General features: G+C 35.0%; 5 protein-coding genes, 1 long non-coding RNA gene and 1 other non-coding gene across 12 annotated transcripts; 2 read left to right on the plus strand and 5 right to left on the minus strand.

Annotated features, from left to right (window-relative positions):
• Positions 1-5216: 5216 nt before the first annotated feature.
• LOC107872847 (DEAD-box ATP-dependent RNA helicase 15) lies at positions 5217-13182 on the minus strand. The gene is made up of 12 exons (XM_016719480.2): positions 13024-13182; positions 12755-12885; positions 11210-11310; positions 9168-9340; positions 8836-9067; positions 8620-8738; positions 7390-7446; positions 7122-7306; positions 6535-6679; positions 6358-6441; positions 6212-6275; positions 5217-5587 (listed from the first exon to the last, which is right to left on the minus strand). Exons 2-12 carry the CDS (start codon positions 12868-12870, stop codon positions 5577-5579), a joined length of 1287 nt encoding a protein of 428 aa, XP_016574966.1. The 5' UTR covers positions 12871-12885; positions 13024-13182; the 3' UTR covers positions 5217-5576.
• A 16365-nt stretch (positions 13183-29547) lies between these two features.
• On the minus strand, positions 29548-29620 carry TRNAR-CCU. Its single transcript has one exon. It is a non-coding gene; the product is annotated as a tRNA-Arg (tRNA).
• Positions 29621-29684: 64 nt separating this feature from the next.
• LOC107872846 lies at positions 29685-38876 on the plus strand. Of its 5 annotated transcripts, none has more exons than XM_047413614.1 (6): positions 29687-29793; positions 30001-30132; positions 37199-37452; positions 37892-37979; positions 38293-38359; positions 38519-38876. In XM_047413614.1, exons 2-6 carry the CDS (start codon positions 30077-30079, stop codon positions 38570-38572), a joined length of 519 nt encoding a protein of 172 aa, XP_047269570.1. In that variant the 5' UTR covers positions 29687-29793; positions 30001-30076; the 3' UTR covers positions 38573-38876. The 5 variants fall into 5 exon arrangements, with proteins under 5 accessions (XP_016574962.1, XP_047269570.1, XP_047269569.1 ...); XM_047413613.1 differs by adding an exon at positions 31344-31525 and having other exon boundaries at positions 29725-30132; positions 37194-37452; XM_047413615.1 differs by adding an exon at positions 31344-31525 and having other exon boundaries at positions 29726-30132.
• Positions 38877-46911: 8035 nt separating this feature from the next.
• Positions 46912-52620, plus strand: LOC107872845 (EIN3-binding F-box protein 1). The gene is made up of 2 exons (XM_016719473.2): positions 46912-46984; positions 49983-52620. The coding sequence occupies exons 1-2, from the start codon at positions 46972-46974 to the stop codon at positions 51944-51946; spliced, it is 1977 nt and encodes a 658-aa protein (XP_016574959.1). The 5' UTR covers positions 46912-46971; the 3' UTR covers positions 51947-52620.
• Positions 52621-54709: 2089 nt separating this feature from the next.
• Positions 54710-63833, minus strand: LOC107872844 (protein WVD2-like 6). Of its 2 annotated transcripts, none has more exons than XM_016719471.2 (9): positions 63261-63833; positions 62047-62335; positions 61698-61967; positions 61510-61568; positions 61297-61368; positions 61087-61189; positions 60915-60986; positions 60713-60823; positions 54710-55622 (listed from the first exon to the last, which is right to left on the minus strand). In XM_016719471.2, exons 2-9 carry the CDS (start codon positions 62299-62301, stop codon positions 55143-55145), a joined length of 1422 nt encoding a protein of 473 aa, XP_016574957.1. In that variant the 5' UTR covers positions 62302-62335; positions 63261-63833; the 3' UTR covers positions 54710-55142. The 2 variants fall into 2 exon arrangements, with proteins under 2 accessions (XP_016574957.1, XP_016574958.1); XM_016719472.2 differs by having other exon boundaries at positions 61087-61186; positions 63261-63684.
• A 29781-nt stretch (positions 63834-93614) lies between these two features.
• On the minus strand, positions 93615-95643 carry LOC107874025. The gene is made up of 8 exons (XM_047414482.1): positions 95450-95643; positions 95239-95365; positions 94985-95154; positions 94505-94620; positions 94428-94436; positions 94301-94362; positions 94076-94183; positions 93615-93974 (listed from the first exon to the last, which is right to left on the minus strand). Exons 1-8 carry the CDS (start codon positions 95641-95643, stop codon positions 93615-93617), a joined length of 1146 nt encoding a protein of 381 aa, XP_047270438.1.
• Positions 95644-104528: 8885 nt separating this feature from the next.
• Positions 104529-111781, minus strand: LOC124899282. The gene is made up of 2 exons (XR_007056533.1): positions 111551-111781; positions 104529-104879 (listed from the first exon to the last, which is right to left on the minus strand). It is a non-coding gene; the product is annotated as an uncharacterized LOC124899282 (long non-coding RNA).
• Between the last annotated feature and the right edge of the window lie 8095 nt (positions 111782-119876).

Consider the following 119876-nt stretch of genomic DNA (forward strand, 5'->3'; position numbering starts at 1 on the left):
TATATATATATATATATATATATATATATATATATATATATATTAACTTTTAGATTTATATATTAAATTCGAGTGATTATTTATTACATTATTATTGGTTAATAATGGTTAAGAGCTTTCGTGCTTTGTGTATGATCAAAATTCCATTAAAATAGATATAAAATTTATTATAAAGTAAATTTAATATTTATTTTAATTTTTAATAATTTTGTATGTATTGTTTTATTATCTAACACAAGAGACACTTGCAAAGAACGTAAATTAAACTAGTAATATGAAAAGTAGCATTACACTATGTAGGGGTGGTTTGGGTGTGTATATATAGTCAACGAAACAGGATATAAATTTAATTCAAAATTAATTCTGAAATATTTCATCTTATCCTATTCAATTTGAAATTATTTTATCCCACTTAATCAAATAGAATTTAAATTTAATTCCAAATATAATCAGTAATATCTCATCTTTTTCCTTTCAATTTATGATTATTTTATCCCACCTAATAATAGAATATAGTTTAATTCCAAATTTAATTCTGAAATATCTCACTTTATTTCATTCTAATTAAAATTATTTTATCCACTTAAATAAAATGGGCTATAAGTTTAATTCCAATTTAATTCTAGAATATCTCACCTTATTCCATTCAAATTGAGATAATATTATTTCACCCTTCAAGTGGAATTAATTAATTTAAAAATTACCGTTCTTCAATTATAATTTCAAAATAATTTGGTTCGTATATCATAAAATCTTGTATTGAGTCAAAACTCAAAAGTTGAAAAGAGATTACTCGCACTTTGGTGTTAATATCTTCTTCTTCTTTTTATTTCTTTTATTTATTTTTGTGTAGAAGTTTTCATCTTTTTTACTTTTTTGCTATGATTTGAAACTACAATTTTATAACTAAAAATTACACAAATATATAACTTATGATTTCAATATTACAAAAAATCTCAACTCCCTAAATATATTATAAAAATCTCACATATACACAGAACGCTATGTATATGTCGGCTATGTTATGTATATTAATAGAGGGAGAGAGTAAAATAATTTAAAAAGTGGGAAAAAGTATAATTACTTTTAAAAGATTGATATTTATGTTATTTATCCATTTTATAATTGGATGTGAAATACGTTTACACATGAACAATTCCCTCTCATCACTTGATGAGGTTTATATCAAAAAAAGAAAAATAGTAGATGAATAATGCACGTATGTACACACTTTTGGCAATAGATTGTACTTTAATTAAAATATATTCTCATCTGATCAAATTATTTACCTTCAATTTGTTACTTTACTTTTTATTTTTTCTAATTCTTTTAAAAGAATATATATCTTTCTTTGCTATGTTTACGGTCACAAGTTAAAGCGCATTTTAATATATTTATCATATTATTAATTTAAAATTAATCTTTTTTTTTTTAAACTCCAAACCAAATCAAAATAAATCAATCAAATTAAAACAAAAGAAGTAACCATAACAGATTTATATGATCTCATATACTTGCAGAGTGCAGGTAAAATGGGACTCATAATTTTTCAATATAATTTTCCTGAACTTTCTATGTTTAAAATTTGCTCTTGTTTTTATCTAATACTCTCTTCATTTAAATTTGTTTGACATATTTTTCTTTTTAATCGATTTCTTAAAAGAATGATTTTTTTTCATTAGCAATTCGTTAATTTCAACTTTTGACATTATATATTTAACATCACAATATTTTGATGTATTGACATGTCTTTGATTTAAGACTATAAGATTCAAGATCTTTTTTATTTTTTTACTTTATGCCAAATTAAAATAGGTCAATTAATTTGAAACGGAAGAAGTATTTTGATATTTACTAGGAGAGGGGATCATATTGTACCTAGGCATAAGTTGTGGTCCTTGTGAATTTATTTCTTCACTAAAATGAAAACTGAAAAGTGAGGGAACGAATTACAAAGTGCAAGTTAAAGAGGAAAATCAATTGATACTTTTTACAAACAAAAAAAGGAAAAGTGAAGGAACGATGTAAATTGAACACGAGAATTATCTTTTTCTTTTTGAGATAATTTTATTTTATTTTAAAATTAACATTTGATTATAAAATTTTCAAATTCAACGTGAAATTAGATTTCAAATTTAGAAAAGCGCCTCAAATCTACTTTTTCTATTTTATTTTAAAATCAATGTTTCATATAGCTGCAAGTTTTGATCTTGAACCAAGGGTCTATCAGAAATAATCTCTCAACTTCTTTTGAGGTAGTTGTATATACTGCGTATATTTAAACCTTCTCAAATCCCACTTTGTGAGAATATATTGAATATGATGCTGTTATGTGCAAGTTTTGATCTCACTATCTGATTTGTTGATTATTTATATGAGTTTAATTTTCCATTCAGAACAATCTTTAAGATAAAAAAAAAAAACATAAATACCAATCCTTTTGGAAGTAATTACACTCTCTTTCACTTTTTTAATTACTTTACTCTCTCTCCCTATTAATATACATAACATAACCGACATATACATAGCATTTTATATATATGTTGGAATTTTTGTAATATGTTTAGGGAATTAAGATTTTTTGTACTATTGAAACCATAAGTTGTGTATTTGTGTAATTTTAAGTAAAATAAAAGCCATAGTCACTTTATAGCATCTAGCTATTGACAAGTGATGGTCAAAGTTTTCTCTATGAGGCACTTTGTTCTTCCACAATCCACATGCTGCCTTATCATGAAAAGAACAAACTCTTCTTTTGCTCCCACTCCCATAATGAATTTAGAATTTAAACTAGGAGGGTCAAATAAGAGGTCGGATTGAATTCAAGCATGGTAAAATAGGTTGAGTTAATAATTATTGGTCTAGCACAAATCTTACTTTGGCTCAAATGAACTAAAAAAGCAAACCATAACTCAACCATCCAATTCTTAGTTTATGTTTGTTCTTTATAATTTTTTGGTACCTGATAAAACTTCTTTTTTATATTATTAGCAACGTCTTTTAAAAAAAAAAATGCTAATATTTCTCATGGACCAATTAAGGCAACATGCCGTCCTAATCCTCTGAAGGGCTGAAATGTGTCATTACAAAACCAAACTTAATTGCTTGGATTGTAAACACCGTCTATACTTTCAATCCTGAGTTCGGATCACCAAGTAGACGAGAGTCAAATCATATTTTTATTGGCTAATTTTGTCACCCCTAATTTAAACGTTCAGAATTTCGAGTGAAACAAGAGTGTTGAAATGACCAAGTTTAATCATCATGCTGCTTGTGCACCTTTCCTGGAATGCTATAACATGGGATAAACTCCCCCAAGGAGTGTATCCACCATAAATGTATTTCCCCTCCATTGCTGCAACTTCCAACATCAATCAAAGGATATTAAAATTGTGCAAGAACAAAAACAAAATTGACCTAAACAGATTATGAGGATCAGAATTTGAAGCCTTACATGCTTCCGCACAATGTAAGAAGACATGTCTAGTCTCCCACTTGAAGACCATGAAAGCATTATTAGAAGAAGAAAAGTTGGCAAACATTGAACAAAATTGGTCAGTATTAGCATCTCTAGCCGATGATTGTGAATGCATTACTTCAGATGCACCACCTAGTAACAGATTACTAATACTGCCTTTCTTTTCCAGGCACAAGACAAGATGAGAGTAACTTGTGGAAATCAAGATACAAAAATGAGGTTGAGATGATTTCAGACATGTGATGAAAAAATGCAGAAATACTCCAGTGCTAAGGTGTTAGAAGTTAGTGATTGATGAATTCAGAAGAAGTAGAGATAAACAAAGAAGTATTGAAAAAAAATGATTGGACAGAATATGATACAATTGCACTTTATCAAAACATAGCCTTAGAAAGATTGTACAGACATGTATGCCAATAGGTCAGAGTATTACTCTTGTTACTTGTTCTTCAATTTCTTATTATTTATTGTTTCGTAATATTATTTAGTTGTAGTAAGATTCTACTACTATCTGCAGTTTTATGAGGTCTGCCCTCCTCAAATCTCACTTTTGTAAAAATATACGAAGTACATTGTATTGTTGTTGATAGGAAGGACAAAATTAAACGGGGAAAAAAAACAAAGCCCAGGAGAAGCAAAATCTACAGATACCATCTAATAGTCTATTTAGCCCAACTCATAAATCAATTATTTTGACAAGTATTTTTTCCAGAAGTGATTTCAAACAAATCATTTGAGTGAAAAGCAAATTTGTGTAGGGCACATCAATTTTAAAAAGCACTTTTAAACAGCAATTAACGATTGATCAGATATTTAAAAGTGCTTTTAAATATATATATTTCAAAAGTGCTTTTCTAAACAATAACTATGGAGAGAAGCTCCTTTCTTTGCTTATGAAAAACAGCTTCTACTACTCCCTAGCACTTGATTTCTACCAAAAACTTGGTCAAGCAACTCAATTTTTAAAAATAAGAACCATGAGAGAAAAAAGCTTGGCCAAACAAGCTATAAGGTGGGCAATTTTGAATGTGCCACCCCAAATATCATTCGAGAAAATTGTTTTTAACAATTCAATCAACACTTTTCAAGAACATCTAACGTTCAGAATAGAGTAGGAGTTCTTAACGCAACAAGGAAAGAACATAATCAATAGACGTCCAATGGTAACCTAAGATATATTTACCCAACTCAATCGATCAAGTAACCACTTAATTACCTAATTAGGTTGAAGACCTGCTAGAAATACACACATTAAACCAAAGACGGCAACTTCTATCTGATAAGTATGAGGTGACAAGTGCACATGCAAAAAAATACCAAGCATAACAGTGAGTGCAGAAGGACCCAGAAGCATACAACATATCTAATGTATGGGCAACACTCACATTATGAGCAAGAGATGGTACCAAAGTCCATTCTCAGCTTTATAAACAGCAGCACCATCAGCTACGGACGAAAGCGAATCACTACGTTGTAGTGTCTTGTCCACCAGTAACAACAAGATCAACAGTGATCATTACTGATGGTACCACTGTATCATCAATTATCCAAGGTGATAGAAGAGCATTGAATGTCAGAGGCCGGACGTAACATAACTCATCAAGCCAAACTGGGAAACTCCACTCAGTGTATTAATGAGATTAACAAACCTTCTCTAGTACCTCCAATGAATTGCAGCAATTACCCGAGTTTATAACCAACTTCCACCAGGTTGCCATAATAATCCCAGTAGGACAGCTTCCGAAAAATAGCTCTAGAAACTTGAATTAAACAGATATTATGTTTTAAGTAACAAACCAACTAACAAGAATATGATTCAGCAACTAAGGAATAATAAACTCATTGAGAAATACAAATTATAGCGCTTAACAAGATAACACTGAGACATGTCATGCTCCTCTTAAACTAACAAGAAACATGTGGTTCAACTAGAGTACAGCAGTCCAGCAGTGCAAAAGCATATAGTAGGAGGCCACCATTTCTTCAAATTAGAAGGTCCAAAAAGCCAAGATAGGCGATAAACAAAAGCAAACACCCATCACTTCACCCCATCGTCAGGCAAAATGACTTCAATATCTGCCAGGGCACTCTCATCTCACTAAGATGGCACTGCATAAACAACCCAAAAAAACAAATATCGTTAGCCCCAGATCAACTGATTGAAAGCACTAAGATACTGCAGAATTCCTCTGACCATTACAGATAACATAGCTGATGGTGACATTTAGCACCACTAGTGGTGAGAAACAAATGTTAAGCTTTGTCAAATATACCCAAATGGAGCTGGCATTTCAGAAAAAACGCTTGAAAAGTAGCTAACCTACCCTTGGCTTTTCGAGAAGCATAATTCTAGCAGTTCACAAGAGCTACAGTCAATAATAAACTAGCAACACATTTCTTCGATTCCAGTACAGTTTCGATTTAAACTTCTCTAGATCCAACCAATCTGCAAACTGACAATCATGGGAGAAAAGGACTACTATACACGTCTAGAAAACAGCATTTTGTTTTTCTTGTAGAAGTCAACCTGCAAGCTTAAGTAAATCATGTACCCACCCAATATCTTCAGGAAGCTACATAATCACAGCAAACAAATACTACTCAAGACTTCTATATAAACCATGGGATGTTCTAAACGTGCTTCCACGTGTTAAATATAGTCGGACAGATAAGCACTTACACATCATGAAAAAATAGAAGTACACAATAAAGTAAACACCAAGGAGGACATACTGTATGTGGAAGTATCAATCTGCTCAGGAAGCTCTTTTATGTCTACTTCAAACCTTTCCTGGACCTACAATGGTAAAGCACAAGCAACTTAGAAAAAAAACGGACAAGAATTTCAAAACAAGATAAAATATTTTACAGTCCCCAACCTGATTAAGAACTTCAGAATCTGATGCTGATGATACGAATGTAATGGCAAGGCCTTTGGTTCCAAACCTACCAGCTCTACCCACCTATCAATGTTTTCAAACATAGAAGACTTAACACTAAAACAATACGTGGAAATCAAAAGTTGAAACAAAGAATCCAAATAAATAAGGACTTACTCTGTGAAGATAAGTGTCTGCAGAATCTGGCATGTCATAGTTAATAACAATGTTGACCCTTTCAATGTCAATGCCCCTACCAACCAAATCAGTTGCCACGAGAATCCTCTTATGACCCTCCTTGAAACCTTTGTAGCGAGTCAGTCTACAAGTCAAAGATTCACATACAGTTTAACAAACATCAAGGGTAACATCATACAAATTTGACACCCGATAGAAACCACTCAAATGACACACAATAAGGTCCTCAAGTAATTAGAATAAAGCTACCTGCAAGCTTTAACCATTTCAAAAGGGAAGAAAAAGCAGATCCATCCCTAAAACATGCTTATGCGCCTATATCATCTCCACACTAGGATAGATGCTAGGAAGAGATTCTAACTGATTATCTGGCAGCTGCCCCCCCCCCCCCCCCCCCCACAAGGAAGGAGGGGAGGGATTGATAAGTGGCTGTCACTGCCTTAATCAGCTAATTGCATATACGGAAATTTATCCCCAAAAAATTCATAATGTTCCATATTTCATGTTTAACTAGAATATAGACGGAAGTGCAATAGGAGGGGAGCATTTCAACAACAGCAACATACCTTTCTTCCTGAGTCATGCCAGAGTGGATGCAGATAGATGGAAAATTACACTCCACTAGTAATTTATTCAGCTCTGCTGCCCTATTCACGCTCTTGACAAATATAACTACTTGGTTGAAGTCCAAGGCATCCAGCAGATCATTTAACTTTCGGTTTTTCTCAGTTTCACTCAATTTGATGTAATGCTGTTATAATAAAGAAATAAGATAAGCAAGCTAATTTGGATGTAGAGAAATCATAGCATCATATATATGCACCCAAGATATACCTGTACAAGGCCATGAAGGGTCAACTTTGCTTCATCATCAACATAAATTTCCATCGGCTGAAAAGAACGTCATAGTAAAGCATATTAAGAGCTTCGTCAAACTAATGGAATCCAGAACGAAATGAATGATGGATGAAGAATCCACAGTCCATCTATGCATTTTCTCCTTGGAGATGGTAAAATCAGACCAACTATTTCTCATTGTCGCTCAACATGTTTACGACACGACTAACAAAAATCTTTCCCTTAACAGTGCAAGAATTGATTCGGACCAGATTATTCCATTCCACACAATACCTTCCCCCCAGCGTATTACAACATTCTTAAAAAAATATCCAGGAACTTCTGACACGAGAATGAATGAAGAAAAACAAAGAACTACAGGCTCAGTGAACAACTCAATTTTCTGTACACATCCTCTCGCGTTTAGAAGGTGAAAGTTGCCGAATAGAGGATGTTGTGGTGGATGTGTGGGCATACTAAGAGTGATAGGATGAGAGATGAAGACATCCGGGACAAGGTAGGAGTGGCCGCTGGAGAACAAGACGTGGGCGATGCTGAGATGGTTCAAGCATGTGAAGAGGAGATTCACATACCAGTGCAGAGGTGTCAGAGGTTGGCTATGATGATATCAGGAGAGGCAGAGGTAGGCCAAAAAAGTTATGGGGAGAGGTGATTAAACATGGCAAGACAGTTGTTGCAGCTTACCGAGCACATCATCTTAAATAGGAGGATATGGGGAACACGGATTAGGTTAGAAGGTTAGTACGTAGTAAACCAGTGTCTTGCTTATCCTGACATACCAGTAGTCCTAGTATTTCTCCCATAGTTTCTTGTCCTTCAATCTTCGTTACTATTTATTCTCTTATATTTTGACCATCACACTATTTTATTGTAGCTACTGTTCTTTTTTCCAGGATGCTTTGTCATGCTTTCTATGGTATTTTTCCATGATTTCTTCACTTCTGTTAATTCTTTTTCGACCAGTTCTGATATGCTTTCATTCAGCGGGTCTACCAGAAATAGACTCTCTACCACCCAAGGTAGGGGTAAGGACTGCATTCACTATGCCTGCCCAGACCTCATCTGTGGAGTTGCACTGGGTATGTTGTTGTTGTACATCCTCTCTAGCTTTGACCAAATAAACTATACTACTTATTGCTGCAGAAATCTGAAAGTACACAACATCGAGGACTTCTATTTTCAAGTAGAACTGGCAGAGAACATTACATCTTGCATAAACTTTTTGCAGACTGGGCGGATCTGCTTGCTGAGTGTTGCTGAAAACATCATCACTTGCTTGTCGTGGGGAGTCATCTTGAAAATTGCCTGCACGTCTCTCCTCATGTCTGCAACCGAGTACATGTAATGAGTTAAAATGAAAAGATAAAGTCATGGAAACAGTCAACTAGAATCATGAAAGCAGAATAGTCAGCCAAGACATACCAAGCGACTCAAGCATCTTGTCACATTCATCCAGAATAAAATGCCTCACATTCCTCAGAGATAGGTCCTTATCTCTAGCCAATGAGAGTACTCTCCCAGGAGTTCCAACAACAATATGAGGGCATTCATTCTTCAGAAGCTCCTTGTGAAGTTTGATATTGACACCGCCATAGAAAACAGCAACCTTGATATCAGGCAAATATGTGCTAAACCTCTCAAATTCATGACAGATCTGCAGTCAACATAAGAATTCCACAAAAAGAGGGTCACTTGATATATTGGAGGAAAGAAAAGAAGATCTGTGAAGCAGGACAGCAGATCCCATTACATACCTGATAAGCTAATTCCCTTGTATGGCATAGGACCAAGGCAGCAACCTGACCAGCAACAGGTTCAATCTGCTGCAGGGTCGAAAGGACAAAAACAGCCGTTTTGCCCATTCCAGATTTAGCTTGACAAATAACATCCATACCCAGAATAGCTTGTGGAATGCACTCATGTTGCACTGATGAAGAACCAAATAGAGTGGAGCCAAAAAGGCCTCAGTTTCAGTTTTAAAAAGTACCACATTACACTTCTCCAAAATAGTAGTGATAGTAATAATTTACCTGAAAATAGATAGAAAAATAGATTGTCAAGAACCACCCAATAAGAAAAGAGTGTGAGGCCTTTACCAAAAAATGAAATGAATAATCAAAATAGAAAGAACAAACTGGGGTAAGTATACATTGCTGGAAGTACAAACATAGTATAGACCACATTTCAGAAACCTATAGACAATTTGTTTCACCTCCCAATGCTATATATAACGCCATGAGCTTATGACAACAAGACATCAAAGAAATGTTTTCGGCTCATAGAATTCTTGACCAACAACTACTACTAGTGCATAGTCTTGAAAGTAAGACCGAATATAAGTTCAGTGAAGATGAACTCACTTCAGGATTCAATCAATCAAACAACTGGCCTACTCGGGATTGGCAACATAAATCCTCTATTAATTCCGCTCTATAACAACAACAGAGATATACAGCAGTGCATATCAGCACATCAATTACTAACATGAGCGTCGCATTCTAAAGGAAGTTTTTAACAAAGTTGTAGTTCTTTTCAATAATATTGGAGTCTGGGACCAGCTTCCGCCACACCACGTATAATTCTTCGGGGTGCATGCTATCTCCCATTAGCCCAAGTACGGGTGTAGCACTGTCCACCATGGCTTGGATAGATGGAAACAAATCGCCTAGAGATTTAGTTTCCCCTGTACGTACTAAAACCTGGAACCTTACTAAGTTGAAGTCCTATTGCATTTTTTTTTTTTTGCTAAGGTATTTGCTTCATCACCAAACCAAAATAGAACTTCATGAACACCTTCATGCATCAGGCTGCCCTACTTTAGAGAGTAAAATACAATGCGAATTAAAAAAAGGCTTCTTTTTATAGAAAAAATAAGTGGAAACCCTCCGATTAAAGGAACTCATCAATGTTTAAGGGGGGTGAAAAATATTAAGTATCCTTCACCTGGAAGCCAGGAATGGCTAGCTGAACATTTCAGATTCTATGCACTTGTTTTCAATTAATAACACATTTATAGTGACATAAACCAGGTGAAGTATAAACAGATATAGACAAAAAGCAAACAACATAACATAGAAGAATATTCTTTTCTTCATAGGGAGAGATTGAGTGAGTTCAGGGGAGAAATAGATGTAACAACTCGAACCTAAGTTCTTTTTTGATAGCGCATAATAATACACACTCACTGTTTCTTTTCTTTTTGACAGTTCTCTTATGGATCAATTTAACCTATCTTAGGTGCCCAAGTTGACATGGGCTGTTTGATAGATTAGGTTCAGCTGTATCCACACTGACCATCTATGAGAATATTACTTGTTTGCTGATGCAACTAAAGGCGTCGGGCTGGATCACAATTTTAAGGTCTATAGTTGATATCACTGAAGAACAATATTCTAAACCAATAGCATCGTGAATGTGCCCAATTGAATAAATTGGAAAACTCGTAAATTAATGAGTGAAGAAACCAGGCCACAGCTATCCAAATGCCTACAAAGGATAGATCCAAATGCCTACAAAGGATAGTCAAATTTAGCCCACAGAAGTGTAATTCGGTTAATCCATCTATACACTTGGAAGAGTTAAGTAGGAATACATTCACTGATGAGCCAATTCGTACACAGCGAAAATTAACCTGCCTTCCTCACATGTTTGAACGTTACTCATTAAATCGGATCGCAGAAAAATTGACAACACAGAAAATGTTTTTCATTGGCAGTTCAATATCAAAAAAAGGAAATACACATCCCATAGAACAGCAAATTTGCAAAATCAAATGCACAGATAAGAGATGACTTGCCTTCAGAGGGATGCTCAAACCCTGAATCCACAATAGCCCTCAGTAGCTCTGGCTTTAAAAGAAAGTCTCTGAATCCGGAACTGTGAATTCCAACATAACCCCTATATAGAAAAAGCATGAACAAAACATTTAGAATTAATATGAAATTCAAAACACTCAGGCTTAAGAATAAGAAGTAGAAAAGAAGAATATAAATCAGATGTGGTTGCATATTAATCCATTTATCCAGCAAGTGTGCAGATATTACTTTAAATAGGAAATAGAAGAGATTCTCACTTCTCAACATATGTACATGACTACATGAGAGATGACACTCGCTTTTCCAACTCAAACTGTATAAAAGGAATAAGAACGACATATTTACACTAAGCACTTCTCACTCAATCTCAGGAAGCATTTGGCCATGGAACTTCTTTTTACTTTTTCCGGAGTTGAACTCCGGAAAACTTGCTTGACCATGAAATTGCGGAAAATTCAATTCAACTTGAAATTGAATTTCGGAATTTTCAGAAATTCCAAAAACAACAAAAAATTTGTTCACTTTTTTCACTCCAAATTACTCAATATAAAAAATCCCAGAAAAAACTCCAATTTGTTTCGTCCAATTCCCAAATATTATTTTCCACCTAGAAAACAAAAACTACATTCTTCAATTTTCACAATGACACAGTTTGTGACATTAAGGCACACAGTAAAAGAAATTCAGTCCAATCCACGATAGAGATAGACCACAAAAATCGAATTGATTATCTTAAAGCACAAGGACACTATATTACATAGTAGAATCGATTGAAAACATCACAAACACACATAGGATGAGGCACACCACTTGTGCTGCACACACACAAAAAAAATGATTCAAACTTCAGTGTCAGCAGATATAAACATCACAGCACCACAAATATTCACACAGATTTTAATTAAAAACCATCTGACTTTCCCCAACTTTATCCGTGTAAATCTATAATAGAAAAGGATGACAACAATTGAATTGATTACTTTAATGCACAAGGACGCTATATTACATAATAGAAAAGATTGAAATAACATCACAAACACACACACACGCTGAGGCGCACCACTTGCAATACACACAGCACTACACGTTCGCACAGCAGCAACAATAACAACATACCCAGTGTACTCCCACAAAGTGGAGTGGGTAAAGTATAAACAGTCCATACCACTATCTCTACCTCAGATGATGTAGAGAGGTTGTTTCCGCTAGAAACCAGGCTCGGGACAAACACAAATATAACAAACAAACAAACAAACAAACAAAAAACTAAATACACACAGCAAAATGATACAACACACCCATAGATTAATACTACAAACTCTCTATCCGAAATCACTGCATCACCAAACCACCACAAACAAGAAACTATCAACCTGTTCGCACAGATTTTAGAAAAAAGAACCGATTTTCCCCGACTTTGAACGGATTCAAATCACTTTTTTTCCCTACTTGACCAATCCAAAAACTCAACCATGCAAATACGTAAAACACAGAATTTCCAAAATAAATTAAAGTAAACAGCTCACTTCTTAGCCGATTCGCCGTTAACTTTTCCATTAACGGAATCAGGCGCCTTGTCATCATCTTCTTCATAATCGAGTAGCTCTTCCTCGTAAGCTTCGTTCTCCTTTGTATCTCCCATCTTCCTACTTGTACTCTACACATAAATCAAATATCCCTTAATCCAAATTACACTCAAAATTGAAAAATCTAATCAACAATTAAGCATAGTAAACATTGAATACTGAGTTTTTCTCAATTAAAGATGGAATATTTCGAAGTTGAAAGTGCTTACTGGTTGGGGATTAGCCGAAAAAGATGAGAGTTCTAGCGGCGAAATTAGGGTTAGGGTTTGGAGACACCGTCTGCAGAAAACAAAAGGTGAGAAGTAAAAGAGTGATTGAATTGAAAGGGATAGGTTAATAACGAGGGACACTGAGTTTTCGTTTACGATTTTGTCCTTGTATTATCTCAAAATTGCGGTTTTGTACAAGTCGGTAGTGGTAGATTGCATTAATGGGTTATACTTGCCCCTAGTTAAATTATAGAAACAAATATACCCTATGTTAATAAAGTTTTCAAATATACTTTTCATTTTAACATTTTTTTTATCTTGAAAAGTTAAGAGTTATATGGCGTTATATTTTGAGTGAGGTGGTTGTCATGTGTCGTGTCACCTTAGCATCCGATTTTTCTTTCCTTTTTTTATTTTAACCTTTTTTCATCAATTTTTATTAACGTATTTAATTTATTAAATTTTAAAAAAATATGAAATAAATTATTTTTAAAACTACAACTCTAGAATTATAATCATGAGTTTATGCTTTTGCTCCAATTTGAAACCATTCGTTCTCTTCTCTCGGATTTCAATTCCCGATAGATTCAAATCCATACCCGACCTGTTTCTTTACATCAATGTTTAAAATGAATAATTTAAAAGAAAAATTACATGACAAGGCTTTGGTGGTATGTCAAGAAAAGTATGTGGTGCAGAAATATTGTGCCCTTAGAGTATTACTATTAGCATACAATCTGAAAGATATGTGAAAAAAGATAAACTTGTTTTTCACAATAATATTGCAATGATTTTCTTCAGTCCTTTTTCTTTTTCAAGTTCATGCGTATAATTGCTTAATAATCTTGTAATGTTGTAGTACTACAGAATAACAGAAAACATACAAACTTTTCCTAACAAACCTTTGGAGGGAGATAGGAATGTATGAACAAAGTCTTGTCATAAAACAATCTAAGACATGACATATGGATACAACCAATTTAGCATATGCAAACAACTGAGAAATGTATACAGAATCACTAAGAGAGGACTACAAAGTTGTAACGCCCCAAGTCTGTACCTCGGATGCTACACGGTGCTAACAATCCCAAATGACCACTAGCTAATCCATGATTGGTACCTGTTGTGAGCATTGAATAATTGTAATGCCGTAATCATAATATAACTGTGATAAATGCAAAAAACTGTCATAAGGTTCAAATCTGAATGATAAATTTGAGTATGGTATCAAGATACCAAAACATGAACGAAATACTGAAATCTGAATAACTGTCTGAAAATACTATAGTCTGAAAAGCCTCTAAACTGTCTGAACAGTGGAGTTGATAGGACAAGTCCCCAACTAACTCCGACTAGTGATACTGATACTGAAATACTGAAATAAACCATGTCCTCAAACTATGAGGACTCACCACTGACTCTGACTGCTGAAAATCTGATCTATTAAGGGTGCTCGGGAGTTCATGCGTCTGAACCTATAATATAAGAATCATAACACAAAAAGTATGTGTCAGTACTTTGAATGTACTGGTATGCTCAGTGAGGTAGGCTGATATGCATGGGTTCATATGTATGAATAATAACAACTGAATAACATGAGTATGACTAAATGTTGGTACATACATAAGTACGTAAACTGAAATCTGAATACATGATAGTACTGAATACTGGATCTGAATACTGATTTAACTGAGGTCTGATTTTACTGGTATTATATTACTAATATCTGTTTGACTGTATCTGACAGTCCTGATTTTGTGAAACTACACTGAGTTCCATAGTGAGACTGAATCTGAAACTGAAACTGTGGGAGGTAATTATCTAACCGACATTCCTATTTTCTGAATAAACTTGGGGTCCAACTTGTAGCCCCATTTGGAAGGGTGTCAGTACCGTGCCACGGGTAAAGACACTAAAAAGGTACCCTCATCTGGCAGGTACTCTAACAAGAACGGTGGAACCCTCAACTGACATTTAAAACACATCATCAACCCTCATCTGGCAGGTTTGATGTCTCAACCTACGATGGCTACGTAGTTCTTGAACACATGGATTGCTCCAAATGATCACACCCTCTACTGGCAGGTCAGTCTCTATCCTTGGATTCAATCGGTGCTAAATCCTACTCCCAACTGAATAGACACTAGATTGATTTCTAAATTGTATTAGGCTGGACTGGACTATTACTGATTATACTGTTTAACTGAACTGGACTGAGTTCACTGAGTTCCGTGGACTGACGGAATCTACTGAATTCTTGTTAGCTAACTGAGTTTACTAAGATTTGAACTGAATACTGAATCTACTGAGTTTTTCCTGAGTTCTATAACTGATTGTGAGTACTAGTGATTATACCTGACTGATATTGTCTTATGACTGACCAAGGCTCTAAGTAAACAGTTAAATTGTCGGGTACGAGTACCCAGGAATCGAAAGCATAATTAAGAGACATGGCACAAACTTGAAACATGTAAACTAAGTTCTTGATCATCATTCATTCATTTGGGGCATTTTGGGCATTTTAACAAACTCTTGCATAATACACTTGTACATAAGCTAACTTGACATGATCTTTTTCTCTTACTAGTTCACATGAGCAATTTATCAAGCACCTGGTGAGTATAACAAATGCACATAACTTTGAACAACAAGTGAGCATCATGATTAAATCCCAAATTTCACAATTCAATAGTTTAACATGGATTACACACATGACAATCAATTCCATATGAAAATTGTAATAAAACATGAATTAGGAACCAAATCCAAACAAAAATCATGAATACACTCTAATGACAACCATGGAAATCATAAATTCACTACTTGAAATTTCAAAAGAGATTCTTGGACTCCAAAGGTGGAAGGAACCCTTGGATGAACACTTCACATACCTTAGTGCCTGAATTTCTGAAAGTTAATGGTGAAACCTTGAGTTCTTGATTTGAAATTGAAATACCTAGGGTTCTTGTTCTTGAGCAATTTATAAAAGAATGAATATAATTGCTCTCCAAAGGGTTTAATTTCATGTTTTGAGGCTGAAGGGCGTGGGAAAAATACCTAATTACTCCCAAGGATACGGTTTTTTAATGACTGAAAACTATACCATCGATGCGTAGATCGACGCACTGCGTCGTTGGCATCAACGTGATAGCCAATGCATCGCGTCGAGTCTGCATTGAATTACTGGAAATTGACACTGGGAGTTGGGAAAAACATTTATCAACGCGATAGTTGACGCGACACGCCAAAATCGCATTGATCCATTGTTTTAGGATTCCAAAGGAGCTTTAAACGAAATCCAAAAAATTCGAAACTTGTCCGAAAATACCTACCGACACTCCTGATCATGAATCAACCTAAATATTAATATTTAAGGAATGCAGAGGCCATGAAATAAGATCGCCAACTCTCAAAGGCTAGAATGATACTAAGTCTAAATACTTTGCTAGAATACTCTAAGGCTGGACCCCTTGGCAAGCTTAAATGACTAAATTAAGCTAAGGATTTTGCGGGGTCTTATATTATCTGCCTCTTGGGAACATTTGTCCTCGAATGAGACTGCTGAGACTGAGAATACTTAGAGACTGGACTTAGACATTGGGCATGTACAACTGAAGCATGGTTTCATGACTGAGATTACTGCTACACTGAATTATCATACTGAACCTGCATATCTGATACATGAGTACATAGTTGAACATGATTCATGGACGCATGACTAGGAATACTGATAAGTTGCTTTTATATATTGACCATGCATATGTGATGCATGGATACATGACTGAACTGGCTCATGAACGTATAATTGAACATGCAATGGTAACTAATACCAAGTTTTGTAACTGAAATCTAGACATGAAAATGAATAAGCTTAAGGAAAGCTATTACCTTGGACTGGGTCTAAGTTTACGGAGAAGAGGTGAGGATACTTGGTCCGCATGTCTACTTTTGTTTCCCAAGTAGTTCTCTCAACGTACTGATTCCGCCAAAGAACTTTGACTAGAAGGACTTCTTTGTCCCTCAGTCTACGAATCTGGTAGTCAAGGATTTCGACTGAAATCTCTTCAAAAGGGAGGTTGTTTTGAATATCTATACCCTCACTAGGGACTACGACTGTTGGGTCATCTATGCATTTCTTTAGCAAGGAGATATGGAACATTGATACGATGCAAACAAGAAAAACACGAAACACACTCCAAATCAGTCCACTAATCTTAAGGATCTGAGGACCTTTTTGGAGACCACTATCGGATTCGCTACCAACAAGAAGAATACAAGATCCAATGATGTATATAACACCCAAAAAATCATCAACACGTGAAGAACAAAAGGATTATAATAATAATAACCAACGGTTTCAACAACACAAGAAACAACAACAAAAGATTACACTAAACAAAGGGATAGAAAGATAGACTACATGAAGGCATAATGTTAAGAACCCATAAGCATATTTCACTCTTGGAACCTTAACACGATACACTACAAATTACCTATATCTTACGTGGCACAAGAGGGACGACCTCGATCTCCCAACCATCCAACGTTATCAAGCTTGAATCCAACATGAGTAATTCCATACTCAAGTTGAAATCCCTAGTTACAATGTTTGGCCATAGGGGCCTTTCTCACAAGAGAGAAATGTCTAAGTGTCTACAACTTTCAATATTCATCAAAACTAATGACTAAAACCCTACATCATTCTATTTATAGTGTGTTACAAATAATAGGTAAAATGACCAAAAGGTCCCTTTAATGAAATATGACCAAGGGCGCCCTTGGAGTGCAAGTTTAGGGTCAGTTTTGGTGTGATCCAAGGTCTTTTCCACACTTCACTTGGATGTTTTATTGGACGAGTCTAATGCATTCTCACATACGTGCATCCTCGTGGTCGTACCCGTATCAAACACTAAATAAACTGAGGAGAGCTTTGAAGGTAACTCAAGCTCGTAAGCTACGTTTCTGAAACGACTGAGAATTCGATAAGGACTGACATATCGGGGACTGAGTTTCTCCTTCTTGCCAAATCTTTTCACTTTCTTCATGGAAGAGATTTTCAAGTACACATAGTCACCAATCTCGAACTTAAAATCCTTTCTGCGCACATCTGCGTACGATTTCTGTCGGCTCTGAGTTGTCTTAAGCCTTTCCCCGATCAACTGAGCTTTCTCTTAGGTATTAAATACCAAATCAAGCCCTACCACTGCGGCCTCACCAGTTTTTAACCAACCAATGAGAGATCTACACCTCATCTCATGGAACACTTTAAATGGAGCCATTTAAATGCTAAAATGATAGCTGCTGTTATATGCGAACTCAATCAAAGGCAAATGGTCATCCCAACTACCTTTGAAATCTATCGTGTACACTCGCAGCATATCTTCTAAGGTCTGGATGGTCCTTTCTGCTTGACCATCCGTCCGAGGATGAAACGTTGTACTGAGATAAACTCGGGTACCAAGACCCTTTTAGAATGCTTTCCAGAAATGAGAGGTGAACTAGGTACCTCTATCTGAGATATGGACAATGGAACACCATACAAATTGACTAACTCCCTGATATAGAGTTTGGTGTAATCCTCAACTGAATAGGAGGTATGGACTGGAAGAAAATAAGCTGATTTAGCCATCTTGTCTACAATGACCCAAACTGAATCATGCTGACGACGAGTCCTAGGCAAACCCGTCACTAAGTCCATGTTCACTTCTTCTCATTTTTAGCTGGGAGTACTGAACTACTACATGGACCCACTAGGCTTCTGGTGCTCAATATTAACCTGTTGTCATGTTAAGTACTTAGCCACAAACTCTGCAATATCTCTCTTCATCCCACTCCACCAATAGATCTCCCACAAATCACGGTTCATCTTGGTGGTGGCCCTGGATAAATAGAGTAACGCGCACCATGTGTTTCTGCAAGGATTCACTACCTTAAGTCATCTACGTTTGGCACATATAGCCGACCTTGGCAACGTAACACACCATCTTCCCCTTAAGAGAAAACTTCTATCTTCTGATTTCTGACTGATTTCTTTCACTGGACTAGACTGGGATCCCTATCCTACTTTTCCTTCACTTCAAAAACTAGGGATGATTCTGAGCGACTCTGCACTCATACACTACCTTCTACTGAGTCAACTAAGTGAACACCTAGTCGGGCTAACTGATGAACTTCATGGGTTAACTTCTTCTTACTGTCCTCAACGTGGGCAACACTACCCATAGATATTCTTCTAAGAGCATCAGCCACTACATTGGCCTTGCCCGGATAATACAGAATACTCATGTCATAGTCTTTCAATAACTCTAACCATCTTTTATGATGGAGGTTAAGATCTTTTTGAGAGAATACATATTGCAGGCTCTTATGATCAGTAAACACATCAACATGTACACTATACAAATAGTGCCTTCAAATCTTTAAGGTGAACACTACCGCTGCTAACTTAAGATCACGAGTAAGGTAGTTCTTCTCATGGGGCTTAAGCTGTTTAGAGGCGTAGGCTATGACCTTACCTTTCTGCATCAGCACACAACCAAACCAGACTCTGGAAGCATCATAATACACAACAAAGTCATCGGAACCATCTGGTAGGGTTAAAATCGAAGTTGTAGTGAGTCGAGTCTTCAACTCCGAAAAACTCTTCTCACAAGAATCTGACCACTGAAACTTGACTTTCTTTTGAGTCAATCTGGACATAGGGGTTGCGATAGATAAAAATTCCTCAACAAACCATCGGTAATAGCCGATCAAACCCAAGAAACTCCTGATATCTGATGGAGAGATGGGTCTGGGCTAGTTTCTGACTGTCTTGGTCTTTTGGGGATCTACTCTAATGCCATTATCGAAAATGATATGGCCAAGGAAAGCTAGTGACCTTAGCCAAAAATCATATTTACTGAATTTGACGAATAACTGATGATTTCTGAGGGTCTACTGCATGATCTTGTTCACTACAAGAGTAGACGAGAATGTTATCTATGAAGACCATGATGAACATGTCTAAGTACTGCTTGAACACACGGTTCATCAAGTCTATGAAGGCTGTTGGGGCATCGGTAAGACCAAAGGACATGACTAAGAATTTGAAGTGACCATATCGAGTTTGAAAAGCTATCATCGGGGTATCACATTCTCTGACTTTGAGCTGATGATAGCCTGATCCGAGGTCTATATTAGAAAAGTAACTGGCACCCTGAAGCTGGTTAAATAAGTCATCGATTCTGGGAAGTGGATACTTGTTTTTGACTGTGACTTTATTTAACTGACGGTTGTCAATACACATTGTGAGAGAATCGTCTTTCTTACGCACGAATAGAACTGGTGCACCCCACAAAGATACATTGGGTCTAATGAAACCCTTATCTAGGAGATCCTTTAACTATTTCTTTAATTTTATGAGTTCTGCAAGTACCATTCTGTATGGCGAAATAGATATGGGCTGAGTATCTAGAAGGAGATCAATTTCGAAATCAATTTCCCTTTTGGGAGAAACTCCTGAAATATCTTCGAGAAATACATATAGAAATTTATATGCTACTGATACTGATTCAAGAGTAAGGGTTTCTGAACTAGAGTCCTGGACTTGAATAAGATGGTAGACATATCCCTTAGATATCATTTTTCTAGCCCGAAGGTAAGAAACAAGCTGACCCCTGAGTACTGAAGTACTACCCCTCTACTCTAGGACGGGTTCATTCGAAAATAGAACCTGGACAATTCTATTTCTACAGTCGACTGAGGCATAGCAGAAATGAAGCCAATCCATGCCGAGAATGACATCAAAATCGGTCATCTCTAATTTGACTAATCCTGTTGAAGTAAATTTTTGAGATATCATAACCGAACAGTTCTTGTATACCCACCGAGCTACGATAGATTCACCCACTGGGGTGAAAACTGAGAAAGGCTCTGCTAGAATTTTGAGATTGACTCCGAAATCAACCGCTATATAAGGAGTAACAAAGGACAAGAAAGCTCCTAGATCTAGCAAGACATGCATGATAAACTTGTAACGTACCAGTGACCACATTAGGAGAACTTTCCTGATCCTATCGGTACTGAAGAGCATAGAGTCTATTTGGGCATTGCCCATTGGTGGCACTGGATGAGACACCCTGCTAATTTAGGCGATCGAACTGAGCTGGAGGATAGTTACGTGAACCCTGGGATACTGACTGGGGATAATCTCTGACTCTATGGCCTAGCTTGCCATATCCAAAACATACATCACTTCCTGCCCTGCAGACATCCTGATAGTTTCTGCCACACTACTGGCAGAGAGGATTTGTTCGGGCACTGCTGACACTGTCCTAAGGCTTGGGTCCTGATGCCCTATCTCTGCTGTCGTTTCTAAACTTTGGCATAGAAGCACTAGCTGAGGACGGAGCTAGAACTGAGGATTTTAGGAAAAACTGGGAACGATTCCCACCCTCTGACTTAGGATGGGCAAAGTTGAAACTACCTGTTCTAGCTCTCTTGTTCTGCTTCTCTCTCTCTCCTTATTCTTCTGCTCTTCTATTTGTTATGCATGGACCATTAGCCTTGACAATTCTATCTCACTAATTAGTATCGCATTTCTGCACTCCTTAACCACACTATCATTCACTCTAGATACAAACTTGCTCATCTTAGACCTGTTATCTGCTACCACATGAGGAGCGTATCTGGCTAATTGAGAAACCTTTAGAGAATACTCTTTCACCATCATGTTGCCCTGCTTTAGATTGATAAATTCCAGAATTTTTGCTTCTCTCAACTCCAGTAGGAAGAACCTATCCAAAAAAGCAGTGGCAAACTCCTTCCACTCTATGGACCCTGCATCTATGGTCCTCTCTGCCTTCCACTATTTAAACCATGAGTGAGTCACATCCTATAACTGGTATGCAGCTAACTCAGCGTTCTCAACAACAGTCACCCCTATAATATAAGTAACTTTCTACACTTAGTCAAGAAATTTCTGATGGTCCTTATCTGACTTAGACCCGGTAAAAGATGAAGGGTTCATTCGAGTAAAATTTTAAATCCTAGCAACAGCAGTATTGGACACTGGATTGGCCGGAACAATAGCTGAGTGCTCATTCTAGGCTGCCACAGCATGGGCTAGGATGGTAAAGGCTGTGTTGAACTCAGCGTGAGAGACATGTTCGTCCAGAGGGTCTGGCTGGACGGGCTGGGTTCTGGGTGGTCTACCATCCTTCTTATCTTAGTACTTTTGGGAGGCATGATTTGTAAATGGAAGAGAACTTGAATTAGATAGAGAGTGTAACTGGAGGTCATGCTCACTTACACGATATGAATACTGAAAGAAGAAAAACTATTCCTAAAATATCTCACAGTCTCTGTCCATAAGTGTGGAGCGCTTCACATCGATGCATAAGACTCTACTAGATGTGACTTCCAGACTTTCTAGGACTCTATTTAACCTTAGGCTCTGATACCAAGTTTGTAACACCCCGAGTCTATACCCCGAACGCTACACGGTACTAATAATCCTGAAGGACCACTAGCTAACCCATGACTGGTACTTGCTGTGAGCACTGAATAATAGTAATGTTGTAATCATAATATAACTGTGATAAATGCAAAAAACTGCCATAAGGTTCAAATCTGAATGATAAATCTGAGTATGGTATCAAGGTACCAAAACATAAATGAAAAACTGAAATCTGAATAACTGTCTGAAAATACTATAGTTTGAAAAGCCTCTAAACTGTCTGAACAGTGGAGTTGATGGGATAAGTCCCCAACTAAATCTGATTAGTGATACTGATACTAAAAACTGAAATAAACCATGTCCTCGAACTATGAGGACTCACCATTAACTCTGATTGCTGAAAATCTAATCTGCTAAGGGTGCTCGGGAGTTCGTGCGTCTGAACCTATAATATAAGAATCATAACACAAAAAATATGTGCAAGTACTTTGAATGTACTGGTATGCTTAGTGAGGTAGGCTGATATGCATGGGTTCATATGTATGAATAATAACAACTGAATAACATGAGTATAACTGAATGTTGGTACATGCATAAGTACGTAAACTGAAATCTGAATACATGATAGTACTAAATACTGGATCTGAATACTGATTTAACTGAGGTCTGATTTTACTGGTATTATATTACTAATGTCTGTTTGACTGTATCTGATAGTCCTGATTTTGTGAAACTACACTGAGTTCCATAGTGAGACTGAATCTGAAACTGAAACTGTGGGAGGTAATCATCTAACCGACATTCTTATTTTCTGAATAGATTTGGGGTCCAACTTGTAGCCCCAGTTGGAAGGGTGTCAGTACCGTGCCACGGGTAAAGACACTAAAAAGGTACCCTCATCTGGCAGGTACTCTAACAAGAACGATGGAACCCTCAACTGACATTTAAAACACATCATCAACCCTCATCTGGTAGGTTTGATGTCTCAACCTACGATGGCTACGTAGTTCTTGAACACATGGTTTACTCCGAAGGATCACACCCTCTACTGGCAGGTCAGTCTCTATCCTTGGATTCAATCGGTGCTAAGTCCCACTCTCAACTGAATAGACACTAGACTGATTTCTAAATTGTATTAGGCTGGACTGGACTATTACTGATTATACTGTTTAACTGAACTGAACTGAGTTCACTGAGTTCCGTAGACTGACGGAATCTACTGAATTCTTGTTAGCTAACTGAGTTTACTGAGATTTGAACTGAATACTGAATCTATTGAGTTTTTCCTGAGTGTTATAACTGATTGTGAGTACTAGTGATTATACGTGACTGATATTGTCTTATGACTGATCAAGGCTCTAAGTAAACAGTTAAATTGTCAGGTACGAGTACCCCAGGAATCGAAAGCATAAATTAGGAGACATGGCACAAACTTGAAACATGTAAACTAAGTACTTGATCATCATTCATTCGTTTGGGGCATTTTAACAAACTCTTGCATAATACACTTGCACATAAGCTAACTTGACATGATTTTTTTCTCTTACTAGTTCACATTAGCAATTTATCAAGCACCTGGTGAGTATAACAAATGCACATAACTTTGAACAACAAGTGAGCATCATGATTAAATCCCAAATTTCACAATTCAATAGTTTAACATGGATTTACACACATGACAGTCAATTCCTCATGAAACATGTAATAAAACATGAATTAGGAACCAAATCCAAACAAAAATCATGAATACACTCTAATGACAACCATGGAAATCATAAATTCACTACTTGAAATTTCAAAAGAGATTCTTGGACTCCGAGGGTGGAAGGATGATGTTTTGAGTTTTGATGAAATATTTTTCATCTTTTTCTTGGGGAAATTACATGTTTTGAAGCAACAAAGGTTGCATTTAATGCTTGATTTGAGTGTTTCAGGGTAAGGAGATGATTGAAAGAAAAGACTTAGAAAAATAGTTGAAATATACTTCTGACGGTTAAAATGGTGGACCGTTAACTCTGCAACAGACCACCAACTCAACCGTCAAGTCTAAACAGAACTCATACTTTCAGAAGACACAGCGACGGTCCAGGTGGTGGACCGTCAGTTTTGCGACGAACAACCACTAGGACTGCCACAACTAAACAACAACAGGCATCCTAAAATGCTCAGTGACGATTAATATGGTGGACCATCGAAATTGCGACGGATCACCACTTTGACCGTTAGGACTACCCAAAACCTGACTCCCAAGGATCGTCAGCGACGATCCAGATGGTGGACCGTCAACCTTGCGACGGACAACCACTTTGGCCGTCAATCTTATCCAGAATGTTACCCTCCAGTATCAGCAACGATGGTCCAAGTGGTGGACCGTCAGACTTGCGACGGATAACCACATTAGCCGTCACTTTTGACGCGATTTTTTAGTATTTGAATTTTAAATTCTTTTTACCTGGGGAACATATAAATACCCACTTTTAGGCTTTATTGTGGATTATCTTTATCTTTTATCCATCTCTCTTATCTTTGATTAGGGTTTCCAAGACTTGAAACACATTGCTACATAATTTTGCTTTATGATTCAATTCTAGAATTGGGGGATTAAGATCTGATTATTATAGTTTCTATTGACGATTGAGGAGGAACAATTGTGATTTTTGTAAGTAAATTTTGAATTGATTCATGAATAACACAACGTCTTCTTCTCTTCCTTTGGTGGAAATGTGTGGCTAAGCTTTCATAACTAGGGTTATGGGAGTCTTGATGTGAATAGCTGAATTGGGGTTGTGAATCTGGTAGGATCCCATGTTTAACCGATGTTGCATAAACCCTGCTTCATTTTAATGACTTTTCTTGGTTGCAAACTTGAAAAATGAGCCCAAGAATATCGCTTGTTCGAATAGAAAAGTGTTTGTTGGGAAAAGGAATGGTTTACACAAATCTAAAGACTTTAATCCTTAGATAGATGGTAGATGCCTTAACCGGATCAATCCATGTGAGAACGGATGATTTCAAATTGGAGCAGAAGCATAAACTCATGATTATAATTTTAGAGTTGTAGTTTTGAAAATAATTTATTTCATATTTTAATTTTTTAAAAAATAATTAAATTAAATAAATTAAATACATTGATAAAAATTGATGAAAAAAAGGTTATGCTGAGGTGACACGTCACATGACATCCACCTCACCCAAAATGTAACGCCACATGACTCTTAACTTCCAAGGTGAAAAAATATTAAAATGAGGTGTTTGTTTGAAAACTTTATTAACAGTAGGGATGTATTTGACCCTATAGTTTGATTAGGTGCGAATATAACTAACTAATCAAAGTAGAGGAGTATTTTTAACCCTTTTCCCTTTGAAATTTGATGCATAGTATTTTTCCTTATTTATAAGGTTTTTATTTGGGTCGAGGCTATAAATAACTACATGACTTAATAAATATACCTATTTAATTATTATATTTAATTTAAATTTTAATTAATTATAAATCAAATATAATCTATACTCTGTATGTTTTATTTTTTCCTTTTTATCTCTTTTTCTTTCTTTTCCAATTTTTTCCTTCTATTTTTCTTTTTTCTTTTTCATTTTTTCCCTTATCTTTTCCATTTTTCCTTTTTTCCTTTTCATTGTTTCTCATTTTTTATTTTTTTCCCCGTTTTTCATTTTTCCCCCTTTTTTTTCATTTTACTTTGCAATTTTTTTTCGTATTTTAATTTTTTTTCTTTTTTCTTTTGTATTTCTTTTGTTTTTATTATTGTTGTTGTATTTTATTTTTTTATATCTTACGTTTATTTGTATCATTCTATATATTTTTAAAATAATTTTATTATTTCTATTTGAATAGTTTAGCCATGAATATGTATAATTTCATGTGTATTTGTACACAAATAAGTGTATGAATTAATTGCATTTGCTTGAGTCTAAAATATAAATATGCAGTGTTATTCAATGCAAATATATCGTTAGTATTTGTATGTCAGCTTACTATTTGTATTTTAATATAAACAACTATCATTTGTATGTGTATGGTTCAAGTTTTACAAACACGTGCCGTTTGATACAAATGTAACATTTGTTTGTATAATTTAACATTTGTATTTGTACAATTTACTATTTGTATTATTCAATTTGTATAAATAAAATATTATTCGTATCAATAAATATACAGACAAGCATTCGTAAGAAGAAAAATAATAATTCTTTTTCAATTGTTTAAAAATTCAAATGATATTGTCAACTACAAATTTAAATACAAAAAATAAAATTACAAATACAAATATAACATGCGGTCAACTTAAAAATACAAACACAAAATAGTTCTTTAAAAATATAAGTGCATCTACGTACAAAAATAGAATACAAACACAAACAAAATGAAACCACGAAATATAAATAGAATATGTTGTTAGTAATAAAAAACAAATATAAAATAGTTCTTTGAAAAACAAGAGTGAATCGTATAAAATGTAAATGGTGGTGCGAACTATAAAATACAATACAAGTGTGAATTATAAAATAAAAATACAAATGGGAACTATAAACTACAAATATAAATATAAGCGTAAATGATAAAATACAAATAAAAATATTATTCTATCAATAAATATTAAAATATAAATGATGGTGCGAATACAAATACCATAAGCGATTGTGGCATCTTTGTTATCGTTCATCGCTTGTACTCGACGTAGTCATATTTTTGAAAATACAAATAATATAAAATAGAACAAAAAAGAATGAGAAAAAAAAAAAGAAGAAGAAGAAGAAAGAGAAATAGAAGCAAGAGAAAAAAAAAATGAAAAGAAAGAAACGAAAAAAAAGGAAAAGGAAAAAAAAAAGAAGGAAAAAATAAAAATGATGGTGAATACAAATATAATGATTGGTTATTATGTTTTTGTCATTATCCATGACTTATACTCGACGTAATCATGTTTTTTGAAAATTTTAAAAAATACAAAATATGGAATACAACAAAAAATTGAGAAAGAGAAAAAAAGGGGGGGAAAAGTAAAGGCTTAAGATAAGAGAGAGAGTAAAAAAAAAATTAAAGGAAAAAAAAGTGAAAAAAGGGCTATAGATTGTAATTTTGAAAGTTAGGCTAGGGAACACTTCCATTTGCCGAAACATAGACTATTTTTTTAAAGTGCCTCAAATAACTATATTATAAGAGTGAAATTTGCAGTTAAATATGCATAAAATTTATTTATTTGTAAGCATAATAAATATATAACTCAAGTAAATATTAATTAAATGTTTAAAAATACAAATTTAGTAAAATGAAAATGCTATTTAATATATTAAGCTAGAAAGATAAATTATAATATACTATTATTAGGTCGAACTAAGAAAGATGACCAGATAATCAATTAACTATGTCATTCATAAATGGAATTGATATTCACATACACGTATATATTAACATAATATTGTAATTTGATATATGAACTCCTTTTACCTTAGTCTGACCGACATGAAGCTTACCCGAGAAATTGGGAAAATGAAAGAAAGAACAGCGAAATAGGAGATACCTCATAAATCCGAAGGGGATAGATCGATAAGATCAAGAAATGAAAATACTTGTTGTAGTATTGAAAGATCTTCAGTGGATTATTTTTTAATCCATGTAGTGATTCAGAAGATTTTTCCTTACAACCAGGAATATGTTGCAGCAAGAAATAGTAAGATGCCTCTAATAAATGCATTCTTTTGGGGTCTAATTAATCGTTAATGAAATATCTTAGGTATTTTGTGGAGTTAATTAAGGGAGATTGACGTTTCAAATTTTGAGATTTTCTTGCACGGCATGGGCCCTTTCTATGCATATGCAAGATGCTATTATTTTCTAAATTTAGAAGATTCTCACACCAAATTTTCTTGCTTTCGGGCAAGTTCAATTAAAAAAAATAAAAATAGGACACGTTTGTTGGTGAAGTCGAGGCAAAAGTAAGGGTTGAAAAGAAAAACAGAAAAAAGTCAATTTCCATTTAGAAAAAAAAGAAAGTTATATAATGATTGTGAAGGGGAGCCTTGACATAATATAAAGTTGTTGTCATGTGACTAAAAGGTCACAGGTTTAAGACATGAAAGCAATTCATTGCATAAATATAAAGTGAGGTTGCATATACTAGACTTATGATTTGATCTTTTTTCGAGCCCGTGTATTACGGAATTTTCAGTGCATCACACTACTTTTTTTAATTTATGATGGAGAGTTTGAGTGGTGATGATAATTTTTGGTGCTAGTGATCAATATCGGTAGTGATAATAGTTGTGATAGTAGAGGTAATTAGTGTTATAACAATAGACATAATGATAACAATTGATAGTGATGATTATGATAGTGAGTTGATTTATGCCAGTGGTTGACCATGTTGATGTTGAGTAATTGATGACATGTTAGTGATGATGGGAGGCAATGCTAGCCATGATGGTAAAGATGGTTGGTAGTAGGGATTGACAACAGTGAAAATAGTGGTTGGTAATGATGGTGGATGTGGCGACAACTAAAGTGACAATATATATAATTATAATCATAGAGATGATAAGTGCGGTAGCAACTGACAGTAGTGGTTAGCGTTAGTGATAGTTGCTTGTTATGGTAAATGTGGCTGCTGATTTGTGGCATACAATAATGATGATGGTTGTGATGATAGAGGTGGTTAGTGGTGACAATTGATAGTTATAGACAAAGTAGTGATAAATTTTATCACAAAATATCACTTGATATTGTAAAGACTATTCAATGTCTTAATGATTAATCAATTCGAACCAAAGTACTTCAATTTTAACTAAACTAATGACCTGAGATTTAAAAAAAAAAATTATGCGCAGACAAATAAAAACTAACTATAGTATAAGTACAGAAAACATATGCATCCATAATCCAATAACATCATTTTCCAACGTAATCTGGCTAAGCTTGTTTTCGGGTAGAGTGATGATATTATATCATGTCTCGTTGGATATGATTTCGAGCCTCTTTGCATTGACTTATTTTAGGTGCCTGTAAGTCAAAATAGTTTCAAAAAAGTGGCCAAGCAGAAGAGTAAAAAAAAAAATAAAAAAAATTACCATAAAAACGCGCCAGGTAGGGGTCGAACCTACGACTTTCTGCTTAGGAAACAGACGCTCTATCCACTGAGCTACAGGCGCTCTACATTCGGCTTCTTCCCATTCAAATAAACAATCAAAGTAATTCCAGAGACACCATTGCCCACACCAGGCAGCTCAGCACTACTGCTTTGCCCTTTCCATTTTTGACTCATATCTCCAAATCTACCTAACAACAGCAAAAACAAAAAGAGAGAGAAGGAGAAACCCACCTGGAATTTTCTCTTTTCTTTCCATTTTAAGCACTTATTATTAACTAACCCAAAGATCAAGAACTGACAAATTCAAGAAAATCACAAAAAGACTACTTTTTGTTGCTTTTCTGCACTATTAATATGATGGGTTCTGTCAGTTTTTGATTGGTAGATAGATATTCTGAGTAAAGTTTTGATTTTTGCACTTATTTTGTGCTTTTACTGCAGGTGGGGGATGTGTTTTCTTGAAATTTGTGCTTTGAAGAAAACCCATTTGTTTAATTTTCTGGATTATTGCTTGTAAATGCAACTTTGTACATCAATTGCCACTTGGATATCTCGCATCTTGTCTTGCATGGGGTGAGTAACTTGATTCTTCCCCTGTATCTGTTTCTTAACTACTAAAATTTAACCGGATAAAACTTGAGTTTGGTATTGAGGCGTAATTGTTGTTAGGAGTCATAGTATTCATGTAGGTCTGTTGTTTCTTGTACCTCGATTATTGTATTGTTTTGCTGTAGTTTCAGTTATGCTATTTTTGTTATGATATGTTGTTTCTTGTACTTCCGCTACTTTTTTTTGAGGACTGCTTTGGACTGTTTTTCTTAAGCCAAGTGTCTATTAGAAACAATATCTCTACCTCCGAGGTAGGGGCAGAGGCAGAGCCAAGATTTTCACCAAAGGGGTTTAAAGTTTGAAGAAAAACTAATCGAAGGGGGTTCGAATATATTATCTATATATAAAAAATAATTTTAGTCATGTATAACTAGTATAACTATCCGCCGAAGGTGAACCCCCATGCCAAAGGCTGGCTCTGCCCCTGGGAGTAAGATTTACGTACACTCTACCCTTCCCAAAACTCACTTTCTCACTTTGTGGGATTACATGGGCTATATTGTTACGATTGTATTTTTTTTCTTGTATAATATTGGCCTGAGATAGGCTTAAATGGAGCTAGTCCGACTCAACTTGAGTTTGGAAATGAGGCATAATTGTTATTGTATTTATGTTTCCAGGGTGAAGCAGGCATATTGTTATTGTATTTATGTTTCCAGGGTGAAGCAGGGGTGGATGTAGTAAAATACATATGTGTTTTGTGTGTGAAAGTGCATGTATATATTATGCTAAGATTGTATCCATGGTTATAAGGTGGTAGAGGATATACCTTTTTCTCATTGAGTTAAAATTCCAGAGACGGTCTCTGGGCGTAGGTGATTTGTATTTTTAGGAAAGAAAAAGGCAAGTTTTGTTATTATTAAAATTAAAAGAAAAAGAGACAAGGAGTGGAGTTACTATTAAATTTAAAACTAACACTTTCAGAATGCTTTTCTTAGTTTACTGGGAAAGCTATGCACTTTCAGCAGTTTTTGTATTGGTGGTTTGGAATCTCGGTACTTGCTTACAGGCTAAGCAAGTAATAATGGTGCATAAAGCAGGAATGTGCTGGTTCCTTTATCTATTTATTTATTTTCATGCTTTGCCTGATATGTTGAAGAGTTTCTTGCTTGAACGTCACATTCCTCATGTACTTTTCTTGTTTAACTACTCACGAGAAAACATCTCTTGTTCAGCTACAGTATGAAAAGTTTTTCGTCCAGCCATGTGTGATAGGTGTTGTTTATGGATTGAAATGAATGAGTATTTTGAAAGGAAGACTTTTTGTTCAGTTTTGGTGTATTTTGGAGAATATCTTAGAGCCCTTATTGATATGATGATGGAGAAGTTGAAGAAAAAATGCAGATCCCTTTGTAATGTAAGAGGTTACTTTTGTCCAGTCTTATTTGGTGCAGAATAGATTGAGGATTTATTTTCTAAATCTGTATAAATTTGAGGATGCTTTTCTTGTTTTAGCTTTAAGATGCTATCTAAGTCTTTTTCTGTAGCTAAGATAAATTAGGTTGCCAATGGCTCTAGAGCAATTATTTTTATTAACACGTTGCCTTAACCAGTCGAAGTACTGTTAATGGGATTATGCTGCATAATGCCTTAACATCATCTCGAGTTCAATCTGTTTAAGTAACAGGTCTATTAATACTGGTTCCTTGATAAGAAATTGTCTGATGCAGTCCATAACTAGGTTACACTTAGTAATTCTCTTGAAGCCATTGATTTGGTGGCAACATGTTTTTTTCTTTTCATGCAAAGATGACTCATTTGGATGATCACTTGTAAGTCATTTGGATATTGAGATTCATAATAATACCGATACTTTTAGTCTTGATTGACGAGACCGTGGTGGAGTTAATGCTAAGTTGGAGGTTTGGAAGCAAACCGTAAAGTCTAAAAGGGTTTAGGTTGAGTAGGTCCAAGACGGAATATTTAGAGTGTAAGTTCAACGAGGTGTCGCATGAGGCTGATGTGGTTGTAAAGCTTGATACTCATGTCATCCGGAATAGAGATAGTTTCAAGTATCTTGGCTCTATGATTCAGGGGAATGGAGGGATTGACAAGGATGTCACTCACCGGATTGGGGTAGGGTGGATGAAATAGAGGCTCGCTTTCAAAATCTTGTGAGTCAAGAAGGTTCCTCCTAGACTCAAAGGCAAGTTATACAGAGTGGTTGGTTAGACCAACTATGTTGTATGGGGCGGAATGTTGGCCAATCAAGAAATCTCACATCTAAAAGATGAAGGGGGCAGAGATGAGAATGTTGCGGTGAATGTGTGGGTGTACTAGGAAAAATAAGATTAGAAATGAGGTTATTCGACATAAGGTGGGAATGGCGTCGGTGGAAATCAAAATGCGGAAAGTGCGGTTGAGATGATTTGGACATGTGATGAGGAGGGGCACGGATGCCCCAGTGTGGAGTGTGGAGGTGTGAGAGGTTGGCTACGGATGGATTCTGGTGAGGTAGAGGTAGACCAAAGAAATATTGAAGGGAGGCATTTAGACACGGCATGGAGCAGCATCAGTAAGTTACTGAGGACATGACTCTAGATAGGAAGATGTGGAGGAGGTGGATTAGCGTAGAAGGATAGTAGGAAGGGTATGTGATTGTTAGTAGGTTGGAGGTCTGTTTTGTTATCCGTGCTTGTAGCTATACTACTAGTATTATTCCAGAGAGTGTTATCATTTGTCGTATTACTTGGTGATCTTTTTTATGTTATTATTGGGTGTGGTAATTCCTATTGTTTCTTGCCCTTTACTATTTCTTTTCATGACTGTTTTATCTTGAGTTGGGGGTCTATTGGAAACAACTTCTCTATTTCACCTCTAAGGTACTGTATGGACTGCGTACACTTACCCCCAAGACTCCACTTAGTTGTTTTATCTTAAGCCAGGGGTCTATCGGAAACAACCACTCTATCTCCCCTCTAAGGTGGTGGTGTGAATTGCGTACACTTACCCTTCCGGACCCCACTTGGTGGGAATATACTGGGTATGTTGTTGTTGTTGGGGATTGGAGAAAGGAGGTGTTCTTCTAATGAATCTCTCGATGTTTTACCTTTTAATTAAACAAACAAAAACTTCCAGTGAACGCTAGTTTAAAATCCATTTAGCTAGTAGTTGGAACCACAATAGACATGTTTTAGGGGATGAACTAATCCACTCCCTTAATTATAAGTACTTGATAATCTTTATCAAAAAAACATAAAAGTTACAAGTACTTGAGAACACAGAATTGTGAAGTATCATCCAGACTATCAGTGTCAGGGTGAAAGATACCAAGGATTAATTAAAACATGAACAAGTTAACATCAAAATTTGGTTAGAATACTTTTAGAGATGATATAACCTATAAAATCAGCTTTTTACTCCTCCTTGAAGATGTCATTTCATAAGGGATCAAGTATGAACCTTTATTAGCTGCAAAATAACCTGCTGGAACTGACATATGTTGTGGCATGCCATCTCATTCCTTTATATTTGTGCTCCAGATATCTCTTTCTATGCGCAATATGTGAAAAAAAAATATTTAAGCTTATCCTAGTATATTATTTATCACTATTTATAATATCATTGGAGATATCATATACTTGATGTTATCAACTTTTTAAGAGCCTTAAAGATGTAAAAAGTTTGCAAAAGTGAAAATACAGAAATTTGGAAGATTGGGGAAACATAAAAATTTGTGTTACATCTCTATCCACAACTTTATTCCTGTCATCCTCCTTGTATTATTGTACAACAACAACAACAAACCCAGTATATTCCCACATCGTGGGGGGGTCTGGGGAGGGTAGAATGTACGCAGTCCATACCGCTACCTCTAAAGAAGTAGAGAGGCTGTTTCCGATAGACCCCCGACTCAATACAAAGGACAGTATACAACAACAACAACAAAAAAAGAGCATGGGACATGATAAAATAACATAGGCACGGCATCCACAAAAATATTGGACATTGCCAAACAAAGGACACTAAAGCCCTCCTAACTACTGACTACGACTCACCCACACACGTTAACCCTCTATCCTAATGTTTTTCCTCCATACCTTCCTATCTAGAGTCATGTCCTCAGTCAGCTGTAACTGCTCTATGTCATGTCTAATCACTTCCCTCCGGTATTTCTTCGGTCTACCCCTATCCCGCTTGAAACCATCCAACGCCAACCTCTCACACCTACGAACCGGGGCATCCGTACCCCTCCTCATCACATGACCAAATCATCTCAACCTCACTTCTCTCATTTGATCCTCCACCGACACCACACCCACCTTCTCCAGAATAATCTCATTTCTAACCCTGTTAGTCTTTATAAATCCACATATCCAACGCAATATTCTCATTTTCGCCACCTTCAACTTTTGGATATGAGAATTTTTAACTGGCCAACACTCTACTCCATATAACATAGCCGACCGGACTGCGATTTTATAGAATTTGCCTTTCAGCTTGGGGGCACCTTCTTATCGCATAATAAAATTCCCGAAGCGAGCCTCCATTTCATCCAACCTGCCCCAATACGGTGGAAGACATCCTCATCTCTCTCTCCATTCCCCTGAATCGTGGATCCAAGATACTTAAAACTATCCCTCTTGCAAACCGCCTTGGAATCCAACTTCACTACCACCTCCTCCTCTTGCCTCGAGTTACTAAACTTGCACTCCAAGTACTCCGTCTTGGTCCTACTCAACCGGAAACCTTTAGACTCCAGGGTTTGTCTGCAAACCTCCAGCTTATCATTAACACCTTGTCGCGACTCATCAATCAAAACTACATCATCTGCAAAAAGCATACACCAAGGCACCTCGCCTTGTATACTCTGCGTCAGCACATCCATCACCAAGGCGAATAAAAACGGACTAAGAGTTGATCCCTGGTGCAATCCTGTCAAGACCAGAAAATGCTCAGAATCTTCTCCCACCGTCCTTACTCGAGTCTTTGCTCCTCATACATGTCCTTAATCACTTTGCTGGACGCCACATGGACCCCCCTCGCCTCCGAGCATCTCCACAGAACCTCCCTAGGGACCTTGTCATACGCCTTTTCCAAGTCAATAAACACCATGTGCCGATCCCTCTTCCTGTCTCTATACTGCTCTACTAGTCTTCGCACTAGGTGAATTGTCTCAGTCGTGGAGCGACCAGGCATAAATCCAAATTGATTCTCCGAAATAGACACAATGTTCCTCAACCTCCGCTCCACCACCCTCTCCCAAATCTTCATCGTGTGACTCAACAACTTAATACCCCAGTAGTTGTTGCAACTCTGAATGTCACCCTTGTTCTTAAATAAAGGAATCATCGTGCTCCATCTCATCCCTGCGGACTTGAAAATGTTGTTAAATAAGTTGGTCAGCCACCTCAACCCTGCCCCGCTAGAAAACTTTCAAAAATCCACTGCGATCTCGTCGGGCCCCATCGCCCTACCCCTTCACATCTTGCGAATAGCCTCACTGATCTCCTCTACCTTAAAACGCCGACAACCTCCTTGTATTATTGTACTTTACATAAAAAGAGTTTCACTTTTATGATATCATGTATTGATCTAAATGACATATTGGATGCATAGTAATCAAAAAAGTAACCTCGTGAATGCTTTAGACCTTGACAAGCAAGCTGAATAACTGGACAGAGGTCCAGGCTTCTGAAGGAGCTTAAAGCCAAATGGTCCGTAAAGATTTATTCAATTTAGTCTTGAGGCCCGTCTTGATCTCTTTACACATCAATATAGTCTTGCATTATTATGGGGTAGCCACTTTATAGGGGTTTCAGAACGTGCAACTGAGTACTGCATTCCAGTAGAGACTATTTCCCATATTTGATGACTGATTGTGCCAACTGTTTAATGCCTGTTTGATGACACTTCCTGGCATGATTTGTTGACTCCCAAAAATTCCTAGAAACATAGATCATAACTGTCTGAAACATTCGTGAAGCTAGGCAAGGAATGCAATCCAAGTAAAGCAGGCAACTCTAGGGGGGAGCAATAGTTTTCCAGATTATCCTCCATGGACAGTTTCAGGATTTCCTACCATTTTCAGCATTAAACTTTTATGACATACCTTGAGTAAAAATTTTGCACCACTCCATAGCAAAGAATCAACCAACTGCTCATCATTCCCGACCGAGTCTAGCTTTTGAATTTGTCAATTGATATATTGATAAAGAAATAGACCTTGGGGCCTAACTCAACCTCAAAAGATAGCTCATGAGGGGAGGATTGCCCAAGACCATATAAAGAGAGACCAAGGACCCTTTGACCCACCAATGTGGGGCTCCAACACCCCCGCACACCCAGGATTGGACATCTGGAGCGTGGACAATATAAGATAGGGTGTCCAACATCGGAAACAATGAATTGGGTGGGCCTGGCTCTAATAACATGATAAATAAATGGACCTTGGACCTAACTCAACCTCAAAAGCTAGATCGGGAGGGGAGGATTGCCCAAGACCATATAAGGAGACCAAGGACCCTTTAACCCACCGATGTGGGGCTCCAACATATATATTCAAAAGCTATTAACTACCAACTTTGGAAATGAATTTAGTTATCAGTTCTCCCTAGCTCTTTTGACTTTGGCGCCCGGATTTTAAAGTTCTCAATGTTTGTGATTATATGTGGAAGCATGGATTCCGGAATTTTAATGTGCGTCACTTCTGATTGGTAACTTTGATCTAATGGTACCTATGGTTTCTTCATGGTCATTTGTTGCTTATATTTCTAGTTCTCAAATTGGGGTACCCCTAATAAGAAAAAAGCTTTACTAGGTTTTCCATGGATTTATAGCTGAATCAACTATTTCTAACAAAGTTACTTTATACTTTATAGACTCACCACGGCAGTTCAATTGCCCTTTCGAAGTTTCATAACCGTATATGGGCCATGTCTCGTGCTTTAACACAGTTTACCTTTGTCTGACCACATGGTAGTTTTGAAATGAATTCCACTTAGAATGTTAATTTAGGTGGCTAATCTTATTGAAACTTTTTCTCCACTAATCTATTTCAATGGTTATAAACCTGGTTGCAACAGAGCAGTAGTTGTCTTGGATGCTGTATGAGTTCTCCTCATGTTTCGGCGGATAAGTCATCTAAAGGACTGAAAGGTCCGAGCAAACGATTGAGGAAAACTAGTTTAAGAGACGACTTTTGGAGCAGTAGTGCGTGCGAGATGGAGAATAGCACATTTCCCTCCCAGAGAAGCATCTCATCAATTAGCACTTCAAATCCGGCCCTTGATCCTCACAGTAACTCTGGCACCACGAGCAGCACTTCGGAATTTGTAAATCATGGCAAGTGAATGCTTTTCTCTCCTTTTATTTTGATGCGAATCATCCTAGTTGTTTATCAGTAGCAAGTAAACCTGCATGGGAATCAGCCAGGGCTTAGTATTTGTACGCAAATATAGAAGCAAGAATAGATGGCCAAAAAAAGGCACTTGTATTAGGGATTTTATTGCAAACATTCCGACATCTTCAGAATTTTTCCATGTGATCTCTTTTATTTTAAAAAGAGGGGGTTGGGGGTGGTGGTGGTGGTGGAGGGATCTTGATTAACTTTTGTTTTTCTAGGAAAGGAGAAATCCCATGCACAATTTGAGGCATAGACTGGAGAGAGCATATACAAGCTTGAAAGCATGATCATGTGTTGTTCTTTTCATTTTAGCTCAGTTTAATACTCCTCTCTATATTTTCTTTATGTTATAATTGAATTAAACATTGCCCGGAACAGGTCTACTTCTTTGGAATCAAACGAGGCAACAGTGGTGTGGAAATAAAACCCCACAGAAGCGTGCTTCAGTCCGAGAACCCAAATTAAGGCAAGTTTCTCACATTTTTGGAAGTGTAAGCATGGCGATTCTTTGAGAAAATGGAAAAATTTAACTAACGATAGAAAGAAAAGGAAGAGGCCTGCAGGCCATAGAATTGTTTCTATGAGTCTCTTGATTTGGTGTTTTTTACTGGCAACTGTTTTCTAAGGATTGTCTTATTCCTTTGATTCTATCCTGAACCAATTTGGTTTCTGAATTAATAATGTGGTGTTACCCGCTTTTAACTATCGCGCAGTATACTGTATTGCTTAACTGAACATACACATTTTTAACAAGTCTATTCTATCATCATAAATTGCAGTTTAGATACAAGTTATGAAACGTTGCTGGGAACCAATAAGCCTTTCCCTCAACCAATCCCTCTATCGGTAAGTTATCAAATTACCTTAAAATAGTTTTCTTTCAGTAGTTCAAGCTATGGAAATAACCTTTTGCAGAATTGCAGGGTAAGGCTGCATGCACTTTCCCGGATCCCACACATACCCGGCTGTCCTAGTTTGCTAACTGTTCTGCATTTTATTTATTAGGAAATGGTGGACTTTCTTGTTGATGTTTGGGAACAGGAGGGGCTTTATGATTAAGCAGCCACATAATTCATCATTCTCAGCCACTGGACATTGCGTTTTGCAAGTCTTACAGAAGTCATGACAAAAAAAAATAAAAATTCAAACAACATTGTGTAGTCACATGATTTGTATGTTGAGAAGATGAAACTTTGGTTACCAAAACACCATGTTCTCATGAAAAATGTAATTTATACATGTTTGCCAGGCCAAAATTCAAACACAATGGGTCTTGGCTAGTGTCATTAGATACATTTAAGGGGAGAGAATCGACTGTCTACTCATAAATATAAATTGATTTTAGGTGCTTGTACCCCATTAATTAGTTCTTATATCTAGTTCTCAGTTCAAGTGTACTCCCCCGTGTCTCAATTTATGTGGCACCATTTGACTTGGCACAAAATTATTGAAAGAAAAAAAGACATTTGAAATTGATCTAAAACAAATATCTAGACAGATTTGTGGTTGTAAATCATTTCGTAAAAAACATTTCAAAGTTAATCTCTTTCTTATTATAGAAAGATGGCATCCTATCTGGGATGAACTTACAAAAAAAGGTGTACCATATAAATTGAGATAGAGCAAGTAATGTCTTTTTCCCTTTTTTCTTTTTCTTTTGGGGTTAGGGGTGGGGGGTGAGGAAGATGCTGTCCATTTTCTTGCTCTTAGGGAAAGATAAAAATTTTAAGCACATGCTTCTATAATATAAACACATGCAAGTTCATGATCCAAAATGCATTACTGATAAAACTAAGGATGCAAGTGGAAAAATGATGAGCTGGAATTGCAGAGAAATTTGAGAGAGTATAGACTGTCCAAGCAATTAATAAAACAAAAAATAACATCAACATACACTTTAACTTACCATATTTATAAAAATTTCACCTTTACAAAATACTTACAAAAATTTCAACTAATTATGTTTCTTTATTGGGTGTATCAGGAGCTAATTATGTATCTCGATAGACCTAAAACTTTTTTAAAAAATACCGGAAGCTAATTATGTATTTTTTCGAAAGAAAAAAATATATCTTTGTTGGATATATTATGGATCTCGATAGATCCAAACTCGAAAAAAATGCATCGGGAGATTTTCAGTAATTATGCAAAATGTAAAAATTTTCTATAATTAAACTTCAAACTATTGAGATTTATGTTGTTTGCTCTCTAATAAAAGGAAAAAAAAAAAAAAAGTTAAGAGAGAATGTACATGCAAGCAATAACTTATAACTTATTAGAGATTCCCTTCTCTTAAATAAAATCCATGTGGATATCAATAAAAGGGAACTTTGAATTTTATTTCCCTGGATGAATATGTATATAAGACATATATTTGTTCCCCAATTCAGGCTAAACTTTCTCATAAAATGGATCGTGAAGAGTTAAATCATGAAATACTATTTCAGAGAGATTACATAAATATTTACTTATAATTTATCGTTGAAAGGATGTATAAAGTGTTATAGTATTTAAAAGTGCTAAATGTTTATGTATATGAGATTCAATATAATGAAAGTTGATTGAATATCTAGGTTGATTTTACTATATAATTTGACAGCTAAAGTTGGTGTGTAAATATTTACTCCTATCATATGAAGGAGCAATGATGTGAAATATTGTTGATAAATTGTCATTTTATCAACGAAAAAGGGTTAAACTATCCCGAATTATTAAAAATGAGGCAAAAATATCCTTTGTTTATTTTTTGGCTCAAAAATACTTCTCAATTTGTTTTTTGACTCACAAAAATCCTCACTTAAACGGAGTGCCACCAAACACAACACGTGAAAAAAATTTGCTACTTGGTCAATTCATGTCAGCATCTCATTTACGAAAAAGGGCTAAAACTACCCATAAACCATTCGAAATGAAGTAATAATATTCTCCGTTTGTTAGTTGACTCAAAAATATCCCTCCATTTATTTTTTTCGCTCACAATACCTTACTTTAATAGAGTACCACCAAGCACACCATGTGAAAAAAAAATTAACGCATGGTCAATCCATGTCTGCATTTCATTAAATAGGGAAAAGGACAGAAACGATACTTCAAATTAAATTATTTCCATGAAAATGACCATGGAATTTAAATTTCACTTTCTAGCCATTTCAATTTATTGGCATGTTCTATATTGTTTCTACACACCTTCTATACATTTTTTATACAAATCTTATACATATAAATATTCTACATGAAAATTATACAGTTTTGATACATAATTTATATAATAACTGTACATTTTTTTTTACACGTACAACAATTATATAATTTTTATACACTTTCTATATATTTTATATATATATATTGTACATATACATATTTGATAGAACTATACAATTTCTATACATATATCTTATATAGATACATATTCTATTTAATAATTATATCGTTTTTATATAATTTAATTATTATTTCTAAACAATAAAAAAAAAAGCAGAATATTTGATCAATAGACTCGTGAGATTACATTCTACGCGAAAATCGCACTCATATTCTCTTCAGATCTGACCAGCTATCCTTTCGAAACCAGACTTTCAGTTCCGGTTCATCACCTTTTTATTTGTTTTGTGCAGCCTCACGAAAATTCTCATATCTCGGCTTAGGAACATCGAAATCAGGAATCATCGTTGAGTTGAAAACTAGACTCGTAGAGCTACGTCTCACAAGGGAATAACAATCAGATTGTATCCGAATCATCCCAGATATTTCCCCAAAATTGGTCTTCTAATCTTGGTTCGTTAGTTTTATCAGCTTTGAGCAGCGTCACAATAAATTTCATATCTTGATGTAGGAGTATCAAAACCAGGAGAAATTTTTTGAGTTGAAAAGTATATTCGTAGAGCTACATCTCACGTGGGAATCAAATTTAGATTACACCTGAAGCGTTTCAGTTATTTATTTGAAACCAGCCTTTGAATTCTAATTTGTCAGTTTTATCAGCTTTGTGCGGCTTCACAAGAAGTCTTGTATCTCTACTTAGGAGTATTGAAATCTTGAGCGACTTGTGGTGTTAGAATGTAGACTCATAAATTTCATTTTATGTGAAAATCACAATCAGATAATTACTAGATTTTATCTGATAAATTTCTGAAATTCCAGCTTATATCTTGTGATAATTTATTTTTCATCAGATTTGCACGCTTCATGAATTTCATCTTCTACTTTAAGTTTTGGACCGCATCACTTCTGCAATATGTTGAAGTCCATTCTCGAGCAATATTCAAAGTAAGACAAGTCTTTCCTTTGTCGAGAAGACTTCATTGCTTGGGAGATAATGAAAAATCCTTTTGATTTCAAGATGACATCTGTAAAGGACTCCAAATATGCATTCAAGCTTCATATTTTTTTTTCTTTTGCTCTTTTATTTTTTTTTCTGACTTAACATTTATTTTCTTGTAAAGTTTCAGAGCCAAGGAGGGGCACCAATGGTCTACGAGTTATGCTATCTAAAAGCTTTTAGTAGCTTTATGTTATTGGAACCATTTTGACTATGCTGAGCTAAAATCAATATTGAGTGTCGAATAATCAAAAGTCACTTGCCCTGACACCCTTATTTTTATCAAGCCGAACTGAAGCACCATGACAGAACTAACAACTTCTAATAGTTGGCACCACTATCTGTTAGTCAAGCCGAAGAGTAGGCTCCAAACTTTTTTATTTGCAAATTTTTGAAAGAGTGAATTACTTAGAAAATGTGTTAGATGTCCACAATACTTCCATGGAACCAGTCATCTTTTCTTCGTGATGTTGGTAGAAGACTGTTTGAAGCACCCATCTTCTTGTAGATCTTGGTATGCAGGTTCATGGAGCAGTTCTCTTTACAGTACTTTGGATTTTTTCGACATGGTGTCAACCACTCCTAGAAACTTGGTGAAGAATTGCATTAAGAATCTTTTTCACAGCTTGACTGAAGGATACACGATATGTTTCTACAGAGCTTATGATAGGACAACATTGTTCCGATCAAAGAATGTTTATGGCAAAGCCAAGGTCATTCGCTTTTGAAGTTCTCTTTTGCCTTTTAGGTTCAAGTTGTCTCCTGCACTCGTGATTTGAATATCTTGTTCACATGAACAAATTCTTACCACTAAACTGAAGCTCGTAGCTCCGTGTTATTGGCACTGACCCAAGAAGCTTAGCACATTTGCCATGGTCTCATTTTTTCTCTTCTTGTGTTGTAAGTTTACGAGAAAGCTTAATTTTTGCCTCATTCATTTGTTTGGTGTCATACACAGTTTAAAACATACAATCCAGGAGTAACATGCAACTTATGCTCATGCTTTAAGGAGAATTCAACTTACAGTTTTAGGCCCATACATCAAGGAGTATTTTGACTTACAGTTCAGGCTTATGCATCAAGGAGTGGTTTGACTTACAGTTTAGGATTGTGCGTCAAGGAGTAGTTTGACTTATAGTTTAGGCTCGTGCGTTAAGGGAAAATTTGACATGCAGTTTAGGCTCGTGCATCGAGGAGCAACTTAACTTGCAGTTTAGGCTCGTGCATCGAGGAGTATTGTGACTTGCAGTTTAGGCTCGTGCATCGAGGAGTATTTTAACTTGTAGTTTAGGCTCGTGCATCGAGGAGCATTTTGACTTGCAGTTTAGGCACATGCGTCGAGCAACAGTTTGACTTACATTTTAGGCTCATACGTCGAGGAGCATTTTGGGAAAGAATTCTTGTAATGTAACTTTTCTCCGAACCCTTCGTGATGAAGTATTGTTGCACCTCAATTTGGTATTGAATTTTATGGCCCGCATTAGTTGAAACAGATTTGCACTTAAACTCGTGTCGACTTTTAGAAGTTGGAGCTTAGAAGTCCGTTCACCTTTTTTTATTTTGCAAGCAATCAATGTGCAGGTGTTACCTTTCTTGCTATTGGAGAAGTCATTTGACATGGACTTGCTTGTTGTTTTCTTTGGAGCAAAAATCCCAATCGGGTCAAAGCTCCCAAATTATAGCATGATGATTCCTTCACCTTTTGGAGATGCCACAGAGAACATAGGTTGTACAGCTTTTAAAATTGAACCTTTTTTATGATCCAGTTTAGCGCTAACATGATTTGCATCAAGTATATAGCTATTATCAACGATGATTTTTTCCTCTCGCATTAATGTTATGATCTTTTCCTTTAGGATGAAGCATTTTGTGGTGTGATGACTAATAATGCGATAAGATTTATAGTACTTAGATTGTAAACTTTGTTAGATTCTTCAGGTCGCTTTGACTTAGGGAGTTCAATGACTTTTTTATCTAGAAAATCATCAAGAATCGTAGAAACATCAGATTTGAAAAAAAGAATATACCTTTGCTTGTAACTACTTCAAGGTTGATTGATTTTTCACTTCTCGCATTTGTTACTTTGGAGCTTTCTCTTTCAATTTTTGTCTTGTGGAGGCCTTCGTTAAACTCACAGTTATCGCGATAGATTCGCTAATTTGTTCTTCAGATGAGTCATTGAATTTTATGACTTTTTTTCCAAGATCAAAGACAGGTGACGTCATTCTATGAATTGCAATACTTAGCTCCATGTCATTAGCGCGCGTAGCTAATTCTTCAAAAGTTTAAGGATTAATTCCTTGAAGGATATACACAAGGCCCCAATGCATCCCTTGAATGCAAATTTCAATTGCGGAAGTTTCAGAAAGTTGATCCTTGCAATCAAAGCTCAATGTTCGCCAATGATTTATGTAGTCCATTACAGGCTCATTTTTACATTATCTTGTGTTTTTCAACTCCATCACGCTGACCGTACGATGGGTACTGTAGAAAAGATTTAGAAACTAACTTTCTAGTTGCTCCCAATAATTAGTTGATTCAGACTCTAAGTTTGTGTACTAATCAAAGGCGTTGTCTTTCAAAGAGCGAATAAACTACTTGACAAAAAGATCACCATCTGTACCAGCACTGCTACAAGTCTCAACAAAATGAGCGATGTGTTGCCTTGGATTTTTCTTTCCATCAAATTGTTGAAACTTCAACAGTTGATATCTAATTGTCATCGGTAAACCCTCGATTCGCTTAGAATACGACTGAGTATCCGATAAACTTTGTAATGGACCGCTGTATTATGCCTTCATGGTATTTGCAATTATATCTTGCAGTTGTTGAACTATTAGAGTGTCCACTGAAGAAGACTGATCAGCACATTGATTGTCACTTGACTTGATGAAAGATTCACCATCAATTTTTTCTTTCGGCGTTAGATTATAATTTGAATCTCCAAGATTGTAGAGATCTAACTCATAAGTTGAGTGATTTGAAGATCTTTCTCATTAACAGACTTCTTCAAAGCTTCAATAGTTTGCTCTATTATTGCAAAGTTCTCATCCATGTCAACTACATCAACCATGAAGGTGTTGACTTTCGTTGAAGTTGGAGAATACGTTAAGTCCTCAGATTCTCCAAATTTGAAGACAGTTTCAAATAGTTTTTCTGATAACATATATACAAGGTTGTCCCTTGGGGTTGTAGTTACACCCGAAACTTGAGATTTTCTCTTTTTTGTCATCTTTAAAAAAGTGAAGTATTGAGATCCATCCAAAGCACAAGCGTTGAGATTGCGTCGATTGATGGGGCCAACAAGTTTGATCTCAGTAGACGTGGCAGTAGTAGACTTCTTGTACGAAACGTCATTGATTTTTGTGAAGTCCATTGCAGTAGTTGAATTTGTGGTTTTTCAATTTGTAGAAAGAAGATATGAAGAACAAAACTTTTCCTACTGGGCGTACCAAAATTTGCTCGCAATAAATTTTCATAGTGTTGAAAATTAATTGCAAGCAAAGATAAAATAAACCAAAAAAATAATTTTATTTAAATGAATTTTACGGGTACAGTTCTGTTGTTCTCTTAATTTTTCTCTCCTAAGTTTTTTCCGTAATTCAAGGCCAGCGTGTTTCTCGAACATAGGATGATTTGAACCTCCTAGAAATGCGTTTGGATCTCCAGGAATGTCGGACAATAATTTGTCTAATCAAGTTGATCTTCGGGCAGGACTCCGTTGGCAACTCTTTTGAAGAACTGTGTAGTTGATGTAGATGTTTTCTTCAATGCTTCCAGAATCCCCTCAGAAAATTATGTAACCGCCTCATTTATAGTAGCAGGGGGTAGGCAATCCGAGTGTAAATAACTTCTTCTGTCTTATTCTGATTAGTCCATTCAATTATCAAGCTTATCACAAATGTTGTGTGGTAAGGTTGTTTGCGATTGGTAACAAATATGTCATTTGGGACACTTGATGATGTTTCATTGGTTGTTGAACTTGACTTAGCTTGCCGCATTCTTTGAACGGATGACTTTGTCTTATTGATCTTTAATTTGACTGGGCTACCACGTCACTTGACACGTTGCATGAGTTTGAGATTCAAGGTAAGATGGACCTTGATGATGAATAAAATAGGCGTATTATTTTTACATCCTAAAATAATTTTAGACCCAAGAAAATGTGGATCAAATTCAAATTTTATATGAATTTGATCCAATAAATTTTATGTGTCTACAAAAATAAATAGAAAGAATCAAAATTTAATGAAATTCAAAAGCAAAAAAGTGGGGTGGCGTGGGATTATTTCTGTGAAAAAAATGGAGAAAAAAATCGAGAAGGGGAAAGGAAAAGAAAAATGGGGATGGTGTTATGATTGTTTGAGGGGGGGTTGGAGAAGATGATTCGAGTGGGGGGGGGGGGCTAGGGTACTTGGAGAAGACGATTAGCGAGGGAGGGGGACTGGGATACTTGGAGAAGACGATTCGCGGTGGGGAGGGGGGGTGGGTGGGATATTTTTTATTTAAATTAATTATTTAAAAATTATTTGGATAGAAAATGACAAATGTCATACTATTATTGGTCACTTTACACGTCACATTGGTTAGTTTACACGTCATAGCGCGCGTAATATACGCATATCATATATTTTTGTGGATTATGTAAAAAGTGCCAAAATGACACATCGCACGCTAGTTGAGGTGCCTAATGTGAACAACGCCTACTTGAGGTGCCAAAGTGAAAGATCATGGAAAGTTTAGGTGCCTGTCGATGGGATGAAATGTAATTAAATAAAAAATATTGAATATTATATAAAAAATTATTGTACCATAATTAATTCAGCATACATTACTTAACTCATGATACATCATCTACGCACACAATTCTTTTGATACATTACTTTTTAGATATATACAAAATATAGGATGAAATGTAATTAAATAAAAAGTATTGAATATTATATAGATATGGTAAAATTATTACTATTGAATGAATAATAAATCTCGTTCGTTAGATCCGCTATTTGACGGACGGAGCAGATTAAGTTTTACCTCTATAAATTTGCCCCCGCTTCACCCATTAGGGTTACACTATTCATCACTGACGGCTCTGATACTATAAGGCTAGTGCAATTTACTAAGACTTTCCCTGTCGAGAATGTCTTCCCCAGGTATGTTTCTATAACATTCTCTGTAAAATTTTGTGTTCATGATTCTAATGTGCAATAACTATATGTTTGCCATAAATTCTTAGGATAAAATATAATTTGAAATAAATTTAGTAATATTTTCACACGAAATAAAAATTCAAATATGTGTGAATGTATTTTATGGGGTCACTACACCTTTTCTGTGACATGTGACAAATAAAAAATCTTTAAAATTATTGAATTTTATCAAAATCTTGAGGAGTTACAAAAAAATATAAAAACTTTAAGCTGAATAAAAAAGACAAGAAAAAAATTATGTAAAAACTATGAAAAATGAATAGCCTTCCTCATATATAGTAGGAACAAGAGAGAGATTATTTTTAAAGTTAACTATAGAAAATTATAGGCTGAATTTTCATTCTGATGCCCCTCACCGATAATAAATCACTCTTAACTATATGAAAATTAGATTTTTTTTTCAACAAGCATCAAATGATGTAATTTAGCAATTAATGAAGTGGGTGAAACTATGTGTTATCATAATTTAAATTTTGATAAAAATACAAGAAAAGATTTTCAAACTCTTTTAATTTACTTAAAAGCTTGGACGAGTGATGTTATACTTATAAAAGTAAAATGTGAAGGTAAAATATTGTTTTCTTAAAAATTATTTGATCCTTCGTTATGCCATCAGCCAATCTACTTCATCATTACTTGAACGATTCAAGCTATCCTTTATATGTTAAGGTTATTCAAAATGAACAACCTATCCTATATGGGTGAACATTTTGATGAAGAAAATCTCACGTTGCATGCCATTAAAGTGTTCCAACCTATTTTAGTCACCATTTATTTTTCCACCGCTAATATTTTCTTTCTTTCCATTATTATTACCATCATTAACCTTGTATAACTGAGAGGGGTGAAGTGTTGTTCCTAAATGAGATGAATATTATTTAACTAGTGATGAAAGAACAAGTAAATGGGATACGCAACATACAGGGGCGGATCCAGGATTTTCAGTGAGGGAGTTCAGTAGTACATATACAGACTAGTCGAAGGAGATTCAACCTCTATTATTTATACATAAATTTTTTTATTATTATATAAAAATAATATAATTTTCCGACGAAAAAGGTTCGGATGAACCCGTGAAATACATGTACATCCGCCACTGCAACATAGGTTAGGGCACTGAATTAGGATGTAATGTAGTGTTCATCAAAGTTTAATGCCAAGTGTAAGTTATATATTGATTATAAACCGTCCTAGTGAAAAAAAGGTATATTTAAATAATGATATAGATAGTTTATATTGATAATTTTTTCATTCACTATATTAAAAATAAATATTTATTTTTATTTATTCAATTTAAATAATAAAAATAATTATTTATCACTTAATTCTTAATTTGTTCTTATTATTAATTATAGTGATTTTCTATTAAAATTAGAGAGCATCATAATAAATTTTTTATTCTATTTATCATTATAAAATATCAAATTAATATTAGATAAATAAATAAACGAAGAAATAATATGAAGAAACAATAAATCCATTATACATAAAGAAGAAACAAATTAACCCTTTTCCCTTTTTTTTTTTTTTTTTTTTTAAAAGGATGTTGGTTGTAATAGTTGAACTGGTGCCATTCATAGGATATTCGTTATTCATATTCATAAGTAATTCTGTAGAAGTAAATGAATATTGTAAAATAAGAATACTAGGTTGACCATATACTTGCAGGAAACATTGGACATAACATCCAATACTAGGTTCATGGCATCTTACAATCTTACATGGGAAAATTAAAGTTGTCTTCACGAACTTTTTACAAAATACATATACAACAATCAAACAACTAATTATTCACATCCCTTTGTACACTCCCTTTTTCTAAGCTCCATTCAATTGGATTTTCAGATGACAACTTTCTTTCCAATTTCCAGATGCATTCAGTATTTCAAGCTATATTGATTGTCTTTCTTTTGATTTGTCTGTCTGTTTTTGCTCTCAATAGAGGGTTTTTTGGGCTTGTAAGGTTGACATATTACATCCTTACTGGTTTTCAACTGTACCCGTGTGTAAACTCTTTGATAATAGTGGTATGTTCTTGATTCTTGATTGTTTTAGCTTAGAGCTCCTGTCTTTATCTTAATTTTTAATTTTTTAATATCTATGTTGGTTCTTGATAGTTGATTCTTTCATGTTTTAGCTTAAAGCTCCTGTCTTTATCTTAATTTTTAGTTTTCTACCTCTTTTAAGCTTGTGGGGGTTCTTGATTTTGCACTAAAATTGGTTTTTGATTGTGTAGTGAAGATGCTTATTTAAAAAAAAATAAAAAAAAATCTCTCTTTTAAACTTGTGGAGTTTCTTGATTTTGCACTAATTGGTCTTTGCTTGTGTAGTGAATATGCTTACTTTTTTTTCTGTGATTGATTGAGTAGGTGGTGAGAATTTGTGCCATTTCTTATATTGAGGTTTTGGATTGTGCTTTAATTACTTCCCTTTTTAGTTTCTATTTAGATCTTTGTCACTTGATTGAAGCCTGTGTATATTTCTCTATTACTTGTGGTGGGCCCTTCCCCGGACGCGGTGCATAACGGGAGCTTTACTGCACCGCGCTTCCCTTTTTTTAAATTTACTTGTCTGTGTTGAAAATGTTTCTATAAATGGAAAACTGAAGTAATTTTGATTAGCTAGACCTATTTGGTCGATTGATTAGAATATTCAGACCTTTTACATGTTATTCTTGCTAAGTCTATATGGTGTTTAGTTTAGGAAGAACATATCTGTGGCTAGATTTGTTGAGGGCAAATATCTATTTAAATGATGAATTACATAGGATGGTGATGAGGAAACATGATGAGTATATCTTGACAAATATGGGATGAGTATCTGTATGTTCTAAATCTGAATATAAGAAAACTTCCATGTGTGAAGTGGGCTAATCTTCTCTAGAAATTTGTGTAATTTCTATTCTGATCTTTGCCTGATGTTTTAATCTTCTGGTTTCCAGGAAATGGTGCTTCCTTCCCTTGGGAAGTTTTCTATCCAAGTCCCAAAAAATCCTCTCTTGTTTCATCCCTTGAGCAAAATGAGGATGTACATTTTCCGTCTCGCAAGAGGATTTGTGTCCCTGCCTCGTTTGTTGCTTCTTCTGAAAGTTTTGAGCAGAAGAATCTGCCTGCCATTGAAGTCCTTCCTGATGAATGCCTCTTTGAGGTATTCAGACGTCTTCCCAGTGGCCAAGAGAGAAGCTCCTGTGCTTGTGTTTCCAAGCGCTGGCTTACGGTTTTAAGTAGCATCCCCAGGGATGAAACATTTGCATCCAAGCCCAATCTGCCCTCAAAAGCTGAGGAAGGATCTATCCAGAATAAGATTGGTGAGATTGCACAATCTAATGGTGTAGAAGCTGAGGCTGAAGCTCGAGATATTGAAGGAGAGGGATATCTTACCAGGTGGCTTGATGGAAAGAAAGCCACCGATATCAGACTTGCTGCTATTGCCGTTGGAACTGCAAGCCATGGAGGTTTAGAAAAGTTATCTATTCAGGGAAACAACCCTTATCGTGGTGTGACTGATGCTGGTCTTAAGGCTATAGCTCGAGGTTGCCCTTCTCTCAGGGATCTTTCTTTGTGGAATGTGTCTTCGATTGGTGATGAAGGCTTATCTGAGATTGCTCATGGGTGTCATCTGTTAGAGAAGCTTGATCTTTGCCAATGCCCGGGAATTTCTGACAAGTCTTTGTTGGATATAGCAAAGAACTGCCCTAATCTGACCTCTCTAACAATAGAATCTTGTTCAAACATTGGGAATGACTCTCTGCAAGCTGTCGGTCGATGCTGCCCTAACCTGAAGGTTGTTGCAGTCAAAAACTGTCCACTTGTTGGGGATCACGGAATTGCAGGTCTCGTTTCTTCAGCTGGTCACCTTTTAACAAAGGTAAAGCTCCAGGCACTAAACATCAGCGAAACCTCTCTTGCTGTTATTGGACAGTATGGCATTGCAATTACTGACCTAGCTCTTAGTGATCTTCAAAGTGTAAATGAGGGGGGTTTCTGGGTCATGGGAAATGGCCAGGGTTTGCAGAAGCTAAAGTCCCTTACAATAAGTGCTTGCAGTGGAGTCGGTGATTTGGTTCTTGAAGCTCTCTGTAAAGGTTGCCCAAATCTGAAGCTGTTTCGCCTAAAAAAATGTGCTTTCATTTCAGATTATGGATTGGTTGCTTTTGCCAATGCGTCAGTCTCACTTAAGAATCTTCAGTTAGAGGAATGCCACAGGATTACCCAGGCTGGGTTTTTTGGTATACTTTTGAACTGTGGTAAGAAACTGAAGGCTCTTTCCCTGGTGAACTGCTCTGGCGTGAAAGACTTAATCTGTGCATGTTCGTTGGTGGCTTCTTGCAACTCACTACAATCTTTGGCTATTCGCGACTGTCCTGGAGTAGGCAATGTTAGCATTGCCGTAATAGGTAGACTGTGTCCTGAACTGACTCATCTGGAGCTGAATGGGCTTCTTGATATAACTGATGAGGGGCTCATCCCTCTTGTTCGGAGCTGTGTAGCTAGTTTGGTGGAGGTTAATTTGAGCGGATGTGTCAATGTTTCGGACAAATCAGTTTCAGCCATAGCTAAGCTGCACGGGGGAACCCTGGAGTCTCTAATCATAGATGGTTGCAGACATGTTACTGATGCATCCTTGGTAGAAATTTCAGACTCTTGCTGGTTGCTTAATGAACTCGATGTTTCAAAGTGCGGAATCACTGATTCAGGGCTTGAAGCTTTAGCCAGTGCTGCGCATCTCAGTTTGCAGACCCTCTTACTGTCTGGTTGCCCTTTAGTGTCAGACAAAAGCTTTCCATTCCTCCTCGAGTTGGGTCAGAACCTTATGGGATTGAACATAAAACACTGCAGCGGAATGAGCTCGAATACTGTCAATGTGCTTGTAGAGCAACTCTGGAGGTGTGAAGTCCTTTTCTAACCAGGTTGTGACTGAGAACCTGTGCGGTGTTTACAAGTTGGTTGCTGTGAAAATGTTGGTCTGGTGAAGTTTTCTTCTGTTAGCTGCAACATGCTGTTTTTGGGTCTTGTTCAGTTCCAGTATCCTGGCTACTTTTTCCATTGAATTTGGCTGGTGCTTTGTTTCTTTGCAGCTTCTACAATGAAGATGTTATCAGGAATTTTGGCTCTCTTTTATGGGAAGTCCTATTCTTCCAGTCATACTTCTCTGAGTAAACAAATGTTGGGTTTTTGGATGGGAGAAACTCATGTATGGTCCTATCCTAGCTCCTTTTTCAGTAGTTTTTAGCTTCTAGCGTTGTGTCGATGAGCAAATCTTGCTACAAGAGAAGCTTTTTTTTTCCCCAAGTCTTTTATGTTCCTGTTTAGTTTTAAGTTTTTCCATGACTTCCATGATGTTCAATGTTAGTGTTTCTGCTTGTGACGGTTTGGTCATGTCCGGTCCATCAGTTGTCTTTTAAGGTTGCTTCAGTCAGTTGAGCAGTTTAGTGCCTTGTGTTCGTGAGCTTTGGCTGTCTTTTTCAACCAAGCTCTAGTTTTGCAGGCATATCTTGTTCATGAACTGTCCCATGCATGATGCAACTTATCTATTTTGTGTCCTTTATTATAATGAAATATCAATGACAAAGTGTCAAAGTAGGCGTTTGGGCGTGCGATTTCATGTCTGTCGTATGAAATTATGGCATGATTTTGGAATTTCAAATACAAAAAATAACAAACAAAATTTATAGTTCAAATTATTACTTTTATCAATCTTTAAACCATTTACATCTCATTTAATCATTACTCTCACCAACATATTACTTCACTGGGACATGAGAAATATTCAGTTTTTTTTTTTTTCGAAAAATCTTTTCATTTTATTTAAAAAATAATGGTTCGCCATAAAACTCCAAATATAACTTGAAGTTCTATTTGAAAAAGTGAAAACAAGTCTCAAATTGTTCACTTTTTCCTAATTTCAACTTCACCTTTATAGTTAAAAAATCTCTCCAAAAAGATAAGATCAAACACAACTACATCTCCAACTTCAGCTTCAATTCCAATTTATTTTTTTATTTTCATGGCCAAATACCTACAAAATTTATCATTACTTCAAATCAACTGCCACTTTATCATTTATTATTCAACAAATTTTTCATTTGATCAATAAATATTATATTTTAAAAAAATATTTTTTGTGATAGTAAATTATACTTTTGTTATGAATTTTTTCTTATTTAATAAGATCGTATAAAGAGTTTGGGCAATTTTAACCGTTTATATAACTTATAAAATTATTTTGTTTATAAGAAAGAAAAAAAATACAACTTAAAATCCCAAATTTCATGTAAGTTTTACTATAAAAAAAAGTTAATAAATTTAGGTATGAGTATTTAATCCAATTTGAAGCATACTGGGCTAAGCCTGCTGGATGCTATTCTTAACATGCATAAAGTATAGAATAGAGTTCGGAGCTAGAAGGGAGCTAAAAGGGCCAACCTTTTAAGCTACAATGCCAAATGGAACAACTGATTTTGAAAAATAAATACCAAATGAGACAAATGACGACACCCTTTTTCTAAACAGCTTAACCCAAAATCATGTGAGCGTTTTAAGTGATTGTTTGTCTGAGCTTCAGAAGACTTTTAGTACAAGTGAATGATATTGATGTAAAACCAAGATAAAAACAACTTTACTGATCAATTTATCCAGGTAAATTGCTATCATAAATTGTCATTTTCAGGTTGACAAGGGCGCAGCACCAATTTTGATTTCGACTCTTCCGGCAATTTACGTTACTAACGTATCCAACAAAAAGCAACTTGTTATTTCTCAAGAGAAATTAATAAACAATGCACGATGACTAATATGATCTTATTTAATTTTAATTAGATATTCTTCAATTATTATGTTGAAAAAAAATAACATGTCAACTATTTCGAGACAATATATTTTTAGCAAACATGTCAAGTTGTTTGGGACCGAGGGAAGTACTCAATAAGGTCCAACCATTTTTAATCTATGTGAATCAACCCTATTAAACGATGTTAATTTTATATAGATAATGATGTCACCTGTACTGTATAGTTTTAAAGGGAGCGTACCAATTCTCTAGTCTCTAGAGGAAGAAGCCACAATATAATTGTGGTCCCTATTGAAAGGAATAATCGTCTTTTTCTTAAAAGTGGTGTCGGATTCAACATTTTGTATATTAAATTATCCAGAGTTTATCACTTAAGGTGATACTGAAACAGGCACTTAAATAGAATGATAAATACTACTGATTTAGAGTGCTTCACAATTGAAACAAGCACTTAAGACCTTGATAACAAAACCCACATCAATGGACCATAACAAACCACCACGCTCCACACTGCCATACCCATGTCGCCATTTATGGCACGCCAGTCACAAAGGGTGGGGATGGGCTCTGATACCATAGTTTCAATGCAGGGAGAACAACACCCCAAAAGCAAAGCGTTATTGGGGTGGGTGGGAGAGTCCAAGGCTATATAAATAGCACATCAATACTTTGTCGTACTGATGTGGGACTTGCAATGGACCATAACACAAACCTTCATGCTAGAGAACTGCTCCAATAAGTACATGCTAGTGGGGCACGATTTGAAACACGGAGGATAAGGGCTGCCCCTCAAATAAAAGTACATGATGCACCAGATGACTATACTACACTGGCTGCAAGGGAGGAAAATTTTCATAATATCTAAACAAAGCTAGAGCATCATGTAATGTATAAATTTATAAATACAACTTAATAAACAAGCAACAACCATTTAGTTCAACAGAACAGTTTCAGCAGCCAGTACATGCCCAAAAAACTGTCCCAAGTTTTCCGCAACTGCAAAGTACTTGGATATTCGACTAGTAGAGAAGACAAAATTCTTATTTCTGGCTACTCAACATTTAGATAACAGAGGCAAGCAAGCCTGCGTATTTCTGATAACCACACTCAGCAATCTTGAAAGAAGATAGAACACTAGAAATTCAACCTTGCTGCTGCTGACTATAGACAAAATGGCGATGTTTGCCTAGTACAATATCAAGTGCATTCATTTCTCAAATAAACCAAATCTTATTCATACCTTTGCAATACTTTAGGCAAAGAGCGAATGAAGATTGCTCCATGGGTATATATTCAACTTCAGTAGTTGCTTTTAGTGCTCGATCGTAACATGCTCCTGCCCCACGTTAGTCTCTATTCGAGCTTCAACACCAGTCTCGATCTGGCTTGGTTCAACAGCTGATACAACCTCGCACTCTTGACCATCTGCATCAAGTTCAGTAGTTGGCTCGTGTTGGTTGCTTGGTTGAGAAGAAACTTCACACATTTCCTTGGGTAAAGCATTCGGCAGAGATGCAGCTTCAGTTGATTCCTTGGATAAGCTAGACTTGCGACTGGAAGGTTTTCTTGTTTCGTTGGATAAGTTGGTTTTCTCAGATGGCAGCTTTGGAAGTGACTTCCTTTGAGGCTTCTTAACATTGAGAGGAGAATGCCCTTTGACAGGGTTATTTTGAGATGCATTTTCGTCCAAGCTTAACCTACCTGGGCGCATGACGCTCTCATTGCTTCCTTCTTTCGTGGGAGAGCTCTTTCTCCTCCCAAGTTTGGGGGATTTAGCTCGGGTTGGTGGAATCTATCATCATAAGATAATAACAGAAGGTGATAGTTAAAGACCGGGATAACTTGTAGATTTCAAAAATAAACAGGAAGATATATTAAGGAGGGGCGGCTTCAGCGGCACATATACAAAACTAGTTAGAAAATAAGAAAGCAAATATTAGAAAATTTCTTTAGATAAAAGCATGACGTCTATATTGTAGTAAGCCATGAACAACCAGCATCCTAGTATCTTCACAGTAAGATCCCTGCAGATGAATTTTCTGATCTTTCATGAGTACTCAGACTAATAGAGCTTCTAGTGAAGTAATTAATACGATGCTGTCAATCTAATACAAACATAATACTAAGAAAAATAAATGTCAATAAAGTCAATTCTGACCAGAATCGTATGTCATGTAATTATCCCTTTCTGTCACACAAATCCTTCATTAAACTTGACATACTGACATTAGTAAGGGAAATCATATGGATTATTAAAACACACTGAAAAATTGCAAAAAAAACTGCATGTACGTTGTAATGTAACAATTACTTATACACAGCACAATTAGATAATACCCCTAAACAAGTGTATACAGCATACCTTGATACATTTTACACGTGTATATTGAATATACACGCACACAATAAATGGGGTAGAGGTTGATGAATATACCTGAATTTCCCTTTAGAACAGATAAGTTTTGCTTAACACTTTGGAGAGAGAAAATCTTTGACACCCGATAGAAGCATTTCCGCGTACTATCTAGTTTGCCAACTGAATAGTGAAGGGAGCTCCTAAATCTTCTCATACTACCTACTTATAAAAGCTAGCTTGACAATACCTTGCCTACTTGACCCTTTAACATTTCCTGATGTTAAAGTAAAGTAGATGGAGCCATTGGAGAAACTCCAATTTATGGTTGTTATGGAGATTAAGGACGTCTTTTAGTGTCTATAGCACGAAAGAGAGTGCTTTCAAGAAAGAACAAGTAATAGTCCAAAGCTAAGATATTTTACTAAGTCTAACATTTTACTGAATCAGGAATATATCTAGCCAACGATGAACTGTCAAGAACCACATACGTGCTCTTCACATTTCTATCATGCTTAACCACTGAACAAACATTTGCCTCTTACTGAGTTTTCTTATCTTACAATAAGAGTCACTAACCCAGTATATTTAGATGGCACCTTACGAGACTCAGGACGGGATGCTTTGCAGATCTCTCATTGTTGGTTGGGGCCAAGGGAGAGGAGGCTCTTGGGTTCAGATTTGGTACATGACTCCTTGGAACAAGGTTCAGTTCATTAGGAAAAGACTAAAAACAGCTCAAAGCGGGTAAAAGTCGTGTGCTGACAAAAGAAAGAGTTTGATTTCATGCTTGGTACGAGTGTTTCTGAAGGTATCTTCCATGAAGGGTATCAATATATATGAAGGAGAGATATGCCCGAGATTCATGGGTCCTAAGCATCATTGATTGTGTAGGTGTAATAGTGTATCTGTTGACACTACCACTAGAATTTACAACTTTACACCTAGTCTTTCATGTATCGATCAAGTGTATACAAGATCCCTTGCACGTCATATTATTGGCCTTAGGCCCAGCTAAGTCAGCAAAGCAGCACATATAATATGTACATTATCCCTCTTACAAAACCAGACCTTAGCAGCCTTTGACCCAACTGTCTGCAAACTAGCACTTAAAACAGAGGTTCCACCTGTCTCAGCCAAAGTCAGCCCTTCAGTGCTAAAGATCTATCAGGTCCAACCGTCTGACAGTTTCACCAACAAATAAGCGCCATAATGATTTTAAAATGTTGGGATGGCACACTAATGAGAGTGCAATGATACCAAGATTAACTTTCTGACAGTTTTTACATATATATGTCCCTTTTAAAAAGAGCAAGTAATAAAGTTGACGTTGTCTGGTTATCCATGAAAAAGGAAAAAGGTTGACCTGATTTACAGTATCATGAATCTCTGCACCGGACTTATATTTTACCAAGGCTAACTTTTCTGTTGTTACTTAAGCACGAGAATCATATTTTACACACCTATTTTATAAATTGTGCCACTGTATCTTCAGATTTTATACTTGTTGAATGTTTCCTCAGAGATTAGCCACATCAATTATGCATCAAAAGGTAGAGATTCATTTACTGATGGAACATCAACTAGAGACACACACTTATTATGCTTCTTTTTTCCAGATCATGCTAAGCATTCGAAATGGTGATGAAATTCCACTAGCTTTACCAAAGTAAATCTTCACAATCACAAAAATGTACCAAGGGCAATGCGCTTGTGGTCTAATTGTCTAAAACTCAAGACATTGAACTCCCAACTCTACCAAGCTATATCCAGTTTAACCATTGAGAGCTGACGCTTCTTCGTAGCTCAGTGCTACTGCAATTTCACAAAAATGTATCAAGGGAAATGCATCTATTGTGGCCAAAAAATCAAGCGCGGAACCTCCCAACTCTACCAAGCTATATTGGTATATCGAGATTAAACATTGACAACAAAGGGTTTCTTCGAAAGTTCAGAACTCAGTAGCACTGCAATTTCTTTCTTGGCAGTTCATCACATTTTGACAGAGTCAGCGGTCACGGCAGCTAAGACGGCTGCTTTTGAGAGCTTGTATGCAGGGTTACAGGGGAAAGGAGGGGAGAAAAAGTTGTTCCGACTCGCTAAGGCTAGGGAGAGGAAGGGTCGTGACCTCGATCAGGTGCGGTGCATTAAGGGGGAGGACGGTAGAGTGTTGGTGGAGGACGGCCACATAAAGAAGAGATGGCAGTCGTACTTTCATAGGCTCTTGAATGACGAGGGGGACAGAGCTATTGTGTTAGGGGAACTGGAGCACTCAGGGGAGTGTCGGGATTTTAGCTATTGTAGACGTTTTAAGGTAGACGAGGTTAGACAGGCAGTCCGCAGGATGCGAAGGGGTAGGGCGACGGGGCCGGATGAGATACCGGTGGAGTTTTGGAAGTTCGTTGGAGAGGCTGGTGTAAGGTGGTTGACTGCATTGTTCAATGAAATTTTCAGGACAGCAAAGATGCCCGAGGCGTGGAGGTGGAGTACCATGATCCCCCTCTATAAGAATAAGGGGGACATTCAGTGTTGCAATAACTATAGGGGGATTAAGTTACTGAGTCACTCTATGAAGATCTGGGAGAGAGTGGTCGAGGTGAGGCTGAGACGGGTAGTGTCTATCTCGGAAAACCAGTTCGGATTTATGCCCGGCCGCTCGACGACGGAGGCAATTCACCTGGTACGGCGGTTGGTGGAGCAATATAGGGAAAGGAAGAAGGATTTGCACATGGTGTTCATCGACCTAGAAAAGGCGTACGACAAAGTCCCCAGGGAGGTGCTTTGGAGATGCTTGGAGGTGAGTGGAGTACCGCAGGCATATAGCAGAGTAATTAAGGATATGTATGAGGGAGCGAAAACCCAGGTGAGGACGGCGGGAGGAGACTCAGAGCATTTCACTGTCCTGACAGGATTGCATCAGGGATCTACTCTTAGTCCCTTTTTGTTTGCGCTAGTAATGGATGTGTTAACGCGGCGTATCCAAGGGGAGGTGCCGTGGTGTATGCGTTTTGCAGACGATGTAGTCCTGATAGATGAGACGCGAGGGGGTGTGAACGAAAAATTAGAGCTGTGGAGGCAAACTCTGGAGTCTAAAGGGTTCAGGGTGAGCAGAACCAAGACAGAGTATGTGGAATGTAAGTTTCATGACGTAAGGCGAGAGAATGAGGTAGTGGTGAGGCTAGAAGCGCAGGAGGTAAAGAAAAGGGATAAGTTCAAGTACCTCGGGTCCGTGATCCAGAGTAACGGTGAGATTGACGAGGATGTCTCGCACCGTATCGGGGCGGGATGGATGAAGTGGAAACTTGCATCGGGGGTGCTGTGTGATAAGAAGGTGCCGCCCAAGCTTAAAGGTAAATTCTATAGGGTGGTAGTCCGTCCGGCCTTGCTGTATGGAGCGGAGTGTTGGCCAGTTAAGAACTCCCACACCCAAAGAATGAAGGTGGCAGAAATGCGGATGTTGCGCTGGATGTGTGGACTGACCCGAAGGGATAGAGCTCGGAATGAGACTATCCGGGAGAAGGTTGGTGTGACTTCAGTGGAGTGTAAGATGCGGGAAGCACGATTGAGATGGTTCGGACACGTGAAGAGGAGGGGCATGGATGCCCCGGTCCGTAGGTGTGAGAGGCTAGCGTTGGATGGTTTTAGACGGGGTAGGGGTAGACCGAAGAAGTACTGGGGTGAGGTGATTAGGCGGGACATGGAACAGTTACAGCTTACCGAGGACATGACCCTAGATAGGAAGGTCTGGAAGACGCGAATTACGGCAGAGGATTAGGGCCTGTTCGGGTCGCTAATGTAGGGAGGTAATTGGTGGGGGTGTATTCCTGGTATGATTCCGTATTCAATGTTCTGTTCCGTGTTCCGTGTTCTATGTTTGTTACGAATCTGTGTGCTTTCCTCTGCTTTATATTCCTGCATTCCTGCTTTACTCTGTTTTATATTCCTTATGGCTGCAGTATCTATGTTATGTCATCTGCTTCTGTGCTGTACTATGTGTTTGTTTGATATCTCGTAACTTGAGCCGGGGGTCTTTCGGAAACAGCCTTTCTACTTCATCAGAGGTAGAGGTATGGACTGCGTACATCTTACCCCCCCCAGACCCCACAAAGTGGGAATACACTGGGTTTGTTGTTGTTGTTGTTGTTGTTGCATCACATTTTGACAGAGCATGCAGTTTAAATGTCAAGTTGAAAGCATTCGAAAAATCAGTTCATTTACTATATTTTAGAGCTTCGCAAAAAGCAAAAGTTAAGCAACGGTCCACATTACCTGACACCAAATATAGTAGTAAATTCTAATATATGTATTGATAACACGTTATTAGGATGACGAAAATGAAATTTATCAAAAATTTATTACACAATCCAAAATATTACCTATTTGGAGTTTAAAAGAATGGTAACAAAATCATTTTGAGCCAAAGAATCAATAAATATTCAATTTACTATGTCTAAGAACAGCAAAAGGCATTTCGAACAATACAAGATTGCATTTCTCGGCATGTAACATACAACACAGCAAAAAATTACCTTCTTCAACTCCATCTTTGGAGGTGCAGGTTCCTGATAAAAGCTTGGCATGGGAGTAGCTTTAAATTTTAAGCTCTTCCGTAACTTTTTGATCTCAGCTTCTTGTGTTTCCTGTTAGAAAATTGAAAGACAATAAATAAGAATGCTACAAGACAACCCAACAACAAGAAATGTTCTACACCAAGAAGATCCAGAAGCAGACCTTAGTCTTGGCTTGCATATTACTCTCCTCTACTTCCTTTGCATGGATTTTTTCTTCGAGCTTGGAATAAAACTGTCCAAATGCCACAAGACAAATTTTCTTAAGTTGACTACATGGTGCAAGACAATCAGGTATATATTATAAGCTTCAGCGATGCAAGCAGAGGGCTGACCTCTTTCCTTTTCTCAGCTCTTTCATCACACTTGAAATTGATATTGTAGGTTGGGAGAGTACCTACTTTGCGGGGTTTGGCATCTGATGCAGCAGTAGGACTGCTATGAAGTGATCAAGGATAAACTGAAAGATTTTTATTATGCTAATACAAATAAGAACTCCAAATCAAAGGAGTGAAGGAAAAAAAAAATTAACGTATTTAGGATACGAAGATGATTCTGCACTTCCATCAGCTTTATTAGGGGGCACTTTCTTCAAAGGCATCAGCTTTATTTTTTCCCTGCAGTAACGAAATTATAGTTCACAACCACTGGGGAGAAAAGTCATTATTGATTGTTTGGCATGTTAGCAAGCATTATCAGTACAATTATCATACAACTCCAAGCAACAGGTAAGAAACTACAAGATAAATGGGACATACTTGAGGCCTTCAGACTGTACAGCACTCGGAGAAGCTGATGCTTCAGCATGACCAGGTTGCTGTTAGAAGACAGCAGAAAAGGAATATGATATTGATAACAATAAACAAAAGCATATGAAGCTGCAATATTGAAATTTAGATTGCTGTTACTCTGGACAGTAGGTCATAAATTAGACCTAAGACATTACCTTAGCACGATCAACATTTAGATGAGCCAATGCAGGTTTTGAATAGTACTCAGCAGTGTTCTTGTCACTGAATGATTTACCCTTTGCATCAACGGAAGATGGCTGTTTAGGACGAGATTTGGAGGCAAGGGTACCATTTGATGCCTCTTTTCCGTTACTTTTCTTGGCTGTGCCATTTTTGGTGCTGGAATTCTTAGTATTCCTTGCCCTTACTGGAGTCTTTTGCTCTTTACTGTTTGTCACCTCCTCAGATTCTTTTGCTTCATGTTCCTGTAAGGAAATAAGAGATTACCTAATGTGGCGTTCAAAATGTCCTACGTAAGCTAAAAAGCTGAATAAACTCCCTTACCTCAGAGTTGACACCGACATTGCTTTCTAAAGTTATCGTAGTTTCATTACTGACTTCTTGGATAGAAGATCCAACTGTTTCACTATCAGTCACCGCGACAGCGCTCTGGAAACTCCTCTCTAGTTCTTCATTACTGGAACTTGCATGAGGCATCCCATTGGGTATACCAGCAACAGCTTCAGGAAGTTGGTGAACTCCGTTTCCAAAGCCCAACCCATTTCCAGAAATAGTTATGTTATTGACAACATCCATCATGCTCTATAATGCTTCGAAATTTGCAACCACAATTCTACATGTCAAAACAACAAACAGAAAATGCCACATGATTACAACGATTTAGGTTCTAAAAAAATGCAGTCTCAAACTTGAGGAAAAAAAAAAACCAATCCAGTAGAACACGAATTGTACACAAAAAACTACCAAACCAATGCTACAACCACCAAATTTCAACTACTGGTAAAGCAGTCATGATTCCTTCGCGTAAACTAGAACTTAATTTAGCAGCTCTTTCCAAGAGGCGTGAATGCACATACAAAAACATATAACTCAACTTTGAAAATCAAACTTCAGACCACTACAAACTCTCATCTATGACAAAGATTGCCTTCTAATACTTCAACCACATTGTTCTTCAAACCTATATCGCTCGGGCTCTTCAAAAATGTAAGCCGGTACGCGTTGAATTCTCCAGAATAGTGTGTTTTTGAATCATCCGACACAGGTGTGGCACAACTTAGCTTGAAAAAAACTAACCACACACAAATCAAACACTTTACTTGCTCTATTGGAAGCAAGTCAATACCATTTCTTCTGAACTCACAAACAAGGTAAGAACAACTTAAAAATCAAGCCTATCCATCAACAATGAGTCAATTTCAAGTCGGTTTGGGTCCATGATATGGATCTTCTATATCCATTCTATTCTATTCAAGTTCACCTACACAAAGTCTCAGCTAATAACCACAAACAAAGAACTCAAAAAACCAAATCCAAATACAGTACCAGAAGAAGACAAAATCAGTAAACCGACACTTACACTACTAGATCTCCAAACCCATAAAAAGATCCAATATTTTTCTCAATCCAAGATTCACACAGCAAATCCAAACCCCAAAAACAGCACAACCCATTTTCACAGTACAAATTCCAACAAGATTACACATAATATACCAACATATATAAACACAAACAACAAATGCAGTTACTATACTTACCTAAACAACTATAAAAAGATCACAAGTCCATGAAATCCACCAGGGATCTGACTGAATCTTGAACAAAAATAGGAAAACACTTGCAAAACAAACAAGAATCTGAAACCTTTAAAACAATTTATGAAAATGTAACTGTACTAAAGATGTCTTTTTTTTTTTCTTGGTGGGGTTTTCTTGAACTTGGAAAGTGAAAAAAGTTGTGAACTTTGAAGATGGGGTTTCTCTATTTCTCAAAATTTTCACTTCATTTCAACTCAAGATTAGAGAGGGGGGACGGTTTTGCTCATGTGTCTCTGTGTGTTGGGATGCTTTTCTCAATTTATTTTAGTAGTTCTGCCTGACACAACGATAGCTTCGGAATAACCAGTAAAATTATCGTATTAATTAAAATAGCCTCAAATTAACTGATAAAATTATTGCAACAAGAATGATAGTTTTGGACTTATGAGAAAAATTATATAAAGTAATCAGAAATTTATGAATTATAAGTAGTGAAAATAGTTTCTTATAATTGATGCTTATGATCCGGCCAGCGAGAATTTTAATATGCAGAAATATTTTTTTCATGTGTATTAACTGATGAAATTACTGTCAGAAATATAAAATAAAATTAGATATAATTAATTTTCTTATTTAATTTTTTTAAAATTATGCGAGATCTTCAATACAGAAAATGCCTCTCTACTCCTTCGGGGGTAGTGGTATGGACTACGTACATTTTACCCTCCCCAGACCCCACTATGTGGGAATATACTGGGTTTGTTGTTGTTGTTCAATACAGAAAATTGTACTTTTTATGTGACAGAAGTATTCAAATCTATTCCAGGTCACTGTCTCATAAGAGAGAGAGAGAGAGATGACCTTAAATTTAAGGATAGGGAAATAGTACATACAGTTTTTAGAAAGAACAGACTTGTAACAGCCCCATGATTAAAGGGACATCTTTGTTTAACTGCTCATATCAATGGCTCACAATTGATCATGATTATTCCTTTTCTAAATTGGATTTAATTAATTAATTTTACTTCTTCTTTTGTATGCATATATTCATTTTATTATTACTATTACCATTTTACTTCTTCTTTTGTATGCATTTTATTCATTTTTCTTAATCATTTCAAATTTGAACATGCAAAAAAATGTGGAAGAATTTTTCTTAAATAGATCTATTTGAATGTGAATTAATCCAACTTCATTTTAAATATTTATGAAAATCAAAAAAGAAAGTATATTTATTGTTTTCCAAAAAGAGAGGTAGGTAGACCAAAGTCACAATTTTAATGAGGACAACAGTAAACCCAAGTCACAATTTCAAGTACATTGGCTCCCCCATTCGTCCATGTAAAAAATAAAAATTAAAAACAAGTGTTTGTTTATATTTTGAATTTCTTTTTAGAATTTTTAAAGATGAGTATTAAGTTAAATGTATATTCAAACATAACTTGATTTTCCAAGCATTTTAAAACTTCTTTCTTTTCCGAATACTACATTTTTTATAAATATCATATTTTTACGTTCAAACGTACACTAGATAAGGTATATTTCATTTGATTTTCTCCTGTCCTAGTTTTTATGCAGATTGAATCAATACAAAATAACTCTTCAGAATTTTCATTAAAGAAATGAGTTTGGACTTTTCTGTGTGATTTTCGTTGAATGTCAATTATATAATTAGTTGATAAATAGACATGGATTTATCATGTTTAAACGTGTATTTGCCTTTAAAGTTACTATAATATGTATATTACTTCACATTTAACATTTGATTTATTTGCAAAATTCAGAAGAAAAGATTTTATTTTGCTTTTAAGCAATAACATTACAATAAAATCATTCTAATAATAATGAATATGTTTAGTATGAAGGTATAACGATTAACGAATATGTTCAGTATGAAGGTATAACGATTAACGCAATAAGCTACATAGTTGATTTTGAATATATTATCAGTTCAAAATTTTTTATTTATATAGCACTATCCAAGAGATTTAGGAAATATTTTTTTTAAAAAAAACTAAATAATATTCCTTCGGTACCATATTAATTGTTCATTTTTCCTTCAACACACTCAATAAGAATTCACAAATAAAAATGATAGTTTTATTAATTTACCTCTCAAGAATTTTTTTTGAAATTTTAAAAATAACTTGCTTTAAATTTCAAAGAGAACAAATTGTAAGCGTGAATGAAAAAATGTAATTAATTCTATCTTAATTTTGTAAATTAACAAGTAACTTGAAATAACTATTTATAATAAGTTAGACAAATAATATGAGATATTTCATTAATCACAGAGTTAAAATGAAGGAGATAAAGGGAAAACAAAAAACAAGAGCATCATAATTTTGCACGGGAAATCAATTAAAAATATTTTTTCTTTCTAATAAAAGAAAAATGAAAACATCTAAGTCAACAAAGATAAAGCACTAAGTTTTTGACAAAGTTGATTTAATATTCCTCACCCAAATCCTATAAATCTAGACAAATTGGAATAAAAGATATGCTTGATGGTTGATAGTCATTATCAAATTGGAATAATAATGTTTTTTCTTGTTTTATTTTTCTTTTTGAATAGGCATTTTTAGTAGAGGATTTTCATATATAGTAATAATAATAATTCCACCTCTAAGTGGAAAAAGTCTATTAGTTTTCTTTTTGAAGGTTCAAAACTAATTTTCCTGTATTGTGTATTGATCATCTTTTAAAGAAATAAATTGAACAATGAAAATAAAAGATAATTTATTTTCTTCTTGTAGAATGGGGATAGAGATGGAATATTCTACTACCCTACTTTTTTCAAAATAAATACTATTTTTATATCGAATTTCTAACGCATGGTTAAGTTAACCAACTTTTTAGTATAAATTTTAGGTGTGAATACTTCCATTGCAAAGATGTGATATTTAAAATAATAATAATAATATATTTCGTGTAGCCCATAAATGATATGGGGAGGACAGTATACGTGAATCTAATTTCTACTATTATTTTTGATAGACCTAATAAAAGCAGTTCAAAGAAAAAAAAGAAATACTGAAAATAGAAAAAATAACATACAGTATTAAAAATAACAAGTAATAGCCAAATAATACTACAACAGAATACTACTATAATCGTACTATACGAAATAACAGATAATAACATAAACTGAAAAATTAAAAAACGCTACGACTACTGAAATGGACAACAAGATAATACACTCCTACCTACTTGTATGGACATAATCCTACCTACTATCTTTCTACCTCAACATGCGTTCTTCACATGACTTTTCTATCTAAGGTCATATGCTCGATTGACACGTAAGCTGCAACTGCGTCATGTCATACCTAATCACCTCATCAGATACCTTTTCAATTTACTACCTCTCATAAATTCATCCATAGTCAACTTCTCACGTCTCAGCAAGAAGCATTCAAAAAATCTCCTCATCTATCTCAACAGCTCGCTTCTTACATATCTTGTCGTTCATCAAAGTCACTCTCACCTATCTTAAATTTTTCCATTTTTAATTCCATCTTTCCTAATACATTCACACATTGATTGTAATATTCTTATCTCCGCCATTTTCATCAATATGTGATATTTGAAAGCAAAAAAAATCCAACTTGAACAAAAGATATCTTAATTACATACTACCAAGGTTTGCTGATTTGGCATCACAAGTGGCAAGGGAAGTGCTTTGCTGGATATCTTAAATTTTTTCTTACATGCATGTGACCTCATTATAGAGTAGTTGCTTAAAATGGACGAAAACTTTTTAGATTTGAGGCCATATAAATCAAAGGCGGAACTAGAATGTAGATTATGAATTCGGCAAAATTCATTAACGAACATGTCTATATGCTAAAATATTTTATATAATATATATAATAATTTATTCAGAACTAAATAGTAATTTTTTAAAATAATAATTTTAAATTCATAAACTCAAAATCTTAAATCTGTTTTTTTTTTTTTAAATAATCTATTTGTTAAATGAGAAACATTCTCGAAGTCAATGATAAAAGAAGATAAACAAAGAAAATAAGTTTATTGAAGTGGCCATAATCTATCATAAATTTATGATTTATTATTAGACAAGCTCAACTATAGAGGCATTTTCCTAGTAGTGGCCACTTTGTGAAGAAATTTTAAACACAGATGGCTAATGTGAATATGATGGTTGATTAGGTTAATTAATCTCACTTAATCGCTCAGGGGTAAAACCTAAGTTTATTCTCTTGAACAAACAGCACAAGAGACCATTCATTTTGTCATTTTTGTTGGGATCAAAATTAAGAATGGTCCTACGGAAGCTAATAGTTGCAAATTATGCAAGCGATAAATTAGATGACAAAAAAAAACATACTAAAAAGCATAATTATTATATGATTTGAGCCAATTGGCCTACACATGAAACTACTATATAAAAGAAACATTAAAACTATAGAGAGAATAGTACCCCCTAAATAAAACTCTTTAAGAGAATGTAACGACCCTCTTAGTCGTTTGTGAATTTTGCTTGTCTTTTCCATTTTAGTTCTCCCCGTAGTTTGTATACGTGATTTATGACTTACCGAGATGGATAGTACCAATTCGTGAGGTACTCAAAAGTGAGTTAAGTCATTAATTGGGTTATTGAGTTTTAAGAAAGTTAAGTTCAACCATGATCAATTTTTGATCAAAATGAGCTCACTTTAGTATTTTAATATTTTTTTAATAGATTTGAAACATACTTTTTAGTCAATTTACATATTTAATTTATTTCTAGGGGTTCGAACAAATTTTGAGAATTTATTAAAAGTTTTGGGTATTTTAAATAATTAGTTTAATTAGTGATTTAATGGACCATCATATTAGTTCTTGTCCTTCTTTCGGGTAATGAAACACTCTCTATCTCTCTTTATTTTGGATATTTCTTTTAGAGATGTTTTTCATTTTAGAAGTTCCTGTACGATGACTTGCGAGTCTTTAAGATTTTAATAGGTAGTTTGTTTGATTTTCGCACAACTAATGATTAGATTTGGAATTATTATCGTTAAGTTGGTTTTTATGATAATCTCATTTTAATGTTGACTATATAATTAGGGAATGGTTCGAGTTAAATGGTTCTCCCACAGGAAGATCAGTGTGGATTCCACTCGCCCATTTGGGTCGTGACAAAGTTGGTATCAGAGCCCTAAGTTCGTCGATCTGGTTGTACGAGGACATGTCTACTAGAGTCCTGCGGAATGGTACAGAGACGTCTATACTTTTCTTCAAGAGGCTACAGGACACTAGGTTTCTTACATATAATTACTTGATTTCTATTGGTATCTGGCGATCCCAATTGATATCTGGCGATCCCAATTGGTATCTGACTTCTTTTATTTTTATTCTCATAGATGGTAAGAACATGAGCGAATAGAGAAGGAGTTAAGGTGCCCAAACTGTCTAGTGGGGCTACGGTTCGGGGCACAGGACAGACGAGAGAAAGATGAGATAGAGGAATGAGAGATCCCATTAGGGGTAGATTTCAGGCCATGAGACCAGCTAGGGAGAGGTCAATATCTCATTCCCCACATAAAGATATGCCTGAGATAGCTGAGGATAGAGCAATACTAGTACATGATGAGGGTATTGCCTGTTCATGATGGGGTCACACCAGTTCAGGAAGGGGCAACTCCAATTCAGGTCTTCCGATGTGATTCAGCAGGTTCTGAGCTTCTTGAGTGGGTTAGAAAAATCAAAACTATGCCCGCAGTACCTGCAATTCAGCATTTGAGGGTGTAACATGCTGCTATTATAGCTCCTCAAATAAAAGAGGTATCGGAGTCGGGTATTTTTTTAAGACAGATAGTGCACCCGATGATGACTGGAGATGAGCATGATTTATTTTACAAATTTATCAAGATGAATCCATGTTCTCCCTGGCACCGAGTCTGAGGATGCCAATGAGTTCATTATTGATTGTTATGATAGACTTCACAAGATGGGTGTGGTTGAAACGTATAACGTAGAGTTGGTAACTTTTCAGTTTTAAGGATATGCCAAGATGTGGTGGGGAGCTTATGTCGAGTGTACGGCTAAGGGTTTGCCTTTGTTGACTGAAACTCAGTTTTACTCAGTTTTTCTAGAAAAGTATGTGCCTCATACATTGAGGGACAGAAAAATGAATGAGTTCACTAATCTTGAGCAGAGGAGTATGTCGATTGTGGCCTAAGATGCTAAATTCCATTCATTATCTCAATATTCACCTCAGCTGCTAAAAATTGAGAAGGAGAGGTTCGTTTCTTTGTGGAGAGTTTGAATACAGGTATCCAAATTTATTCTCTTCAAATGACGTTTTTGGGTAAGTTTTTCCAAGAGATGGTTGATTTTGTTAAGAAGGTAAAGGGTATAAGGCAAGAGGTTTATGCCAAGGTAGAAGGAAAGAAGACCCACAGGGGGCAATTTTAGTGGTTCTTATTCTAGGGGTCAGAGTTCACAAAGATATCCTGCTCACCCCATTTAGTCAGCGATGCAGGTGTTTGTTAGGGGTCCGCCAGGGGCTACCTAGTTGTTTTTAGACATTGGTGGTTACCTCACTTTGTTTCCATCATCTCAATGACCCACCTTGAATTATATTTATGATGAGTGTGGCGGAGTTGGCCACATCAGGAGGTTTTGTCTTAATTTCAGACAGTATGGATAGTCTGGCCAACAGCAAGCCCCTCAAGTTCTAGTTCCAGCAAATAAGAGAGGTGTAGTAATAGTAAAGGTCATCGACAAGGTGTGTATGGTGGTCACCAGGAAAGTAGGGGTGCTAATCAACCCCATTGAGGTAGTTCTCAGCTCAACATGGGTGACGCTCAAACTAGTGATATGGACCACATCTATGTTTTTTCAGGCAGGCCTGAGGCAAAGGCATCAAATGTTGTTATTATAGGTACTATTCTTGTCTGTGACCAAATGGCCACTGTATAATTTGATCCTGATTCTACTTTCTCATATGTATATGTCAGTTTTGTTGTAGGGTTGGACATGGTGTATGATATACTTATCTTTCCTATTCGTGTGTCTATCCCTATTGGTGATTCTGTTATTGTTAGGATTTACCGCTCTTGTTTTTTTTAGGTTTATGAGATATCAAACTTGGACATATTTGGTGATTCTAGACACGGTAGATTTTGATATAAATTTGGAGATGAGTTGGGTGTCTTTGTAGCATGCTTTATTAGACTATTATGCTAAGACAGTGACTGTGGCTATGCCGAAAATAGATAGAGTTGAGTAGGAGGGCGATTATAGTCTTGATCTAATGAAACTTATTTTTTTTGTACGTACAAAGATGTTGATTGGAAAGGGTTATTTAACCTTTCCAGCACATCTTAGGTACACTATTGCAGATGCCTCATCTATGGAATCAGTTTCTATGGTGTGTGAGTTCCACTAAGTTTTTTCTGTAGATTTGCCTGGCATGCCATCAGATTGTGACATTGATTTCTGCATTGATCTAAAGCCAGGTACTCATCCCATTTCTATTCTGCTTTATAGGATGGCTCCAGCTGAGTTGAGGGATCTAAAGGCTTATTTGCAGAATTTATTGGGAAAAGGGTTTATCCGTCTAAGTGCCTTTCCATGGGGTGATCCTATATTATTTGTGAAGAAGAAGTACGGTCGTCTTCGTATGTGTATAAACTACAAGCAATTGAACAAAGTTATGATTCATTGCAAGTATAGACTACAGCCAACTGAATAAAGTTATGATTCATAACAAGTATTCTTTACCCCGTATCAATAATTTATTTGTCCAATTGTAGGGTGCATCCATATTTTTTAAGATTGATTTGAGATTTGAATATCATCAACTTAAGATTCGGACTGATGATATTCCTAGGACTATATTTTGAACCAGTCATGGGCACTATGAATTTCTTGTGATGTTTTTGGGGATGACTAATACCCAGCTGCTTTCATGAGTTTGATGAATGGGATATTTAAGCCCTACTTGGATTCTTTCGTGATTGTCTTTATTTATGATATTCTGATTTATTCTATGAGTAAAGAGTAACATGAGAATCACTCAAGGATTGTTTTGGGTTTCTTATAGGGCATGTGGTTTTGAAGGAAGGGGTGATGGTAGACCCATAGAAGATTAAAGCAATTAAGAATTGGGCTAGTCCTACTTTAATGATAGAGGTTCATAGCTTTGTGGGGTTAGTAAGCTATTATTGTAGGTTCTTAAAAGGGTTTGCTTCTATTGCTACTCATATGGCATGATTGACTCAGAAGGATGTACCTTTTATTTGGTCTAATGAGTGTGAGGAGAGCTTTGAAAAGATGAAGAGCCTATTGATTACCGTTCTTATTCTTGCCTTGATTGAAGAGGGTAAGGACTTTATTATTTGTTATAATGCCTCACGTTTTGGTTTAGGTATTGTTTTGTTGTAGGAAAGAAATGTAATTGCTTATGCTTTGAGGTAACTGAAACCTAATGAAGGGAATCATCCAACTCATGATTTGCAGTTGGTTGTTGTATTCTTTGCTCTTAAGATATGGAGGTATTACTTGTATGAGATTCGTTGCAAAGTATTCACTGATCGCTGCAATTTACAACATGTGTTCATGCTGAGGGATTTGAATTTAAGATAACATGGATGAATAGAGTTGCTTAAAGATTATGATATTACCATTCACTACCATCTCGGAAAGGCTATTATGATAGTTGATGCATTGAGAAAAAAGTCAGCCAAGTATTAGTAGTTTGGTTTATTTGAATTCTAGTAGGCGTACGTTGGCTAGAGAGATTCAGACTCTAGTTAACAAGTTCATATGACTGGAGGTGACTAAAATAGGAGGATTTCTAGCCAGTATAGAGGAAGGTCCATATTTCTTGGTTAAATCAAGACTAAATAATTCGAGGATGCTATGTTGAGCAAGATTTGTGATAAAGTTTTACAAGGTGAGGCTACGAAGGCTATTTTTATGGTGAGGGTGTGTTGCGGATAACGGGATGAGTTTATGTGTCGCGTGATGATGATTTAATTCCTACTATTCTAGCTAAGGCTCATTATTGAAAGTACGTTATACATCCTGGTGCAACCAAGATATTTTGTGATTTGAGACAACATTACTAGTGGGGTTGGATGAGGAGAGACATAGTTGACTTTGTTGCTAAATGCCAGAGTTGTCAGCAGATAAAGTACGAACATTAGAAGCCCGGTGGTACTCTTAAGAGGATGACCATTCCTTGAATGAAAACAAGAGAGAATATTTATGGATTTTGTTGTTGTTCTTCCTAAGACTTTGGGGAAGTATAATTCTATATGGGTTATTATGGATAGGTTTACTAAGTCTGCACATTTTATTCCAATTCAGGTGACTTATAATGTAGTAAAGTTGGCTAAGATTTATATCAAAGAGATTGTTCTGTTGCATGGGGTTCCGATTTCTATTATCTTAGTAGGAGTACTCAATTTACCTTTATTTTTTGAAAGAAGTTGCATGAGGAGTTGGGTACTAGGTTGGACCTTAGTACACTTTTTCACCCTCAGGTCGATGGGCAATCTGAGCGAACGATTTAGTTATTGAAGGATGTGCTCCATGCGTGTATGATTGATTTTGACAGTCATTAGGATCAATTTCTACCTTTGGATGAGTTAGCATATAATAACAGTTATCACTCGAGTATTGGCATGACACCATTTGAGGCTTTGTATGGGAGAATGTATAGATCTCTCATTGGGTGGTTTGATGCCTTTGAGGTGAGACCATGGGGTACTTATCTGATGAGAGACTTGATGGAGAGAGTTAGGTTTATTCAAGAGAAGATAATAATGGCTCATAGCAGGGAAAAAAAGTTTGCAAATCAAAAAGTAAGAGATATGCACTTCATGGAGGGTGAGCAAGTGTTGCTCAAGGTATCACCCATGAAATATGTCATGCATTTTGGGAAATGAGTTAAGCTTAGTCCTATATATATTGGTTCATTTAAAATTCTTTAATGTGTGGGTTCGGTAGCCTATAAGATAGCATTGCCTTCGAGTTTGTTAGAAGTTTACCGTGCATTTTATTTATCTTAAAGAAGTTCCATAGTGATGGTAACTACATAGTTTATTGGGATTCGGTCTTTCTAGATGAATACCTCTCTTATGAAGAGGAACCTATTACTATTCTTGATAGAGATGTTTGTAAGTTGAGGACTAAGGAGATTGCGTCTGTGAAGGTCCAGAGGGAGAATTATCCTATTGAAGAGTCTACTGGGACTCCGAAGCAGACATGCGTAGCAAGTATCCTTATCTTTTTGATGATTTAGGTAATTTCTTATTTTCTTTTTTATTTATTGTTTTGTTGTTCGGGGACGAACGATTGTTAACGACCCTCATAGTCGTTTGTGAATTTTACTTGTCTTTCTTATTTTAGCTCTCCCCATAGTTTGTATATGTGATTTATGACTTACAGAGATGAATAGTACCGATTTTTGAGGTATTCTGAAGTGAGTTAAGTCATTAGTTGGATTATTAAGTTTTAAGAAAGTTAAGTTCAACCACGATCAACTTTTGATAATGATGACCTCAATTGAGTATTATAATATTTTTAGTATTGTAATACTTCGTACTAATCCTAGTTCGAGGCAGCTCTTAGTTGCATACTTAAGGGGTTTAAGTCTTGAAATTTTCATTGAGTGTTGGGGACTTAGCCATTTTCAAGACCCCTAAACTTTGAGGATTTTTATTTTGGTCTTTCTGAACCCGATAGTCAGTTTTTGAGTTAACTCATGTTCAGGGGTGTAAGAAGTATGTCTCGGGGGAGTTTTGGATTTTTCAAACGTGGATTGGGTCATTTTTAGATTTTGATTCTAGAACCTCACCGCAATAGTTGCGCGTTGCGGTGGGTATAGCGATGAGCACATCACCGCATCGCGATAAAGGTGTATTCACCATGTTCTTAATTCATAATTTAAATGCATGTTTCATGATCTTTATCCTAGTGTGTGAAGTGCTTATTAGGTGAAGAATGTTCATAGAAATCACTTAGAGCCAAGTTAAGCTAAGAACCTTAGATTCGTCCAAGGTTTGGTATTTGATTCTACAAGGGTCAACTTTGAAAGTGTATAACTTTTGATGCATGTAGAATTTTTCATCTCAAGACCCGCCAAATTATCGATAATTGAGTCAACTTTCCAACAATACCAATTTCTCCTTAATTCGATACTCGAGCAAAAAGCTATGATCATTTTCGTTAGAACCAGTAAGCCACTGCGATTATGCCGCATCGCAGTGAACCTTCAAATCGTAATCCGGGTTACGAATTTTTGGTTTAAATGAGTGAGGGTCAATTGAATCTTTTTCCGCCTCAACTCAGGTCGTAAAAACACGATGTAAGCATCCATTAGGGCATTATTTGCCCTCATTCTCCTATTTTACTCTCAAGAATAAACCCTAATCATTCCCCCTAAAGATCGTCTATTCCATCACCTCCCCTTCATGAAAATTCAAGAACTTAAGGTTCCTAATCAAAGAAGTTCAAGAAAAGCCTTCAATAACATTCCCAAGGATTCAAAGTCAAGCTTTTACATCAAATCAACCATAATAAGGTATGCGGGTTTATGAACAAGGATCCTCTTTCATCCTTGTGCCCAAAACTTGTTTTTAACTTAAGATTTCATGATTTGCAAATTAAGGTTCTTACCCAAACTACTTCATTTTGAGTTTATAAATTTATATGTGATTTACGTATTGAAGTGCATGTTTACCTCATCTATTTATGCTTTGACTTGAAGGTTTATATCATGACTTGTACTTCTTTATTGTAAGTTGATATTGTTGAATGATTTCAAGATGATTAATGAGAATGAAGCTTTATTGTGAAATTCTAAAAATCTAAGTACATATGCTTTAAACCCAAGTATGAGTTTAGAGATTTCAAGAAGACTATGATCTTAAGCCCTCTTTTATAAGTTGTTTTACGAAGATTTAAGAAAGAAATTAATCTGTTGATCCTAAGCTAAGATAAGAAATCTGCATTGTTCATATATTTTATGAATTAAAGCAAAGAGAAGCATAACTGGTTTTCTTTACAAGCCCTTGTGCTATTTTAAGGTGGATTTTTCTGAAAGTTTGAGCATATAAGTGCGGAAGTAGTATTTAGCACCGAGTTGAGTATGATTTCAAAGGTCCTATGCCCCAGAACTACGCACCACCGTAGATTTAACTGCTCATAGTGGGCTAAGTTAGTGATCACTTAAGATAAGGTTCTATTCCGATGGCAAGGGTAGAATAGCTCTTCCCAACGTGGGTAAGAAGTTGGAATCCATGAGAGCTCACATGATTTATGTCGGTTAGAAGAAACTCCCAATAGAATGAGTAAAAGTACAACTTTTAGAACTAAATGTTATGGATCACAAGATTTATACAATATGCTTTATTATTCATGATTTATGATGTCCATCTTTCATTTATTCAAGCCAATGTGAGTCATTTACATTTAGCATGCATCCTTTTACAACTTATGCATTCACCCCAACATGCTCAGTACATTCCAAGAGTACTGATCCACATATACATCTACGTGCTACATTATTTAATAATGTAAGTACAAGTTGTAGCATGCACATCATAATCAGACAGTTGCAGCTTCCAATCAATCAGTGATGAGCCCTTTTGATTCAAGGGTTTGAGTCATTTATAGTTTGAGTAGCATTTTGTTTTCTTTATTCAGTAGTATTAATTTGGGATAGCTGGGAGTATGTACCCGCTAACTATAGTCAATACTAGTAGAGGCTTCATAGATAGTCAGTAGAGTTAATGTATTTGATTTTAGTTTTGCTTTATGACTTATATATTTTATTTAGTTGCTCATAAGTTATGCCCATACAAGGTTATCTTGGGATCACTTGTGGTCCTAAGAACCATGTGACGTCTAGGGGGTATCCTCGAGTCGTTACAAAGTTGGTATCAAAGCACAAGGTTCAAGTGTCATAGGGTGTCTATGAAGTCGTGTCTAATAGAGTCTTGTGGAACGGTACAGAGACGTCTGTACTTTTCTTCGAGTGGCTACAGGGCATTTAAGAAACGTTTCCCTTCTTCATGCTCTAGGTCGTGCTATAAAGTTGTTCTCTCAGAAACTTCTGTTGATTAGTGTGTTACTTCATAATCTTTTATCTATGACTTATTCTTGTGATAATATGATTAGTAAGTTTCAATTCCTCCCAAGATGATGCTCTCATATTTACTATCAGTAACTTCAGAAGTCATACAAGGGGCTTAAAAGAATCTCTCTAGTGTGTTATAAGTTCCTTAAATCGAAAGTTATGTCCTCATCCATATGAGTTATTTAGATAAGACAGAATAAGATATGCATTCAGATTCCTCATTATTTTTTCAATACAGATAGTGCTCATAAGAGTAGATAGTATGAACCTAGGTTGTTGAATAGAGTTTACATTCGAGGGATATTGCAACCTGGAGTGTTATGATTCATAAGTAGTAGAATCTTCTTATAGTTGAAAGTATGGGTATAGTAGTATAGTGACAAGAAAAGTGGGAATAACGATTGATAGAAAGTATAGAGATAAACTTATGAATGCTTTTGAGTTTGTGTTAAGGTGATAGGTCCTTGTGTGTCAGCTTAGGGTTAATGAATATGGTATAAGTTCCTTAGTAGAAGATAGAGAAAGAGCGATTAGTTAAGGTGAATTATTATTTGCTTGAAGTAGGAAAGAAGTTATTGATGGTATTTATTATGTTAGAAAGGTATAGGTTATTAATAAAAGTATTTGGTGGTTGAGTATTGTTAATTTAGGCTTCCCCTTGGGTAGCAAAAAAGAGTTTAGTTGAAACTTGTAGAGCTATGAAAGTAATTTAGGTGTATAGATGGATAAATAGTCATAATATGTAAAAGGAGGATGTGCTAACGTATTTTAATGAGATATATTATATGATTATGAATAATTATTATTATTATGAAGTTCTAGTGGACTAGTATTTCTTGATATTTTATTTGATAGCTTCTAAGCGAGGATAGTATGTGAGGTTGGGTTGTTAATTATATCTAGCACTAGACACTAAGTTTGAACAGTGGATGATCATAACGGTGGAAATAATGATTGCTTGGTTGGTGATGCTAGTTATATGGAAGTGATCTAGTAGGCTTGAACAGTGTATGCAAGAGTTTAAGTTCATGTATTCATAATTAAGTATGATGTTGTAGGTATGATGTAGAAGTGTGCCCAAGGTGATATGTGACTGCATTATTTGTAAAGTTTATTAAGTATTGTGTGTGGTTAATAGTACCCTCGAGTGGTTAAGTGGAAGAAGGTTAGTTATATCGTACATGATGTTCGTAGTAGATAAGTTAAGGAGTTATAGATAGTTGGTGGTGAGTCTTTTGAGTATGATTTTGATTCTTAGGGTTTGGGAAAAATATAATTTTGAGATGCAATTTTGGTAGGCTATGATTATGTGTTTAGTGAGGCAAGTATGTTTGTCGAGTTAATAGAGTTTAAGTCTATGATGATGACTATTGAAGGATAAAAAAGTTAAGCAAGGTATGTACTAAGAGAGCGACCAAGAATGAAGTTAGTATAGTTCATTAAAGGTTTGGGGATATCCATAGCAAGTGTTAGAATCTCAGTTTAAATCTTTGAAGAAATAAGAGTTGGAGCTCTAGATGATGTGAACTCAGGGTATGGTGATACTCATGACGATTCTAAGCTAGTAAGTGTTCAAGTTATTATATGATGACTGTTGGGCTATAGAAAGATAGAGTTGTATCTCAAAAGGAAGTATTAGTAGTGGGTTTCACACTTTCAGGTGTAGTCTTTTAGGTTAAGTTTATTATTTATGTGTATTATTATACCTCAGGCTCTAGAGTAAAGTGATTACAATTTAGATTAGAGTTTCATAAAGGGTTCCACAAACTTAGAATGATGGCTTAAAACTAACGGGTAGATGATAGAACAAGGAACCAAGTCAAGCCCCTAGATTTTAGCAGTGATGTCAGTATGTTGTAGAATAGCAGTTAGGGAGGATGATGCCCCACCTATTCTTATTTCCATATATGTACTTCAGTTATCGCGATATCTACTCATGACTTACGTGTCAGCCCTATGATCATAACTCATATTCATGTATTTTTTAGAAAATTCATGTACGTTTTCAGTTCCTAGTATAAGGAGTTCCAATTCACTCAGCAGTACGAATCATATTCCATGAAATTTACGAACTCCAAACTCAGGTTATGTAGATCGTGGCTCATGTACTCCTACTTTACAGTAAGTTTAGTTCCAAGTACTCATGCTACACTCTTAATGATCAACGACATTCAGATTATGTCATGCATGTCCTCAGATTAAACCTCTTTGATGAGTTCATGATATAGATATTCTATTACTCAAGTCTCAATTAGGTGTCCAAGTTATAAGCTTTCAGTATGATTTAGCCCATATAGCTAGTAATTCAGTTAAGCAGTCAGACAAGCAATTTCCTATGTTTTTCATTCTTCCAATCTAGTTTTACTATCTGAAGTTTTACAAATATGACCATTCCATGAGGTGAGCTATTTGTATCCTTGCAAATTACGAATTCAGCTCAGTTCATACATCATGCATCATGTTTCAAATTCAGATATTTAGTCATGATTCAGTTTGTAAGTGTCCCATGTATCATCTCAGTCTTTTCTTAGTATTTTAGCCAAGTCAGAATCATTCGGGGGATGAAGTATCACAAAGGGGAGATGTATTGTAATACCCCGAGTATTCATGTCCTAGGCCTTTGATATTTTCTTTACGAAACTGAATCTAGCCCGAGGCAAGGGTTACTCATATGTTGACTCTCGCATTTTTAACTGTAATGCCCCGAAATCTCATCCCGAGATGTCATACGATGCTTAAGACTACAAGTAGCCCTAAGCTAACCCTTTGAGTCTGCTACTACTTCTGGAACTCACTTCAAGATAATTAGATCAAATAATAGTACTGTCATATCATATCTAAACTGAAATAAAATAGAAATACTGTCTGAATAACATAATACCGAAAAGTTTGAAGGAAACAACAGATAGTCTGACAAGTCTCTACTGCTAAAGAACTAGAGAGTCATTGGGACAGACCCCCAACTGACTCGAACTGAAGACAATAAAACCAACTACTATGAATATTGAAAGTCTGGAGAAATCGATACTCAAACCATGAGGACTCACCAACTGTAAAAGTATAGAGGGAGGTACTCAGAAATCACTGACACTGCTGAGACTGAGCATCTGAACCTATATTATGAGTCAATGTAGCACACAGATGTATATGTGGATCAGTACTTTGAGGATGTGCTGAGTATATGGTGGTGCATGCAATAAGTAAAACAATGTCATCAATCTTTATAAATCATGCATGCTAACTATAACTGACTCACATAGCTTGAGGAAATCTGAAATCTAACTCTCATAAATCAAGGATAATAAAGCATGCAGTTTAAATCTCATCTTAGTTCTAAAATCTGTATTCTCTGCTTGTTTCTCAAAGCTTGTAAACAAAGAGGGAATCTCAAAACAATAACTTTTAAGACATATACTTTATCTTAAGGAGAATAGGGAACTTGTTTTGAAACTTAGGGACTATAGATCTTTGGGAGACTGTGGGAGTTTCTTTTAACCGACATAAACCATGTGAGCTGACATGGAGTCCAACGTCTTGCCCACGTTGGTGAGAGATATTATACCCTTGCCACTAAACTAGAACCTTAACTTTAGTGATCACTATCTTAGCCTACTATGGGGAATTCATAAACCTACGGTGGCTCGTAGTTCTGGAGTATAAATAACTCATAAATTCATAAATTCAAAATAAAATAATTTGGGCATAAACCCCACTTGCAAATCATGAAATTCTTTAATAAAAATCAAATCTTTGGGCACAAGAATGAAAGAATTGTTCTTGTTCAAACCCCACATAACTTAGATGATGAATTTTAGATGAACACTTGCTATAGAGACTCTATTCGTGTTTTTGAACGAAGATTCTTGAAGCTCTTGGTCTAGGAATCCTAATTCTTGAATCAATTTTGAAAAGTAACAGTGCAATCTTATGATTTCTTGAACTTTGATTTGAAAACCTAAGATGTGTTCTTGAGAGAACTTGAGAAAAGTAACTATATTTTGGTGTTTGAGGGGTTTAATCCCGTGTTATGGCTGAATAGGGAGTGGAAAATACCCCTTTTTCCCTTAATGACACAGAGTTAGAATGTTGAAAATTGCCCTAGCTGGACTAGCCAGGGTGCCGCGGGCCCTAGCCCACCAGACTGGGTGAGGCACCACCCTGCCCATCGTGGTGACCCCCAGGTCCCAGACTGGGCGAGGTGTCGAGGGGCAATTGCCTTGGCCTATTATTTTTCAACCTCAAACATGCCCTTAAGCTCGTCTAAAAATTCTGAAACTCACCCGAGATGTACTCTTGACTTGCCCCATCATGAATTAACTTAAAAATCATCTATCGGAGATCGAAAAGGTCAGAAATAAAATTTGCAAAGTTCGAAGGTCTTAAAAATTACTAAGTCCCAACACTTAGCCAAATTTTCTAAGTATGAGACCTTTCTCGACATGCTCTAAAGGCTTAGACAATGAGAAATTTTGCGGGTCTTACACTATCTCAGCCTTATAACCATTCTCATGTCATTGCATATATTCAAGGAATCAGTTCAGTTCATGATATTTAGTTCAAGTATCATGTTTTAGACTTAGTTATGTAATCATATTTCTAGTCGTGTATGTTCAATATATGATCTCAATTTCCCAGTATTCTCAGTCTAATCAGTCTCATTCAAAGATGAATGTTCCCAAGGAGGAAATATTGTAATACTCCGTACTAATCTAAGCTTGATTCATCTCTTAGTTTCATACTTAAGGGGTTTAAGTCTTGAAATTTTCATTTAGTGCTGGGAACTTAGCCATTTTCAACACCCATAAACTTTGAGGATTTTTATTTTGGTCTTCCTAACCCCAAAACGTTAGTTTTGGAGTTAATTAATGTTCAGGAGTGTAAGAAGTATGCCTCGGGGGAGTTTTGGATTTTTCAAATGAGGATTGGGTCACTTTTAGATTTCGATTCCAGAACCTCACCGCGATATTTGTGCGTCGAGGTGGGTATAGCGATGAGCACATCACTGTATCGTGGTGAAGGTGTATTCGCCATGTTCTTGATTCATAATTTGAATCTTTATCCTAGTGTGTGAAGTGCTTATTAGGTGAACAATGTTCATAGAAATAATTGAGATCCAAGTTGAGCTAAGAACCTTAGATTCGTTCAAAGTTTGGTATTTGATTCTATAAGGGTAAACTTTAAAAGTGTATAACTTTTTATGTATGTAGAATTTTTCATATCAAGACCCACCAAATTGTAGATAACTGAGTCAACTTTCCAACGATACCAATTTCGCTTTAATCCGATACTCGAACAGAAAGTTATGATCATTTTCCTTAGAGCCAGTAAGCCACTGCGATTATGCCGCGTTGCGGTGAGCCTTCAAACCGCAATTAAGGTTATGAATTTTTGGTTTAAATGAGTGAGGGTCAATTGAGTCTTTTTCCACCTTAACCCAGGTCGTAAAATCACAATTTTAAGCGTCCATTAAGGCATTATTTGCCCTCATTCTCCTATTTTACTCTCAAGAATAAACCGTAATCATTTCCCCTTAAGATCATCCATTCCATCACCTCCTCTTCAAGAAAAATCAAGAATTTAAGGTTCCAAATCCAAGAACTTCAAGAAAAGCCTTCAATAACATTCCCAAGGCTTCAAAGTCAAACTTTTACATCAAATCACGCATAATAAGGTATGTGAGGATATGAACAAGATACTCTTTCATCCTTGTGCCTAAAACTAGTTTTTAACTTAAGATATCATGATTTGCAAATTAGGGTTCATACCCAAACTACTTCGTTTGAGTTTATGAATTTACAAGTGATTTACGTATTGAAGTGCATGTTTACCTAATCTATTTATGCTTTGACTTGAAGGTTTATATCATGAATTGGGCTTCTTTCTTGTGAGTTGATATTGTTGAATGATTTTAAAATGATTGTTGAGAATGAAGCTTTATTGTGAAATTCTGAAAATTTAAGTACATATGCTTTAAATCCAAGTATGAGTTTTGAGATTTCCCGAAAACTATCATCCTAAGCCCTCTTTTATAAGTTGTTTTACCAAGATTTAAGAAAGAAATTGATCTTTTGATCCTAAGGTAAGATAAGAAATCTACATTGTTCATATAGTTTATGATTTAAAGCAAAGAGAAGCATAACTGGTTTTCTTTATAAACCCTTATAATATTTTAAGATGGATTTTCCTAAAAGCCTGAGTATATAAGTATGGGAGTAGTATTTATCACCGAGTTGGGTATGATTTCAAAGGCCTCATGCCTCAGAACTACGTGCCACCGTAGGTTTAAGTGCCCATAGTGGACTAGGTCAGTGATCACTTAATATAAGGTTCTATTCCGATGGCAAGGATTGCCCAACTCTCCCCAATATGGGTAAGACCTTGGACTCCATGATAGCTTACATGATTTATGTCAGTTAGAAGAAACTCCCAATAGAAAGAGTAAAAGTACAACTTTTAGAACTAAGTGTTATGACTCACAAAATTTATACAATATGTTTTATTATTCTTGATTTATGATTTTAACCTTTTAGTTATTTAAACCAATGTGAGTCATTTACACTTAGCATGCATCCTTTTATAAGTTTATATAAACATTGAGATTTTATTTTACTTATGCATTCACCCCCACATGCTCAGTACATTCCAAAAGTACCGATCCACATATACGTCTATGTGCTACATTGTTTAATAATGTAGGTACAAGTTGTAGCATGCACATTATATCAGACAGTTACAGCTTCCAGTCAGCAGATGATGAGTCCTTTTGATTCAAGGGTTCGAATCAGTCATAGTTCAAGTATTATTTTATTTTCTTTATTCAGTCGTATTGATTTGGGATAGCTAGAGGTCATGTACCGGCTACCTATAGTCAATCCTAGTAGAGGCTTCATAGATAGCTAGTAGAGTTAATATATTTGATTCCAATTTTATTTTATATAATCAGAGTTGTAATCATTTCAATATAGTTTTGTATTGATCATATTCGGAAAAGATTTGTCTTCCTCATTATTCTTTCAGACTTATGTATTTTATTCAGTTGCTCATGAGTTATGCCAGTACAAGGGTCAGCTTGGGATCACTTGTGGTCCTATGCACCATGTGACGACTATGGGGTAGCCTCGGGTCATTACAAGTAGGTTCAAAACATATTTTTTAATCAATTTACATATTTAATTTATTTCTATGAGGTTTCGCACAAATTCAGAGGGTTTATTAAATGTTTGGGTATTATAAATAATTAGTTTAATTAGTGATTTAATGAATCTTCATATTAGTTCTTGTCCTTCTTTAGAGCATTGAGACATTTTTTTATCTTTCTTTATTTTGTATATTTTTTTAAAACATGATTTCATTTTAGAAGTTCTTGTACAATGATTTTCGGGTCTTGGAGATTTTAATAGGTAGTTTGTTTGATTTTGGCATAAATAATGATTAGATTTGAAGTTATTACCCATAAGTTGGTTTTTATGATTATCTCGTCTTGATGTTGACTAAATGATTGGGTAATGGTTTGGGTTAGATAGTTCTCCCATGGGAAGATCAATGTAGGTGCCACTCATGGCCATTTGAATCGTGACAGAGAAGTAAGGATATTCTATTTATAAAAGTCAAAAACTTCTCCTTCAAGAAAAAATTAACTGATTATGGAAGAGATAAAATCCTTTTTTTTATTAAAAAAGATAATTCTAATTATTTTAGAAAATCAGATAAAGTAGGAAATTCAAAGTAAATCCTAACAATTTTCTTATTTTTTTTTGTGATAAAACTATTAGTGCTATCTATAAATAGACAATTTTTTGCCTTATTTGTTAATTTTACATGTTGCTATTATGTATAGAGCCGTCAATATAGGCTTGATCCATTGGACTGGTCTGTCTCGATCTAGAATTAGATAGGAATGGGCTAAGAATTTTACAATCCATATAAGAACAAGACTTTTTAGCCGGGCCCAAATAAGCTTGTTGGCCCGTGGAGCTTGAGCATGTGGGTTGGGCCGATTTGTGGGTTAAATAAAAAATAATTAAAAATAAAACAAAATAGAGTATTAAAAATAACAAGAGGATTTTAAACTCAAAGTCTACTTAAATCATCATAAATATGTAATTATTAATTATGCTTATAAAATAGGTAAATAATCAACAACAACAATAACAACAAACAAACCCAGTGTATTCTCACAAAGTGGGATCTGAGGAGGGTAAGATGTACACATTCCATACCGCTACCTCCGAAGAAGTAGAGAGGCTATTTCCGATAGATCCCCAACTCAAGATAAAGAACAGTAAACAAAGGGATAAAAGACATAATAGAAAATCATGAATAAGAAATAATAAAATAGACATCAGAGAAATACGAAATACGAGACATAAGGGCGACACGAAATAAGAAAATAGGTACTAAGACATAAAACATAGTGCACCCACCTAGTAGTAACCTACACACAAAACAAGGTCACCTATGTACACAGACCTAGGATTACTAACCCGGCTACACAAGACTCACCTAACTGCAAGCTACAACTCACACACTCGCATTAGCCTTCAACCCTTATCTGCGACCTCCTCAACTTTCTATCTAGGGTTATGTCCTCAGTCAGCTGGATCTGCTCCATTTCATGTCTAATCACCTCCCTCTAGTATTTCTTCAGCCTACCTCTACCCCTCCTGAAGCATTCCAAAGCAAGCCTCTCATATGTAATACCCGTACTTCTACCTAGCTTAAATTCATCCTAAAAATATCAAAGACTTTCTTTAAAGATGAATCTACTTTTATATATGTGAAATTTTTAAGATTTTGACTTTTTGTTGTGTGGGAAATTGAATAAACTTTTCATCGATACCAAATTCTCCCAAATCCGACACCCGACGAAGAGTTAGAGTCATTTTAGTATTACAGTGTACCACCTGAGCCATCAGCGCATCGTGGATCCAGCTTAAATGACAATTGTCAAAAATAGTGAACCTCCACAATTATGGAACGTCGCGCCAAGGTTCAAATCCAGAATTGTGAATTTCTAGTGTACCAACGCGATTCCACTGCGTCGCAATGCTCTTTCAGTTCACTAATAAAGTGGCAACGCTATACCACTGCTGCGTGCCACCATGTAATTTCTCAGTTGTCACTTTCCAGAGACACGGCGCGCCAGCCTGCCAGATCGAAAAATTTTGACAAAAAATAAAAGTTTCGTCCAAGGTTAAATGGGTCTTTTCCCATGATCTTATTCCGCCCAAATGTGGGATTTAAACCCTAAAATCGTTTTAAGTCATTCATTATTCACTTTTTCCCAAAATCAAAAGATATTTCTCTCTCAAAGTAGCAAACCCTAGTGCAAGAAAACAAAAGCAATCTTAAGAATCCATCCAAGAGTCTTTAAGAACTTCAAGAATTTAGATTTTCAGATATGTTAGATGTTCATTCATGGGTCCCTTTCACCCATGAAGCCCAAAAATCCTTTTTTCAAAGTACAAAGATTGATGATTTATGATTTTCATGCTTGAAATAGAATCAATTCATGTTCATGATTTTAATTGGGTTCCAAATTATGTTTAATTATAAGTTTTCATGGAATTAAAATGGTTATATGATAAATTGTATGAATTGTATGCTAAAACCCTAGAATTGAAATTGAGTATTGTATTCATGATTACATGTGTTGGCCATTGTTATATGAAATAGTTTATGCTCCCCATGTGTTTGATAAAATGCCTATGGAAGGAAATAGTGTCATTGTAACATAATAGCATGTATACCCCAAGCATGTACAAGTAGATGCCTTACATGTGTTTGATAAATTGTCTATGTGAATGAAATAATACCATTATAGCATGCCAATATGTATTTCCCATTCATGTATAACTTAATGCATTACAAGTGGTTGTTAACATGTCTTATTGAGTGAATTATGAACAAGTGAACAGTGTTATGTTATCCAAGATTATGCTATGCTTTACTTTTATGCTATCGAGTCCTGGGGGTATTTAATACCCGACAATTTAGTTGTTTATCTAGATCCAGTGTCAGTCAAAGAATAGCATCAGTCATGTCACGATCAATAGTACTCTTAGTCCATTATAGAACTCAGTACATCTTAGTCTATTACAAAACTTAGGAAAAACTCAGTAATCTCAGTATCAGTCCAGTCTAGTTCAGTATACTCAGTTCAGTGTCTTTTAGTTTGGAGTAGGATTCAACACCGAGCGAGTGTAGGGATGGGGGTACACCCGTTAGTTAGGACTAGGTCCCTAGAAATAACCCCTAAGCTCCAGAACTACGTAGCCAGCGTAGGTTATGAGATGTCACCCGTTAGCTAGGACTGACATACTCAGGGATCACTCGCTAGGTTAGGACTGTTCTTAGGGGTCACCCACTAGTTAGGATTGACTCTACAGTAGTTGTCTTTACCCGTAGCATGGTACTGACACCCTTCTAATTAGGGTTACAGATTGGACCCCAACTCAGTTAGCTTATCCTACTTTGGGGAATATAGGTTAGATGATTACCTCCCACAAATTCAGTTTCAGTCTCAGTCTTCAGAATAAAACTTAGTTCAGTACAGAATTAGGACTGTCAGATACAGTCACTCAGTTATCAGCAATTCAGATTATCAGTGACATCAGATTTTTGGTATATATATCATCAGTTATCAGATTCAGTTCCAGTATACTCAGCTACACTATACACAATATGTTCAGTAGTATAGAGTCTCTATGTATGCTAATCCAGCTCTTACATACCATTTAGTCAATTATTATTCATGCATATGAACCCTTGCATTCAGCCTTACCTCATCTAGCATACCGGTATATTCCCACGTACTGACACATGCTTTTCTGCGCTATGATATTTCATATCATAAGTTCAGACGCAGGTTCCCGACCACGCATAGTAATTTAGATTTAATCGACAGCAGTAGAGTCAGCAGTGAGTCCTCTTCATTCAAGGATATTTTACTATTTTGTATTTTCAATAGACTTAGTATTTTGTAGATGGAGTTAGTTGGGGGATTGTCCCATCAACTCCACTTTTAGACAGTTTCAGTTAGAGGCTTTTCAAACTAGTTTCAGTCAGTATTCACTTTTTCAGATGTTTTCTCAGATGTTATGTTTTATCAGTATTTTAGATGTTTTGAACCTTATGGCATTTCAGCCTATTATTCCGCATTTATTTCAGTATTATTGTTCAGTGCTCATAGTAGATATCATTCATGAGTTAGCTTATGGTCCTTCGGGGTCGTAAGCATAGTGTGACGACTAGGGGGTAGTCCCAGGTCGTTACATCACACCTCCGAACTGGGGCATCCGTACCCCTCCTCATCACATGCCCAAACCATATTAGTCTTTCTTCTTGTAGCTTGTCCTCCACTGAAGCCACTCCCACTTTCTCCCGGATAATCTTATTTCTAACTCTGTCTCCTCTAGTAAGACCACACATCCAACGCAATATTCTCATTTTTGCCACCTTTAATTTTTGGATGTGAGAGTGCTTGACTGGCCAACACTCAGCTCCATACAACATGGCCGGATGAACTGCCACTCTATATAATTAGCCTTTAAGCTTAAAGGGCACCTTCTTATCACATAACACTCCCGAGGCAAGCCTCTACTTCATCCAATCTGCTCCAATACGTTTAGAGACATCCTTATCAATCTCACTATTTCTCTAAATTCCATTCCCAAGATACTTAAAATTATCCATCTTACAGACATCCTGGGAGTCCAACCTCACCACGCATTCGTTCTTCTGTCTCAAGTCACTAAGCTTGCAGTCCAAATACTCAGTTTTGGACCTACTCAACCTAAACCCCTTAGACTCAAGGGTTTGCCTCCAAACCTCCAGATTATCATTCACACCCCCTCGCGTCTCATCAATCAGCACTACATCATCCACAAATAACATACACTAAGGCACCTCACCTTGAATGCTTCGTGTCAACACATCTATTACCACTGCAAAAAGGAATGGACTAAGAGTCGATCCCTGATGCAACCTGGTCTCGACCAAAAAATTCTCTGTGTCTCCTCCCACCATTCTTACTCGGGTCTTCCCTCCACCGTACATGTTCTTAATAACTCTGATGTACGTCTCTCACCTCCAAGCATCTCTAAAGAACCTCCCATAGGACTTTATCATATGCCTTTTTTAGGTTGATGAACACCATGTGTAAATCCTTCTTCCTTTCTCTATACTGCTTCACTAATCTCCTCACCAGGTGGATTGCCTCTGTTTTTTAGCGACCAGGCATAAATCAAAATAGGTAAATAATAAAAATACAATATACAAAATTCTTAATTTTTTATGAAACCACTATTTACTATTTAAGATTTAGTCATTTTCATTCTCAGCAGCGACAACTGTATTTACTAAGTAATCACTATTTTTTTGAGTCATCCCAATCTCATTCTCAAATATTCAAACTTTTACCAATAATAATACCGTGTAATATTGTCTTATAATATTTATAATATTAACATTTTAATTTTTTTAAAAAAAATTAAAAATATTTTCTAAAAAATTGACTGGCTGGTGGAGGCCTGCAGTCCACAGAATGGCGGATTGAACTTGCTATTTTCTAGTCTGTCATCTTGATTGGCTAGCCCGACTTGATCCGTCAAATTTTAAAGCCCGTGTAGGTTGGTCTGACCCATATTGACAGTTCTATTTATGTAACAAAATCGTCTTATTTTATTCATTGAAATATTTTTTATCGAATGCATTGAAAATCAAAAATGAAAAACTACAGAAGAAATAAGCCAATTCCGAGCATATATAAATTATATTTGACCTTTATTTTGCAACGTTTCAATATATTTCATTACTATAGCAACAACATGCGTAAATTCACAAAATAAAAGGAATAGGTGTATGCAAATCTAATCTCTACTTCAGAGTCAGAGTGATTTTTTCGATCGACCCTCGACTTCAAGATACGTTAGGCCATAAAATTTCTTCCAAAATTTTAAAAAAAATGGAAAAACTACAAAACAAAAAATGTTTTCGCTTTTTTCACTCCAAATTATTTTCAAATATTCAAAAAGTTTTATATGCCAACTGTTAGACAATAAAATTTTGAGCTCGTAAATAAATAATCGAGACAAGAAAAATACTACAATAATAGTTTTATTGATTTCAATAAGTGAGTGTTACAATCTCTATAAATCTTCTAATTCACCTTTTCGAAAATAAATTCAAGGGTTTCGAGCTTGATCTTGAATTTGAACTTGATTTGTTGATTTAACGGACTTGATTTTGACTTGTACTTGAATTCAAGGACCTTTGGGCTTGTTCTTGAATCCTGTGGTCTTGATATTGAATCTTGATTTGTGGATTTGGTGAACTTGATCTTGACTTGTACTTGAATTTCAAGAGCCTTTGAACTTGTTCTTGAATCTTGTAGTCTTGATCTTCAATCTTGATGAACTGATCTTGAATGTTTGAATTTGTAGAGAAATCTGCGGCGTTTGATCCACGAGCGTTTTCTTGCTTCTTGCTAGAATTGTTGGTCCTTTTTTTGTATTATGAGACCCTATTTATAGTTGTAAGAAGTAAAGAGTCATGATAAATGTGAACTTCCTTTGACCTTTTAGATCTAAGTGACGCGACGCCTTTTATGAGCTTTTGATTTTACTAGGCCTTCTACATCATTTTGACATGTGGCATGGTCCTATTGGATCCTTCACTTGACTTGGCATGCCACGTCATCTGACACATGGCATACGATTGGACCTCTAGAATATGATAATATACTGGGCTTAGCAAAGTAGGCTCATCATTTACAGCCCAAATCAATGAGCTAACCCAATAAAAATTGAACTTTAATTAAATTCATACATGTGTGGACTTAAATTATTAATCCACAATATTTAATTAGAACTAATATATTTAGAATTTAATATAACCCAAATTTAGTACGGATTTTAATTCAATAAAATTATATTGCCCACAAAATGCCCCCTGCTTCAGGACTTGTCTAAATATTTAATTTTTTAGAGACTATACTTGAAGTATGATTTATGCTTCTTTCATACTTCAAAGATCTTCATACATATGAACACCTCATTTATTAGTTGAGAAAATTTAAAGTTGAACCATATTGATATTACCTCTCAAAAAACTCTTTTTTTTTATGAATCTCTACACGTAAGATCCATTGGTGAGGCATGATATTCAATTTCAAATAGATTTTGAAAAATATTTTACCGCCTTACTTAACCAGGGATAAAACTCTTCAAATTTGAATTTATATTGGAGAAGGAAACAACCTCCAATTTGAATTTGTGTGGGAGAAGGAAACAACCTCCAATTTAAATTTATATTGGAGATGGAAATAACCTTTAATTTGAATTTGTATTGGAGATGAAAACTCTTCCAATTTGAATTTCTATTAAAGATGGAAATAACCTCCAATTTGAATTTATATTGGAAGAGGAAATAACCTTCAATTTGAATTTGTATTAGAGATGGAAGCTCTTTCAATTTGAATTTATATTAGAGAAGGAAATATCCATTCTACAACTCTATAAAATGATGTAGGTTCCCCACTTTTCAATATCAAGTTTGAGGTTTTCAAGCCATGAATAATATTGAGGTAATTCATTTCCCTTCTACTTTTCCTTTATTTTTGTCACCTTTTTTTCAGTCCAGTATGTTAGTGGTTTTAAATTCATATCTCATTGTAGGAATATCAAAATCATAAATCGTTTGATAATCCAGAAACTAGACTTCCTGATCTATAACATATAAAAATTCAGATTTAAAATCCTTCAATGTAATTTTCAACAATTTTTTTAAGTTATCTCTCAATTTTATCATGTTTCTCAAATCTATGCGTCTTTGCCAAAACTTTCATATCTTGAAGTAGAAAGAACGAAATCATAAGCCGCTTGATTCCTATGAAACTAGAAATAAAGGCATATTTAAAATTTATTAGTCAATACCTTTGAGATCTTTTCACATACTGTACCAAAATCAATAATTAATTTTGATGCACCAATAGTTTTAGATTTGTGTAGTGAGACCAAAAAATTTATATCTCAATGTGGGAGTATCAAAATTATGATCTGCTTGATTCTATAGATGCCAGAAACATGAATATATATCATATTCAAGATTTAAAATTTATGATCTTTGAAATTGTTCTAGGCAATATTTTGAAATTGATAATAATTTTTGTCCGGCATAAAATTTTAAATTTGTGTTGCCTCACCAAATAATTTATATCTTAATTCAGAAACGTCACAATCAAAGGGTATTTTGATTGTTGCAAATCAAATTTTGAGGGTTTCATTCTCACCATAATATTTTGTTTCAATTCAAGTCAGTGATACATGACTTTTAAGTTCAAAACATCCCATCAGGTACCAGTCTCTCTCCTACTTGTGATTTCCTTGTGTTGTCTCTTTTTTTCTTGTAGAATCAAAGCAGATAACAATATGCAAAAATCGACTTAGGGTGCAATAGTTTAACTTCGCCTCCGTACACTTTAAGACTGACCAATTTGACTTTAAGATGGTGGCTATGCAACAACCGTCTTAAGGTGCGAGAGTTTAACTTTGCCTCCATACACTCTAAGATCAACCAATTTGATTTTAAGATAGTGGCTATGCAACAATTGGCTTAGGGTGTGAGAGTTTAACTATGCCTTCGTATACTCTAAGACCGACCAATTTTACTTCAAGGTGGTGACTTTTCTTCAAGTATGGTCACTTTCACCGATGCACTTATGCAATGGTCGTCTTTAAGTATGGGTCTTTTCACCGATGCACTTATGTAATGGTCTTCTTTAAGTATGGGCCCTTTCACCAATATATTTATGCAATGGTCTTCTTTAAGTATGGATCCTTTGACCGATGTATTTGTGCAATGGTCTTTTTTAAGTATGGACCCTTTCACGATGCAATTATGCAATGGTCTTCTTTAAGTATGGGCTCTTTCACTGATGCACTTACACAATGGTCTTCTTTAAGTATGTGCGCTTTCACCGATGCACTTATGCAACGGTCTTCTTCAAAATATAGGCCATTTCACCGATGCGCTTATGCAATGGTCTTCTTTAAGTATGGTCCCTTTCATCGATGCACTTATTCATGGTCTTCTTTAAGTATTGGCCCTTTCACAGATGTATTTATGCAATGGTCTTCTTTAATTATGGGCCCTTTCACCAATGTACTTATGCAATGGTCTTCATTAAGTATTGGCCCTTTCAAGGATGCATTTATGCAATGGTCTTCTTTAAGTATGGGCCCTTTCACCGATGCACTTATGTAATGATCTTCTTTAAGTATTGGCGCTTTCACGGATGCATTTATGCAACGGTCTTCTTTAAGTATGAACCGTTTCATTGATGTAATTATGCAATGATCTTCTTTAAGTATGAGCCTTTTCATTGATGCACTTATACAGTGGTCTTCTTTAAGTATGGGCCCTTTCACTGATAGACTTATGCAATGGTCTTTTTTAAGTATGAGCTATTTCACAGATGCAATTATGCAATGGTATTCTTGAAGTATGGGCCCTTTCACCGATGCATTTATGCAATGATCTTCTTTAAGTATGGGCCCTTTTTCAATGGTCAGCTTACACTACAAAAAAAATAGCATTTAGCGACACGCCATATTCGTCGCTATCATATGAAAATCCGTCGCTAAATATAAATAGCGACGGAATAGCAACGGAATTCGTTCTGTCGCTATATTGCTCGTTGCTAACCTCATAGCGATAAAAAATTAAATTCCATTGCAAAATTTGTGACCAATTAGCGATGAAACAGTTTGGTTGTTGATATTACTGACGTACATTTTCGTTGCTATAGCATTGCTATTCCCAAAATTCATTTTGATCGTGGCTTAATTTACGACAGAATATTTTATTGTTGATCCGTTACAACATAATTTGGTCTACTTATTTAGCAACCAAATTTATCCATTGCTAAAGTTTTTCAGTAGCTACGACTGATGTTAGTCACTAATTTTTTGTCGCTAATTACAGCCGTCTTTAGCAACTAAATTAATCCGTCCCTAAAGTTTTTCAGTAGCAACGACAAAAGTTAGTCACTAATTTTTTGTCGCTAATAATTTTATAAGAAAATAGTTGAAACACGTAAATTATAAAATGATTAAATATCCAACATTCAAATAGATAGCAAAATTCACAACAATTGTGTCCAACACCCATAATTTCAAGTATTTTATCAAACATAAACTAATGTCAAAATAGTCTATCAAAAATTAGTGCAACGATCATGGACTACGAATAATATGAAGCTACGAATCAACGTCGTCATCATCATCATGAGTTGGAGGAGGATCAAGCACGGCCCCATCTTGTACCCTAGTACCACCTACACGCTCAATAACTATCGAAAGAAAATGAGTAGTAAAGGCCGAAATCAATTGTTTCACCAACTCCTCCATATTTGTTGTCGATAAAGAAATCGAAGGTGGTACTGATGATGTGGAAGCATTGCAGGCACACAGTTTTTTCCCAAAGTAACTTGTTGCTTCAGATCCAAGACCAAACAATCTTTTCTTCTTTGCTCCTCTCGCAGCTTCATAATATGTCTCCAATTGATCTATTTCAGATTCACATTGTACTTTTTTCCGTATAATTTCTTCATACCTTTCCTGTAACAAGTGAAGTTATTAAAATAGACTTAAGTTCATGTCAACACAAAAGAAAAATAAGAGATGAGTATCATATCGTTAGATGTAAGTTATGGACTTACATGTAGAAGTCGGGAACGCTCACCAACAAAAGATTTTCCATCATGATTATGTGTATGGACGTGCAAATGTAACTCACTTGGAGTTGGATCTCGACCTATTTTAAGAGCCTATAAAAAATTTTCAGGTATTTAGAATAAGACCAACGTACATTAGCAGTATACCAAAAGAGAATCATGACACACCACCAAGTTTCTTTGCCCTATTCTAAGCAAAAAAAATGTCACCAAACATGTTGGTATAGCAGCAAAATAAAGAGAAAAAAGAAGAGAGTAGCCAGAAAGAATTGCTGCAAAAAAAGAGGAAAAACAAGAGAAACTGCAGCAACTGCTTGTTGAAAAAATAGCATAAAACCAGCAGCAACTGCAATAACAGAAAATAGCAGCAGTAACAATTTCCAGCAACTATTAGTGTAACAAATAAGAATGCACATGTAGAAAACAGCTGCTGCAGTTCTGGAAAACAACAACTATTGGTTTCTTGGGCAGTATGTTGCAGTTCTGGAAAACAGCTGCTTGCTAGAAAAGTAGCATAAAACCAGCAGCAGCTGCAATAATAGAAAACAACAGATATGTTCCACAGAGAAAATACTCTTTTTATTGCAAGATAGATAGAGGTAAGATTACAAATACACTACCCTCACGCACACGGTGAGATTACACTAGCTACGTTGTTGGTTGGAACCATGAAATACAGTTAGCATGTCAACAACCAAAAGAACATAGCAGCAGCCCAAACAAAATAACTTTTCGGGTTGATGAACAATGTTCATGAAATATATACTTACAAGTTTTTTTCGGTGCTCTCCAGCTGTGATAGAGCCACCAGTGTATGTCCCAGTAGCTACTTCATGTCCATCACAACGATTCTTTGAAATTATCTCAGACTTCTTAACACAGTCATCACTTTACCAAAGTTCCATCCACTTTTCCCACACATGGTCATTTATAAATTCCGGTTGAACTGTAGCTCTATGCTTCTTCATATTGGAAATGAAATTCTTGTAGCATAATGCAGCCTTCTTCATCCATTGTTGCTTCACCAGAACTTCACTAACGGAAGCATCCCAATAGAAATTCTTCTGAAATTCAGTTTAAAATAATATAATTAAGTGTTAGCTGCAAACTCAAACAACTTCTATTGATTATGATCTTAAAAAACATACCTTGAATTCTCCAAAATAACCATCTTTGACATCTTGTGAAACACCTTTCCAGTTGATCCCATTACGATCAACTTCACTTTTGAAAGACAATGTAATGGAACTAGAGCATTTGGAAGATGGTTCCAACCTATACAACATCAAATTAAAAATCAATAACACTACACAACATCTATGTACAAAAATAGTAAACATATAAGTAGTAGGTACTAACCCTGAAGAAGTCAAAAAAATAAGGGTCCGAGCATTGTTACAACTGAAATCTCCTAAAGCAGATACATTTCTCTGACTAGATGTTTCCTTAGCTGTTGTGTTGCTTTGAGCATTCATATTCTGGCCTGTTGGGCTGCTTTGGTTAGGTGAAACAGGAGATGTCTCAGGAATGACCGGTGTTTGATTGGGTGGCATAGTCGAATGGAACTTGTATCATCCTATTCGATTACTGGAGCTGGAATAGAAGGAATTTTTGCACGATTAGCAGCCTTACTCCTGCCTGTGGACTTGCCGGCACGATATCCACCTCGAGTCATATCTGAAAAATAACGGTGTCATTAGATTATCACTATTAAAAATCAAATTAAAATGATGCAATATGAAAAATTAGCAGATTATTAAAAGGAAACCAAAAACTTATAAAATGATGATATCTTAGAGAAAAATTAGTAAAAACAACATACAACAAAGCTAAAATAACACATTTTTTTGAAGCACTTGGCACAGTCTATGTTTTGAACTAAAAACAAACTACAACAAAGCTAAAATAGCAAATTCCGTAGTTTCTTACTAACAACAAAGCTAAAATAGCAGATATTTATCAAGTTCTATTCACTATCTATGTCTTCTTCAAACTCTTCCTCTTCATCCTCCTCCTCAGTTTCCTCGGTTTCATATTCTTCTTCTGTACATCCATCTTGAATTTCATGATGCTCTTCAAATAAACCATCATTAAGAGGTTTATTCATTTCAAGTACACCCCCATTTGGATCGTACAATAGAATATCTTCATCTACAGAAATAGACATATCTATCTCATGGACTTCAACTTCTTCAACTTGAAAAGGAACATTCAGTTCTGAAGTTATCACCACTTCCTCAACTGGTAATTTAATAACATTTTGAGGTTTGACCTTTAATACAGCTAGCCAATCTTCTTTGTCCTTTTTCTTGCTTGGATAAGGTACATAACATACTAGCGTTGCTTGCATTACAAGAATAAAAGGCTCATACTTTTTATATCGACGATGATGGTTAATATCAACCAATTTGTACCAATCATGCTTCTTAACACCGACATCTATTATTGGGTCAAACCATTCGCATTTGAATAACACAGTTTGCTTTAAAGGTGCTTCACGTTATTCCACTTGTATGATCTCTTTTATTCTCCTATAATAATCCCTAAAATTTGGATCTGAGATACAAACTCCACTATTTATTGTTGATCTCATGCTACCATGACATTCTATGTGAAATTTATATTTGTTAACAAAATAAATTGAATGAGATGTAGCTCCTATTAATGGTCCACGACCAAGACTACGCAAGTATTCATTTTCAATGGGATTGCACCGAGGCTATTTAAAAAAAACAAAGATCTAGTTAAACATGAGAATCCAATTTGAGTACATGAATCATTATATGAAAGTTAATATTTATTTAAATCTTACATATCCCTTGAACCATAATGCGAAATTTTCTTCAAGGCTCTCATCTATTTCGCTTTGAGAGAGATTCGAAAATTCTTCTTCCAAATATTGCAGGTACATACTTCATTGCAACAAATTAATTTTTATATAAGAAGTCATGATATAAGAATAGATTTTATTATTATTAATTAAGAGAATTTGGTTACCTCACAAATGGCTCAACCTCCTCACAATTTAGTAAAATATAAGTTTGAGCTGTCTTGATTTCATTTAAGATTAAATCTCTTTTCTTTGCTTCTCCCTAAAGTCGACCTGGATGGGAGAATATTGAAAGATTTCCTTTAAGATCTTCCACAACACCACCATCGTCATTACGATCCACATTATGATTTCGTGACATGACATGAGGTTCAAACTAATGAGAAAATAGTTGTGTTGACTCCATCATCAAGTACGCTTCACAAATGGAACCCTCAACACTAGCTTTATTCCCAATCATCTTTTTAAGAGTTCCCAAATACCTATATACAGAAAAAGATGTAACATTATGTTTTGGAAGGTTATGTATTAATTAACCGTCACAAGTTTGACATAGAGCTACATATTTACCTTTCAAAGGGATACATCCATCAATATTGCACAGGTCCAGCAACCCTTGCTTCATATGGAAGGTGCACAGGAAGATGTTCCATTGAGTCAAAGAACCCAGGAGTAAATATACGTTCCAATTTGCACAAAATTTGTGGAATATCTCTCTCTAATCACACCATATTATCCACTCGTAGAGCGGTCGAAGTAAGATCCTTAAAAAATAAGCTCAATTATGTAAGTGTATGCCACACATTACTAAGAAGTAGTTCACAAAAAGCAATAGGCATTAGTCGTTGCATGAACACATGACAATCGTGACTCTTCATTCCAAATAACCTTTTCGTATTTGTATCTGGCAACCAACCCAAATTTGAAATATACCCATCTGGAAACTTTAAGCATTTCACCGAATTAAATAAGATCGCCCTTGCTTCCTTGTCTAATGTATAGACAGCTTTTGGATATTGGCCATTACTATCCTTTCCCAATTGAGGTCGATCACAATATGTTGTCGTATCTAACCGTGACTGTGGATTATCTTTAGTTTTGTCATCAAAATTAAGAACAGTGTTAATTACATTATCAAAGAAGTTTTTCTCAATATGCATAACATCAAGATTATGTCGAATCATGTTAGAACTCCAGTATGACAAATCCTAAAAGATGCTTCACTTTTTCCACCCACATGTCTTACATATTATTTTATTAACTTGTTCTGCATCTAACTCTGTTACATTTCTTATCCCTAAATTACAAATCTAGTCCAAAATTTCCTCTCATGTTCTATTTGTTGGGGGAGGTCTTCTGGCAGTCTGGCCTTTAAGAAAGTTCTTTCGATCGCTCCTAAATGAGTGGTGCTGGTCAAGAAACATTCTGTGGCAACCAAACCAGATTGTTTTCTTCCATGCTGCAATCTAAAAGATTGTGTTTCCTCCATACAATATGGACATGCTAATTTACCTGCAGTACTCCATCCCAATAACATAGAATATGCAGGAAAGTCACTAATTGTCCACATCAAAGCTGCCCTTAATTGAAAGTTTTGCCTTTTTGAGATGTCAAATGCTTCCACACCTGTCTCCCAAAACAAGGTCAACTCCTTAATTAGGGGTTGCAGATAAACATCAATTTTATGTTTGGGATTGCTGGGACCTGGAACAATGATAGTTAAGAATATATAAGCCTCTTTCATACATATTTTTGGAGGTAAATTGTATGGAGTAACAATCACTAGCCAGGAAGAATATTTTCTTCCAGACTGACTGAATGGTTGAAAACCATCTGTACATAACCCCAACCTGACATTTCTTGGTTCAGTGGCAAAAAAGGGATGACTTTCATTGAAGTGCTTTCAAGCCTCAGAATCTCATGGATGGCACATCACACCATCCTCTTTTTTATGCTCATGATGCCATCTCATGTCAACAGCTGTAGCATGAGATGCATATAATCTTTGCAATCCTGGAATCAAACGAAAATAATACATTCTCTTGTAAGGGACCAATTTCCTCTTATGATAGGCAACACAGCGCTTATACCTTGGCTTGCGACAAAATTTACAAGATGTAAGGTGTTCATCATCATCACCCCAATACAACATACATCCTGATTCACAACAATCAATCTTTTCAACTGGCAAACCCAAGCTACGCACTAACTTCTTCGTCTGATAATAGTTATCAAGCACGATGTTATCTTCAGGTAAAGACTCCTTAAGCAATTACATCATTTGGTTATAGCCTCTCTGTGACATATTGTTCTCCATTTTAATATTCAACATTCGAGAGATAACTGCTAGTTGAGAGAGGGATGAACCGGGATATAATTCTGCATCAGCAGCATCTAACAAATCATAAAATTTTTTGGAAACGGGATTAGGATCTTCCTCCATTGAATGTTGAAAAAGATGAGATGATTCGGGTTCACGATTGCTATAAGATTGCCAGCTTAAACCTTGAGAAAAGTTGGGACCAGCTGCATCCAAAATCATTTGTCGGTATGGATTCTCTTCGAATATTGGTTGACCACCACCATGCAATGCATTACCATAAGAAGTCTCACTTATATCATCTGTTTCCCCTTGATGCTTCCAAATAAAATAGTTCTCAATAAATCCAGATTGATAAAGGTGACATTTAACAGTTTCAACATCCATGAATTTATAGTTCTGACATTTTGCACATGGACATCTAACTTTGTCACCACTCATACGATTTGGTTGAGAACATGAAAATTGAATAAATTCATCCACCCCGGTTACAAATCTAGAGTATAAACCCCATCGGTCATCTAACCTCTCATACCTCCAACTACGCTTTAGATTATTCATGTTCCTATTAAGGTTGAAATAAAAAAAGGATAATCAGTGCTAATTAACCAGCTTAATAAGAAACACGACAATTAGTCTTAATTAATAATTAACCTTGTTGGAAATGTTTATTAACAAATACAATAATGTATGATCAGGCTTTATATAAAGAACTACTTAGCAAAGAAAGCATAATTAAGTTGATCAATTGACAGTTAAATAGTTTCACTAAATTATTCAAACTTATGCTCTTAAAGTAGAAAACAAAACTAGTTTACCTTTAAAATAAGATGAAAGTGATACATACTTCTATTTTAAGTTACAAACATAATCGAGAAGCCAACAAGCTTACCAAGAAAAATTAAAAAGTCGAAAGAAAGTTTTTAAACACACCTGATTGAATACAATACTCCACTTATTTTACCACCAATCTACAACTGCACTACACCAATTCCAGTAAAAAGACACCTAAAAGATAAGTGTATCAAATAAGTATTTGAATATATGACATGCCCCGTTAATATTTTTGCAGAATCCAAGCAACATTGATGTACATACAAAACATTTGTAAAGAATCGGTTATCGATTTATTGGTTAAAACTATTTCCCTTATATATTTTAGAGCTTCCGTGGAATATAGAAGTATTATGAAATAACTTTTTTTTCTTCAGTACAGTTGGATAAATAACATATGATGTACATATGATGGCTAAATAACATGGAATAACTTTTTATCTTCAGTACAGTTGGATAATTTTATTATGTGTTTTGTGAAGTACCTCTAAATTTTCATACAATTGCAAGACTAACTTAAGGATTCAAAAAGCTCCTCTTATAATTAGAGAAGAAGTTAATGCATCACTTTGGAGGCATTGGTTGCTAGAGACTACCCTAAGAAGAAAACCGCTTGTTTAACTTTAATTACGAAATTGATACATATGATTCAAACCATACACATTGATACCCGATATATAAAGGACAAGGGTATATTTCAAAATAATCCAGTTTCAACTTCTAACTTCACCATTCAACTAATAAACCGACCACATAAGACAAAAGTTTACATTGCTTCACTAGCCATAGTCCAAAGAAATTGTTATGATGCTTTTGTATCAGTATCCAAACAATCCTCCAGGATGCTTTTAGACTTACAATGTGAAGAAGCTAATCTTTCCCTCCCTGGACGAATAAATACTCAAAAGTGCTCTAAGCATATTCCAACTACCAAAGATGGATTTCTACCATAGGATTAGGCTAAGTTAAATGCCTCAGAGGATAGCTCTACGTCACAGAACATACAAATAGACAAGATTTTGTTGAAGTAAGCTTAAAATAACACAACCCATTATAGAAATATTTCAACATGTAGCGGGGGATTAAAAACCAACAGGATGACTCAATAAACCAAAGCTGTTGATTCTTTATGAGAAGTCAAACTTTCTGCATTATTGGTTGATGTCCTTCTTCCTAAAGCACCTCACTGGACAGATTAAATGGCAAATAAAGGCCAAGATAGGGTAGTAGTGTCACACATCATAACAACACTTACAAAGAACAGAAAGAGGAAAATACCTCAAATAGCTGGTTTCATCAAAGCCAAAAGAAAGTAGTCGTGAATCAAGAATCTTTCCTTGCATATCAGTTCAGAAATTACATGCAAATGGAATTAATCAGTTGAATGGATGTCAAATTTGAAGCACGTATCCAAGAACTTGAAGATCGAAAGCTGATTCAGTAAAAAGGAAGACAAGTGAAGAAAGAGTAGTGAAGAATTTTAATCTAGAAATGGAGAGGCACATCAGTATAGAGGGGAAAGTATCTCATTTTAGAGAGAAAGAGATGGGGGGGGCGGGTGGAAATGAATAAAACCCTAGAGGCCCCCCCTTTTCTATAGTAAAAATAATTAATTAGAAAACTATAATTAATATTTTACGACGGCATAGTTGGTCGCTAAACAAAAAACTATTTTTTTAAAAAAAAATGAAAGCCACCGACGAAAGTTTATTGCTAAATCCGTTGCTACGAAATAATTAACAGAGCGACCAAAAAATTTATTGCTAATCCATCACTAAATTTGGGTGCCAATTTTTCCCGCTATTATTTAGTGACAAAATCAAATTTCGTCACTGATTCGTTGCTAAGAATATATCAAAAAATTAGACTGCAATGTCTGCGACCAAATTGAATGTTTCATTGCTAATCCGTCGCTACATAGTGACGAAATTTGGTCTGTCAGCAAATTTCGTCGCTAAACACAGTTTTTTTTGTAGTGTTTAGGTGAAAAGGGACATATTTTGTCCACCTTTAGGCATGAAAATTTTGAGATCCTTTTAAGAATAATTCCACAAAAAAGACTAGCTTAAGGTGCAAAGGGATAAGTCTTGTCCACCTTATGGCATGGAAATTTTTTAGATCCATTTAAGGATAAACCTGTGAACGTACAGGCTTCAATGTGGTGAATCTAAAAGTTTCAACATGAAGACTTAATGAATCTGAAGACTTTAACTTATGTGAGCGAAACTCATATTCCATTGGAGTTTGCCCTTATTGAGCCACTAATACTTGGTGTAAGTCCAAAATTAAAATGAAAGATTTGCAGACTTAACTTTCATATGGCAGATCAAGTGGAAAGATGTATTTTTTTGACACTCATACAACTGAACTCAAGATGAAATTTCAAGCGCCTACGTACCTCAGTGAAGAGGATCTAGTCACGACGTAATTTTGGGTGAGTGTTTTTTTATTGCGTCCTAACTTTTTTCCTTTTGATTTGTACATAGTTTATACTCGTGCGGGTTAGGAGCGGTCATGCAGTTTATACTCGTGCCTTAAGGAGTGTTTCAACTTGAAGGTTTTGCTTAAATTTAAAGAGCTTGGTGACATATAATTTAGACTCGTATTTCTAGGAGCATTTAAATTTGAATACGTAGTTCAAATTTGAAGAGCTTGGTGATATACAGTTTAGGCTCGTGTTTTGAGGAGCATTTAAACTTGAATACTTAGCTCAAATTTGAAGAGCTTGGTGATATACAGTTTAATCTCGTGTTTTAATGGGCATGTCATCTTGGAGATTTTACTCGAATTTGAAGAGCTTTGTGATTTGAAAATTTAACTCGCAATTTGATGAGCTTTGTAGCATGTAACTCAAATTTGAAGAGCTTTATGATATACAATTTAGGCACATGCTTCAAGGAGCATTTCAATTTGAAGATTTTGCTCGAATTAAAAGTGTTTTGTGATTTGAAAATTTAGCTCACAATTTGATGAGCTTTGTTGCATTTAACTCAAATTTGAAGGGTATTTAGGCTCGTGTTTCAAGGAGGATTTCACAATTTAAAAATTTAGCGCGTACTTTAATAAGCTTTGTGACATAAAGGCACAACTCAAATTTGATGCGCTTTATGATTTTAAGATCTGACTTGAATTTAAATAGTGATTTGAAATATTATCTTAGACATGAAGAGCTTTACAACTGGGAGATTTCGCTCAAATTTGTAGAGCTTCATGACATGTAGTTTTAGCTCGTGCATCCAAGAGCAATTAGCTTGCAGTTTAGACTTGTATATTGAGGAGTTTTATAACTTGCAGTTTAAGCTCAGGCGTTGAGGAGCGATTTAACTTGCAGTTTAGACTCGTGCGTTGAAGAGTTTTGTGACTTGTAGTTTAAGCCATTTGTTGAGGAGCGATTTAACTTGTAGTTTACACTCGTGCGTTGAGGAGCGATTTCACTTGCACTTTAGACTCGTGCATTGAGGAGTTTTGTAACTTGCATTTTAAGCTTATGCATTGAAAAGTGATTTAACTTGCAGTTTAGACTCATGCATTGAAGAGTTTTGTACCTTGCAGTTTAAGCTCATGCTTTGAGAAGCGATTTCACTTGCAGTTTAGACTCGTAAATTGAGGAGTCTTCAAATTCATCTTAGGGTGTAAACTTGCCCTCACTGTGAAAGTCTTCAATATCTTCAATTTGTGAGGTTCACAGATAAGCATCCGTTGATCTTCTCTTACAATCATGCTTAATTCTATATCATGTGCACGAGTTACCAACTCTTCAAATGTATTGGGTTTTAATCCTTGCAAGATATAGCAAAGATCTCAATTCATGCCTTGAACGCACATTTCAATAGTAGAAGTTTTACCGAGGCGATCTTTACAGTCGAGGCTCAAACTTCTCTACCGATTGATAAAGTCAACAATTGTCTCATCTTCATATTGGCGAGCCTTTGTAAGTTCAGTCATACTAACGACATGTCTTATGCTATAAAAATGATTAAGAAACTCTTGCTCTAACTGCTCCCAACTATCTATGGAACCAGGTTCAAAGTCAGTGTACCAATCAAAGACACCCTACAAAAAATGGTTCTAATTGCGGGGGATTTACTTGGGTTTTAAACCCCTGCAAAATGCAATTCCGAAGATTTGCAAAAACCCCACAATAAGAGTCTTTACAATCAATTTGCAATAATTTTTTACTAACTGCCATAATTAATGTGCGACAGTTATTTTGTGGCGATTTTAAACCTAAAACCTTCACTAATCTAAATTTAATTCTTTATAATATTAAATTTACATTTAAACATTGCGGCCGTTTTAAACCTCCGCAGTTTATTTTTACGAGCTTTATTTAGTAGGACCCTGCAACTTTAAAAAATAAATTATAGATTCTAATTTTAGCTCATATTTAATTATTTCGGCATAACCTACAATTCATTATTTATTCAATTCATATATCATTAACACAACATGACTAATTAAACTGTAATTCACATGCATATCAAAATTACATTGAACATTAAACTTTCAAATTAAATTTTCAACATTAACTAGCATCTTCAAACTCCAAATTTTCAATATTAACTAGCATCTCAAACTCCAAATTTTCAACATTAACTAGCATCTTCAAATTTCAAAAAAAAAAAAATTAAACACAAAATAAACCTTTAATATTCTAATATTCACTCCAACCACACAATTACATCTTCATAATTGAATATCCAAGATAATTTGCAACAAAATCAATGACTGTCACTGGGATTACTATCATTACGTGATCTCCTTGCATCCATATGCGAAATGGATCCACTAAATTTATCACCTGGCTACGTAAAAATGCAAAGTATAAAAATCAATCAGCTAAAATTTCAGCCTTTATTATAAAACACTCATTTTTGCGTACAACTAAAAACATCATGAAAAATGTAAATAGATTAATCAACAACAACACAACTCATGGGATCAAAGAAGTTATAGGGGAGGGTGAAGAAACTGAAAAACAAGACTTATCTCTTAGACATATAAAAGGCTTAAAGAGCTTCTGCCCGACCAATAAAAATAGGGAATTGCAATGTATAAATATCGATAGTTGTGAGAATATGAGAACATTCAGTATGGGATGCTTAAAAACATCCAAATTGGTAAAATTCAATATCAACCTAATGGTTGTCACTACTATTCAAATTTCATTATTTGATCACCTCATGAAAAAGCATACAACAACAACAAAAGGCCATTCAGCGTCACTTCCAGAAGCAGGTAATGCTACTACATGTATTTAATAAGACAATTAGATAAAACATTACTAAGTTTCTTTTCCTTTTTCTCATTGTTTATCAATTTAATATGCTACTCCATGGCATGTTATACTCTGTATCTCTCTTGTAGCAGCTGAGAGACCTTTCCATTACCTAACATTTTTGAGTAACTTTCAATTGAAAATACAAATCAAACATTACCTAACATTTCTAAATAACCTCCAATAGAGTACATGTTATTTAAACAAATAGAAACCATCTGGCAACCAAATATTCTCAAGACAAAGAAAGTCATAGATCCAGTTTACCTTGTTAAATTTACTAACAATATAACTGTAGTTTTCACACTTGTCTTGAATTCCTGGGTAACCCACTTCTCATGCATAACGTAAAATTGTATCATTAATACTTTTATAATAAGTGAAATAGTTGAGAAAAAAATTTCAGTTTTTTCTCTGTTACTTCTCTTTTCCCAGTTTGGTCTTAAGTTCCCAAGGAAAAATAATCCATTTATGGATTGTTCCATTTGATAAACCAAACTAAAAGACACACAAACATTCTCAAGCATCTTATTAATTTACTGAATACGTACTCTTGAAATAACAGTGATGTTCATGTCAACTTATTAGGGTATTAAAACAACTGTATCCTCTAAATATTATAGTTATGAAAATAAATAATCTTACAAGATATGAACCTCAGTCTCCCCTAATTTTCAACATTTTAGTTATGAAAAGAAATGATCTTACAAGATATGAACCTCAATCTCCCCTGATTTTCAATATTTTAGTTATGAAAAGAAATGATCTTACAAGATATGAACCTTAGTCTCCCCTGATTATCAACATTTTAGTTACCACTAGGTCATATGGGCCCAGGACTTACAACAAACATTCTTAAAGATTAGTAAAACAAACTGTAGCACTTGGTTTAGACTCCATGAATGCAATTTAAGGTAAAAATTTTGTCAACTGATTCAATATTAATCTACTATAAGAAAACGATTGACAATATTCAATGGAAAAGGAAGAGCTTGGTGAAGCCCTATGAAACATATGAAATATCAACTAAAAAGTTACTATCATATGAAGCCAAAACTAACCTGCGGACCTTGGTTTTGTCAGTTTTAAAGCTCAACCCACAATATTTTTAAACATATACACGCACTAAATCAAACAAGTGAAGATATGTTGTAGCAAAAGTGACCAAATATTCTTAAAGTACCATTAATTATTAAGGTTTGAAACTTATAACAAAATACTTTTCATATACACAATAATCTAGATTTCGGCTATTGATTGACATTAAGAATGTATAGCTAGAAAACAAGAATTACCAACACGAAGCTGAAGTTATTTTGACATCATAACACAATAATATCTTGACATCAAACTAGGTAGAAAGGAAGCAAAAAAAACCCTTCCAAAACACATACCAATATGATCAAAGTCAGTGTTTTAACTAACAAGCTTCTAACAATTCTACACATAAAAAAATATCAACCAAGGCAACTCACAGGTACAACCAGTGTCCATTTATTTGAGTTTAGTGGTGAATAAAATCTACACAACCCCATTATTCAAAAACATATATTAGTTAATTTTCAATGACCGAAATAATAATTCTACAATAGTTGCGACAACCCTAAGTATGTATGCAATATAACCGGTTCATACCATATAACTAAAGGACAAAGTTGTTTAGTCAATTGGACTCGGTGTTGAATGATGAACTAGGATTTGCATGCTCCACCAACAAAGATGATAACAAAATCTAATGATTTAGTGAAATCAATTATTCATGGCCACTCTCGCGATATCAAATCAATGTCAACTCAAAATACTTTGTACCCACTTAATAATAATGAAGGTGCAAGGTCGGCTAAGTCTGACCATGTATGCAACACTTATCATGTTATAATCGTGTTTCCACTCTTATTTTTGTTTCTACTGAATGATGATTATAAATTCTCAACATGACACCATATATCCTGTAGCTGCTTCACATAGTTTAGAATTTGCTATCTTTCTTTGTAGAATTCAATGATATGTAAAGTATTGTATATAAATTATCCATAAATTTACAAAAACTGGAAGCAGCGATAAATTATCCATAAATTCACAAAAACTGGAAGCAGCGAGCAATACATATAAACTTTAGTTGTTGGAATATATGTTAAATAAGAATAGTGAATAGTTGATTATCATTCAGTCATCCAAAACAACATAATTTGAGCTAATAGTAGAAAAACAGAGAGACAGAGAATAAGGCTATTTGAACATGTAATTATTTTTCTAAATAAAATGATTGATTGTAACCCCTCGAATCTGGTACACCAAATGTTACACGGTGCTCATAACCCCGAAGGACCACAAGCTAACCCATGACTGATATCTGTACCTGTATATTGCATATATACTGTAAAATGTAGAAACATGAACTGAAAGGCCATAAGGTTCAAAACTGAAACATAAGATCTGATAAATCATAACATATGGATAGGATATGAAATACCTAAAACAAAACTGAAATAAGCTATCTAAACGTACTGTAGTCTGAAAAACCTCTAAACATGACTGTCTGGATAATGAGTTGATGGGACATGCCCCTAACTAACTCCAACTAATAAAATAATTAATGATCTAATAAAATGATGGTCGTGTCCTCGAAAGATGAGGACTCACTTCTAACTCTGACTGCTGAGACTGAAATCTATTAATGCTCTGGAACTCGTGTCTCTGAACCTATGGTATAAGACGCCATAGCACAAATGCATCAGTACTTTAAATGTACTGGTATGCATGTGAAGTAAGCTAAATGCATGGGGTTCATATGCATGAACAAATATGATAACAGACTGACTATCATGAGCATGAGACCTAAAAACTGACACTGATACTGTAATAACATGATTACTGAATCTAAATACTGATAACATGACATACTGATAACTAACATAACTGATAACATGAGTGACTGTATCGGACAGTCCTGAATATGATGGAACTAGCTGAGTTTCGTACTGTATCTAAATTGACTGTATTTGACAATCCTGAAATCTGAAGAACTATCTAAGTTCTTGACTGATACTGATACTCCAATTGTGGAAAGTATTCATCTAACCGACATGCCCTAAATAACTCATTATAGCTGAATTAGGGTCCAATTTGCGCCCTGATTGGAAGAGTGTCAATACCGCGCCACTAGTAAGGACAACATGTGAGTGGCCCTAATATAATAGGTAACTCTAATGAGAACGATAAGAACCCTCATATAGCAGGTTAAGCCACCTCATCTTATAGCAGGCTATGATGTCTCAACCTATGCTGGCTACATAGTTCTGGAATGCAAGGATTACTTCTAAGAATCACACCCTCATATAACAGGTGAGTTCCCACCCTTGGGTTCGCTTGGTGCTAATTTCTACTCCCATCTGAATAGACACTGAACATGATTTTTTGAAACTGAACATGGACCGAGTTACTAACTTCCGTTGACTGACGAAATACTACTGATATCTGACAACTGATTGAGTTCATGAGATCATGGAGATTTTCTGAGTCATAAGACTGTTTGAAGTCTAAGGATCATAGCTTAACTGAGAGTATTATGAAAACATGACATGGCTCAGGCACACAACTAATATTTCGGGTACAAGTACCCCCAAGACTCGATAGAAGAAAATTGATAAAACATGACATACTTGAATACATAATAATCACCATAATGCATTTACTGAAGCATTTCATCAAACATATGACAGGCATAAGCTTGTACATACATGGGGATTTCATGACAACATGCTAGTTAGGCATTTTTCCTTCATTTAGGCATTAAATCAAACATATTGTAGGCATGGTACATGTAAACATTATTATACAACAATTAAACATCATGGACACATTCTAATTTCATCATTCAACGGTTTAGTCATAGGTTTGCATGAATCTATATCTATAATAATTAAACCCACATAGAAATTATTACCCAACATGGAGTAAAATTCAATTTCTCGTTTATCAACGTGAACAAGAACAGCCCAATCATGAAATCATAAAGAAAAATTTAAAACTTGAAGTTGGAAAAGGGATTCTTGTACTTCATGGACGAAAGGAGTCCATGAATGAACACTATGCATACCTGGGTTAAGATTCATCATGTTCTTGAACTTGAAGAATTGAAAATCCCTTAGTTCTTGAAGAAGATTGGGTTTTGTTCTTGGAGATTAATGTTAGAGAGAAACCCTAATATTGGTTGTGAAGTAATAATAAACCAAATGGCAAAAATCGGATATAATTGGGTATATATATATGTGGGTGGTAAATGACCAAAATACCCTTTTAAAAATGGCTTTAATTTACTGAATCAGAACCTGTGATGGCTCGTACGATGGTCTGTCATTTTGATCGTCGTATATGGACCAAGAAAAGGGATTACTACCTAAGTAGCGATGGCCTGGGCGACGGTTCGTCCCAAGTTTGACGATCCGTCAACCTGCCCATCGCACCTTATCCATAAGGTGGCCTCACTGTTTTCCTTGCGACGGTCATGGGCGGTGGTCCGTCGCTAGTCCAATGGTCCGTCGGCCTCACCGTCGCACCTGGGCGATTTTTACTGCCTTCTGTATTTTGGCCATAACTTTCTCCTCCGATGTCGGATTTTGATGAAATTGGTATCGTTGGAAAGATAATTCAATTTTCCACATGAAAAGAGTGAAAATCTTAAAAATACCATATGTAAAAAAGTGGATTCATCTTTCAAAGAAAGCTTCTAATATTCTTGAGACGATTTCAAGCTAGGAAAAGTACGGGGTATTACATCGATAGTGTAAAATACATTTACACTATCAAAACAAAAATAACAACAACATACCTAGTGTAATCTCACAAGTGGAGTCTCGGGGGTAGAGTGTATGTAGACCTTACTCCTACCTCATAGAGATAAAAAGGCTAAATTTAGTGGTAAACCTAGTCTCTGACTATCCAATTCATATTCTTCTATCCAGAAGGACCAACACTAACTTAAGCAAATAGATTAAAAAGGTCAAGAAGTCCTATAACTCTCATTCTAGTAATAATAAAGAGTAACAGTACGACTTATCGAGTGAATTGAACTAAAGCAATCCAGAGAATAGGCTGTCCATTCATACAACTAAGATAACCATCCAACTAGCATAATAGGATAGAATACAGATCAGAGCATCCCATCTGAAGGTACTACACTGTAGAAAATTACTGAATTTCTCTTTTTTTTAAGGGTAGTCAGTTAATCCTGAATGAAAGTCTAGTATGGACTGATTATATTAATTTATAGCTCTTAAGTCTTAACAAGGTTTTCTCCTTACTTGAGTGACAATCAGAGAACTCAAATAAAAAATATAAATCTATATATTCCTTAGCACCTTACTACCTTCTATCATCACAAGGAAAAGCAGTTATCAATTGAAACAAAAGTACTTACTTAAAAAGCACAGGTATTGGTGCAGAACTCAACCCAATAGACCAGTAAGTCAACCAAAGATCTAAAATTTTGTTAACCTACATACACCCAATGACTCCAATAGCATAACTAGAAAATAAACAACTACATCTAATGCACAAGTGCCAATAATAGATGTACGGGCCATAGGAATGTAACATTTTCAACTGGATTAGTTAACTCAAATGTCACAACAAGTTTCGGCTTACTACAGTAAACACGCAAGCATGATCCTTAAGCATAATTTTCACTTGACATTCTATCATAGTATCAACTTTTAGCCTTTAATGTACATTTTTCTTATGCAGCTCACCACTAAAATTGACCTTACTAGTTGCCATCAAGAAAGATTCTCACATACAAAGGACTTATAATTTTCAGCATAGACATTCATATCATGCATATATATTACCTAGAATACGCGAGCACAATTCATATATATTCTATGCCCAACCTATATATCCTAATACAATTAGAATAAAATTTCAAAGAACAAATCAGTAGAAATTTTAATTTCTATGCTAACCCAGTCCTTGAGGAACCTAAGAAAAACACAAAAAAGCTTTAAAAATTTCGCCGAATAATTCTAAAATTGAATAACACAGATCTCAAGATTGCCAAAGAAATTAAGTTTTGGACCTCAATTGAGCAATTAGCAGAAGAAGAGTTTTTGATGACAAGAAGAGATTTCAAAATACCGATCAATTACCTGGGAGGTGCTTGCTGAATAGAAAATTCGGGTTAAGGAAAGTAGCATTTACCTGATCGAAGAAGCAATTACCGCCGACCAGAGACGCCGGAGTAGCAATGGCCTACCGGAGAGTAGCAATTACTGTATCTATAGGTTTTGGGGGAAAATGAGAAAGAGATGGGTCATTTTGGGGACAATTAAAAAAAGAGGGGAAATATTTTTGCGATGTAAATAGAAGGCAACACTTAGCGTTATTTTGTTTATGGATAGCGGGGGTTAAAACCCCTATAAATATACAGATTTTAGCAACACATATTTAATCCCCACATTTCATATAATTTTATAAAGTTTAAAATAACCCCCGCAAATAAACCCCCTCAATTAGACCTATTTTTTGTAGTGTCATTTTCTTTGAGGGGTTGTACGAATTGCTTGACGAGATGATCACTATATGTTCCAGCATCATTACAAGTCTCAATAAAGTTCGCTATATGTTGTTTAGGGTCCCGTTTTCTATCAAAATATTAAAGCTTAGGAAGTTGATATCCATCAGGCATGTAACGCCCCAATTTACTGGAATCTAAATGCCACACGGTGCTCATGATCCCGAAGGACCACAAAATAACCCTCTACTGATATCTGTACCTGAGCACTGTATAATATAATATAATAAATGTGGAAAACTGGCAGAAACTTCCCATAAGTTTCAAAACATCTAAAATACTCAAAACTGAAAACTGAATACTGATACATCTATCTGAAAAGCCTTTAACTGTCTAAACTGTGGAGTTGATGGGACATGTCCCCAACAAACTCCATCTACTAAAAATAAATTGAGTCTAATGCCATAATTAAATAAGAATCATCCTCGAATAAAGAGGAATCACTGCTATGTCTACTGCTGCTGACTGAGTATGGACTTCTAAGGGTGCTCTGGATCTCGTGCTTCTGAACCTATGGTATAAGACACCATAGTGCAAGAGAAAAGTATGTGTCAGTACTTTGAATGTACTGGTACGCTAAATGAAGTAAGGTTAAATGCAAGGGCTTATGCATGACAATAGCTTAACTAAATAACATGAGAGTACTGAATGAGGACATATGCATGAATGCACAAACCATAACTGAAATCATCGTGACTCTGAATACTGATACTCAAATACTGATTTACTGACATCTGAACTCACTACTAATACTGAGATACTGAATAACTGAATCTTCTAATATTGATAACTGAGTACTGAAGTTGAGATCAGTCCTCTCTAGTGGTTGATCTCTAAAACTGATGATACTGAAGCTGATTAACTGAATTCGCTTATATCAATGACTGAGTTCTGAGTTTGCTACTATCGACTGACTAAATCGGTGATCAAACCTTTCTAACGGATGATCTCTGAATCTATTAATAATGATAAAAAATGATTGTATCTGAGATCAGACCTATCTAGGAGAAGATCTCTGAATCTTTTAATAATAGAAATGACGGACTGAGTTTGAGATCAGGTCTCTGGATCTATTAGTACTCATACTGATTAACTTTATGTAAGACCAGGCCTATCTAGCGAGTGGTCTATAAATCTATGGAAATATCTAAGTTCCTTACTGAGATGGGTGACTGTATCTGAAAGTCCTGATTTTTGAGTTCTACTCTGATGACTGATACTGAAACTGCAACTGTGGGAGTTCTCACTTAACCGATATGCCCCGAATCTGATCTAGTGGGGTCCAACCTGTAACCCCAGCTGGAAGGGTGTCAATACCGTGCCACGGGTAAAGACCTCTGCTATGGTCAAGCCTCCCTAACGGGTGACCCTGAACAAGAAGTCAAGCCTAAGGCAATATGAGAGTCAAGCCTTAATCTAATGGGTGACTCTTGGTCCTGCGCTAGCTACGTAGTTCTGAAGTTCAGGGACTATTACTAACGACTCTGTCTCTCTAACGGGGAAGCCATCATCCCTGCACTCGCTAGATCCTACTCCCAACTGAAAGACATTAAGCTGATTCTTGAACTGTACTAGACTGAGCTGAATCTATTACTGATTATCTTACTTGACTGACTAACTAAGTTTACTTGATTTCTTTACCTAACGGAATACTTCTGAATTCTACTTTTTATCGGAATGCTAGTGAGTTATGTAACTTACTGAGCTTTACTAAAATTTGAACTGAATACTGAATACTACTATGGTTCGAGCTGAATACAGAACTGGGTTAGACTGATACTGAGACTGAATTGAACTAGTACTGAGATTGCTGAATTTTCTTAAGTTTGTACTGGCTGAATTCTACTGATCATAGCACGACTGAAATTATCTTGAGACTGACTCGGCTCTAGACAAGCAGCTAAATTTTTAGGTATAAATACCCTCCGGACTCGATAGCATAAATAAATAAAACAGGACCACACTTGAATATCATGACAATGGACTTTCATTCACAACACAATCAATACGATATCTCATCAATCACTTGAATGTCATAAACATGTAAATATATAGGGAATGCATACTAATATCTCATAGTTGTTCAATAAAGAATACACATGGATAAGAATGCATGAAACTTATCATAATACATTCACTAAGGCATTTCAACAAACGCTTGGCATGCACTAGTTAGCACAAAATTGGGGATCTCATGTTTAACATACTAAATAGGCACTATTATCTTTACTTAAGCATTCTATAAAACATATGGGGAGCATGCTTTGGTTATACCACAGATTCTATACTTAATTATCATGAATACATCAATATCATGCAACTTAAAGAGGGTTTATCATGAACATCATACAATTCATCACATACTAGGATCAACTCTTGAAATTGGTAGTCTAAATTATGAATTAAAACCCAACAATATAAAATCATGAACTCTAGTACACATAAATCATGAAATCTCATAAATACGTAAACCTCAAAATTTTGAAAAGGATTCCTGAGCTTCTTGAGTGGAAGGAACCCAAGAATCAACATCTAACATACCTTAAAGGACTCTTTCTTGAAGGTTCTTGAAGAAAATCCTTAGTCTTATTCTTGATTTCTTGGCTAGGGTTCTTGCCCCTTTGAGAGAAAATATAATGTTCTTGAGAGAAAAGTAAGAAAAATAATGGAATAAGGGCTTATCGGGTGTTTTATTTCATATTTAGGGCTGATAGGGGTCATGGAAAAAGTCTAACATGCCCTTAGAATTAAATAACGGAATCTGAAAATCCCGATTTTTCATGTTGGTGCGACGCGTCATAATCGTGCCAGCTTACTGGAAATTGGACAATTAAGAAACTGCTTGATGACGCGACGCGATGGAAATTGCATTGCCACCTTGGTTGAGAACTGAAAATACACCGCGACGAGATGGAATCGCGGAGGCTCACTGGATTTTGACGATTTCCATTTTGGCTGACTCCGCGATGTGCCAAAGTACCAGGTGGTACACTGTCTCACTAAAATGGCTCTAACTCTTCGCCCGAGTATCGAATTTGGCCGAATTTAGTATCGATGGAAAGCTTATTCAATTCTCTACATGAAATTCTACACGGTTTAAAAATACTTATCACTTGAGAAGTCAGCCCTTACTCCCTTTAAGGATGAAACTCGACTTAAAGAAAATTCGGGGTATTACAAGACATCTTTAAGTTATCAATCCTTTGTGTATACGGCTTTGCATATGTGAGAGAAAATTTGAATGAGGACTCAAATTTATCTTTGATTGCTCCCATGATGAAGTCTTTCAATTGACCAATAGGAATCAAACCTTCAACAGAGACTTGAAGCTTTTTGGTCGTTGTTATTTGCCTTATGAACGACTCTCTTTTCTCTTGAATTTCAGAAAGCTTTATAGGTGTTTGACTTGATTCTCTCTCATATATACATGCTCTCCATGTTATTTATTGACCTAGCAAGTTTAGCATCGTGTTCTTGCAAGCAGTTTGTCAAGTATTCAACTGTTTTAACCAAGCTTGCCAATTGTTCTTCTATCGTGGAAGTCATTTCTGTGTTCTTGAACATTGATGTTGGAAAAGTTGAGATGAGAGGTAGAGATCGCTTCATTGGGCCTGCCAGAATTTGTTGGATAATAAAATTTTGAAATAAAAAATAAATAATCGAGACAAGAAAAAATTGCAACAATCATTTTATTGATTTCAATAAGTGAGTGTTACAATCTCTATAAATCCTCTGATTCGCTTTTTCAAAAATAAATTCAAGGGTTTCGAGCTTGATCTTAAATTTGAACTTGATTTGTTGATTTGACGGTCTTGATCTTGACTTGTACTTGAATTCAAGGGCTTTTGGGCTTGATCTTGAATCTTGATTTGCAGATTTGATGAATTTGATCTCGACTTGTACTTGAATTCAAGGGCCTTTGAGTTTGTTCTTGAATCTTGTAGTGCTTGTTTGGGATTACTTATTTTCCAAAATAAGCACTTATTTTGAGAAGAAAGCATTTTTAAAAAAAAATAGGGGTGTTTGGTAAACTTGCAAAAGTGCTTTTAAAAATAACTAGAAATAGTTTTTCTGCTTCTGGGAAGAAGCAAAAAATTTCTGCTTTTAAAAAAAAAAACAGAAGTAGAAAATTATTTTTTTATGACAAAAATATCCCTATCACACACACACACAAATATATATATTTCTTATTAATTAATTAACACATCTTACAAGTTTGATTAGAGTTTGATTTTTAAAATATTACATTTCATATTTACGTCATAATTCTTTATGATTTATATATTGTTATTTTATTTTCACTCATTTTCTTTAATAAAATTTGAAAATATCATTGATGATGTTGAGTAAAGAATATATATAATTTTTTATTTTTTATTCTTAATGATAACAATTGACAGATGAATCACGTTATAAGATTGTATTTTGAAAGCACGTGTAAATTTTTTCTCAAATATTTAATTTTAAATAAATAATTCATGAAAAGTGACATATTTGTTGTCTATATATGAATATGATGATTGCTTATTCGTAGTAAATTTTGATATAGTAAAGATATATTAAAAAAAAAAGATAATAAATAACAGATAGAATTTTATTTTAAACATTTGTTATCATGTGCTATATGTATATGAATGTTGTTACTTAGTTTTAAAATTGACACGGTAAAAATATATCCAAAAAAAAGGTAAATATACTCTCATTTAGATTTGTAAGCATGAATATAGTGTTTACTTACTTTTAGTAAATTTTGACACAGTAAAATGGATCCAAAAAATAGATAGATTCTAATTTTAAAATTTTTTTTGGACCTTTTCTTCAAAAAATTTAACTAAAAATATTATAATAGATATTTAAAATAAATTTTCTCTATAACTTGATTTTAGTAATAAAAGCCTGTTGATAGATGTCTTTTTTGGTCATTTGTCTCAAAAAAATACTTCTTGAAAAAGATTATCCAAACACAATTTGTTTATCAAAAGCATTTTTCAAATGAATTTATCAAATACAAATTACTTTTTTTTTAAAAGCACGTTTCTAAGAAGCCATTTTATAAAAGTGTTTCTCAAATAAGAAGTTTTGTAACAGCAATTCCAAACGGGCTCGTAGTCTTTATCTTCAATCTTGATGAACTGATCTTGAATGCTTTATTGGCTCCTTCACTTGACTTGGCATGCTATGTCATTTGACACATGACATACGATTGAGCCTCTAGAATATGATAATATATTGGGTTTAGCAAAGTGGACTTATTATTTGTAGCCCAAATCAATGGCTAGCCCAACAAAAATTGGACTTTAATTAAATTCATACATGTTTGGACTTAAATAATTAATTCAATTATATTAATCCGTAATATTTATTTGAAATTAATATATTTTGAATTTAATATAACTCAAATATAGTATGGATTTTAATTTAATAAAATTTCGTTGGTTAGACCAACTTTTATATCCTTTCAAGTGCAAAATCCATTGGAGTGAATTTTCTTTTCCCTTCGAGATTGATCTGGTGTTTATTGAATTTGATGAGGTGGTAGTAGGAGATATTAGAAACAATGGACACACTTCGAGGTATCTTAAATATTTTTTCTATTTTATTTTGAGTGTCGCTTCAATGTAAAATGAATTATTTCAAAATAAGAGTCACATTAAAATTTTAATATTAGACTTGATAATCATTTCCAATTATACTCCCTTAACATGAAAGAAGAGTCCTTTTTTGATATTGCTCAAAATGAAGATACCTTAGAAAGTAATACCTTACATTGTTTAATTTCCTTATAAAGAACATCAAATAGGAAGGTACTTTCAACTAATTATCCAGCATAACAATATTTTTCAAAATATTGCAACTTAAGAGAATAAGAAGTATTTTGATTTAGGCTCATAAAATCAATCAATATTTACAATAACTAATAATATTATTCTAATTTTAAAACATAACAATGATCTAGTTACAGACCATATGTAACCTTCCTACAAAAGTACTGATTTTGCCACTTAACATACGCATGACATATAAAAAAATATATTCAAATACGTATATGTATGGCGTGTGTATTGTATGTATAGTGATACATTAGGACATACAACAATATACACCGGAAATGCACTAAATATACGCCACAAATACATTCATTTTCACCTTTAAAACACCACCACAAAATCATTATAACCATCACTCCTTCCACCATAACAAAACAACAATTAAATGCTTTGTTCTTATTTTGGTTTCGACTCAAGTCATTTTTTTCATAATTATTATCTTTTTGTCTTTATTAATTTCTTTTAGTTATTAAATTTAAAGATTTAATATGAATTATACATAAATAACAATTGATAATAAATCCTCTTTTGATAATTTCTCGTGTTTTTTTTCAGGAGAGAATTTTTTATCAAAAAATTAAACAAAGCACCCATGTTGATATTGATTGAAGTAGCCGAAAAAGTTTATGGTTAGATTGATTTTGCGTGGTATTTATTTTCTTAATTGTTACCATTTTTTCTTCAATAATTTATATAAGATTTTGGCTGATTACTTGATAGCATATATCGGGATATTCAAATTAATCACATGAAAAATATATGTGTTAATGTATATGTAAAATTGAGTTTTTTTTTTTTCTTTTTAATTGTTATTTGCTTTCTCACGATGTGGTTTGACATATTTTTAGTATGTTTATAAAGTTTACAATACAAAGAATCGTATATTCTTCATAGACAATTGCAAAATTGAGAAATTTTCTTTGTGATTTTTGTTTATAATGTACATAAAGAAGCCGAAACCATCTATTTATTTATATGGTATAATGAGTTTATTGTGACTTGCAATGACTATTTAACTACTTGCAGCTTGTGATATATTAGAAAGGCCAAAGTCATCGATAGACACTCAAACTTGTTGCCAAAATTCACTTAGACACCTAAACTAAGGTTTATTCCTATCAGGCCCCTAAATCCCCCACATTTTGTTCCAATTGGGCCTTTTTTGCCCTATCAGCAAAAACTTCAAAGTGTGTGTTGCACACACGCGATGACGTGGCAAAATGAGCTAATTGGAAGCTGACACGTGGCATTGTGGGTCCAATAATTATTAAAAATTAATTATAATTTTTTAAAAAAATTATATACAAATGGCATTGAGGAAATTATTAAAAAATAATTCTAAAATTGTTTTAAAACAAACTGATTATTTAAAAAAAATATAAATTTTTAAAAAAATGAAATAAATTATTAAAAAATTATGTTAAAAAAAATTAATTATTAAGAAAAATTATAAATTTTTTTTTTAAAAAAAATAAAATGGCGAGGATATAAATTATGAAAAAATAACTATAAAATTATTTGATAAATTAAAATACAAAACTGATTATTTTAAAAAAATTATTTAATTTTTTTAAAAATTAAATAAATTATTAAAATATTATTTTTTAAAAAAATTAATTTTTAAAAAAATTATAAAACTTTTTAAAAAATGAAAATAAAAAATGGCATTGAGGATATAAATTATGAAAAACTAATTATAAAATTATTTGAAAAATAAAAATAAAAAACTGATTATTTTAAAAAATATATATTTTTTTAAAAAAAATGTAATAAAATATTAAAAAATTATTTTAAAAAATAAAAATAAAAAACGACATTGAGGATCCAAATTATTAAAAAATAATTATAAAATTTTTAAAAAAATAAAAATAAAAGCCTAATTATAAAAAATAAATTATAAAATTATTTAAAAAATAAAAAACTAATTATTAAAAAGAAAGTATAAATTTTTTTAAAAAATAAAAATAAAACTCCCCCACCTACCCCTAGCCCCTAACCCCTAGCGTATTGTTTTATTAAAAAAAAAAAAAAAACTGGACCCCCTAATGCTTTTTTGCCTAATTATAAAAAAAAAATAAAAATTATTTAAAAAATAAAAAAATAATTATTAAAAAGAAATTATAAA

Source organism: Capsicum annuum, chromosome 6 (assembly GCF_002878395.1).
Source record: "Capsicum annuum cultivar UCD-10X-F1 chromosome 6, UCD10Xv1.1, whole genome shotgun sequence".
NCBI classification, from domain to species: Eukaryota; Viridiplantae; Streptophyta; class Magnoliopsida; order Solanales; family Solanaceae; genus Capsicum; species Capsicum annuum.

Excerpts from the sequence above, each read along its gene's own strand:
- LOC107872847 (XM_016719480.2), bottom strand. The coding sequence starts at position 12,870 with ATGGGAGATACAAAGGAGAACGAAGCTTACGAGGAAGAGCTACTCGAT. Across the intron at positions 9,341-11,209 it reads GTTTGAGCATCCCTCTGAAG|TGCAACATGAGTGCATTCCA; the intron begins GCAAGTCATCTC and ends GTTCTTCATCAG. Across the intron at positions 6,442-6,534 it reads CAGACACTTATCTTCACAGA|GTGGGTAGAGCTGGTAGGTT; the intron begins GTAAGTCCTTAT and ends AAACATTGATAG.
- LOC107872846 (XM_047413613.1), top strand. The coding sequence starts at position 31,373 with ATGTGTGATAGGTGTTGTTTATGGATTGAAATGAATGAGTATTTTGAA. Across the intron at positions 31,526-37,193 it reads AATGCAGATCCCTTTGTAAT|AGCAGTAGTTGTCTTGGATG; the intron begins GTAAGAGGTTAC and ends TGGTTGCAACAG. Across the intron at positions 37,980-38,292 it reads GTCCGAGAACCCAAATTAAG|TTTAGATACAAGTTATGAAA; the intron begins GCAAGTTTCTCA and ends CATAAATTGCAG.
- LOC107872844 (XM_016719471.2), bottom strand. The coding sequence starts at position 62,301 with ATGATGGATGTTGTCAATAACATAACTATTTCTGGAAATGGGTTGGGC. Across the intron at positions 60,824-60,914 it reads ATATGCAAGCCAAGACTAAG|GAAACACAAGAAGCTGAGAT; the intron begins GTCTGCTTCTGG and ends ATTTTCTAACAG. Across the intron at positions 55,623-60,712 it reads CAAAGATGGAGTTGAAGAAG|ATTCCACCAACCCGAGCTAA; the intron begins GTAATTTTTTGC and ends TTATGATGATAG.
- LOC107874025 (XM_047414482.1), bottom strand. The coding sequence starts at position 95,643 with ATGCCACCCAATCAAACACCGGTCATTCCTGAGACATCTCCTGTTTCA. Across the intron at positions 94,184-94,300 it reads CTGCTATACCAACATGTTTG|GCTCTTAAAATAGGTCGAGA; the intron begins GTGACATTTTTT and ends AATTTTTTATAG. Across the intron at positions 93,975-94,075 it reads AGCGTTCCCGACTTCTACAT|GAAAGGTATGAAGAAATTAT; the intron begins GTAAGTCCATAA and ends CACTTGTTACAG.